This window comes from Pleurodeles waltl, chromosome 2_2 (assembly GCF_031143425.1).
Source record: "Pleurodeles waltl isolate 20211129_DDA chromosome 2_2, aPleWal1.hap1.20221129, whole genome shotgun sequence".
Lineage (NCBI taxonomy): Eukaryota > Metazoa > Chordata > Amphibia > Caudata > Salamandridae > Pleurodeles > Pleurodeles waltl.
In genome coordinates this window covers 887,645,282-887,789,460 of record NC_090439.1, presented here as the reverse complement: position 1 = coordinate 887,789,460, position 144,179 = coordinate 887,645,282, and positions in this window count along the sequence as shown.

Below are 144,179 nucleotides of genomic sequence, written 5' to 3'. Positions count from 1 at the left end.
GTGCCACAATCCAGGAACTGTGTACCCAGCTGGAGCCAGACCTGATGTCAGCTATCTGCCATCCCACAGGAATCCCCCCTCAAGTGCAGGTGCTGTCAGTGCTCCATTTCCTTGCAAGTGGGTCATTTCAAACAACAGTGGCCATAGCATCAGGGATGTCCCAGCCTATGTTTTCCAACGTGTTGTCCAGAGTGTTGTCTGCCCTGCTGAAACACATGCGGAGCTACATCGTTTTCCCTCAGGTTGAGGATTTGCCTACAGTGAAAGGTGATTTCTATGCCCTGGGACATATCCCTAACATCATAGGTGCCATTGATGGGACACATGTGTCTTTGGTCCCCCCCCACAGGAGTGAACAGGTGTACAGAAACCAGAAGAGTTATCATTCGATGAATGTACAGTTGGTATGTTTGGCAGACCAATACATCTCCCATGTGAATGCCATGTTCCCTGGCTCAATGCATGACGCTTACATCCTGCGGAATAGCAGCATCCCTTATGTGATGGGTCAACTCCAGAGGCACAGTGTGTGGCTATTAGGTGAGCACCTGGAAGTTAGTCAGTGGGAATGGTTGTGTGGGTCTGGGGATATCCCTCCAGGTTAGTGTGTGTCTAACAGTTGTCCCTCGCCATTTGCAGGTGACTCTGGTTACCCCAACCTGTCATGGCTACTGACCCCAGTGAGGAATCCCAGGACAAGGGCAGAGGAACGCTACAATGAGGCACATGGGCGAACTAGGAGGGTGATCGAACGCACCTTCGGCCTCCTGAAGGCGAGGTTCAGGTGCCTCCATATGACAGGTGGATCCCTATTCTACTCACCAAAGAAGGTGTGCCAGATCACCGTGGCCTGCTGTATGCTTCACAAATTGGCTTTGCGACGACAGGTGCCCTTTCTGCAGGAGGACGGTCCAGATGACGGTGTTGTTGCAGCTGTGGAGCCTGTGGACAGTGAAGACGAGGAAACAGAGGAAGAAGACATGGACAACAGGGACTCAGTGATCCAGCAATATTTCCAGTGAAACACAGGTAAGAATACAAACCTGCCTACTACATGTACTTATACACTACCACCTCTCTACTGTCTGTCTTTTTCACCCAGTGTATTGTCACTGAGTTGTCACTTTCCCTTACGATTTCACAGATCTGGGTCCCACAGTGTGACATCTGCTTTGATTCTTCATGGACTAGAGCTGTGTGACATAGGTATGTTGACATTACAAATGAAAGAGCTTTTTGCCACAGTTATTGCTAATACAGTATTCCGAAATCACAGACAGACCCCAGATTGTTTTGTGCTTTAAGGGTGTTTAGTTTAGTGCTCAAAATTGGAGGGGGTAGCAAAATGGTGAGGGGTGATGGCGGAGGAATGTCCATGGCAGAGTCCAGTCTATTAGTCTCACAGGTGCATTGCCCAAATGGGCATAGGAAGTGGAGCTGGGGCAGTTTAAGGATGGACAGGGTGACAAAGTGGGACAGTAGGATGACAATCAGGGTGGTCTCATTTCTTGGCGGGGGTCTTGACATCGTTCTCTGTCTTTGCCCTGGATCTTAGGCACCGTTTGTGTGGTGGTTCTCCCTCTGCAGGGGGTGGGGTGCTGGTGTGGTGGTCCTGTGGCAGTGCCTCCTGTCCACTAGCGGATGTGGTGGGCAGTTCATCGTCCAGGCTAGTGTCAGGGGCCCCTTGTAGTGCCACAGTGTCCCTCCTGGTGTTGAGTACTTCCTAAAGCACCCCTACGATGGTGACCAGGGTGGAATTGATGGTTCTGAGTTCCTCCCTGAAGCCCATATACTGTTCCTCCTGCAGGCGCTGGGTCTCCTGAAACTTGGCCAGTACCGTTGCCATCGTCTCCTGGGAGTGGTGGTAGGCTCCCATGATGGAGGAGAGGGCCTCGTGGAGAGTGGGTTCCCTGGGCCTGTCCGCCCCCTGTCGCACAGCAGCCCTCCCAGTTCCCCTGTGTTCCTGGGCCTCCGTCCCCTGGACTGTGTGCCCACTACCACTGCCCCCAGGTCCCTGTTGTTGTTGGGTTAGTGGGTTAGCCTGGGTTCCCTGTAGTGGTGGACACACTGCTGCTTGATGTGTCCTGGAGACAGAGGTATGGGCCCGCTGGGTGGGTGCTGTGCTGGTGTTTCCAGAGGGGGGAAGCTCTGTAGTGGCCTGTGACTGTGTGATGGGAACCCGACTGTCCCGAGGTCCCCGATGGGCCGGGCTGGTCATCTAGATCCAGTTGGACAGAGCTGCTGTCATCACTGTGGGCCTCTTCTGTTGGTGGTGTGGACATGTGTGGACCCTCCTGTCCGGTGACGTTGGGTAGGGGTCCTGCAGGGGTATAAAGGTGTGATTATTACATCTGTGTGTGTCAAGGTGTGCAATGGGTGGGTGACTGTGTACCCCAGTGCTAGCATTCCTGTGTGGGACCTTGTGTGATGATGGTTTAGGGGGGTGCATGGGTATGTGCAGTGGGCATGCTTTAGTCATGGGTGTCCATGCTTTGGTGTTGCATGCAGGGCCTGGTGTTGGGATGTGTGATTTGTGATAGTGGGACATTTGTGAGGAGTAGGAGTGATGGGGGGTGAGGGCGAGGGTGGGGGTAGGTGATAGCATGCAGGTGGGTGGGGGATGAAGTAGTTAAAGGTTTGACTTACCAGAGTCCATTCCTCCACCTACTCCTGCAAGGCACTCAGGATGCATAATCGCCAAGACCTGCTCTTCCCATGTTGTTAGTTGTGGGGGAGGAGGTGGGGGTCCGCCGCCAGTCCGCTGAACCGCCAGGTGGTGTCTGGAGACCACGGAACGCACCTTCCCCTGTAGGTCGTTCCACCTCTTCCTGATGTCCTCCAGATTTCTTGGGTGCTGTCCCACTGCGTTGACCCTGCCCACTATTCTTCGCCATAGCTCCATCTTCCTTGCAATGGAGGTGTGCTGCACCTGTGATCCGAATAGCTGTGGTTCTACCCGGACGATTTCCTCCACCATGACCCTGAGCTCCTCCTCCGAGAACCTGGGGTATCTTTGCCGTGCCTTGGGGTGTTGTAGGTGATGTGTGGGGTGGTGTGTGGGGTGATAAGTGTGCTGATATGTAGTGGGGTGTTGTGTGAGGTGCGTGGAAGTTATGTGGGTGATGGTGTTGTGTGCCTGTGGATGCTAGTGTTGTTGATGGTGGTGTCTCTCTCTGGCTTTCATTCGTGATTTGTTGTCGTAAGGGTTTGTGGGTGATGTGGGTGTGTGTTTTATATTGTATTGGGTGTGTGGGAGTGGTGTGTGCATGTGTATCAGGTGTGTGTATTTGGAATTGTCCAATGTGGCTGTGTTTTGTAAGAGTGTGTGTATTTTGAGCGCGGCGGTGTGTACCGCCAATGGAATACCGCGGTTGAAAGACTGCTGCGTGGATTCGTGTGTCGTGATAATGTGGGTGTATTTCTGTTGGCGTGACGGTGGAGGTTTTGTTTTCGCCAGTTTATCACTGACCTTTGGTGAGGCGGACTTGTGTGGGTGTCTGAATTTTGGCGGATTCTGAACTGTGGGTCATATTAGCTGTGGCGGAATTCCGCGGCCGCGGCGGTGTAGTGGCGGTCTTCTGCACGGCGGTAAGAGGCTTTTACCGCCAATGTCATAATGAGGGCCTTTGTCTCCTTTTCAGAAATGTTTAGCTGTTGGGATCCAGCACTGGTTTCACACCCATTTCTGTCATTAACTGGAAGGAGACTAAAAGCACAAAAAATAGTAGACTGTGGTATGTCCCAGTAAAATGTCAAAATTGTGTTGAAAAATTTGTTTTACTGATTCAAGTCCGCCTGTTCCTGAAAGCTGTGAAGATGGTGATTTTAGCACTGCAAACCCTTTGTTGTTGCCATTTTCAGGGAAAAAAACCACAAGCCTTCTTCTCCAGCCCTTTTCCAATTTAATAAAACAACACATTTTTTGCTGTATTTTGGCTAATTTCTTGGTCTCCTTCAGGGGTACCCACAAACTCTGGGTACCTCTAGGACCCCTAGGATGTTGGAAAAAAGGACACAAATTTGTCGTGGGTAGCTTATATGTCCAAAACGTTATGAGGGCCTAAGCGTGAACTGCTCCAAATAGACAAAAAAAGGACTGGCACCTGAGGGGGAAAATGCCTGACAGTGAAGGGGTTAAACATGGCTCCCTGCTTTAGCTCTGTGCATTGAGAATGTTTAGGAAAGGAGGACCCGGTTCCAGACATGCTTCGCAAATCCATTGGTATGCTTACAGTTTCTCTTTAACATTTTCATGTTTGGGAGAGGTTGCTATCTTTTTATGTACTGAGACTACGCACATGTAAAGATAATACAAGTAAGACTCCATTGTGAATAGCAAACAATCATAAACCTACACAAAAGTGTAAGTTTAGCTTTGTGAATCAGGCCCTCAGTGTGTAATTTCCAATATCCAGTAATATTTATTTATATCTGTAACATGTTGTTGGTATTTGAACACAAGAAAATGTTAGTAGAACAATAGAAGTTATCAAAGGACAAAACCACAAATAAATACAACCTAGTTAGCTACTGAATACTCAATTTCACCGCAGGTTAAGTTCGAGACTCACCAGAACTATAATGTACAGATGTACTTGGCAAAATAGCAGTGAATTATAGAATGTTCAGCAAAGACAGGACTCTTCAGGTGAACTCTGAATAAGTACCACATATTCTAGATTGTGATGGACCAGACAGTGGAAATATGCATCAGAGGACCACACTAATGCATGCTTCATTTCTGATGCGTGAAAGGTGGCAGCTCTTTTGACCAAAAGTAGAGCAGGCAGTGGCTTCACCAGCGGTCAGTCATTGGTTCCACACCTGTCAATGACGAATGAGAACAGCAAGTTTGGTTGGGAGGAGGGCAGAACTGACAATTAAATCATTAGTTTGTCATACTACCAGTCTACTGAGTCCTAAATAGCGTGCTGCAAAATGTTTATGGCCAGAATAGCAACAACAAAATGATTGTGAAGGTTAGCATATATAGGACAGTATAAATTTACTACACTCCACATATATGTACCTTTACAATATATGTACAAGGTACAAAGGTGTGGAGTAAAGATTAGTAAATCATAGTTACCTAATTAAATTTACCTTCACTATATTTTTGTTGTCAATATTCCTGCTATGATATTTTGTTGCACAATATGCTTATGGTAAATAATATGACATACCAACGTTAGCATACACTACTCTGGTGGTTTCCCACCTATTCAAGTACATGTGAACTAACAGTTGGTTATTCCTTATGAGGTAAGGCTATTGGCTTCATGCATATAGCAAACGGGGGCCTGAAAGGACTACTCTGCATGATGCCTCTTTAAATATTTTCTGTTACTTCTGGCATCCTTGGCGTGGTCTCTTGTAATTTTTTGCCTTTACTTCCCAGGTTGTTGCTGTGTGCTGGACTCTGTTGTTGCTGTTTATTTTTCTCTGGGCACTTTACCAATGCTGACCAGTGCTAAACTGCAAGTGCTCCCTATGTGAAATTGTATGTGTAATTGGTATTTCCATAATTGGCATATTTGATTTACTAGTAGGTCCCTACTAAAGTGCATTAGAGGTGCCCAGGGCATGTAAATCATATGCTATTAGTGAACCTGCAGCACTGATTGTGCCACCCACATGAGTAGCCCTGTAACCGTGGCTGAGACCTGCCTCTGCCGTGTCTCTGTGTGCAGTTTTTTAATTGCCAATTCGACTTGACAAGTGCACTCACTTGCCAAGCCTAAACCTTCCCTTTTTATAAGGTAGGCCCTTGGTAGCCCCAGGTGCAGGGTGCAGTGTATGTTAAAGGTAGGACATGTACCTATGTGTTTTACATATCCTAACAGTGAAATACTGCCAAATTCAGTTTTCCCTGTTTCAAGGCCTATCTCTCTCATACGTTAACATGGGGGCTGCCTTTAAATATCCTCAAAGTTCAGTTTCCTTTGAGAGCAGATATAAATTTGGAGTTTGTGGTCTCTGAACTCACAATTTAAAAATGCATCTTTTAGTGAAGGTGGAATTGGATTGTTAGTTTTAAAATGGCACTTTTTGAAAGTGGGCATTTTCTTGCTTAAGCCATTCTGGGACTCTGCCTGTTTGTGGATTCCTTGTCTTGGTCAGACTGACAGTTGGGCTGTTTCTGCATCTCCACTAGACAGTGACACAAAGGGAGCTGGGGTGTAGCCTGCATACCCTGATGGGCCATCTGGAGGAGCGGTCACTTACACCTGTGCCTCCCCTCGTACAATGTAGTCTCCAACTTCCTAATGTGTGCCTGGAGCCAGGCCTGGGCAAGGCAGGATCCTGTAAACAACAGAGACTTTTCTTTGAAGTTATGCAACTTCAAAGGCAGAAAGGGGTATAAGGATTGGACCCAAATCCCCAGACTTTAGAATACTTCAAGGACTGAAGAGGAACCTCTGCCAGGAGAAGAGCTGCCCCTGCCTGTGACTGTGCTTTGTAGGGCTATCCCCCAGTTGCTGCTTCTTCCTGTGAAAGGGGACAAAGACTGGACTTTGTTGTCTATTCCTGCTTGAGAGGTATCTCCAAGGGCTTGGACTGAGCTTGCCTCTTGTTTTTTTTTAAGCCTCAGGGAAAGCAAAGTCTTCACCAACCAGTCTGTGAGACTGAATGTTGTAGACTCCAGCTTGCCAGAGGGTGCCATTCTAGTTCCTGAGTCCCTGGAAGTGAATTTCTGGGTGAAATCCTGTGAAATGACTCCACATGACTCTGTGCAACTTCGCTAAGGATGCTGCTGCACGAAACTCGTGAAGCCGCCTGCACCTCGATCCGTGGACCTCGTCGAGGTGCGACGACCCCACTGTCACATAGGCCCAACCTCGCTGCAGCTGCTGACGTTCCAACAAACTCGTGAGTTGGAGTGTCGTACACCTGACTTTCGTGATACCAGACTCCGTCGCAGCACCTGTGACCTTGTGACTTGATCTCGACCCTGTGAAGTCACCCCACAGCATCTTGACTTTGCTGGACTTTGACTTTGCTGGAGGTGCCCAGGGACCGACTCCTGGCAACCGACGCCGCCTCACCTCCACCGCTCCACAACAAGGACCTGATACCACTTTGTGACACCTCCGCTCCTTCGCCCCGCAGCGCCGGACCAGATGCCGCATCGGATCCAGCGATGTCTAGCTCCCTGACTCCATGCCCCAGCCTGTTTTCCACCCATTTTACTATAGTACTGTACCTGGGGGTCCATGTGTCTCCGTAAACAGCTCCAGTTGTGCCGCATTGTGGGACACGACTCTGTCACGGCGCCGCTTTAGTATCAGATTGCAGCATTTGTGCCTCTAGGCACTACTTTTGTGTTTTTGATTGCAAATGTCATATTTTTCATTGTGTATTGTGGATTTTTATTGTATTTTGGTCTTCTTTTAATTAGATAAATAATTACTATTTTTCTAAACCTGTCTGGTGTCCATTTTGTAGTGCTTTCACTATATTACAGTGTGTGTTGGTACAAATACTTTACACTTTGCCTCTGGTTTAAGCCTTGCTGCTCATGCCAGCCTACCAAGGGGTAGCGCGGGGGCTACCCGGTTGTGTTTCTCCTTTACCCTGACTAGGGGCAACCTGACTGCCAACCAAAGACCCCGTTTCTAACATTGGTGGCAGGGATGGGACTGAACTTGTATTTGTAAGTGACATAACAGTGATTAAGTGTACACTATTACTTTCAGTGCAGACCATTACGTGACCACATACCACTTGTTTTTGTGATTTGTTTTTTTTCTTGGACTTTATCTACTTCCATTTTTCTGACCTTTTGAACTTCTCATTGGGAACTCGTTCTGCCTTGGAACTTTGCACTTTTGACTTGCCATAATGTCTCAATCTGGAGATGCACCAGCTGGAGCTGTTTCTGAGTTGGAGAAGCTGGAGAGCTACACAGTTACCCAACTGAAACAGTTCAGTAAGGATCTTGCCTGTCCTATTAGCAGCACCGCCAGGAAGGAGGAGCTGCAAAAGGCACTGAAGGCCTGGGTGACAGCCAAGGAAGTTGGGGGGCACACAGAGGAAGAGATTGATGGTTAGGAGACCCACAACAGCCATGTGGGTGTAGTAGAAGTACCTGTACTGCCTTGGGGGAGGGTCTCCAGGGCAGGTAACAGTGTGCCCTCTAAGGGTTTGACTCCTGAAGAGTTGCAGGACAGACAGGCAGATAGGGTGCACCAATTTGAGTTGGAGAAGCTCAAAATAGAGATGGAGGAGAGGAGGCTGGCTTTTGAGGAGAAGAAGATACTGCTGGTTCATGAGCATAGTTTAAGGGAACTAGATCAGAGGAGCCAGACTAGTAGAGATGATGGCAGCAGTACCTCAGTGCAGCCTGAGAGGAGGGTGCATATTCCCAAAGACCTAGTTAAGGATTACAGGAGGGAGGATGACATATACTTGTGGTTCAAAGGGTATGAGTCCGCCTCTACACATGATCATGGTTCTTGAAGCACATTGGGGGTATGTGGAAGCCCTTTGAGGTGGAGGGGAGGGATACCTTGATATCCTTAGGGGATCCTCAGGGACTCACCTACACCATAATGAGGGACGCCCGACTGACAAGGTATGGTCTCACCCCAAAACAGTACAAGGACAAGTTTCTGTCCTACTAAAAGAAGGAATCCCAAACCTGGTTAGAATGTGTTGACTCTTTTTGCAGGTCACTGGATGGTTGGGTGAAGGGCAGTATGGTAACAACTTATGAGGGGCTTTACAACGTAATTGCTTGGGAGCACTTGTAAAGTCTTTGTTTTCCTGTGCTGCGCCAACATCTAATTGACAGCAATCTGACTGACCCCAGGAAGCTTGTGCAGGAAGCGGACTGTTGGAAGAGCATCAGGGTCCAAAAGAGGTATGGGGTGACCATGCCAAGGGTGGGCAGACTCCCCATCAGAAGAAGTGAGGGGGTAAGGGTAAACAGGGGGAGTTCTCTAAAGGACCCCAACCTAGTCCCCAGGATAAGTATTCCCAACCCCCCCAGTGAAAATAAACTATGGGTCCCTACAGGGAAACCTGCAGAGAGGGGTCCCGAGAGTGTTATACATGTGACCAGGTGGTTCATGTGAGGGGGATCCCAAACGTCCCAATTGGACACCGGCATCCACTGGTGCTCAGTCACAGGGTTTGGCCAGTGTGGCTCTTGGGAAGGAGTTGGTTCCAGGTGAGTGGAAGCCAGCTGAGATGACCCTTGTCTCACTAGGGGACAGTGAGATGGTCCAGAGCACCCTCGTGCATGAGAACACTAAGAAGTTCACACAGTGGGTGACTATCAATGGACAGAGGGTAGAGGCTCTGAGAGACACAGGAATCTACTGTGAGAAGTCACCTGGTGTCTGAGGAGCAGGTAGTTCCCCATGCACTTCACCAGGTAGTTGTGGTAGACAATTCAGACCACCTGTGCAGAGTGGCGCAGGTTCCCTTTAAAAGGAGGGGGGGTCTCAGATGCCTTGAGAGTAGCTGAGAGTCCAACCAGCCATGTAGATTGTCTGCTTGGCAATGACCTGGAGGATTCCCCTTGGAAGGATGTGGAACACTGGTCTCACCTGGAGGTGTTGGGTCTGCCTGGGTGGGTGTGTGTCCACTGGTCAATGGCAGCCCATCAGGGTAATCAGAAGGCCCTGGAGCCTGAAAGAGAGGCCCAGGTGTCTGCCAGAAGGAGGACGGGCCAGGGGTGCAGGAAACCTACCCCAAAATTTCCCACAGTCTGGGAGGAGGCTGAACCTAAGGGGGACGCCCCGGAGCCTACAGGGGAACAGGTGGCAGAACTGGGGGAGGTACTGGAGCTGACTCAGTGGCAGCAGGAAGGGGGACCCACCAGGGAAGCATTCTGTGAGGCACAGAAAACATGCCCAAATCTGGAGGGTTTGCTGCAGACCAGGTGCCTGTGAAGGAGTCTGAGTCACACTTGAATTTTTGGGGGATGGCCTCCCATATAGCGAGCCTAAGGTTGGTGAGCCTGGGGCAGCCCATGTGCTGGTGTTATCCCAGTGCTTCAGAGCCTTCCTACTGGGTTTGGCTCATTATGTGCCTTTAGCTGGACATTTGAGGCAGGACAAGACCTTTGACAGGCTTGTCACCCACTTTTACTGGCCCTAAATGTGCAGACACTCTGATGCGTACTGTAGGTCTTGCCCAACTTGACAAGCAAGTGGCAAGAGTAGGGGGAAATGTAAGGCTCCCCTCCAACCTTTTCCTGTAGTCAGCACCCCCTTTAACAGAGTTGGTATTAACACTGTGGGGCCTCTAGATCCCAAGACAGCCATGGGCCGCAGGTTTATCCTGGTCTTGGTTGACCATGCCACAAGTTACTCAGAAGCAATACTTCTGAGGTCAAGCACAGCCCATGTGGTGGGATGTGCATGGATGTTTTTTTTTACCAACTTGGGGTTCAAGGACGGACTGATTCCTCAAAACCGACCACACCTCACCTCCACCGCTCCGCAGCAAGGACTTGACACCTCTTTGTGACGCCTCTGCTCCTTCGCCCCACAGCACCGGAACAGGCGCTGCATCGGATCCAGCAACGCCGAGCTCCCTGACTCCATGCACCGGCCTGTTTTCCACCCTTTTTGCTAAGGTAATGTATCTGTGGGTCTGTGTGACTTCGTAAACGGAGCCAGTGGCATTGCATTGTGGGAAATGACTCCGTCACGAGGCCGCTGTAGCATCAGATTGCAGCATTTGTGCCAGTAGGCACTATTTTTGTGTTTTGATAGCAAAAGTCATATTTTTTCATTGTGGATGTTCTTGTTTAAATTAGATAAATAATGACAATTTTTCTAAACCTGTGTGGTGTCCATTTTGTAGTTATTTCACTGTAATACTGTTTGTGTTGGTACAAATACTTTACACATTGCCTCTTGGTTAAGCCTTTCTGCGCATACCAAGCTATCAAGTTGGGGGCAAACTGTCTGCCAACCAAAGACCCCGTTTCTAACATTCTCAGTATTTCACTATAAACTTTACGGACTGCTGTTGGACTTCGGTATTTATAATGCTTGGAATATACCAAAAATGCCATCAAAAAGTCTGTCTTGCTAACAGTAAGCCATTGGTGCTTTCACATAATGATTTAAAAAGCCTCAGAAATGTCCAGTTATATAACTACCAAAAATTGTTTAAAGCGTAGTAGTTCTGGCTGTCAATTCACGTGTTTATGTTATGCTACCTTATTTTATAGTATTCTATGTAAAGTTTAAAAAGAACAAGGTTTGCTTTCTGAAATTGAAAAACTGTCTAAATCCAAAACAGATTTTTATGGACAGCCAAAATACTTGTGAGTCATAAATAAACTTAAGGTGTACGTGCAATGAGTCCACAACATGGTAACTTGCACAGAAATGGCGAGGCCACCTAAATACATTTTTCTGCCTTCTTAAGTCAATGTTTAGGGAGTGAGGTAGGAGAGAGAAAGTTTCATCGTTATTGGGTGTGAAAGCTGGGGGAGCTGGGAAGAGCTTTATATTTGACTGACAAGATGGTCCTCGAGGACAAGTCTTTAGCTCTTTTCTGACAATTAAGTGGTATGCAATGAGCCTGTTTTGTTGCTTTAATATTTACCGGATTGCTATATTTCATCAAGGATCTACATAACCTCTCTGCCCTCTTTCAAAACAACAAGACATGTGCTAGGCGCCCACCTTCAACAACAAAAAAATCATGCACCATTTACAAGCTTTTAGTCTAAATGTCATAGTGCAGGTAGACTCATAAATATTACATGTTTTTCCTTGTCAAACACACATGCACCTCGAGTTAATCCCTATTAGAAAGGAGGAAAGGAGGGACGCCTGAGTGAAACTAAATAACAGGTTAACCTTTGAAGGCGTCTTTGTTTAGTGAACGTTAATCAATACGGAATGATCCTGCCACTGTGAAGCCCCTGCCACCCATCCATCACATGCTGATGTATTGTCACAAAGATGCAGGCCTAGGAAGCTTTCAGCATCCTGTGCAAGGTGAGATAAAATTGATTACTCCACACCTTGGATAAATCCATTCACCTCGTGTAATCGTTTTTAAAGACAAGTGCTGCTGAAAAGCCTGTGTTAAGACTTAGGTGTTCCTCCACAAAACAGAGGGCAGCCAATACTGCAAGAGAGGGACCGGGTGAATTACTTTTTAGGCAGATATTCTTAAACCTGAATCATCCTGAAGTGTCGGGTGGTTTCCGGTGCGTGGCACCTATTTCTGAGGGCTGGCACTTATTTATCTGCTTCAAGCATTTATTGTGTGCAAAAGACACATATAGGAAAGATGGAGGAAGAGAAAAACGAAAAAGCCTCATAAAGCCAGAAAGCAGAAAGCTGCAAGAGTGAGCTGAAGGGGCAAGAAGATGGATGTGAATGGATTGAAGAGGCCCGAGATGGCTTCAGGATTACGCTGCCTAAGTATTCCTTGCTTCCACATTTAATTTCAGCATCTGTGTGTTTCAGAGGAGGGCTTTGGGCAGCGGCAGTTTTTTATTTATAAATGAAGTACTGCTTCATATGTCACACTTCATGGACAAGCTATTTCCTTTTCTTTCCAAGTGGTGTCCTTGCCTGGAGCGGCTGAAGGTCATAAAGGAGAACAGATGGAAACTCACACCTGACTGCTTCACCCAGCAGCCCTTAAGGAGAAACCAAAAAGTTACGTTCTCGTCCGGCTTCCTGGAGACTGTCCTTACACATGGAGATTGTATCTGTCCCACAGAAGGTATTCCCTAGCCACACTAATACTGTTCCTCCTATGTGTGCGCCCTTTCCCACAAATCACTAATAGGGAAGAACTTACTACAGGATGTCCTATTTTTTCTTTCTGAGTTCAGAAGCATGTTTCCCTGGCTCAATATGAAGTAGGGCAGATTTGCTCTTTTACTCAATTTCTCTATTACCTTCTATCTGCTATAGCAATCATTTAGTTTTAGCTCAGCTACTACTGTTGAAGCAGATATACAACTTAGAAAATTATTAATGATGTTTATGTGTTTTGAATAGTGAAAAGTTTATAGAGAAATTAATCGTAGAGAAAATAATGTGCACGTTTGAAAATGTGCCCTCGGGGCATGTCAGCCACTTATACGAGATTGTACTAATACAACTGAAACTGTGTGAAATAATATAAAAATGTACAAGAATAATGTAGTAATATGTCATATTGAAATGTATAACCTATGTTTTACCTTAACTTGTAGTGCTAACTTAGCTGAAATTATGGCCTAGTCTTCCTAGGCCTCACACACAGAGAGCTGAACTATTAACTGCGTTGCAAGAAGCTGGACGTATGACCCGTCCTTGATCCACCCAATGTTAAAGTTGCTTAGCTAGAATTTTCTGCAAAGTACCAGCGGACCGAAGAAGATGAAGACAATTTGATACCTTTATGTGTAGAGTAGGCTAAATGTACTTTCCCAGACTTGAACAATGGAGGCACTAACTGAAGAGGAACATGCAACAATTTCGATACCTGAAGAGCCGGATGTTGAGGACATCATATAGCGGACCAATCCACATCTTGTGAAAGGACTGATATTAAAATTGGTAGATTTGGTAAACAAATACTATAGGTTAAAGTCATATCTGCTGACTGACTGACTGACCAATTGGGAAATAGGGGGATGGACTGGGAGTCCGTAATAAAAAGTCATGACAAGGGGCTAAGATTTCAGATGCAGGAGAATTTAGGCAGATGCGAAGGGAGAATTGATGACGTCAGGAGGTGCTGTTCGAAATTCTGTCATTGGGCTCATACTCTGAGAGCCTGATGTGTAGCTGACCAATTGAGGACCTGAAGATGAAGACTGTCTTTGTTGCTGATCCATTCTTGGATAGGTAGCAATGAAAATGTGACTGACTAATTGTGCCTTTTCTTCTAGGTACCAACTGCGCTGATTATAGAATTTTCACTTAGAAAGATGTTTTTCCAAATTTATATTTTCTCTAAATTGTTTTGCATGAAGTCCCACATGCTAATGCTAATCTTGGTTAGGTAGGCTTTTAGGGTGACGTTGACAGTGACAAATGACTGACGAGCTATCTGCTGAACTCTGCTATTAATGCTGGTATTCCTTTGGTGTATGTAGGCGCATTCTCACATATGTTTTCTTCAAGTTATGTTTTGATGTTCCATTAATGAATTAATAATTGAGCTGATTGAATAAAGTTTGATCTAACATATGATTTAGTATTGTAATCAATAGGGAAATAAAAACTGTTTAACTCTTTACCGAGTTGTGGTTATTTATGAATAGATGATTATAGATGTTGATTAATAAAAGTTAATAGTTGTTTATGTTGATTATTGATTCCGGTAGTCACTACATGACTAGAATATTCCATGCGATTCAAAAGGTTCATCGACCTACACGCGTCCCCTTGTAAGGTTACTTGCTAAGGACTAGGCGCCCTAGCAGTTTTTGGTAGGAGTTTGATGCTTAGTTTCCTTGGAAAGCTAGTTATGTGGTGATTATTGGTTGTGTGGTAGTTTAAGTTAGGGTTAATTGTTCACAATTTTTATGAGGTTTGAATTCTGTTTTTCTGAAATGGCAATTGTAGCAAAGATGATGTCCCCTTAAGCCCCGAAATTACTTTCCCGGATCCTGGATTTCGCTAGTAAAGATGGGTATGTTCTCAGCGTTCTTGTGATAGTGTGAGAGTGGTAGGTTGCGCTTGCAGAGGCTTAAGCAAATTGCAGGTGAATTGTGATGTATGTGAGGTAAAGTAGGGAGTTTGCGTACTCCAATTGAGGTTAGTAGGAGTGTGCGTACTCCGCAGTATGATAGTAGGGAAGTCGTCGAAATTCATATGTGTGTGGCGCTTTGTGCTGAAAACTTGTCCACATGGTTGTTGGTGATGTATGGACCCTGCGTGGTCTAAGACTCCGGAGTATATTGACAAGTGTAGGAGACACTTGGTTATTTGTTGTAATCTGTCTGGTTTAGTGGGTTGATCGGGCATGGTCAACAAGTCGGCGTGTGAGTTAAATGAGTAAGATACATTTTCGACTGAGATTTGGCGAGTCCTCTGTGCACCAGGACAGACCCATTGATCAGTTGAGAGTGAAATTTGCAGGTCAAATTTTGCTTGCGTATGTGGAAGACTGAGAAAGAGGAATAGCTATATGAGCGAAAGGGCCATTAGTGAAAATCCGTAAGGTCTCTGAAGTGATTGTGAACCTTCCTGTAGTAAACCAGCAGGTTTGTTTTATTGTTTTTTGGTTAAAGTGCTTGCAATATTTCGCATTAGTTTTGTGTGAGGTGAAGTCTAGGAGGACAAGCCGCAAGACTTTGTCAGCCGCAGTGTGTGAGTGTGACCTCAGAGTGTGCAGCGCTGGGATAGGTTGGTTAGTAAGAAGAGTCACGGGAGGATTGGCAGCCATCCGTAAGAGGCAATTGGTTGAGTAAGCAGGTGAAAGGAATCTTGGGAGTAAAAGTAATTTCATTATTGAATAGAAATAAATACAATAGACAAAAATGAAGATGAAGTTTTTCAAAGTGTTTAGAAGTGCCACGAAGGGGGATTCTTACATTAAGGCATCAGTGGGGGAGCCAAACCCACCGGAAAATTCTCTGGCGTATAGTATGATGGAGGAGCGAGGTGTCACACCATGCCTTTGGTTGAAACAGTGGTGCAAGATGACAAAGAAGTTAGGAGCTTTAGCGTTTCTAGAGCATGGAACATTTAATTTGAGAATTTTGGATGAATTGCGAATGACATTATATGAGACAAAGCCATTACCGAGACCAGCACAGTTTGAAGCTTTAGCGGTTTGGGAGCTAGTAGCCAGATAGCAACAAGAGATGAAATTCAAGAGGAGAATAAAAAAGGTGGAAAAATCCTTAGCAGAAGCTAGGTGGGATTGGGAACAGAAATGGTGGAGAACTGAGACATTACAGGGAATTAAATTGTTTCCTGCAATCGCAGAGGAAGATGAGTCAGAGAAAGAAGATACTGCTAAGGGAGATGAGAGTACAGGGACAAAGAAAGAGCCCTATGTAGATGATGAAGATTCAGATGTTGAGGATCATATTACACAGTTGTTGAGGGATCGACCTCCGCCATATGTGACCCATCCAGGGGATCCAAGTACTAGTTCTGCTCCGACTGCTCCAGCGCAAGCACTGGGGACAGTGGGACCAGCGCAAACAGATAATGGACAGGTACAAGGGGTAGTACAGAGTACACCCAATGCATGGACTACTTCTATGGTCCAAGCACAGATGCATCCACCATAGATACAGAGAATGTATCCAGATGTACCAGTTCTTGAGACGACCTCAAACTTAGTGGTGCCATCGGAGCAAGTGCTCCAGAGGCCAATGCTAGTTCAGACTGAGCCGACTCCAATGTTGTTGCCTCCGGCACAGCCACAGGATTTGCCGAAGTTTACACCGATAACAAGAACACAGTCAGATGTCACACCAGTAATGAATCAGGCTATGAGGGTAACCTTTCCACAAGGTGCAAGTGTCAGGACAGTCCCAGATGCGATATCACTACCAATTACTGTTGGACCAGCGGTACCTCTATTTGCACAAAAGGAAGCGAGTGCAGGAGATCAGAGTAAGATGTCACAAAGTCTTGTGAGGAGGGGAGTGCATGATCCTGTGCAGATGATGTCATCTATGGGTCAGACCTTTAATGGATCTAGACCGTTACTGGAACATTGGTCCACTTGTAGCACTTCCAGCTTCAGTAAATGGCCCAAGTGCGAGTCAAAGTTTGAAACTTTTGACCTCGCAAACTCCAGGTGCAGCGATGCAACAGGTACCACTGTCAAATGCAAGTAATATCTCATTACTGGTATTGACAGCTCAGCAATTGAGTAAATGGTTGGACAGTCTAAATACACCTCCAAATACATCCAAGGGTGAAGAGCAGATAAATCGTGTAAGGTTAGCTACAGAAGCAACCGAGCTAGTTGAGGGAACGATGGGAGTGAACAGGTTAGAATCCTACACAGAAGAAGAGCTGAGGTACTTGTGTCCAAGAATTACAAAGGAAGTGAGTAAGATACATCAGAAATTGTCAGATCTGGCAGAGAAACATGATATAGAAATTGACAAAACAAAACATTTGAAACAAAGCTTTAGGTTAGATTTTGAGGCTTAGGTCTTGAGCACATGAGGTCAGCTGGAATGAAGGCTCATTTAAAAGAATTGTTGCAGAGTGCTCAGATTTGGGGACTATTGGAAAAGTGGGAAGGTAGATGGGCAAAGAAGAAGGATAAACGGAAACGAGATTCACAAGATGGGTCCGAAGGTATTCAGAAAGAAAAGGATCCAGTAAAAATGCTTCCGATGAGAGAAATTCCAGGAGGGAAGTTTGTTCATGTCCCATGCCACAGAAGTGATATATTGTCATTCACAAATGATTACCCGAAACTGAGAGAGAAACCGGTTGAGTGGTATCAGCAGACAAATAGGTTTGTGAAACTCTCTAAATATATGTGGGAAGACTTAAATACATTGTTGGAAATAGTGGTTCCGGCTGATTTGTGGGTCGAATGTAAGAGAGCAGTGAATTGGTGGTAAAGTGAACTGGAAAGGGATAGAATTACAGGTGCACCCTCACTTGAGGTGTTGAAACATTATTATAAGGTGATTGAGTTCCTGAAGACGAGAATTTTGCCTAAAAATATTGATTGGCAGAGAACTGACAGATCAGTGCAAGAGAGTTTGGAGTCTATTCATACCTATTATGAGAGATTGCTGAAAGCATTTAAGGAGTACAGTGGTAAGGAAGAAATCGAGCCGAAGGACATGTTGCATTTTGTGTTCAGGTTCGTCGAAGGGTTGAGACCAGAAGTAGGACAGATGATTAAGAGTCATTTGATTTGCTGGCAGGCAAAGCCGATTGATGAAGTGTTGCAGTATGCAAAATACTGAAGGGATGAGATTGAATTGAAGCAGAAAAAGCTGAAGGAAAAAGCAATGGTAATGCAAATAAAGGCAGCTCAGACAGGAGTGCAAGGAGCTTCAGTTCAACCGATGCCGCAGCAGCAGAGAACTATTATGTTCCAGCCTCAAATGAAAGGTAGAGGTCGTGGAATGGACATGACATGTGGTCCGGATTTGGGTACTGTGGTAGTTCAGAATGACATGCAGGGAATGAAAAAGATGCTATTGTGTAATTTGTGAGGAAATGTGGGACACTGGAAGCTGGAGTGTCTGTGGATGGTGCAGGATGGTGTTGTTCAGCAAGGTGGTGATGTCAGTACATTTCAAACTGTGAAAGTCCCAAAAACGAGAGGATTTATTCCAAATGTTCAGAACCGAGTGCAGAGTTTTCAACCCATGCATCAGGTGCAGGTGCAGCGTGCACAACTAACACAGTTGAAACCAATATAGCAGCAGGTTCCTATGGTACCTAGACAGCAAATGCAGACACCTCATGCCCCGATGGAGCAGCAACAGATGATGCTTACTGAGAAGGTCACAGGCCAGAGACAAGACAGAAGTAATGACACAGTACACCAATTCCCATTTCATAGTGAGGATGAAATAAACGAAGAATGGATGAGTGACAGTTCGGAAGAAGGACCGTGTATGCTTGCAGCGTCCCTAGAAGTAGATCAGAGAGGACCTTTTGTGAAAGCAAAGGTGATGGGTTACAAGGTCTCATTTTTAGTGGACACAGGAGCTTCACGCTCTACAGTAAGAAGTGTAGAAGGTCCAAATTTACCTCTTTCGGGCAGAACAGTTCAGGTTGTGGGAGTGGAGAACAGACAGATGACCAATCCAATCACAGATCCAGTGCAGGTTGAGATTGGTAACTACCAGGGACTGCATAGGTTTGTAGTCTGTGACTCAAGTCCAGTATCCCTACTGGGAAGGGACTTACTGTGCAAGACAAAATGCTCCATTAGTTGTTCGAACAATGGAATAGAAGTTCAAACTAACAGTGATGATGAAGAAGAACAGATGTCTCAGACGATGGTCAGCAATACAAATGAAGAATACCCATTGATCAAGTTTTTCCCAATGTTTACTGTGAAAGAATTACATGCAGATTTACAGGGAACAGTAAAAGAAAATGTCTGGGACCTGACAGTAAAGAAGTAGGTTTGATTAAGGGAATGGAACCGATTAAGATCATTTTGAAGCCAAACCTAGTATTCCCGCAACTTCCACAGTATAACATGGCACAGGATGCCCTAATGAAGGTGGCGCAAATAATTGGAGGATTTCTAAAACAGCAGGTTTTGAAAGAAGTGTTGAGCAGTCTATGTAACTCACCGATAATGGATTTAAAGAAGCCGTGTGGGAAAGTGCGCATTATGAGGACTTTCGAAAAGTGAACGATCTGGTGGTCAAGTGTTGTCCAGTAGTGCCAAATCCATCAGTGATACTGTTTCAGATTCTTTGCGATGCAGAGTGGTTCACAGTGGTTGACTTGTCACAAGCTTTCTTTTTCTGTGCCTCTTCATGAGGATAGTCAGTTTCTATTTAGTTTCAAATTCCTAGACAGAGCTTACAGCTGGTGCAGGCTTCCACAAGGGTATACAGAGTCACCATCACTGTTTAATCAGATCCTGAAAAAGAATCTGGAGTCGTTGGAATTACCATACCAATCGACTCTAGTGCAATACATTGATGATTTGTTGATCGCATCCAGGACAAGGGACGAGTGTAAGTATGACTCGATTGCCCTGTTGAATCATTTGGGAAAATTTGGACATAAGGTGTTACCTATAAAGCTGCAGTATTGTCAAAAATTAGTGAAATACCTGGGACACCAGATTGAGAAGGGGTCAAGGAAAATCTCCAGGGAAAGAATTACCATGATTCTGCAGAGAAGTCCTCCGACTTCACAAAGAGATGTCAGAATGTTTCTGGGAATGGTAGGATATTGTCGACAGTGGATTCCAAATTTTACTGAAATTGCCAAACCCTTGCAGCAGTTAACTCATAAGGAAATTACAGATCCCATTACCATAGATGAGACTCAGATGAAAGCGTTTACTGAACTGAGAGAGAGTTTGTGCAGAGCTCCAGCGTTGGGAATGCCTGATTACACAAAACCATTCATATTGTTTTGCCATGAACGTGATGCTTGTTCTTTGTCTGTTTTGACACAGGTCCATGGAGGTGCTTATCACCCAGTAGCCTTTTTTATGAGCTACCTTGGACCCAGTCGCAGCAGCTTTATTAGGTTGTCTGCATGCAGTACCAGCAGTTGGTCAAAGTCTTTTGCAATGTGAGGGGAGAGTCACGGGATTCCCTTTGACTGTAATGGTACCACACTCTGTTGAAATCTTTTTGACAAGGACAAAAACGCAATATTTGACTGGTGCAAGACTGACAAGGTATGAGACGAGCACATTGGGTGCTCCAAATGTAACATTGAAAAGATGTACAGTGTTGAATCCAGCGACATTGCTTCCAAGCGATACTGTTGAAATTGAAAAAGAGGAAGACATCGAGCATGATTGTCTTGAGGTAACTGAGCTGTGTACAAAACCAAGGCCTGATATTAGAGACACACGATTGGAGGAAAATGACCTAATTGTCTTTGTTGACAGTTCATGTCTCAGAGATGGAACAGGGACATTGAGAGCAGGATATGCAGTATGCACAATCACAGGCACATTAGAAGCTTCCTGGCTTTGAGGTGTATATTCTACACAAGTGGCAGAATCGGTAGCTCTTACTAGAGCATGCCATGTTTCTGCGAGACTAAGGCCCATATTTATACTTTTTGATGCAAAACTGCGCTAACGCAGTTTTGCTTCAAAAAAATTAGCGCCGGCTAACGCCATTCTGAAGCGCCATGCGGGCGCCGTATTTAAACAATGACGTTAGCCGGCGTTAGCCGCCGGCGCTGCCTGGTGTGCGTTGAAAAAAACGACGTACACCAGGCAGCGCCGGCGTAGGGGGATATGGAGCTTGGGCGCCAAAAAATGGGGCAAGTCAGGCTGAGGCAAATTTTTCGCCTCAACCCGATTTGCGCCATTTTTTCTGACTCCCAACCCCCATAGAAATGACTCCTGTCTTAGCAAAGACAGGAGTCATGCCCCCTTGCCCAATGGTCATGCCCAGGGGACTTCTGTCCCCTGGGCATGGTCATTGGGCATAGTGGCATGTAGGGGGGCACAAATCAGGCCCCCCTATGCCACAAAAAAATGTAAAAAAAACACTTACCTGAACTTACCTTAATGTCCCTGGGATGGGTCCCTCCAGCCTTGGGTGTCCTCCTGGGGTGGGCAAGGGTGACAGGGAGTGTCCCTGGGGGCATGGGAGGGCACCTCTGGGCTCCTTCCGAGCCCACAGGTCCCTTAACGCCTGCCTTTTACAGGCGCAAAAAAACGGCGCAAAAGCGGGCGTACGTCATTTTTTTTGACCCGCCCACTCCCGGGCGTGAATTTTGCCCGGGAGTGTAAATACGGCGCACATGCCGCGGAGTCAATTTTTTAAACGGGAACGCCTACCTTGCATATAATTAACGCAAAGTAGGTGTCCACGCTAAAAAATGACGCTAACTCCATGGACTTTGGCGCTAGACGCGTCTAACGCCAAAGTATAAATATGGAGTTAGTTTTGCGTCGGAATTGCGTAAAAAAAAACGATGCAATTCCGGCACAAACGGAGTATAAATATGCCCCTAAGAGTCACAATCTATACAGACAGTCAATATGGATTTGGAATTGTTCATGAATTTGGTCAATTGTGGTCACAAAGAGGGTTCCTGACCTCTACAGGAACACCAGTGAGAAATGGCGACAAGATAAAAGAGCTGTTGTACGCAATACAGTTACCTGAAGAGATTGCAGTGGTAAAATGCAGTGCACATCAAAAGACACAGGATTACATTTCATTGGGAAATGGATATGCGGTTCAAGTTGCAAGGTTTTGCGCATTGAACTGTATATCGTTTAAAGACAAGTGGTAATTGATGCGTGAGGAAAAAAGTACGTGCACAAGTTTAGCATTAAAAGTGATTGATACATTGGAAGAATTGAAAACATTGCAGGAAAATGCAGACAAGGAAGAGAAACAACTTTAGGTTAAATCAAAATGTGTCCAAAGACCAGATGAAATTTGGATTTCTGAGGAGGGTCAGATGGTTTTGCCCAATAGTTTATTGTCCCAGATGGCCCGTTATTATCATTGATTGGTTCAATCCTAAATTCAGGCAAGCAGCAGAGGCAGTATGTCATCGATGCATAGTTTGTCAGCAGCTGAACGTGGGAAAAGGGACAGTGGTGAATTTAAGCCACATTGGAAGAGCAGGAGGTCCATTCAGCAGGATGCAGTTGGATTTCATTGAAATGCCTGCATGTGGCAGTTTGAAGTACGTGTTGGTGATTGTGTGTGTCTTTAGTCATTGGATTGAAGCATACCCCACATAAAGAAATGACAGTCTCACAGTAGCAAAGCTGTTGCTTAGAGAGTTAATACCACGTTTTGGATTTCCGATCTCTTCAGGATCAGATAGGGGAACTCACTTCAATAACGAGGTGATTAGACTCCTATGTACATCACTAAACATTGAGCAGAAGTTGCATTGTAGCTATCGCCCTGAAGCATCAGGACTAGTGTAACAGATGAATGGTACGCCAAAATCAAGAATTGCCAAGATGTGTGCCGCTACAAACCTGAAATGGCCAGACTTATTACATTTGGTGTTGATGTCAATGCGAAACACACCTGACAGGAAGACAGGGCTGTCGCCCCATGAAATCCTCATTGGCAGAGCAATGAGATTGCCAGCAGTTCCAGCCAATGCACTTGTCAATATTACAGATGATATGGTGTTGCAAAGGTCTGGCTGATGTGGGTCGCTCTTTCTCTCAGCAGGTGCAGGCCACCGCCTTGCCACCCATCCATGACCCAGGTCACAATCTGAGAGCCGGAGACTGGGTCGTCATCAAAAAGCATGTTTGCAAGACCTATTTGGAACCACGTTAGAAGGGTCCCTACCAGGTGGTGCTAACGACTACGACAGCTGTTAAGTTTGCAGGGCTTCCGAACTGGATACACACAAGTCATACAAAGAGAGCGGTGTGTCCACAAGAGCATGAAGAAGTGTTGTTGAGAGCACCAACAACAGCAAAACAGGTAGCTACACATGAAGCAGAACAAGAGCCAACACAACCTGAGGTTGAACCTGAGCTTGTGGAAAATGGGTCTATCACCCCTGCAAGAGACAAGAGTGAAGAATTACAGGAGGGTGTACAAGAGCCTATCTCAACGGATACAGCAGGAGAGCCTAGCACAGCTGAGGTTCTCCCAGAAGCAGACAGTGCTGAAAAACAGACAGAGCAAGTGCCAGATCAAGAGGGTGCAAGTCCATCAAGAGAAAACACCATAGAGAAAGAAAAGGAAACGAGTCCAATCTTGAGAAGAATATTGACAAAAGGAATGAGAAAAGGAGATAATTGGCCTGAATCACAGGTTGGGAAGAAGAAGGAGTTGGTCATAAATTAAACAATAGAAGAAGAAGTGAATACTACGAGAAAGGAAGAACTGAGTGAAGGAGAATTTGGTGGTGAACGAAGGTTGAAAAGAAATAGAATAGCAAGTCGAAGATATGCAGGTCCTGAGTGGGCATATGCAGCTACAAATGAATGGCAACACAGGTTTATGTCCTTTTGTTTTGATAAAGAAGTTCTGATTCAGTATTTCGATATAACCTGAAGGCGATCGAATGACTGAATTGTTGAGCTGATCTAGGAAACCTAAGAAAAAGACTGTCAAAATAAAACCGGAAGAGACATTGATAACCTGATATGGCAATTGGAAATTGGATGTGACAAGCTGCTAATCGATTTTGACAAAGGAAAAGGGGTTCCTGGATGTGAAACTGAACTGTGAGAAGAACATTTTTTCTTCATTTTTTATTTTTTCCGTTGCACTTTATCTAAGAGTTACTTCTGCTTTCTGATTCTTTACAGATCATGGCTGAACTAAATAACCAAGTTAGAAAAGTTAGGTATTGTAGATATTTGAGTGTCGGAGTGGCAGTTATGTGTGGAATAATGTTTATAATAATGATTGTGTGAATGTCTATTCATGATATGAAAAAGGCTACTACTATTGTTTCTGTTCCTGAAACTACTACACTAATGGCTTTAGAAGGGTTTCAAGTTAGATGAGAAATACTTGCATGATTATACTAATGCTCAAGGAGAGCTTTCTTCTAATGTGTTCTACCGCTTGTTGAGTGAGTATGTTGAGACGATAGATGTGAGGAATTGTCTTGTGTGTACGCAAATTCCTTCCTCAGTGGAAGAAGGAGGTACGTACTATAGTTTGCCGTTAACATATGGCATAACCTGTAGTTTGCTACTAACAAGATTCTATAACCAAGAGTATATACAATACTTTTACTCTAATTATGATGTAGTGTTTTCATTTGTTCCTTTTATTAGATATCTAAGTAAAGTAGCTAAGGCGCATGATATAGTATTAGTTAGAGGCTTCTTTGAACCGTCATTAACGTTTAGGACCGCATATGTGCACAAGAATAACCTAACATGTTTGCTTACATCACTAGAAAAGAGCTTTATAGGGCATATTGACGACAGGAGAAAGGCATTGAAGGAAAAGTTAGAGAAGGGATTAGAAAAGAGAACTTATAAGAATTATTATGCTTACAATGCTATTAAAACGCAAGGGAAGTTTGCTTTAGATGCATTACATGTAGGGAAGCTTTGTATATATATGCCAAAATCACGTATTGACACTTTATTTGTGGGAACAAGTGAATGTAGGCATGTGTTTCTGTTTCAAAGTAAATGGACTTTTACGCTGTATGGTCAGGACCCTGCGATTCCTGGGATCTATTTTATTTGTGGACTTAATGCTTATTACCGTCTTCCTAGAGGATGGTATGGGACATGTTATTTGGGGATAGTTTTCCCTAAAATTTATCAGATAGATGATCTAAAGAAGTTTTCAAAAGTGACTGAATTACATCATAAGCGACCGAGGAGGGAAAGCTCTTCTGCAATTGTGGGAGATATTTTTGGTGCAGTAATTCCTTCAGTAGGAGTTATTTTGAATTCAATCAAGATACGGAAGTTGTCTACTATTGTGGATACCATGCTGACAAATTTTACAGGGGAAATACTCCTGTTAGGTACTGAACTAGCTGCGGATAGAGCTATGACGCTTGAAAATAGGCTTGCTTTAGACATACTTTTAGCGAAAGACGCAGAGTCTGTAGGATGATTAATGCTAGGCATTGTTGCTCATACATACCTAATAATGATAAGGAAATAAGAGACTTACTCACTAACTTAACTAATTCAAGTAAGAATTTGAAAGAGTTGAAGGAACCAGGGGTTTGGGAGAAAGTGGGAAAAGGATTTGCTTCAGTGGCAGTTGATTTAGTCAAATTTGGAATGGGGTATTAATAAAAATTGAACAGGGAATATTAATTGTGATTGCTTGTGTATTAGGATTATGGCGTATATGCAAATTATGGCAAAGGATAAAATGAAGGCAATCTAAAAACAATCAGAGGAGGGAAGAACAACCTAGGGGAAGAATCTATAGGGAAAATTTGAGAAGAAGGCAAAATATAGCTGAGACGGAACTGTAAAATGTTAGTAAAGAAAGGTGTGATGACATTTTAGTCATCAGAGGAGGGACTGTTGAAGCAGATATGCTAATTAGAAAATTATTGATGTTTATGTTTTTTGAATAATGAAAAGTTTATAGAGAAACTAATTGTAGGGAAAATAATGTGCAAGTTTGAAAATGTGCCCTCGGGGCATGTCAGCCACTTATACAAGATTGCAGTAATATAACTGAAACTGTGTGAAATTATGAAAAATGTACAAGAATAATGTAGTAATATGTCATATTGAAATGTATAACCTATGTTTTACCTTAACTTGAAGTGCTAACTTAGCTGAAATTATGGCCAGGTATTCCTAGGCCTCACACACAGAGAGCTGTAATATTAACCGCGTTGCAAGAAGCTGGATATATGACCCGTCCTTGATCCACCCCATGTTAAAGTTGCTTAGCTAGAATTTTCTGCAATGTACCAGCGGACCGGAGATGATGAAGACAATTTGATACAATTATGTGTAGAGTAGGCTAAATGTACTTTCCCAGGACTTGAACAATGAAGGCACTGACTGAAGAGGAACATGCAACAATTTCGAAACCTGAAGAGCCGGATGATGAGGACATCGTATAGCAGACCAATCCACATCTTGTGAAAGGACTGATATTAAAATTGGTAGATTTGGTAAACAAATACTGTAGGTTAAAGTCATATCTGCTGACTGACTGGCCAATTGGGAATTAGGGGGATGGGCTGGGAGACCCTAATAAAAAGTCATGACAAGGGGCTAAGATTTCAGATGCAGGAGAATTGAGGCAGATGCAAGGGGAGAATTGATGACGTCAGGAGACGCTGTTCGAAATTCTGTCATTGGGCTCATACTCTGAGAGCCTGATGTGTGGCTGACTAATCGATGACCTGAAGACGAAGACTGTCTTTGTTGCTGATCCATTCTTGGATAGGTAGCTATGAAAATGTGACTGACTAATTGTGCCTTTTCTTCTAGGTACCAAATGCGCTGATTATAGAATTTTCTTTTAGAAAGATGTTTTTCCAAATTTATGTTTTGTCTAAATTGTTTTGCATGAAGTCCCACATGCTAATGCTAATCTTGGTTAGGTAGGCTTTTAGGGTGATAAATGACTGACAAGCTATCTGCTGAATTTTGCTATTAATGCTGGTATTCTTTTGGCGTATGTAGAAGCATTCTTGCAGATGTTTTCTTCAAGTTATGTTTTGATGTTCCATTAATGAATTCATAATTGGGCTGATTGAATAAAGTTTGATCTAACAGATGATTTAGTATTGTAATCAATAGGGAAATAAAAACTGTTTATCTCTTTACTGAGTTGTGATTATTTATGAATAGATGATTATAGATGTTGATTAATAAACGTTAATAGTTTTTTATGTTGATTATTGTTTCCGGTAGTCACTACATGACTAGAATATTCCATGCGATTCAAAAGGTTCATCGACCTATACGTGTCCCCTTGTAAGGTTACTTACCAAGGACTAGGCACGCTAGCACTACCGCTTCGCTATAGTAGGTGGGACTGTACCTTATTACGATGTGTCAGGCCCTGAGTGACTCGCTGAGCGGTCATTACTTCAGATGCCTATTTCTAGTACTAAATCTCACTGCCTTATAATCCCGGCCCCCTGATGTACCACCGTAAAAAAAATGTCCAGAGAGTTTCATTTTTTTACTTGGAGTTTTTGGATCATTAGAGAAGTAACTTAGCTTGGGTAGACAGTGCTGATCCGGGCCGAATTGTTTTGGATGACATTTTTGGAAATGGCAGTTGTGTTGCAGTGATGATGTAATATTTCAGGAACCATGAGACCTATATACTTCATTTTGGTGTAAAAACATATATTTTGAGGGACAGAAAATAACTCCTCAGAGCAATTCTTCTGCAATTTTCCAAAATGGCTGCTATAATAGAGGAAGAACAGACATATACAGAAATGAAACAAATAATAATGTTTTTTAAATCTTTTATGTATACACCAAACAATGCTTCTGACCTGAAAATGAAAAAAAAATGTTTATCACTCCTGTTTTAGACACATTTTCATTGTTCACTTTATTTATTTGTTTCGGCATTCACTTGTGGTACATTTGCAGAATTTTGAACACTTGAGAAGAGCATATTGACGGGGATATCTTTTTGCAACACAGGGTTTGGAAGTACATGTACGTGTAAGCTTTGTGGGCAGAGGCTTTAGAAATTTTGTAGGTTTTAGCACCCCATAACTATCTTCCCAACCAAATTCACATGGATCTTTCCCTTCATATGCATGATTCAAAACATTCACACATGTTCTGATCAAGTAGAACGCTCTTTTAATGTGTCTATCCACAAAATATGATGTCGGTGGAAGGTCACTTAGCGGAACTGGTTTCTTGAACTCACTGTACTGAAGATCATCAAATGTGTGAGTCACATGTTTCCACACATGCACAAGGTATTTTTCTTTGTCTTTAAAATCACATTCTTCTTTTGTCTCAGCAAATCCTTTTATAAACTTCACAGGTTCAGCAGGTAAAGCTCCGAGCTTTGTTCCAATTTTGCTCATCATTCGTAAGCATATGGGCCATGATAAGAACACCTCTGGGTCAAGTTTCTTGTACACAATATGAAGTGGGATTAAGGCCCTCATTACAACCCTGGCAGTCGGTGATAAAGTGGCGGTAATACCGCCAACAGGTCAGCGGTAACTACTGCCAAATTATGACAATGGCAGAAAGAGCTCAGATAGACTGCCACTTTACCACACCGACTGCCAGGGCGGAAACAACAGGCACCACGGCAGTAGCTGCCTACAGCCAAGCGGAAGTCAATGTTCCACACACTGCATTAAGACCTGCAATCCACCACCTTTTTTGGGGCGGTACCAATGATATCAAAAGCCTGGCGGAAACACTGCACAGAAGGGAAATGACTCATCTATGGAAACACAGGGAACAGCCACACCGCCATGGAGCCCGAGCTACAGATCTTCCAAATGATCTTCTACGTCCTGCTCCACCTCGAACACTAATGATGGCGAAGACAACCAGGGCGAGTACAGCTGCCTAGCACACAGGGGAGGAAAAAGAGAGTGACACACACACACACACAACACACACACCCCCACCCCCAAAACCATACGCACAATCAGATGCACAAGAAAACATATTTACCCCGTACCCCTCAGGAATAATGCAAGGACAACACGAATACATGAAAGTGAGTGTAATAATATAAATGCAGTAAAAATACATACATCAAATCTAAAATTATATTTTCATATGTACAAATCAAGGGGCACATCCCAGTCCTCAACATGTGTGGGCCACAGGGACACATCACAAAGTCCAAGGCCTCACGTGTCTCCTGCAACAACATGGAGAGAACACTCCAGGGGCATCAGTTCGTAAATAGGCAGGCACCTCAGGGGGACGGGGAACAGGGGGGCACCTCAGCCAGCAGATGGAACAACACCACTGGTCCTGGAGGGGGCAACATGCCCATTGCTCTTTGTCCTGGGGAGTGCAAGGCCACAGTCTCTCAAGTGGGTGACTTGCCCACATTCTCTGGAGGGGCAAAATGCCCTGTGCTTGGTCCTGGGGAGTGCAAGGCCACAGTCTCTCAAGTGGGTGACTTGCCCACATTCTCTGGAGGGGGCAACATGCCCTGTACTTGGTCCTGGCGAGTGCAAGGCCACAGTCTCTCAAGTGAGTGACTTGCCCACATTCTCTGGAAGTGGCAACATGCCCCGTGCTTGGTCCTGGGTAGTGCAAAGCCATAGTCTCTCGAGTAGGTGACTTGCCCACTGGTTCTGGAGGTGGCATCGTGCCCTGTGATCTTCATCCTGGGGAGGATGGGATGAGTGGGAGCCACACCCACTGGTTCTGGAGGGGGCATCGTGCCCTGTGATCTTCATCCTGGGGAGGATGGGGTGAGTGGGTGCCATACCCACTGGTTCTGGAGGAGGCATCATGCCCTGTGCTTTTGATCCTGGGGAGTGCAAGTTCACAGTCTCAGCTGGGTGTCATACCCACAGGATTTACAAGGGGCAGGCTGCACAACAGCCCCTGAATGCAGGACAAATGAATGTCTGCGGTCGGTGACGGCTGATCAGTGGTGGCAGTGGTGCTGCTGGTGCTGCTGTGGGGGGAGGCTGGTGGTGGTTGTGGGGGGAGGCTCCAGCCCATCTCCTGCAGCCTCGGACGTCTGCCCACTGCTGGTGATTGTGGGGGAAGCTCCAGCCCATCCCCTGCAGCTTCGGACGGCTGCCCACTGCTGGTGGCGGTGCTGCTGCTGCTGGTGGTTGTGGGGAGAGGCTCCAGCACATACCCTGCAGCCTCGAATGGCTACACAATCATGGTTGGTGGTGGGGGCTTCGACTGAGTCCCTGCACCGGGCCCCTTCTCCTTCCTGCCTGCTGGTACAGTCCACTTGCCCTTCCTGGCAGCAGCTGCGGATGGCTCCTTGCCCTTCCTGGCAGCAGCTGGGGATGGATCCTTGCTCTTCAGGGCAGCAGCAGGTGCAGGCACCTTGCCCTTCCTGGCAGCAGCTGGGGATGGCTCCTTGCCCTTCCTGGCAGTACTTGGGGCAGGCACCCTTTCCATCAGGCTGGCTGGTGGCCTGAATCTTTTCCCAACACGAGTTGCTGTGGACACTACTGGGTCCATGGACTGGGTGGCTGAGGTGCTTGCCTGGGTTTTACCCACCCTGGCCAGATGTGAAGGACGGTTGGGGGGTAGAGAAGAGGTCAATGGTGGAGAGAAAAAACTTCTTAGGGACATTGGGGGGAAGAGGGAGAAAGTTTGGGAGTGGAGGAAGAGGGAGTGGTTGTGGGAGGTGTCTGCTGTGTTTGGATGCAGGTGCATGGGCTGGATGCTGTTGTGAGGTGGATGGCTGTTAGGTGTCTGAGTGCTTGCGTTTGTGTACCTGGGGGGGGGGGGCACAGACACAGTGGGAGAGGACACGGGGGACGTGTGCATGGCTGTTGGGGTGGTGTCTGCCAGTGAGGTGTGTGTTATGCTAGGTGTGATGGTGATGGCGGTAATGGCTGAGGATGTAGTGCATGCAGGTGTGAGTATCGACGGAACTGGGAGGGAGGTGGAGGAGAAGAAGGGGGACACAGTGGAGGCAGTGGATGTTGTTATGTCTGCATCTGGAGGGTGTTTGTGTGAGTGCCTGTGGGATGAAGGCCCATATTTATACTTTTTGACGCAAACCAACGTGGGCACTGATTTGCGTAATTGTTTTTACCGCTGGCTAACGCCATTCCTACACGCCATGCGGGTGCCTTATTTAAGGAATGACGTTAGCCGGCACTGCGGTCTGTTCAGATTTTGAAAAAATGACTCAAACCAGGCAGCGCCGGCGTAGGGGAAAATGGGGGTTGTGCATCAAAAAATGGTGCAAGTCAGGTTTGAGGCAAAAATCATGCCTCAAACCGGACTTGCACCATTTTTTGACGCACAACCCCCATTGAAATGACTCCTGTCTTAGCAAAGACAGGAGTCATGCCCCCTTGCCCAATGGCCATGCGCAGGGGGCTTCTGTCCCCTGGGCATGGTCATTGGGCACAGTGACATGTAGGGGGTCCCAAATTAGGCCCCCGTGCCACTTAAAAAAATTAAAATACTTACCTCAACTTACCTGGGATGGGCCCCCCATCCATGGGTGTCCTCCGGGGCTGGGCAAGGGTGGCAGGGGGTGTCCCTGGGGGCAGGGAAGGGCCCCTCTGGACTCCTTCCATGGTCAGAGACCATGGAAGTGAGCCCACAGGTCCCTTAACGCCTGCCCTCACCCAGGCGTTAGAAAACAGCGCACATCAGGCTGTGTGCCGTTTTTTAAGACCTGCTCCCTCCTGTGCGTCAAAATGACGCAGGAGTATAAATAAGGGGCACAGGCCATAAAGACATTTTTTGGGTGGGAACGCCTACCTTGCATGTCATTAACGCAAGGCGGTTTCCCGCATCCAAAAAATCCGCGGGCTCGGGCGTCAAAGTTTAAATATTGTGCACTGTTTGCGCCGAATGTGTGTCAAAATGTTTGATGCACATTCGGCGCAAACAGAGTATAAATATGCCCCGAAGTGTGGTGCTTGTTTTGGCCTGAACCACTCTTGAGTGTTGTCTTGTGTGAATGCTGGTCTGCCTGTTTGCTTGGGATAGGTTGGGTTGAGGGGAATGGGATTGGGTAGAGGAAGTTGGAGGGGGAAAGGTGAAACAGGGACAATGGCTGCCATCAGAGAGGAGGCCAGAGCCTGGATTGATCTCTGTTGTGCCACCAAGCCAGTGTGAATGCCCTCCAGAAATGCATTGGTTTGTTGCATTTGGGCTGCCAGCCCCTGGATGGCATTCACAATGTTTGACTGCCCAACAGAAATGGATCTCAGGAGGTCAATAGCCTCTTCACTCAGGGTAGCAGGGCTCACTGGGGCAGGGCCTGAGGTGCCTGGGCAAAGGAGATGCCCACCCTCCTGGGTGAGCGAGCATGGGAAACTCGCTGAGGGGCTGCTGGGAGTGCAGTGCTGGTACGGGGGTGGCGGCTGCACCTGGGGTGGGCACAGATGTGTCCGCCACCACCAGGGAGCTTCCATCGGAGGAGGTATCAGTGTCCGAACTGTCCCCTCCAGTCTCGGCCATGGTGCTCCCATCGCCCTCCGTCCCACTGGTGCCCTCACCGTCGGTGGACTCTGCCTCCTGGGTCCTGTGGGATGCAGCACCTTCCGTCACCGGTGCCTCTGCTCCTCTGCCAGATGATGCTAATGCACATAAGGACAGGGTGAGAAAACAAAAAAGAGGGGAAGAGACAAAGGAAACACTTGGTCAATGGCTGCACCAACACCACAGTTGGTGTACACAGCAACCTCACACACAGTGAACGGCCCTACACACTATGCAGTGCACTACCAGTAACAATGCTACTCACCAGGGCATGGGGAGGGACACATACTGCCAACTGCAGCATACCTGGGACCCACACAGCCCGGCCCAGTAGTGGGTGCCTACAAGCTAGGTAGGGGGAATATCACATCTGAACCCTGCCCAACATGGGACCTACTCTGCGATGTCAGGCCTGGCCTAGGGGCACCCACAGACACACATCCCCCACCCGGATAACACCCTACCATGCATAAGTTGTAATGATGGGCACTGTGCTCACCCCATTGTGGCAGCAGTGATGCCCAGCTCAGGATAGACCTCCACCAGTATGCGGGCCATCAGGGGGGTCCGGGTTCAACGGGCACCCCTTATTCATTGGGAGGCCATCCCCAGCTGGGCCTCCGCCGTCTTCCGTGCCCAGCGTCTCAGGTCCTCCCACCGTTTTCGACAGTGGGTGCTCTGCCTGCCGCAGACCCTGAGGGTCTGCACGCCTTTGGCGATGGCACGCCATATACCCTCATTTTGATGGGCGCTGACCTGCAGACAAAATGGTTAGACCTGACAGCATAAGGGTGGTCACCCCTAACTTTTTGCCTACCTCCCTCCACTTTTTAGATACTGTTTTTGCTGGTTTTAAGAGTCTGCACACTTTACCACTGCTAACCAGTGCTAAAGTGCGTATGCTCTCTCCCTTTAAACATGGTAGCATTGGATCATACCCAATTGGATTATGTAATTTACTCATAAGTCCCTAGTAAAGTGCACTATGTGTGCCCAGGGCCTGTAAGTTAAATGCTACTAGTGGGCCTGGAGCACTGATTGTGCCAAACACTTAAGTAGCTCCTTAACCTTGTCTCAGGCCTGCCATTGCAAGACCTGTGTGTGTGCAGTTTCACTGCCAATTCGACTTGGCATTTAAAAGTTCTCACCAAACCTAAAACTCCCCTTTTTTTTACATATAAGTCACCCCTAAGCTATGCCCTAGGTAACCCATAGGACACGGTGCTGCGTAGGCAAAAGGTAGGACATGTACCTGCGTAGTTACATGTCCTGGTAGTGTAAAACTCCGAAGTTCGTTTTGACACTGCTGTGAGGCCTGCTCCCTTCATAGGCTAACATTGGGGCTGCCCTCATACATTGTTTGAGTGGTAGCTGCTGATCTGAAAGGAGTAGGAAAGTCATATTTAGCATGGCCAGATCAGTGATACAAAATCCTGCTGACTGGTGAAGTTGGATTTAATATTACTATTTTAGAAATGCAATTCTTAGAAAGTGAGCATTTCTCTGTACTTAATTCGTTCTGTGCCTTACAGTCCACGTCCGGCTGGGTTTAGTTGACAGCTCCCTTGTGCATTCACTCAGACACACCCCAAACACAGGATACTCAGCCTCACTTGCATACATCTGCATTTTGAATGGGTCTTCCTGGGCTGGGAGGATGGAAGGCCTGATACTTACATGTCAAAGGACTGTAGCCTGGCCTCACACAAAGGACTGCCACACTCCCTATTGGGACCCTGGCAGACAGGATTGAACTGAAAGGGGACCTTGTGCACTTCTAAGCCACTCCTTGAAGTCTCCCCCACTTCAAAGGCACATTTGGGTATTTAAACAGGGCCTCTGCCCCTACCAACTCAGACACTTCCCGGAGAAGAGACTTGAACCAGAACCTGCATCTAGCCAAGAAGAACTGCCTGGCTACCCAAAGGACTCACCTGTCTGCTTTCTGTGAAGGACTGCTGCCTTGCTGTTGCCCTGCTGCCTTGCTGCTCTCTGGCTGAGGTGAAGAAGTGCTCTCCAAGGGCTTTGATAGAGCTTGCCTCCAGTTCCCCAAAGTCTCAGGATCAAAAAGACTTCATCTCTACAAGAAGGACTCCTTGTGCGGCGAAATTCGATGCACAGCCTGCCAGAAATGACGCACAGCCTGCACCGCAGTAAAAAATTCACTGCACGCCGAACTGTAACAAGAAGATCGACGCAGCGCTAGCGTAGTGACCGGAAATTTGACGCACAGCCAAGCTGGAACGACGCAGCCTGAGTTCCAGAGAGGAAGAGATACAGCGCCTGCCGTGCGGTAGAAAATTCCATGCAACACCCACCAGATCAATGCAGCTCCTATGACTTCATCCTGCTAGTGAAGGAAATCCACGCATCGTCCCCGGGGCGTCCGAAATCCCCGCAACCCGACACACAGCCTTCCCTGCATGAAAACTAAACGACGCATCATCATGTGAGGCCTGAGAAATCGACTTACACCCCTTTGTTTCCACGCATCTCCTCCTCTGCGGTTCTTTGTGGAGAATTTGCATGCGAACAAGGTAATTTGTGCTTGAAAGAGACTTTAAATGCTTCTAAAAGACTTAAGACACCTTATATCAATTTTACAGTGATATATAAACATTTACTTATTGCATTTTAATCGTTTCGACCTGCATTTATCCAGATAAATATTGTATATTTTTCTAAACATTGTGTGCTGTATTTCTGTGGTGCTATATGGTGTTATTGTATGATTTATTGCACATATGCTTTACACATTGCCTTCTAAGTTAAGCCTTACTGCTCAGTGCCAAGCTACCAGAGGGTGAGCACAGGATAATTTGGATTGTGTGTGACTTACCCTGACTAGAGTGAGGGTCCTTGGTTGGACAGTGGGTAACCTGACTGCCAACCAAAGACCCGATTTCTAACAGAAAGGTATTACTCAGACCGTCCTGCCTGTTACACTCATGGTCCACCAAACCCCTTCCCATCCCCATTTGCACAGACATGGCCTAGCACATAAGTTGCATGTCGCCCTGGGGAGATCCACCAACCCCCACCTACACGAAGTCTTCACACACACAACTCCATGCATTGATGCCCCATACATCGTGCTCACAGTGTACTCACCTGTTGGTCTGGAGGCCCACACAGCAGTCAGTACTGGGGTAGGACCCCATCCACCAGTCGCTCCAACTCCGCCGAGGTGAAGGCAGGGGCCCTTTCCCCAGTCACACGAGCCATGGTAGGCTCCAGACACAGGTCACAGCAGCACATGCAGTGTAGGTCCTCTCCTGTTGAAGGTCAGGCAGCAAGTGAGTGAACAGATATAAAATGGCGGTGACGTCCACGGCGGTGCATACCATCACCGCCGGCATACATCACCATTGCCCACTGTACCCCATAGGGGCCAATATTATCCAATGAGGCGTTGCACATCAGTTCACGACCGCCTCCCGCAATGGCACACAACATCAGCGGAATTACCTCACTTCCACCTAGCCATCCACACAGGACAGGCAGATGCTATTTCACGGGGGGCAGGCCTTGGATTACAACTGTATCACAGTTCACAATTGTACAATCTGGACAAATGCAACATATACATTTCAAAATAACATCATGCATTGTACTGTTGTGGCTACAATGTACAGTTTATGACCAGCTCCTCACTCTTTTGTCCCCTGGATTGCAACCGCTTTGGATGAATAGGAGATGGAGACATACCCCTGTGTAGGGACCCCTGGTAAACTTGGCAACAATGGAGGACAGGGACATTATCCTCACCTACAGACTTGACAGGGCCACAATCACGGAGCTGTGTACCCAACTGGAGCCTGACCTAATATCTGCTATCTGTCACCCCATTAGAATCCCCCCTCTTGTGCAAGTTCTATCAGTGCCCCATTTCCTGGCAACTGGTTCCTTTCAAGTGACAGTGGGCTTGGCAGCAGGAATGTCACAGACAATGTTATCAATAGTGCTGACCAGAGTGTTGTCTGCCATGATTAGACACATGTGTAGCTATATTTTGTTTTCCCCCAAGTGAATGACTTGGCCACAGTGAAGGCTGACTTCTATGCAATGGGACAAATCCCCAACATAATTGGGGTGATTGATGGAACACATATTGCATTTGTCCCCCTCAACCCGGCAAAATGAACAGGTCTACAGAAATCAAAAAAAAAATCATTCAATGAATGTGCAGATGGTGTGCCTGGCGGACCAGTACATCTCCCACGTCAATGCGAAGTATCCTGGGTCTGTGCATGATGCCTTTATCCTGAGTAATAGCAGAATCCCAAATGTGATGGCCCAACTACAGAGGCACAGAGTGTGGCTTATAGGTGAGCCCTGGTTCCCACCCATTGGATGTTGGTGTATGGGTATGGTGTGGGCCCTAAGGGATAGTGTGTGGCTAAATGTTGTCCCTCGATATTTGCAGGTGACTCTAGTTACCCCAACCTATCGTGGCTCCTGACCCCTTTGAGGTAACCCAGGACAAGGCAGAGGAACATTAGAATGAGGCACATGGGTGAACCAGAAGGATCATTGAACGTACCTTTGGCCTCCTGAAGGCCAGGTTTTGGTGCCTCCATCTAACAGGTGGATTCCTGTGCTACTCACCCAAGAAGGTCTGCCAGATAATCGTCACATGCTGCATGTTGCATAACCTTGCCATGAGACGCCGTGTGCCTTTTCTGCAGGAGGAGGAGGCTGGAGATGCCCATATGGCAGCAGTGGACCCTGTGGACAGTGAAGATGAGGAGGCAGAGGATGAGGATTAGCACAACAGAACTGCAGTGATTCACCAATATTTCCAATGACACACAGGTAAGACAGTGGTACTTCACATTTCATAGTCATTTTATTGTTGGAGATTGTCACTGGCAGGCTGTGATTTCCCACTTCTATGCCCACTCACTGTACCATTTGGTGACTCTTCTTGCAGATGTTGGTGCCCAGCTATCGCTCCTGGTGTGTTCACTGCAGCCAACTACAGGTTTATCCTATGTACACACTACTGTAGAGTTGAATTGCAATGTTTGAACCTTGTTAAACAAATACATAGTTAAATCATTTGAAATACTCCGTACTAGTATTTTTTCAAATGGTGTTTATTGCAGTGCTGAGAAGAAAAGGAAAGTCCAGGGTATAGTTCCAGTCTATTTGTATCACAGGTGCAGTGTCCAAGTGGGCACAGGATGGGGAGATCTGGCAGTTCAAGGTGGACAGGGTGACAGAGTGGGACACAAGGGTGACAATCAGGAGAGTCTTATTTCCTGGTGGGGGTCTTGGCAATGGTCTCTAGCTTCTGAACATTTGTGGGGTGGTTCTCCTTCTGCAGGGTGAGGGGTGCTGGTGGCCTGTTGGTCCTGTGGCAGGGCCTCCTGGCCACTAGTGGCAGCAGAGGAGGAAGATTGTTCAATTGCCTGGCTAGAGGCAGGGGCCCGCTGTTGTGAGGCTGCCTCCCTCATAATATTGGCCATGTCTGCCAGCACCCCTGCAATGGAGACCAGGGTGGTGTTAAGGGCCTGCAAGTCCTCCCTGATCCCCTGGCACTGTCATTCCTGCAGCTGCATGTTCTCCTGCACGTTGGCCGAGATCCAGACCAGTGTATCCTGGGAATGTTGGTATGCTCCCAGGATCTCAGTGAGTGCCTCCTGGAGAGTCGGTTCCCTGGGCCTCTCCTCCCCCTGGCACACAGCAGTGCTCCCAGCTTCCCTGTTGTCCTGTGACTCTGTCCTCTGAACCGTGTGCCCACTGCCACTGACCCCAGGTCCCTGATTGTCTTGGGTATGGGTGGTGGCCTGGGGTACCTCTAGTGGTGGACACACTGCTGATTGACGTGTCCTGGGGACAGAGGTGTGGGTACGCTGGGTGGGTGCTGTGGTGGTGTTTCCAGATGGGGGAGGCTCTGTGGTGGTGTGTGACTGTGCCTGGGTAACCGACTGTCCAGAGGTCCTTGATGGGCCAGGCTGGTCATCCAGATCCAGGCGAGCCAAGTCGCTGTCATCACGGTGGGCCTCTTCTGTGGGGGGACTGGCTAGTGCTGACACCTCTTCTCCGGTGACATTGGCTGGGATACCTGTGGGTATTTAAATGCAGTGTTATTGTTTATGTGTGTGACATTTTGTGTATGGGTGGGTTGCCCTCCTAGGATATATTTGCCCTGGCAGCTTTAACTTGTGTGAGGTGGTATGTGGTGGGCTAGCTGATTCTCTCCAGTGTGCATGCTTTGGTGATAGGTGGCCATGCAGGTCTGTGAGTGGTGTCCATGCATTGGTGGTGAATGCAGGGCTTGACATTTGGATTGTGAGATGTGATGGTGGGGTGGGTGGGTAGTGGTGGAATGATGGAAGTGAGGGTAAGGGTATGTGATGGCATGCAGGTAGGCGGGATGATAGAATGAGAGAGTTGACTTACAAGAGTCCAGTCCTCCTGCTACTCCTGCCATGCCCTCAGGATGCATGATTGCGAAGACTTGCTCCTCCCATGTTGTTAGCTGTGGGGGAGGAGGTGGGGGTCCACCGCCAGTCCCCGGTACAGCTAGTTGGTGTCTTGCTGCAATGGAACGCACATTCCCCCGTAGGTCGTTCCACCTCTTACTGATGTCGTCCCTTGTTCTGGGGTGCAGTCCCATGGCGTTGACCCTGTCCACGATCCTCCGCCATAGCTCCATCTTCCTAGCAATGGATATCTGCTGCACCTGTTCTCTAATAAGCTGTGGCTATATCCAGATGATTTCCTCCTCCATGACCCTTAGCTCCTCCTCAGAGCATCTGGGGTGTTGTTGTGGTGCCATAGGTGTTGTGAGAGTAGTGTGGGTGAGGGTGTGTAGGGTGATGTGTTGGGGTGTGTGTTGTGAGGTGCGTGGGTGGTGTATAGGTGATGGTGGTATGTGGCTCTGGTTGTGTGAGTGGTCTTGCTGTCTCTCTCTGGTGGCAATTTTTTGTATTCGTAAAGAGTTGTGGGTAGTATGGGTGTGTGTTTTATAGTGGTGTGGGTTTGCGGGTGTGGTGTGTGTATGGGTGTCAGGTGTGTGTTGTTTGAATTGTCCAATGTGGTGCTGTTTTGTTTGTGTTTGTGTATTTGGAGCGCAGCGGTATGTACCACCAATGGTTTACCGCCATTGAATGTCCGCCGTGGTGATGCGTGGGTCATAATGTGGTGGGTGAAGTTCTGTTGGCATAACAGTGTGGGTTTGGACACCGCCAGTTTATCACTGACCTTTGGTGTGGCGGACTTGTGTCTGTGGCTGAATAGTGATGGATTGGTGTGTGTCATAATATGGTGAACGGATATCCGCCGCAGCGGCGGTATGCTGGCAGCAGTCAGCATGGCGGTAAGTGGGATTTACTGCCAATGTCATCATGAGGGCCGAAGTGTCTTTTCTCATTTGTTCTATAATGTATCCATAACTCTGACAATCCTTGACTTGTGAACATTGCAACAAATCTTAGTAGCACAATAAAAATATCTGTGTCATTTGACGGCCCACACAAAATGTGGCACAACACGAAGGTCAGCTTCCTCCAATTTTACTGTTAAATTCTTGAACAATATGGCCCGTACCTTTTGAATATATCTCTGCAGGCACTAACTCCTCATTGACAATTATTCCACTTCCAATAATTGGACATTCAGGTGGTCATTCCAACCCTGGCGGACGGTGGTAAGACCGCCAACAGGCCGGCGGTAAAAAATTTGCAATTACGACCGTTCAGGAAACCGTCAACAAAGACAAACAGCGCGGCGGTCACCGCCAACAGACAGGCGGAGGACAATGTACCGCCCACAGTATCACAACCTACCAATCCGCCACCTTTTCCGGGGCGGATTCACCGCAGATAAAAACACGGCGGAAACAGGCAATGCGAACGAAAAACGCTCACCTCTACACACTCCACGAGGAAGGAGGACAGCACGGAGCCGTAACTTCATATTCTCCCAGCGCTAGTCTTCCTGCTCCTCTACGAGGAGCACCAACGCCGGCGGCGAAGACCACGGTGAGTACTGCACCTACGACATAGGGGAGGGGGGAGGCAAAAAGCAGGGACACACACACTCAACACCCCGACCCCCACCCCCACCCTCACCCACTACAACACACACACCAATGCATATCTATACATTACAGTAACACCCCCAATCCCCACGGAAGAATACAAAGACAAAAGGAAATGAGTGTAACTATTGTAATATATCAAAAATCAGTAAGCTAAAATATATATATATATTTACACTATAAACAAAATATACACCACGATTAGTAGTCCAGGTTTTGCACCATTCATAGTCCGTCGACCACTGGGCCCAAAATGCATGGGCGAGGCCCACACAAGATACCCGAACATGATGGAGAGAACACTGCAGGGGCATCAGATAGAAATACAACATGCACCTCAGGGGGAAGGGATGGGGGGGCACCTCAGCCGGATGAGTGCACAACGCCAGATCCACGAGGGGGCACCATGCCCATTGATGTATCCTGGAGAGTGCAAAGCCACAGTCTCTCAAGTCTCTACAGTGGGTGGGATGCCCACTGATCAATCCTGGGGAGTGCAAAGCCACAGTCTCTCAAGTCTCTACAGCGGGTGGGTTGCCCACTGATCAATCCTGGGGAGTGCAAAGCCACAGTCTCTCAAGTCTCTACAGTGGGTGGGCTGCCCACTGATCAATCCTGGGGAGTGCAAAGCCACAGTCTGTCAAGTCTCTACAGTGGGTGGGTTGCCCACTGTTACATCCTGGGGAGTGCAAAGCCACAGTCTCTCAAGTGGATGCATGTCTCCACAGGTTCTGGAGGGGGACTGGTGCCCAGAGTGCTTCATCCTGTGCAGGACAGACGGAGTGGATGGTGTTCTCCACTGGTTCTGGAGGTGGACTGGTGCCCAGAGTGCTTCATCCTGTGCAGGACAGACTGAGTGGATGCATGTCTCAACTGGTTCTGGAGGGGGACTGGTGCCCAGAGTGCTTCATCCTGTGCAGGACAGATGGAGTGGATGCATGTCTCCACTGGTTCTGGAGGGGGACTGGTGCCCAGAGTGCTTCATGCTGTGCAGGACAGACGGAGTGGATGCATGTCTCCACTGGTTCTGTAGGGGGACTGGTGCCCAGAGTGCTTCATCCTATGCAGGACAGACGGAGTGGATGCATGTCTCCACTGGTTCTGGAGGGGGACTGGTGCCCAGAGTGCTTCATCCTGTGCAGGACAGACGGAGTGGATGGTGTTCTCCACTGGTTCTGGAGGGGGACTGGTGCTCAGAGTGCAGCACTCACACCGTGACGGTCCCAGTTGCGTCACTGCCCCTGCCGCTCATGGGCTAGTGGTGCTCGCCTTGGCGGTCTTTGCCCTGTTCGGTGGTCCTTGCCCTGTTCAGTGGTGCTTGAGTTGGCGGTCTTTGCCCTGTTCAGCGGTCCTTGCCCTGTTCAGTGGTGCTTGCCATGGCGGTGTTTGCCCTGTTCAGCGGTCCTTGCCCTGTTCAGCAGTGCTCGACTTGGCGGTCTTTGCCCTGTTCAGCGGTCCTTGCCCTGTTCAGCGGTGCTTGCCATGGTGGTCTTTGCCCTGTTCAGCGGTCCTTGCCCTGTTCAGCAGTGCTTGCCCTGTTCAGAGGTGCTTGCCCTGTTCAGCTGTGCTTGCCCTGGCGGTCCGTCATTGCCCAGCTGGGCTGTGGCTGGCGATCCTTCATGGGTCAGATGGGCTGTGGCTGGAGGGGCCCTCCTGGGCAGCTGGGCTGTGGTTTGCGGGGCCCTCCTGGCCAGCTGGGCTGTGGCTGGCAGTGGCCTCCTGGCCAGCTGGGCTGTGGCTGGCGGTGGCCTCCTGGCCACCTGGGCTGTGGCTGGCGGTGGCCTCCTGGACAGCTGGGCTGTGGCTGGCGGTGGCCTCCTGGGCAGTGACGATGGGGCTGGCGGTGGCCTCCTGGGCAGCGACGATGGGGCTGGCGGTGGCCTCCTGGGCAGCGACTATGGGGCTGGCGGGCCCTCCTGGCCAGCTGGGCTGTGGCTGGCGGTGGCCTCCTGGCCACCTGGGCTGTGGCTGGCGGTGGCCTCCTGGACAGCTGGGCTGTGGCTGGCGGTGGCCTCCTGGGCAGCGACGATGGGGCTGGCGGTGGCCTCCTGGGCAGCGACTATGGGGCTGGCGGTGGCCTCCTGGGCAGCGACGATGGGGCTGGCGGTGGCCTCCTGGGCAGCGACGATGGGGCTGGCGGTAGCCTTCTGTGGCCTCCTGGGCAGCGACTATGGGGCTGGCGGTGGCCTCCTGGGCAGCGACTATGGGGCTGGCGGGGCCCTCCTGGCCAGCGGGGATGATGGCGGTCTTCTCCACCGTGCTGCTCCCCCCAGACTTTGCAGGTTTGTTCTGCCCCTTCCCCACCTTGGGAGGAGTCACAGCTAAGTCCACACTCCCCCCGGGACCCCTGTGAGCGGCTTGGCTGGCTGGAGTCTTCCTCCTCTCCCGCTGGGCACTGGCCAACTTCTGGTGCTTCACAGGGGGGGGACTGGCTGTGCTGTGGCTCTGTGACAGACTGGCTGGCCTGGTGGCCGGTGCACTCCACATACTACCTGTGACAACAGGCACCACTGGTCCCGGAGATTTTTTGGCTGAGGTGCTAGTACGGGACCTATGAGTTGGACGGGGGGGTGGTGCAAAATAGGTTAAGGGGGGACAGGAAAAGTCATTTGGAGACACTGGGACGGGTAGCTGGAGGGGGTTTGGGAGTGGAGGAAGAGGTGGTGGTTGTAGGAGGTGTACATTTTGTGGCTTTGGGTGCAGGTGCATGCGCTGGAGGCTGTTGTGAGGTGGATGTATGTTGGGTGGGTGTGTGCCTGCGTTTGTGTATCTTCGGAGGGGGCGTCACAGACACACTGGGAGAGGACACAGGGGACGTGTAAATGGTAGTGGGGGTGGTGAGTGCACGTGAGCGGGGTGTGGTGGTGGGTGTGCTGGTGCGGGACGTAGTGGCTGTAGTGGTAGTGCATGCAGGTGTGAGTGTAGACGAGACTGGGAGGGAGGAGGGAGACGACGAGGAGGGGGACACAGTGGAGGCAGTGGATGTTGGTGTGTCTGTATGTGTGTGATGCTTGTGTGAGTGCCTGTGGGATGTGTGGTGCTTGTGTTTGCCTGAGCTTCCCTTGTGTGGTGAGGTGTGTGCAGGCTGGTCTGATGGTGTGCTTGGGATAGGCAGAGGTACAGGGGATTGGGTCTGGGTGGAGGAAGTTGGAGGGGGTAGGCTAGACACAGGGACAATGGCTGCCATCAGTGCAGAGGCCAGAGTTTGAACAGTTTGATGAAGGGCAGCCTGACCAGAATGAATGCCCTGCAGGAAAGCATTTTGTGTGTTGCAACTCCCTTTCTACACCCTGGATGGCATTCAAAATAGTAGACTGCCCAACAGTGAGGGTCCTGAGGAGGTCAATGGCCTCCTCACTGAGGGCAGCAGAGGAGGCAGGGGCTGAGGTGCCTGGGGCAAAGGTGATGCCCACCCTCCTGGGTGAGCGGGCACGGTGCGAAGGCTGAGGGGCTGCTGGGAGGGCGGTGCTGGTAGGGGGGGTGGCGGCTGTACCTGTTGAAGTGGGGGGCACAGATGTTGCCGCCACCACAAGGGAGCTCCCATCAGAGGACGAGTCCGTGTTGCCGGTTGCAGATCCTGTGACCGCCGTGGTGCTCCCCTCGCCCTCCGTCCACTGGTGTATTCAGAGTCCGTAGTGTGGGCCTCCATGCCCATGTGGGATGCAGCTCCCTCGTGCTCCGGTGCCACTGCACCTCCACCTGATGATGCTAATGCACACAAGAACAGGTAGACCGCAAAAAAGAGGGGGGGGGACAGAAGAAAGACAGGTTGGGTGCATGGCTTACTGCTACCGTTGGTGGACAAGACAGACACAGCAGCCCCCTGCACTATGTCGCGCTGTTGGGCTCTACAGTGCAATTCCTGGGAAATGGCCTACAAGGCTATGGATGACATCTGCACACATAGATGACACAGGGGAATGAATAGCTGTACTTGGCACTCTACAGAGGTGGGGTGGGGGCCACATGGCCATGCCTTACGAAGGGCCTAGCCTACGGAACTCGCCCTGGCCTAGGGAAACCCACAGCCCTCCTCCCCCACCCAGACACCTCCACTGCGCGCAAAGTCAGCAGAATGAGAGTGTACTCACCCCCTTGTGTCTGCTGTGATGCCCTCAAGCGCCCATCCAACTCAGGGTAGGCCACCGCCAGGATCCAGAACATCAGGGGGGTCATGGTTCGACGGGCACCCCTCCCACGTTGGGAGGCCATCCCCAGCTGAGCCTCCGCCGTCTTCTTGCTCCAGCGGCGAATGCCCTCCCATCTCTTCCGGCAGTGGGTGCTCCGTCTGTGGTGGACCCCCAGGGTCTGGACGTCCTTGGTGATGGCACGCCAAATATCCTTCTTCTGGTGGGCGCTAACCTACATGAAATGTACAGGGGAAGAAGAGAAGTGATTACCAACTGCACCGTCAAAGTGAGTGGCCCCCATCCCTACCCTTGCCATGTGGCACATGCCCCCACCGTCTTTCATGCATGCAGAACTCTGCCCCCTTCCTTCTTACAACCAGCCCTCTCCACACAGGCATAGCCCATACAACATGCTCCCTGTGTACTTACCTGTTGGTCTGGAGGACCGTAGAGTAGTGTGTACTGGGGGAGGACCCCGTCGACCAGCTTCTCCAACTCCTCTGCAGTGAAGGCCGGGGCCCTTTCCCCAGACGCACGAGCCATTGTCTCTTCCAGACCGAGGTCACAGCAGCACTTGCAGTGTAGGTCCTCTCCTGTCGAAGATCAGGTATCGAGTGATTCAACAGTTAGAAAATGGCGGTCACGTCCGCGGCGGTGCATACCATAACCGCCGGCATACATCGTCATTGGCTCCTGGGACCCATGGGTCCAATGTTAACCAATGCAGCATTGCGCCGCGGTCTTCGACCGCCTACCGCGACAGTGTACAACGCCATGTACCATAGGTGCCATTGATGGGACCCATGTGGCTTTGGTGTCCCCCCCACAGGAGTGAACAGGTGTACAGGAACCGGAAGAGTTATCATTCGATGAATGTACAGATGGTATGTTTGGCAGACCAGTACATCTCCCATGTGAATGCCATGTTCCTTGGCTCAGTGCATGACGTCTACATCATGCGGAATAGCAGCATCCCTTATGTGATGGGTCAACTACAGAGGCACTGGGTGTGGCTATTAGGTGACTCTGGTTACCCCAACCTGTCATGGCTACTGACCCCAGTGAGGAATCCCAGGACCAGGGCAGAGGAACGCTACAATGAGGCCCATGGGTGGACTAGGAGGGTGATCGAACGCACCTTCGGCCTCCTGAAGGCCAGGTTTAGGTGCCTCCATATGACAGGTGGATCCCTATTCTACTCACAAGAGAAGGTGTGTCAGATCATCGTGGCCTGCTGTATGCTTCATAACTTTGCTTTGCGAGGACATGTGCCTTTTCTGCAGGAGGATGGTCCAGATGGCGGTGTTGTGGCAGCTATGGAGCCTGTGGACAGTGATGAGGAGGAAGCAGAGGAAGAAGACATTGACAACAGGGACTCAGTCATCCAGCAATATTTCCAGTGAAACACAGGTGAGAATACATTCCTACCTACTACATGTACTTTTACACTTCTACCTCTATCCTGTCTGTCGATTTCACCCAGTGTATGGTCACTGAGTTGTCACTTTCCCTTACGGTTCCAACGTGTGTCATCTGCTTAGATTCCTCATGGACTAGAGCTGTGTGACATAGGTATGTTGACATTACTATTTCCTGGAAATTTTGTCACTGTAATTGAAAATACAGTATTTCAAAATCACAGACAGACTCCAGATCTTTTGGTGCTTTAGGTGTGTTTATTTACATACAAAATATTGGAGGGGGAAGTTAAATGGTGAGGGGTGATGGTGTCCATGGCATATTCCAGTCTATTTGTCTCATAGGTGCATTGCCCATATGGGCATAGGAAGTTGAGCTGGGGCAGTTCCAATATGGACAGGGTGACAAAGTGGGACAGTGGGTTGCTTCAGTGTAACAGCTTTTTCTTTTTCAATACAAATCTCACCTGCTTCAGGTCTGTGTATAGTTTCAATCCAAGTTCCAGGACATGTAATAGACTTATATGTCTTTTTATCGGAATCCACATATTGTTTGGTCACAAATTTGTGTTGTTGCACAGGCTCAGTCATTTAAAAGGGGTTTCCATGCTGCTGCATGAAATGGAGAAGGCTGTCAACAGTTCATGATGGTCCATTAATTTTGAATTTGTCATATCTCTGAAAACATTGCAAATAGAAAGCACTTCATGATAAACTAGTTGCATTGAGCAACATATTCACTTTTATGTGTCTGACCAATAATTCCTTGGAGCTTTTTGTGTGATCTATGGATCGTCGTTTCCAGTTTCATATCTGGAGTAACAGCATTTACCCACCCTCTCTGCCTTTCACCATGAAATGCCTTTGGCAGAATTTTCTGTAGTGGTATAGTTTTTCCAGCTGTAGCTTCTTCATTCTTTTAAAATACCAGGACCTATACCTCAGGTAGTTTATGCAATTGAATTCGTGAAACACAGTAATCAGTGACTTCACAGTCTTCACATGCAGCTCCCAATCACCTTCTTGATCAGCATGTACTAAGTTTTTCCCTAGAGCTATCATGTGTAAAACAATTCCTGAGTACTTATAAAAGTTGTGATTTTTCTTCACATTCTTTGACAAACTCTACGAACTTAGGGCCTGATTTATACTTTTTTAGCGCCGCATTTGAATCAAAGTTTTACGCAAAAGCGGTGCAAACTTACAAAATTCAATTATTCTTTGTAAGTTTGCGCAGCTTTTGCGTAAAAAAATTATGCCAATGCGGCGCTAAAAAAGTATAAATCAGGCCCTTAGTTTTCAAGTTTTCTGATTTTGAACTGTGTACTGAACATTGCCTAGCTTTGGATTATGTCTTTTGAATGAAGTGCACCCTGTTTCTTGTTCACTTCCGAAATAAGATATGCAAAATCTAATTTGTCATTCTTGTTCCAGAAAACATTCCAACACAATGTTTCTATAGCCTCAGGTATGATGAGCACACCTTATAACTAACAAACATATTGAGTTCCACCCAATACTGACTGGACAGTTTTGCTCCCAAAGATTTCCGCCTCGATAGGTGCCTTGTCTATGTTGCATCCATTGAAATAACTTCCTGCACACTGCAACACAACCTTTGTCATGTGGAAAATGTCCAGCATTGGACAAAGATCATTAAAGTCTACTGGATTGCTCAGAAAAATTTCAGCTACAATACGGAAAACACCTTAATTGCAGAAAATTGACAGGATAGGCTGGTCTTCAATCTAAGCATGCACATTTTGGGATTTGTTTATAGCTGTGTATACTGTTGCATAGTTTTTGACTGGAGATGGTATTACTGGTAAAAACCCAACCTTCTTCAGTGGGACGGTATTCTGGGAGATCGGGCAGGAATTCCACCCCACAAAGGAACTGGCTTTTCTTCATCCTTCAATCTGCATCAAATAAGAGATATGATAAATTCAGTTAAATCAGCTTTGCGGACTGCAGCTTCAGGTAGAAGAAGATCCACGTCCTCAGCCACTGTGAAACGTTCTGGAAGATTGGGACATGTTGATGACCTGAAATGATTTTGCACACGTTGGCAAGGCAGCTGGGTTATAGGTTTTCAGCTTAGTTTTTTTATGCCTACTGCTGACACAACTTGTTTTCCAGCAGCTACTTCATTGGTACAGTCTTGAAAAAGCCCCATGGCAGTATCATGTGTGCTGGATGTTCCAGACAAAGAAGAGCTGTCTTCAAAATCAAAATTATCAAGAGTAGCAATTGTAAATCATTTCTGGGCTAAAGTGACTTGGAAGAGGTGTGCTGTCAGATTCACAAGATTTTACAGAATGAGCTGATTAACAAGCTCCTGCTCCGTACTACGTCATGATACCTTGTTGATACACTGATCCTATTCATTGAAGTGATTGGCTCCATACTTTTGCAATTGTCATAGATTGTGTGGGCAGTCATCATGTGTAGCAGAGTTTTCTTTTTGCAGTGATGTAATTCCTAAAAATGATTTGGAAAATACAGTACATTTGTACAGCATAAGCTTGTTGGTTCATGGGATTGTCTTCCACTTGTTCGCTTATAACTTCAAAGCCATCATCAATGTTGTCGGCTTCTGTTCAGAACTCAATAACTTTAGTTTGTAACAGGTCAGCTTTGCTGCTATTAAAAAATGATGTAAAGAGAGCATTGGGCATTCCTATTGATGCCCATGATTTGCAGAGCTCTTGGGCATCACATTTGTCATTAAATCCAAAATCTAAATCTTTCAGGACATTTCTTAAAATGGTTCCTGCTGATGTTACTGCATCCTGTGATCTTATTTTAGCAACAAGAACTTAGGAGATAAATCAGCTGAGAACACCATAAATGGTTCATTCTTTTTGTTAGACTGACAAAAACTAATTCTGTCATTGTACATTCTTACCAGAAAAATTCCAATTTCATTATTATGGATCAATACAGTTGCATCAATGTTTACGATTATTTCTCTGATCTCACTGAGTGTGAACCCGTAGCCAGCACTCAAAAGTACTTTAAAACTTCATTTGCTTTTTCAGAGTGCAAACTTAACTGAAGGCTGGTGGTTACGCTGCTGCTGGGAGCTCATTGTACATTCATATTTTGGAATGTATGCATGCATGCATTTTGGCTGGGCATACAAATCCGCTGCAAACACATTTACGTAACTATTTAAATCAGATACTCGGCTGAAAACTTCATCTTGGAGGAAACTAGCTGCAGATAAAAATGTTTGCCCTTTGAGACTTGCATACTCTGTACTTTTTTCTTTTGTCAATCCCTTTGACCCTTGTTCTGGCTAAAGAGGTGTACGAGGGGTAGCAATCGATCTTCTAAGTGGATGTGCATTGGGTACGGCGATCGCCGCTTTCTTCGAAGACTGGGATTCTAGTTGTGATTCACTAGATTCAGCTATTTTTTGATGACTTGTTCCAGGCTTTTTCCATTGTCTACGACTTGTAGCACTTGTTGATACAATGATATAATATTTGATCTTCTTCACCCATCAGTTTCAATCTTTTATGAACTTCATCATGCCATATTTCTGCAGCATCTTCAAATCTCTTCTGTCCAGCTTCAGTTGATGTTAGCTTTTCTTTCATATTAGTTTAGCATTTGACACATTTTTCTTGTTGAAGGAGTCCTCAGCTGTTGTAGTTAGCAGCACTCTGTCAAAGGGGAAAGATACTCTGCTACCACCTGCTCTGCTCATGTTTACAAATGTAAATCAACAGAAAACCTGAAACAAAAACAACATTAAAATAAATTACCAATATGATGGCTAAAACACATCAGTTTGGAGGTGCTGTTTTGGAAATGGCAGAAGGGCTGCTCTGAGGAGTTATTTTCTATCTCTATATTATTACCTGAACCCCAAAATCTATGTTTTGACACCAACATGAAGTATATAGGTCTCATGGTTCCTGAAATATTACCTCATCACTGCAACACATCTGCCATTTTTGAAAATGTTGTACAGAAAAAATCCGCTTGGATTAGCAATGTCTTACCAAGCTAAATTACTTCTTTAATGAGTATTGTCAGACACACATACCATAGCTTTCACGAAGCACATGATTGATGTGGCTGTAGAGACTCATTCAAAGCAAGAGAGGGTCTGCCCCTAAAATCCCTCGAGTACAGGATATGAATGATGCAACTAATGATCATGATGAGGAGGAAGGAAGAGGTTGCTCTATCCCAGGTCAAGAAATAATAGAGATCCTGCACCACTTGCGTGACAATTTGAGTCTGCCATCAGCTCTTCCGTTGCCAAAGATGATTGTTTCACACAATATCGGTGCCTGGAACTGGAATTCATAATTTTTACATAGCAGTATTTGGCGCTTGCTCTCTGACGAGTGGAAGGAGGTGGGTAAATCCACTTGTCTTAGATTTGTGCCTAGCTTCTATCCTGTGGATGAATTTTTGAATGAGTTTCCATCAGTGGTTAAGGTTTGCAAATTTATGGTTGATCTTTCTTCTCAAGACACTTTAATTTCTGAAGATGCCTTACCTTCAGACCTATGGAGGAAGGGGTTGACAGTGTGATAAGAAGATCAAACTTTTCTTTCGAGGGATCTGCTTCTCCAAAAAGGCTCTGTTACTAAGGCTCCAAGCTGTATTACAGAAAGAGGACAAAATCCCAGTTCCTGTGGACAAACAGTTCTTGGGATTTTATTTAACCCTGTTCCTTGTCCAGAAGACTTCTAGAGACTTCTGTCTGGCCCTAGACCTCAAGGATGAAGGGTCTGAATTAGTTTATTTGCCATTGTACCATCAAGAAGGTAACGCTTCAGAACATTTTTTCATTACTGAACAGCGGAGATTATCTGGCATTCCTGGGCATGTTTGATGAGTATCCCCATATCCAAATTCACCCATACCATCAAAGATACCTGTGTTTGCAGTGGAAGATCATCACTACCAGGCTGAGTACTTCCCTTTGGCCTGGCTTCAGTGCCAAGGGTTTTTATGATGCTCTTGGCCCCATTGGTGGGTATTCCTCCTACTATAGGATTTCAGGTATATCCCTATGTTGATGACTGGCAATTGTGTTGTCTTCTTTCCTTAAGGTAAAGCAGAACATTGAGCAGGTATGCAGACTCCTACAGGAGCATGGGTTTCCTCAATACGTTGCATCTCCTTCTGGGCCAATCGCTTGAGCTCATTGGAACCCATTTCCATATGGACATAAGAAAGGTTTTCCTGAACTTAGAAAAGAAAAACAAACTGATAGCTTACCTATCACACCTCATGAGTAGGCCTCAGCAAGACTTTGGCAGCGGAGTCACGGAAAGATGGCTTTGACTCTATCCATTTTTCTGTGGAGCCGTCTCCATCTCTGTGACATTGTTCATCATATATTATAGCACTGGAAACTGACATCTCAGGATTATGAAGCACTGGTTCCAGTTACCTCTTGCATCCGACTGTGCCTTCAGTGGTAGCTGAATGCAGTCAAACAGAACAGGGGCACCAACAAATATCACCTCCTTGGCTCACCATTTCTACAGATGCTAGCTTAATGGGGGCTCAAGTGCAGAGTAAATGGAGCTCCACAGAATTCCATAACTCCTCCACTGGAAGGAATTAACAGCAGTTTAAGAAGCATTGTTCCACTTTCTTTCCTTATTTAGAGGCCAAGAGGTCTGTGTACAGGCAGGCAACCAGGAACCAAGAGCTTAATTGAACTGCCAAGGAGGGCTGAAGTGACCACTTCTTCTCCTTTCTTGGGAGATATGTTTGTGGGCCGAGCAGAATCTCCTCCCCCTGGAAGTAGTATACCTTCTAGGGAAAGAAAATGGGTCTGTCAACCAGGTCAGTCAGAGGTTTCTATCTTCAGTTTCTTCCACCTCTCTCCCCATATATGTCAGATCATTCACAGTTTTGGCCACCATTGGAAGGATTACTTTGGCACAGAATCCAACATCCTTTTACCAGAGTTCTGCTCCCAGATGCAATCCACAGCACCATTGGGAAGAGATGTACTTTCAGTCCTGTGGTCCTGGGGACATCCGGATTGCTTTCCCCCTTTCCAGTTGACTGCCTGGGTGCTGTAGACATTCAGAGAGAATGAGTCCAGGGCACTTCTGGTATTACTAGGGTGGTCAGGAAGGCCTTGGTATGCTCTCCTTTTGCAGCTGGTGGTTCATCCTCCTTGGCAGTTCCCATTGTGATTCCTTCAGACATCTAAATCTGGGGCTTGGTTGCTGAGAAGTTAACCCTGATTGCGCAGAACTGCTCGCCGGCGGTAGCAGAATGTATTTGGCATTATAGGAAACCTTTTACTCATTGTCTTACAGCTGCCATTGGCAAAATTTTGAGTCCTAGTTTGAGAAAAAGAATGTTAATCCTACTTCTTGTGAACCAGTTAAACAGCAAGATTTTTTACAGAATGGCTTCTTGTTGGGGTTAGCTGTGTTTGCCATCAGAACCGAACGGGCAGCTATACAGGCTTTCAGGGTGGATAGTGTCTCCTTGGTAGCTCCTTTAGCATCATGCCTGTCAAACAGTTTCGTTCTTGAGAGGCCAGCAGTTCACTCTCCTGCCCCCACATGAGATTTGCCACTAGTGCTGCATGCCTTAACAGGTACTCCCTTCGAGCCTCTTCAAACCACTAGCCTGAAATTTCAGACTTCTAAAGTAGTTTTCTTGGCAGCAGTTTGTTTAGGCAAACGAGTTGGAAACATAATGGTCTTACTTTCTATAGCTGCATTTATCATTTGTTCTCCGCCTGAGACCCCTTTTTCTGCTAAAATACCACCTTCCGTCCATTCTGCAGAAGACATTATTCTTCCAGTCTCCTGATAACTCTGTCCCTCTGCCGAGCAAGTTAGTCTACACTCTCTTTTCCTACAGTGAGCCTTATCACCTTACATTCCTCAACCTCTATATTTAGGAAATTGGACTCCCTTTTTGTTACATTTGGCATTTCCAATAGCGGTACTTGACATTCCTCGTCCACCATTTCTAGATGGATCATATCAGCTATCATCAAGTATTATGAGATATTAGGATTAGATACCCCAATCAAGTAAAGCATATGTCCACAAGGAGAATGGCAGCTTTGTGGGCAACATTCAAAGGTGCATCTTTAAGGGATATCTGTTGTGCAGCACCATGGAAAACCCCTCAAACCTTTCTTTCTGATTTTTGTTTACATTTGGGTGGTATATTCATTTCAAACTTTGGAGATCATGTATTATCTTCTGTATCTGATGTCTAACGTATTACAAGAACTACCAATCATTTAAAAAGGAAAGAAAAGAATATATAATAGGAAGAAGTACTCTCATGAAAGTCACAGATGCTTCGGTATTCCTGGATTTATTGCCAGGTAAGACCGATAAAATAATTGATTATTAATGCTTAGGCATTGTCTAGATGTGTAAAGACTGCCATGATGAAGATGGACAAGGAGGTAATGGCCCATTTACTTACCGGTTATCTTCATTACTCAGAGTCCAGGCCTTCCCCACTAAAGACCTAAAATCCTCCATTCCCAAGGCCTAGGGATTGATTATTTTTCTTCCCTCTTATATATTTTGTTGCTTGAGATACAACAGGATATCCTGTTGTAAGTTCCTCCTTTTTGGTGGCTTTTGGGTAAGAACAGCCATAGTGGAGGAACTATTTAAGTGTAGCTAGGGAGTAGCATTTGTGGGACAGGCACAATCTCAATGTAAAAGGAATGTATAGAGGAAGACCTGGACTTGGAGTAATGAAGATAACCAGTAAGTAACTGAGCCATTTGTGAAAAAACCCTCAGATTTTAATGTTTTAGACTTTCTCAGACTCTGGGCTATGTAGGATATACTGATATACTGCTCCATATATATCCTACAGAAATTCTTGGTATGTCTGTCTAAGTGTGGCAATACACTTTAAACGTTTTTTTATATACCCTTTGACACCCATTTCAAACAACGTTACCTTAAAGAAAGTTTGCAAAATGTCAAAGGTATGTAATGCATTTTTCACAGAACTCTAAGTAGCAAGCGCATAACCTAAACAAGATGTTTAAGCAATATTGTAACTTACGACTAGGAGGTAAAACAAGGATCTCTGCACCAAAAACATTTATCCACAGAGCTATCCTACATAAACTACATGACCTACCCATAAATGCTATGTGCTGCAACAGGATTCAAATCTGTCACCAGAGTGGAAACACATCCCTGCACCCGTAGTAAACTACTGGCTACACACAGATGTTTGGGGGCCGATCCTTACCCACTCAAGCTATCCTAAAATACAGTCTGTTTGTGACCATATCTGTAAGCCTGAATAGCTTTACTCCTCTGTTTTTCTTTCTATTTTCTTTAGAAGCAGAGTGTGTAATAAAAACATAGGTGGTCATTACAACCCAAAAAAAATGGAATTACGACCTTGGCGGAAACCGCCAACATAGACAGCCACTTTAACACTCTGACCGCCAAGGCGGTACAAACAAACACCGCGGCGGTAACCGCCAATAGACAGGCGGAGGAGAATGTACCGCATACAGAATTACAACAGGCCAATCCGCCACCTTTTCCAGGGCGGATTTACCGTGAACAAAAACACGGCGGAAACAGGACTTAGAAGGGGGAACGCTCACCTCTACACATCCCACGAGGAACCAGGACGCCATGGAACCGGAACTTCAGATTCTACCAGCCTTAACCTTCCTGCTCCTCTACCAGGAGCACGAACGCCAGAGGCGAAGACCATGGTGAGTACTGCACCTACGACACAGGGGAGGGAAAAAACAGTGACACACACACGCAACACTCCCACCCCCACCCTCACCCATGACAACACACACAGTAATACATCATGATACGTTACAGTTACACCCCCCAACCCCTCCTGGAAGAATGCAAGGACAAAAGGAAATGAGTCGAATGATTGTAATATATCCAAAGACAATAATCAAAAATATATACATGTATAAAGATATTCACACTATAAACAAATATATACACCAAGATTACAAGTCCAAGGTATTCCACTATCATAGTCCGTGGACCACTGGGCCCAAAAGGCATGGGCGAGGCCCACACTCAATACCCGAACAAGACGGAAAGAACACTGCTGGGGCATCAGATAGAAATAAAACAGGCACCTCAGTGGGAAGGGAAGGGGGGGGCAACTCAGCCGGATGAGTGCACGACACCAGATCCACGAGGGGGCTCCATGCCCACTGTTCAATCCTGGGGAGTCCAAAGCCACAGTCTCTCAAGTCTCTACAGTGGGTGGTTTGCCCACTGTTCAATCCTGGGGAGTGCAAAGCCATAGTCTCTTGAGTCTCTACAATGGGTGGTTTGCCCACTGTTCAATCCTGGGGAGTGCAAAGCCACAGTCTCTCAAGTCTATACAGTGGGTGGGTTGCCCACTGTTCAATCCTGGGGAGTGCAAAGCCACAGTCTCTCAAGTCTCTACAGTGGGTGGTTTGCAAACTGTTCAATCCTGGGGAGTGCAAAGCCACAGTCTCTCAAGCCTCGACAGTGGGTGATTTGCCCAGTGTTCAGTCCTGGGGAGTGCAAAGCCACAGTCTCTCAAGTCTCTACAGTGGGTGGTTTGCCCACTGTTCAATCCTGGGGAGTGCAAAGCCACAGTCTCTCAAGTGCATAACATTCTCCACTGGTTTCTGGAGGGGGCTTTGTGCCCAGAGTGCTTCATCCTGCCAAGGACTGTGTGAGTGGATGTGATACTCCACTGGTTCTGGAGGGGGCATTGTGCCCAGAGTGCGTCATCCTGCCAAGGACTGTGTGAGTGGATGTGATACTCCACTGGTTCAGGAGGGGGCTTTGTGCCCAGAGTGCTTCATCCTGCCAAGGATGAGGTAGTGGATGTCTTTCTACACTGGTTCTGGAGGGGGCTTTGTGTCCAGAGTGCTTCATCCTGCCAAGGACTGTGTGAGTGGATGTGATAGTCCACTGGTTCTGGAGGGGGCATTGTGCCCAGAGTGCTTCAAACTGCCAAGGACTGTGTGAGTGGATGTGATACTCCACTGGTTCTGGAGGGGCATTGTGCCCAGAGTGCTTCATCCTGCCAAGGACTGTGTGAGTGGATGTGATACTCCACTGGTTCTGGAGGGGGCATTGTGCCCAGAGTGCTTCATCCTGCCAAGGACTGAGGTAGTGGTTGTCTTTCTCCATTGAATCTGGAAGGGGCTTTGTGCCCAGAGTGCTTCATCCAGCTCGTGGCGGCCTCAGTAGCGTCGGAATCTTTGGCGCTCACTGGCCTGCGGTGCTGGTGGTGGCGGTGTCCTGGGCAGCGGTGCTGGTGGTGGTGGTGTCCTGGGCAGCAGTGCTGGTGGCGGCGGTGTCCTGGGCAGCGGTGCTGGTGGCGGTGGTGTCCTGGGCAGCTGTGCTGGTGGCGGTCTTGTCCACCGTGCAGATTTTCCCAGACTTGCCGGTTTTACTGTGCCCCTTCCCCACCTTGGATGGTTGTGCAGCTGTCTCCACACTCCCAACTGTACCCCTGGGAGCGGCTTTGGTGGCTGATTTCTTTCCTCTCTCCCGCCGGGCACTGGCCAACTTTTTGTGCTTTACAGGTGGGGGACTGTCCGTGCTCTGGCTCCTTGCCACACTGGCTGCCCTGCTGCCTGGCGCACTCCAGAAGCCAGTTACTACTGGCACCACTGGTTCCGCAGATGTTGTGGCTGAGGTGCTGGGTTGGGATCTGGAGAGGTGGGCCTTAGGAGACTGAAGGGGTGGGGGAGGTGAGGGGAAGAGGTCAAGGTTGGACAGGAAAAGTTTTTGGGGAACACTGGGACGGGTAGATCGGGGGGGTTTGGGAGTGGAGGAAGTGGTTGTAGGAGTTGTACGTTTGCTGACTTTGGGTGAAGGTGCATGAGCTGGAGGCTGTTGTGCGGTGGATGGCTGTTGGGTGGGTGTGTGGCTGCGTTTGTGTAGTTTGGGAGGAGGGCTCACAGACACACTGGTAGAGGACACAGGGGATGTGTGAATGGTAGTGGGGGTGGTGACTGCACGTGAGCGGGGTGTGGTGGTGGGTGTGCTGGTGATGGACGTAGTGGCTGAGGATGTAGTGCATGCAGGTGTGAGTGGAGACGAGACAGGGAGGTAGGAGGGAGACGTGGAAGATGGGGACACAGTGGAGGCAGTGGATGTTGGTGTGTCTGCATGTGTATGATGCTTGCGTGAGTGCCTGTGGGATGTGTGGTGCTTATGTTTGCCAGAGCTTCCCTTGTGTGTTGAGGTGTGTGCATGCTGGTCTGATGGTGTGCTTGGGATAGGCTGAGGTACAGGGGTTTGGGTCTGGGTGGAGGAAGTTGGAGGGGGGAGGCTAGAGACAGGGACAATGGCTGCCATCAGTGCTGAGGCCAGAGTCTGAAAAGCTCGCTGATGGGCTGCCTGACCAGAATGAATGCCCTCCAGGTATGCATTGGTTTGTTGCACCTGCCTCTCTACACCCTTGATGGCATTCAAAATGGTAGACTGCCCAACAGTGAGGGACCTGAGGAGGTCAATGGCCTCCTCACTGAGGCCAGCAGGGGTGACAGGGGCAGGGGCTGAGGTGCCTGGGGCAAAGGAGATGCCCACCCTCCTGGGTGAGCGGGCACGGGACACACACTGAGGGGCTGCTGGGAGGGTGGTGCTGGTAGGGGGGGTGGTGGCTGTACCTGTAGATGCGGGGGGCACAGATGGGCCCGCCACGGTATCGCTGGTCTCAGCTCCTGTCCGTGCCGTGGAGCTCCCCTCGCCCTCCGTCCCACTGGTGAATTCAAACTCCGTTGTGTCGCCCTCCAGGGCCATGTGGGATGCAGCTCCCTCCTGCTCCGGTGCCACTGCTCCTCCGCCTGATGATGCTAATGCACACAAGAACAGGGAGACCACAAAAAGTGGAGGGAAGACAGAAGAAAGACATGTTGAGTGCATGCAATACCGCTACCGTTGGCGGACACTACAGACACAGAAGCCCCCTGCACTACGCCGTGCACTTGGAGCTCCCTAATCAATCCCAGGGACATGGGTTACAAGGGTATGCCCGATTGCTGCACACATGGATGTCACAGGAGCCTGACTAGGTGTAGTTGGCACTGTACACAGGTGGGGTGGTGTGCCACAGGGCCTGCCTTAAGAAGGGACCTTGCCTACTAAACTCGCCCTGGCCTAGGGGAACCCACAGCCCACCTCCCCCACCCAGACACCTCCAATGCAAGCTGAATCAGCAGAATGAGAGTGTACTCACCCCCTTGTGGCTGCTGTGATGCCCTCAAGCGCCCACCCAACTCCGGGTACGCCACCGCCAGGATCCTAAACATCTGGGGGGTCATGGTGCGACAGGCACCCCTCCCACGTTGGGAGGCCATCCCCAGCTGGGCCTCCGCCGTCTTCTTGCTCCAGCGGCGAATGTCCTCCCATCTTTTCCGGCAGTGGGTGCTCCGTCTGTGGTAGACCCCCAGGGTCCTAACTTCCTTGGCGATTGCCCGCCAAATGTCCTTCTTCTGGTGGGCGCTGACCTACAGGAATGGTACCGGGGAAAAGGAGAAGATATTACCGTCCGCACCATCACAGTCATTGGCCCGCATCCCTACCCTTGCCATGACGCACATGCACTCACTGTCGTTTCATGCACGCCTCATTCTCACCCCCCCTATCTTTCATCCACACCACTCCACACAGGCATTGCCCATACAGCATGCTCACAGTGTACTTACCTGTATGTCTGGAGGACCCCATCCACTAGTTTCTCCAACTCCTCTGTGCTGAAGGCATGGGCCCTTTCCCCAGACACACGAGCCATTGTCTCTTCCAGACTGAGGTCACAGCTGCACTTGCAGTGTAGGTTCTCTCCTGTCGAAGATCAGGTATCAAGTGATTGAACAGAGAGAAAATGTCAGTCACGTCCGCGGTGGTGCGTATACATCACCATTGGCTCCTGGGACCCATAGGGTCCAATGTTAACCAATGCAGGATTGCGCCGCGGTCTTCAACCGCCTACCGCAACGGTGTACAAGGCCAGCGCAGTTACCTCATATCCCCTTGTCCCACTTTACAAGCCAGGCAGCTGCCATTTCAGGGGGCTACATGGCATTATTTTGGACTGCGTCGCACATATCTAGGCCTTGCTTAAACACTAATACAGCCATATGTCGATTTGCTAATATTTTCCAATTAAGGTGTGTTTACGTACCTCAGAGTTAGTTGACTCTCTGCTCGCTGTTCACCTCCATAGGCACCGTCCACTGCAGCATGTGAGGAGATGGCGGCATCCTCCGGTGTACAGACCGCTGGTGGACCTGTCGACAATGGAGGAGCGACATGTGATCATCACCTCTAGACTTGATCGTACCACAATCCTGGAACTGTGTGCCCAGTTGGAGCCAGACCTGATGTCAGCTATACGCCATCCCACAGGAATCCCCCTTCAAGTGCAGGTGCTGTCAGTACTCCATTTCCTAGCAAGTGGGCCTTTTCAAACTACAGTGGGCACAGCATCAGGGATGTCCCAGCCTATGTTTTCCCATGTGTTGTCCAGAGTGTTGTCTGCCCTGCTGAAACACATGCGGAGCTACATCGTTTTCCCTCAGGTGGAGGATTTGCCTACAGTGAAAGGTGATTTCTATGCCCTGGGACATATTCCCAACATCATAGGTGCCACTGATGGGACACATGTGGCCTTGGTCCCCCCACGCAGGAGTGAACAGGTGTACAGAAACCAGAAGAGTTACCATTCGATGAATGTGCAGATGGTGTGTTTGGCAGACCAGTACGTCTCCCATGTGAATGCCAAATTTCCTGGCTCAGTGCATGACGCTTATATTCTAGGAATAGCAGCATCCCTTATGTGATGGGGCAACTCCAGAGGCACCGTGTGTGGCTATTAGGTGAGGACATGGACCTAATACAGTGGGACTAGGTGTCTGGGTCTGGGGATGTCCCTATGAGTTAGTGTGTGTCTAATAGTTGTCCCTCGACATTTGCAGGTGACTCTGGTTACCCCAACCTGTCATGGCTACTGACCCCAGTGAGGAATCCCAGGACAAGGGCAGAGGAATGCTACAATGAGGCCCATGTGTGAACTAGGAGGATTATAGAGCGGACCTTCGGCCTCCTGAAGGCCAGGTTCAGGTGCCTCCATATGACAGGTGGTTCCCTATTCTGCTCACCAAAGAAGATGTGCCAGATCATCGTGGCCTGCTGTATGCTTCACAACTTGGCTTTGCGACGACAGGTGCATTTTCTGCAGGAGGATGGTCCAGATGGAGGTGTTGTGGCAGCTGTGGAGCCTGTGGACAGTGAAGACGAGGAAGCAGAAGAAGAGGACATAGACAACAGGAACACAGTGATCCTGCAATACTTCCAGTGAGACACAGGTAAGAAAACAACACTGGCTGCTACATCTGATTTAATTCTACTACCTCTCATCTGTCTGTCATTTTCACCCAGTGTATGGTCACTGAGTTGTCACTTTCCCTTTCGATTTCACAGATGTGGGTCCCACTTTGTGGCATCTGCTTTGTTTCCCCATGGACTAGAGCTGTGTGACATAGGTATGTTGACAATAGAATGGACATTGCTATTTCCCTCAGTTATTGCAAATACACAATTGTGAAAGCACAGACTGACTCCAGATTGTTTTGTGATTTAGGGGTGTTTCTTTAAGTGCTAAATAGTGGAGGGGGTTGTAAAATTATCAGGGGTGATGGTGGAGGAATGTCCATGGCGAGTCCAGTCTATTAGTCTCACAGGTGCATTGTCCAAAGGGGCATAAGACGTGGAGCTGGGGCAGTTTAAGTATGGACAGGGGGACAAAGTGGGACAAAATCCAAAAAGGGAGCACCCTGTCTTACATTCCAGCTCGAATAGCCCCAAAGCATCATGATAAATGCAGTCATTAGAATGAATTCAAATAATATTTCAAAAAGTCTTTCACCATAAATGGGTGCAGCAAGTGCTGTAACGTTGTAGAACGTTTTACACCATAAGTTGGTGCGGCCAATGCCGAATCTCCGGACACGTGTTTCTGGCTTTCGGCCGTCATCAGCGGAGAGCAAAGTGTGGCAGACGGGGTTGCTTGAAATGCCGCCTAAACGTATTCTCAGGTTTTTGTACCCCTCAGTAGGCGCACAGGTGCTTCACCAGAGCTCGTCAGCTCAAAGGATCATGGGAGCCGTTAAATACACACTCCAAAAAGGGAGCACCCTGTCTTACATTTCAGCTCGAATAGCCCCAAAGCATCATGATAAATGCAGTCATTAGAATGAATTCAAATAATATTTCAAAAAGTATTTCACCATAAATGGGTGCAGCAAATGCTGTAACGTTGTAGAACGTTTTTCACCATAAGTTGGTGCGGCGAATGTAATTAAGGCTTCCGTGAGCCTCTGAGCTGACGAGCTCGGTGAAGCACCTGTGCGCCTTCTTGAGTGGTACTTAAACCTGTGAATACTTTCAAGGCGGCATTTCAAGCAACCCCGCCAGCTACACGTTGCTCTTCGCTGATGACGGCCAAATAGCCAGAAACACATATCCGAAGATACGGCACTTGCTGCACCAGCTTATGGTGAAAAACTTTCAAAGCTCTATTCAAATTCATGCTAATGACGGCATTTACCATGATGCCTTGGGGTCACAAATGCTGGAATAGAAGACAGGGTGCTCCCCGTTTTGACTGTTGTAATTAAGGCTCCCGTGAGCATCTGAGCTGACGAGCTCGGGTGAAGCACCTGTGCGCCTTCTTGAGTGGTACTTAAACCTGTGAATACTTTCAAGGCGGCATTTCAAGCAACCCCGCCAGCTACATGTTGCTCTTCGCTGATGACGGCCAAATAGCCAGAAACGCGTGCCCGAAGATACGGCACTTGCCGCACCAACTTATGGTGAAAAACTTTCAAAACTCTATTCAAATTCGTGCTAATGACTGCATTTACCATGATGCCTTGGGCTCACAAATGCTGGAATGGAAGACAGGGTGCTCCGCATTTTGACTGTTGTAATTAAGGCTCCCGTGAGCCTCTGAGCTGACGAGCTCGGGTGAAGCACCTGTGCGCCTTCTTGAGTGGTACTTAAACCTGTGAATACTTTCAAGGCGGCATTTCAAGCAACCCCGCCAGCTACACGTTGCTCTTCGCTGATGACGGCCAAATAGCCAGAAACACGTGCCTGAAGATACGGCACTTGCCGCACCAACTTATGGTGAAAAACTTTCAAAACTCTTTTCAAATTCATGCTAATGACTGCATTTACCATGATGCCTTGGGGTCACAAATGCTGGAATGGAAGACAGGGTGCTCCCCGTTTCAACTGTTGTAATTAAGGCTCCCGTGAGCCTCTGAGCTGATGAGCTCGGGTGAAGCTCCTGTGCGCCTTCTTGAGAGGTACTTAAACCAGTGAATACTTTCAAGGCGGCATTTCAAGCAACCCCGCCAGCTACACGTTGCTCTTCGCTGATGACGGCCAAATAGCCAGAAACACGTGTCCGAAGATACGGCACTTGCCGCACCAACTTATGGTGAAAAACTTTCAAAACTCTATTCAAATTCGTGCTAATGACTGCATTTACCATGATTCCTTGGCGTCACAAATGCTGGAATGGAAGACAGGGTGCTCCCGTTTTGACTGTTGTAATTAAGGCTCCCGTGAGCCTCTGAGCTGATAAGCTCGGGTAAAGCACCTGTGCGCCTTCTTGAGTGGTACTTAAACCTGTGAATACTTTCAAGGCGGCATTTCAAGCAACCCCGCCAGCTACACATTGCTCTTCGTTGATGACGGCCAAATAGGCAGAAACGCGTGCCCGAAGATACGGCACTTGCCGCACCAACTTATGGTGAAAAACTTTCAAAACTCTATTCAAATTTGTGCTAATGACTGCATTTACCATGATGCCTTGGGGTCACAAATGCTGGAATGGAAGACAGGGTACTCCGCGTTTTGACTGTTATAATTAAGGCTCCCGTGAGCCTTTGAGCTGACGAGCTCGGGTGAAGCACCTGTGCGCCTTCTTGAGTGGTACTTAAACCTGTGAATACTTTCAAGGCGGCATTTCAAGCAACCCCGCCAGCTACACGTTGCTCTTCGCTGATGACGGCCAAATAGCCAGAAACACGTGCCTGAAGATACGGCACTTGCCGCACCAACTTATGGTGAAAAACTTTCAAAACTCTATTCAAATTCGTGCTAATGACTGCATTTACCATGATGCCTTGGGGTCACAAATGCTGGAATGGAAGACACGGTGCTCCCCGTTTTGACTGTTGTAATTAAGGCTCCCGTGAGCCTCTGAGCTGACGAGCTCGGGTGAAGCACCTGTGCGCCTTCTTGAGTGGTACTTAAACCAGTGAATACTTTCAAGGCGGCATTTCAAGCAACCCCGCCAGCTACACGTTGCTCTTTGCTGATGACGGCCAAATAGCCAGAAACACGTGTCCGAAGATACGGCACTTGCCGCACCAACTTATGGTGAAAAACTTTCAAAACTCTTTTCAAATTCGTGCTAATGACTGCATTTACCTTGATGCCTTGGGGTCACAAATGCTGGAATGGAAGACAGGGTGGTCCCCGTTTTGACTGTTGTAATTAAGGCTCCCGTGAGCCTCTGAGCTGACGAGCTCGGGTGAAGCACCTCTGCGCCTTCTTGAGTGGTACTTAAACCTGTGAATACTTTCAAGGTGGCATTTCAAGCAACCCCGCCAGCTACACATTGCCCTTCGCTGATGACGGCCAAATAGCCAGAAACACATCTCCGAAGATACGGCACTTGCAGCACCAACTTATGGTGAAAAACTTTCAAAACTCTATTCAAATTCGTGCTAATGACTGCATTTACCATGATGCCTTAGGGTCACAAATGCTGGAATGGAAGACAGGATGCTCCCCGTTTCGACTGTTGTAATTAAGGCTCCCGTGAGCTTCTGAGCTGACGAGCTCGGGTGAAGCACCTGTGCGCCTTCTTGAGTGGTACTTAAACCAGTGAATACTTTCAAGGCGGCATTTCAAGCAACCCCGCCAGCTATACGTTGCTCTTTGCTGATGACGGCCAAATAGCCAGAAACACGTGTCCGAAGATACGGCACTTGCCGCACCAACTTATGGTGAAAAACTTTCAAAACTCTATTCAAATTCGTGCTAATGACTGCATTTACCATGATTCCTTGGCGTCACAAATGCTGGAATGGAAGACAGGGTGCTCCCGTTTTGACTGTTGTAATTAAGGCTCCCGTGAGCCTCTGAGCTGACAAGCTCGGGTAAAGCACCTGTGCGTCTTCTTGAGTGGTACTTAAACCTGTGAATACTTTCAAGGTGGCATTTCAAGCAACCCCGCCAGGTACACGTTGCTCTTCGCTGATGACGGCCAAATAGCCAGAAACACGTGTCCGAAGATACAGCACTTGCCGCACCAACTTATGGTGAAAAACGTTCAAAACTCTATTCAAATTCGTGCTAATGACTGCATTTACCATGATGCCTTGTGGTCACAAATGCTGGAATGGAAGACAGGGTGCTCCCCGTTTTGACTGTTGTAATTAAGGCTCCCGTGAGCCTCTGAGCTGACGAGCTCGGGTGAAGCACCTGTGCGCCTTCTTGAGTGGTACTTAAACCTGTGAATACTTTCAAGGGAGCATTTCAAGCAACCCCGCCAGCTACACGTTGCTCTTCGCTGATGACGGCCAAATAGCAAGAAACAAGTGTCCGAAGATACGGCACTTGCCGCACCAACTTATGGTGAAAAACTTTCAAAACTCTAATCAAATTTGTGCTAATGACTGCATTTACCATGATGCCTTGGGGTCACAAATGCTGGAATGGAAGACAGGGTGCTCCCTGTTTTGACTGTTGTAATTAAGGCTCCCGAGAACCTCTGAGCTGACGAGCTCGGGTGAAGCACCTGTGCGCCTTCTTGAGTGGTACTTAAACCTGTGAATACTTTCAAGGCAGCATTTCAAGCAACCCCGCCAGCTACACGTTTCTCTTCACTGATGACGGCCACATAGCCAGAAACACGTGTCCGAAGATACGGCACTTGCCGCACCAACTTATGGTGAAAAACTTTCAAAACTCTATTCAAATTCGTGCTAATGACGGCATTTACCATGATGCCTTGGGGTCACAAAAGCTGGAATATAAAACAGGGTGCTCCCCGTTTTGACTGTTGTAATTAAGGCTCCCGTGAGCCTCTGAGCTGACGAACTCGGGTGAAGCACCTGTGCGCCTTCTTGAGTGGTACTTAAACCAGTGAATACTTTCAAGGCGGCATTTCAAGCAACCCCGCCAGCTACACGTTGCTCTTCGCTGATGAAGGCTAAATAGCCAGAAACACGTGTCCGAAGATACGGCACTTGCAGCACCAACTTATGGTGAAAAACTTTCAAAACTCTATTCAAATTCGTGCTAATGACTGCATTTACCATGATGCCTTGGCGTCACAAATGCTGGAATGGAAGACAGGGTGCTCCCGTTTTGACTGTTGTAATTAAGGCTCCCGTGAGCCTCTGAGCTGACAAGCTCGGGTAAAGCACCTGTGCGCCTTCTTGCGTGGTACTTAAACCTGTGAATACTTTCAAGGTGGCATTTCAAGCAACCCCGCCAGCTACACGTTGCTCTTCGCTGATGACGGCCAAATAGCCAGAAACACGTGTCCGAAGATACTGCACTTGCCGCACCAACTTAAGGTGAAAAACTTTCAAAACTCTATTCAAATTTGTGCTAATGACTGCATTTACCATGATGCCTTGGCGTCACAAATGCTGGAATGGAAGACAGGGTGCTCCCCGTTTTGACTGTTGTAATTAAGGCTCCCGTGAGCCTCTGAGCTGACGAGCTCGGGTGAAGCACCTGTGCGCGTTCTTGAGTGGTACTTAAACCTGTGAGTACTTTCAAGGCGGCATTTCAAGCAACTCCGCCAGCTACACGTTGCTCCTCGCTGATGATGGCCAAATAGCCAGAAACACGTGCCTGAAGATACGGCACTTGCCGCACCAACTTATGGTGAAAAACTTTCAAAACTCTATTCAAATTCGTGCTAATGACTGCATTTACCATGATGCCTTGGGGTCACAAATGCTGGAATGGAAGACAGGGTGCTCCCCGTTTTGACTGTTGTAATTAAGGCTCCCGTGAGCCTCTGAGCTGACGAGCTCGGGTGAAGCACCTCTGCGCCTTCTTGAGTGGTACTTAAACCTGTGAATACTTTTAAGGCGGCATTTCAAGCAACCCCGCCAGCTACCCATTGCTCTTCGCTGATGACGGCCAAATAGCCAGAAACACATCTCCGAAGAAACGGCACTTGCAGCACCAACTTATGGTGAAAAACTTTCAAAACTCTATTCAAATTCGTGCTAATGACTGCATTTACCATGATGCCTTAGGGTCTCAAATGCTGGAATGGAAGACAGGGTGCTCCCCGTTTCGACTGTTGTAATTAAGGCTCCCGTGAGCCTTTGAGCTGACGAGCTCGGGTGAAGCAGCTGTACGCCTTCTTGAGTGGTACTTAAACCAGTGAATACTCTCAAGGCGGCATTTCAAGCAACCCCGCCAGCTACACGTTGCTCTTCGCTGATGACGGCCAAATGGCCAGAAACACGTGTCCGAAGATACGGCACTTGCCGCACCAACTTATGGTGAAAAACTTTCAAAACTCTATTCAAATTCGTGCTAATGACTGCATTTACCATGATTCCTTGGCGTCACAAATGCTGGAATGGAAGACAGGGTGCTCCCGTTTTGACTGTTGTAATTAAGGCTCCCGTGAGCCTCTGAGCTGACAAGCTCGGGTAAAGCACCTGTGCGTCTTCTTGAGTGGTACTTAAACCTGTGAATACTTTCAAGGTGGCATTTCAAGCAACCCCGCCAGCTACACGTTGCTCTTCGCTGATGACGGCCAAATAGCCAGAAACACGTGTCCGAAGATACGGCACTTGCCGCACCAACTTCTGGTGAAAAACGTTCAAAACTCTATACAAATTCGTGCTAATGACTGCATTTACCATGATGCCTTGTGGTCACAAATGCTGGAATGGAAGACAGGGTGCTCCCCATTTTGACTGTTGTAATTAAGGCTCCCGTGAGCCTCTGAGCTGACGAGCTCGGGTGAAGCACCTGTGCGCCTTCTTGAGTGGTACTTAAGCCTGTGAATACTTTCAAGGCGGCATTTCAAGCAACTCCGCCAGCTACACGTTGCTCTTTGCTGATGACGGTCAAATAGCCAGAAACACGTGTCCGAAGATACGGCACTTGCCGCACCAACTTATGGTGAAAAACTTTCAAAACTCTTTTCAAATTCGTGCTAATGACTGCATTTACCATGATGCCTTGGGGTCACAAATGCTGGAATGGAAGACAGGGTGGTCCCCGTTTTGACTGTTGTAATTAAGGCTCCCGTGAGCCTCTGAGCTGACGAGCTCGGGTGAAGCACCTCTGCGCCTTCTTGAGTGGTACTTAAACCTGTGAATACTTTCAAGGCGGCATTTCAAGCAACCCCGCCAGCTACACATTGCCGTTCGCTGATGACGGCCAAATAGCCAGAAACACATCTCCGAAGATACGGCACTTGCAGCACCAACTTATGGTGAAAAACTTTCAAAACTCTATTCAAATTCGTGCTAATGACTGCATTTACCATGATGCCTTAGGGTCACAAATGCTGGAATGGAAGACAGGATGCTCCCCGTTTCGACTGTTGTAATTAAGGCTCCCGTGAGCCTCTGAGCTGACGAGCTCTGGTGAAGCACCTGTGCGCCTTCTTGAGTGGTACTTAAACCAGTGAATACTTTCAAGGCGGCATTTCAAGCAACCCCGCCAGCTATACGTTGCTCTTTGCTGATGACGGCCAAATAGCCAGAAACACGTGTCCGAAGATACGGCACTTGCCGCACCAACTTATGGTGAAAAACTTTCAAAACTCTATTCAAATTCGTGCTAATGACTGCATTTACCATGATTCCTTGGCGTCACAAATGCTGGAATGGAAGACAGGGTGCTCCCGTTTTGACTGTTGTAATTAAGGCTCCCGTGAGCCTCTGAGCTGACAAGCTCGGGTAAAGCACCTGTGCGTCTTCTTGAGTGGTACTTAAACCTGTGAATACTTTCAAGGTGGCATTTCAAGCAACCCCGCCAGGTACACGTTGCTCTTCGCTGATGACGGCCAAATAGCCAGAAACACGTGTCCGAAGATACAGCACTTGCCGCACCAACTTATGGTGAAAAACGTTCAAAACTCTATTCAAATTCGTGCTAATGACTGCATTTACCATGATGCCTTGTGGTCACAAATGCTGGAATGGAAGACAGGGTGCTCCCCGTTTTGACTGTTGTAATTAAGGCTTCCGTGAGCCTCTGAGCTGACGAGCTCGGGTGAAGCACCTGTGCGCCTTCTTGAGTGGTACTTAAACCTGTGAATACTTTCAAGGGAGCATTTCAAGCAACCCCGCCAGCTACACGTTGCTCTTCGCTGATGACGGCCAAATAGCAAGAAACAAGTGTCCGAAGATACGGCACTTGCCGCACCAACTTATGGTGAAAAACTTTCAAAACTCTAATCAAATTTGTGCTAATGACTGCATTTACCATGATGCCTTGGGGTCACAAATGCTGGAATGGAAGACAGGGTGCTCCCTGTTTTGACTGTTGTAATTAAGGCTCCCGAGAACCTCTGAGCTGACGAGCTCGGGTGAAGCACCTGTGCGCCTTCTTGAGTGGTACTTAAACCTGTGAATACTTTCAAGGCAGCATTTCAAGCAACCCCGCCAGCTACACGTTTCTCTTCACTGATGACGGCCACATAGCCAGAAACACGTGTCCGAAGATACGGCACTTGCCGCACCAACTTATGGTGAAAAACTTTCAAAACTCTATTCAAATTCGTGCTAATGACGGCATTTACCATGATGCCTTGGGGTCACAAAAGCTGGAATATAAAACAGGGTGCTCCCCGTTTTGACTGTTGTAATTAAGGCTCCCGTGAGCCTCTGAGCTGACGAACTCGGGTGAAGCACCTGTGCGCCTTCTTGAGTGGTACTTAAACCAGTGAATACTTTCAAGGCGGCATTTCAAGCAACCCCGCCAGCTACACGTTGCTCTTCGCTGATGACGGCTAAATAGCCAGAAACACGTGTCCGAAGATACGGCACTTGCAGCACCAACTTATGGTGAAAAACTTTCAAAACTCTATTCAAATTCGTGCTAATGACTGCATTTACCATGATGCCTTGGCGTCACAAATGCTGGAATGGAAGACAGGGTGCTCCCGTTTTGACTGTTGTAATTAAGGCTCCCGTGAGCCTCTGAGCTGACAAGCTCGGGTAAAGCACCTGTGCGCCTTCTTGAGTGGTACTTAAACCTGTGAATACTTTCAAGGTGGCATTTCAAGCAACCCCGCCAGCTACACGTTGCTCTTCGCTGATGACGGCCAAATAGCCAGAAACACGTGTCCGAAGATACTGCACTTGCCGCACCAACTTAAGGTGAAAAACTTTCAAAACTCTATTCAAATTCGTGCTAATGACTGCATTTACCATGATGCCTTGGGGTCACAAATGCTGGAATGGAAGACAGGGTGCTCCCCGTTTTGACTGTTGCAATTAAGGCTCCCGTGAGCCTCTGAGCTGACGAGCTCGGGTGAAGCACCTGTGCGCGTTCTTGAGTGGTACTTAAACCTGTGAGTACTTTCAAGGCGGCATTTCAAGCAACCCCGCCAGCTACACGTTGCTCCTCGCTGATGATGGCCAAATAGCCAGAAACACGTGCCTGAAGATACGGCACTTGCCGCACCAACTTATGGTGAAAAACTTTCAAAACTCTATTCAAATTCGTGCTAATGACTGCATTTACCATGATGCCTTGGGGTCACAAATGCTGGAATGGAAGACAGGGTGCTCCCCGTTTTGACTGTTGTAATTAAGGCTCCCGTGAGCCTCTGAGCTGGCGAGCTCGGGTGAAGCACCTGTGCGCCTTCTTGAGTGGTACTTAAACCTGTGAATACTTTCAAGGTGGCATTTCAAGCAACCCCGCCAGCTACACGTTGCTCTTCGCTGATGACGGCCAAATAGCCAGAAACACGTGTCCGAAGATACGGCACTTGCCGCACCAACTTCTGGTGAAAAACGTTCAAAACTCTATACAAATTCGTGCTAATGACTGCATTTACCATGATGCCTTGTGGTCACAAATGCTGGAATGGAAGACAGGGTGCTCCCCGTTTTGACTGTTGTAATTAAGGCTCCCGTGAGCCTCTGAGCTGACGAGCTCGGGTGAAGCACCTGTGCGCCTTCTTGAGTGGTACTTAAGCCTGTGAATACTTTCAAGGCGGCATTTCAAGCAACTCCGCCAGCTACACGTTGCTCTTTGCTGATGACGGTCAAATAGCCAGAAACACGTGTCCGAAGATACGGCACTTGCCGCACCAACTTATGGTGAAAAACTTTCAAAACTCTTTTCAAATTCGTGCTAATGACTGCATTTACCATGATGCCTTGGGGTCACAAATGCTGGAATGGAAGACAGGGTGGTCCCCGTTTTGACTGTTGTAATTAAGGCTCCCGTGAGCCTCTGAGCTGACGAGCTCGGGTGAAGCACCTCTGCGCCTTCTTGAGTGGTACTTAAACCTGTGAATACTTTCAAGGCGGCATTTCAAGCAACCCCGCCAGCTACACATTGCCCTTCGCTGATGACGGCCAAATAGCCAGAAACACATCTCCGAAGATACGGCACTTGCAGCACCAACTTATGGTGAAAAACTTTCAAAACTCTATTCAAATTCGTGCTAATGACTGCATTTACCATGATGCCTTAGGGTCACAAATGCTGGAATGGAAGACAGGATGCTCCCCGTTTCGACTGTTGTAATTAAGGCTCCCGTGAGCCTCTGAGCTGACGAGCTCTGGTGAAGCACCTGTGCGCCTTCTTGAGTGGTACTTAAACCAGTGAATACTTTCAAGGCGGCATTTCAAGCAACCCCGCCAGCTATACGTTGCTCTTTGCTGATGACGGCCAAATAGCCAGAAACACGTGTCCGAAGATACGGCACTTGCCGCACCAACTTATGGTGAAAAACTTTCAAAACTCTATTCAAATTCGTGCTAATGACTGCATTTACCATGATTCCTTGGCGTCACAAATGCTGGAATGGAAGACAGGGTACTCCCGTTTTGACTGTTGTAATTAAGGCTCCCGTGAGCCTCTGAGCTGACAAGCTCGGGTAAAGCACCTGTGCGTCTTCTTGAGTGGTACTTAAACCTGTGAATACTTTCAAGGTGGCATTTCAAGCAACCCCGCCAGGTACACGTTGCTCTTCGCTGATGACGGCCAAATAGCCAGAAACACGTGTCCGAAGATACAGCACTTGCCGCACCAACTTATGGTGAAAAACGTTCAAAACTCTATTCAAATTCGTGCTAATGACTGCATTTACCATGATGCCTTGTGGTCACAAATGCTGGAATGGAAGACAGGGTGCTCCCCGTTTTGACTGTTGTAATTAAGGCTTCCGTGAGCCTCTGAGCTGACGAGCTCGGGTGAAGCACCTGTGCGCCTTCTTGAGTGGTACTTAAACCTGTGAATACTTTCAAGGGAGCATTTCAAGCAACCCCGCCAGCTACACGTTGCTCTTCGCTGATGACGGCCAAATAGCAAGAAACAAGTGTCCGAAGATACGGCACTTGCCGCACCAACTTATGGTGAAAAACTTTCAAAACTCTAATCAAATTTGTGCTAATGACTGCATTTACCATGATGCCTTGGGGTCACAAATGCTGGAATGGAAGACAGGGTGCTCCCTGTTTTGACTGTTGTAATTAAGGCTCCCGAGAACCTCTGAGCTGACGAGCTCGGGTGAAGCACCTGTGCGCCTTCTTGAGTGGTACTTAAACCTGTGAATACTTTCAAGGCAGCATTTCAAGCAACCCCGCCAGCTACACGTTTCTCTTCACTGATGACGGCCACATAGCCAGAAACACGTGTCCGAAGATACGGCACTTGCCGCACCAACTTATGGTGAAAAACTTTCAAATCTCTATTCAAATTCGTGCTAATGACGGCATTTACCATGATGCCTTGGGGTCACAAAAGCTGGAATATAAAACAGGGTGCTCCCCGTTTTGACTGTTGTAATTAAGGCTCCCGTGAGCCTCTGAGCTGACGAACTCAGGTGAAGCACCTGTGCGCCTTCTTGAGTGGTACTTAAACCAGTGAATACTTTCAAGGCGGCATTTCAAGCAACCCCGCCAGCTACACGTTGCTCTTCGCTGATGACGGCTAAATAGCCAGAAACACGTGTCCGAAGATACGGCACTTGCAGCACCAACTTATGGTGAAAAACTTTCAAAACTCTATTCAAATTCGTGCTAATGACTGCATTTACCATGATGCCTTGGCGTCACAAATGCTGGAATGGAAGACAGGGTGCTCCCGTTTTGACTGTTGTAATTAAGGCTCCCGTGAGCCTCTGAGCTGACGAGCTCGGGTGAAGCACCTGTGCGCGTTCTTGAGTGGTACTTAAACCTGTGAGTACTTTCAAGGCGGCATTTCAAGCAACCCCGCCAGCTACACGTTGCTCCTCGCTGATGATGGCCAAATAGCCAGAAACACGTGCCTGAAGATACGGCACTTGCCGCACCAACTTATGGTGAAAAACTTTCAAAACTCTATTCAAATTCGTGCTAATGACTGCATTTACCATGATGCCTTGGGGTCACAAATGCTGGAATGGAAGACAGGGTGCTCCCCGTTTTGACTGTTGTAATTAAGGCTCCCGTGAGCCTCTGAGCTGGCGAGCTCGGGTGAAGCACCTGTGCGCCTTCTTGAGTGGTACTTAAACCTGTGAATACTTTCAAGGCGGCATTTCAAGCAACCCCGCCAGCTACACGTTGCTCTTTGCTGATGACGGCCAAATAGCCAGAAACACGTGTCCGAAGATACGGCACTTGCCGCACCAACTTATGGTGAAAAACTTTCAAAACTCTTTTCAAATTCGTGCTAATGACTGCATTTACCATGATGCCTTGGGGTCACAAATGCTGGAATGGAAGACAGGGTGCTCCCCGTTTTGACTGTTGTAATTAAGGCTCCCGTGAGCCTCTGAGCTGACGAGCTCGGGTGAAGCACCTCTGCGCCTTCTTGAGTGGTACTTAAACCTTTGAATACTTTTAAGGCGGCATTTCAGGCAACCCCGCCAGCTACCCATTGCTTTTCGCTGATGACGGCCAAATAGCCAGAAACACATCTCCGAAGATACGGCACTTGCAGCACCAACTTATGGTGAAAAACTTTCAAAACTCTATTCAAATTCGTGCTAATGACTGCATTTACCATGATGCCTTAGGGTCTCAAATGCTGGAATGGAAGACAGGGTGCTCCCCGTTTCGACTGTTGTAATTAAGGCTCCCGTGAGCCTTTGAGCTGACGAGCTCGGGTGAAGCAGCTGTACGCCTTCTTGAGTGGTACTTAAACCAGTGAATACTTTCAAGGCGGCATTTCAAGCAACCCCGCCAGCTACACGTTGCTCTTCGCTGATGACGGCCAAATAGCCAGAAACACGTGTCCGAAGATACGGCACTTGCCGCACCAACTTATGGTGAAAAACTTTCAAAACTCTATTCAAATTCGTGCTAATGACTGCATTTACCATGATTCCTTGGCGTCACAAATGCTGGAATGGAAGACAGGGTGCTCCCGTTTTGACTGTTGTAATTAAGGCTCCCGTGAGCCTCTGAGCTGACAAGCTCGGGTAAAGCACCTGTGCGTCTTCTTGAGTGGTACTTAAACCTGTGAATACTTTCAAGGTGGCATTTCAAGCAACCCCGCCAGCTACACGTTGCTCTTCGCTGATGACGGCCAAATAGCCAGAAACACGTGTCCGAAGATACGGCACTTGCCGCACCAACTTCTGGTGAAAAACGTTCAAAACTCTATTCAAATTCGTGCTAATGACTGCATTTACTATGATGCCTTGTGGTCACAAATGCTGGAATGGAAGACAGGGTGCTCCCCGTTTTGACTGTTGTAATTAAGGCTCCCGTGAGCCTCTGAGCTGACGAGCTCGGGTGAAGCACCTGTGCGCCTTCTTGAGTGGTACTTAAACCTGTGAATACTTTCAAGGCAGCATTTCAAGCAACCCCGCCAGCTACACGTTGCTCTTCGCTGATGACGGCCAAATAGCCAGAAACAAGTGTCCGAAGATACGGCACTTGCCGCACCAACTTATGGTGAAAAACTTTCAAAACTCTAATCAAATTCGTGCTAATGACTGTATTTAACATGATGCCTTGGGGTCACAAATGCTGGAATGGAAGACAGGGTGCTCCCCGTTTTGACTGTTGTAATTAAGGCTCCCGAGAACCTCTGAGCTGACGAGCTCGGGTGAAGCACCTGTGCGCCTTCTTGAGTGGTACTTAAACCTGTGAATACTTTCAAGGCAGCATTTCAAGCAACCCCGCCAGCTACACGTTTTTCTTCACTGATGACGGCCAAATAGCCAGAAACACGTGTCCGAAGATACGGCACTTGCCGCACCAACTTATGGTGACAAACTTTCAAAACTATTCAAATTCGTGCTAATGACGGCATTTACCATGATGCCTTGGGGTCACAAATGCTGGAATATAAAACAGGGTGCTCCCCGTTTTGACTGTTGTAATTAAGGCTCCCGTGAGCCTCTGAGCTGACGAACTCGGGTGAAGCACCTGTGCGCCTTCTTGAGTGGTACTTAAACCAGTGAATACTTTCAAGGCGGCATTTCAAGCAACCCCGCCAGCTACACGTTGCTCTTCGCTGATGACGGCTAAATAGCCAGAAACACGTGTCCGAAGATACGCCACTTGCAGCACCACCTTATGGTGAAAAACTTTCAAAACTCTATTCAAATTCGTGCTAATGACTGCATTTACCATGATGCCTTGGCGTCACAAATGCTGGAATGGAAGACAGGGTGCTCCCGTTTTGACTGTTGTAATTAAGGCTCCCGTGAGCCTCTGAGCTGACAAGCTCGGGTAAAGCACCTGTGCGCCTTCTTGAGTGGTACTTAAACCTGTGAATACTTTCAAGGCGGCATTTCAAGCAACCCCGCCAGCTACACGTTGCTCTTTGCTGATGACGGCCAAATAGCCAGAAACACGTGTCCGAAGATACGGCACTTGCCGCACCAACTTATGGTGAAAAACTTTCAAAACTCTTTTCAAATTCGTGCTAATGACTGCATTTACCATGATGCCTTGGGGTCACAAATGCTGGAATGGAAGACAGGGTGCTCCCCGTTTTGACTGTTGTAATTAAGGCTCCCGTGAGCCTCTGAGCTGACGAGCTCGGGTGAAGCACCTCTGCGCCTTCTTGAGTGGTACTTAAACCTTTGAATACTTTTAAGGCGGCATTTCAGGCAACCCCGCCAGCTACCCATTGCTCTTCGCTGATGACGGCCAAATAGCCAGAAACACATCTCCGAAGATACGGCACTTGCAGCACCAACTTATGGTGAAAAACTTTCAAAACCCTATTCAAATTCGTGCTAATGACTGCATTTACCATGATGCCTTAGGGTCTCAAATGCTGGAATGGAAGACAGGGTGCTCCCCGTTTCGACTGTTGTAATTAAGGCTCCCGTGAGCCTTTGAGCTGACGAGCTCGGGTGAAGCAGCTGTACGCCTTCTTGAGTGGTACTTAAACCAGTGAATACTTTCAAGGCGGTATTTCAAGCAACCCCGCCAGCTACACGTTGCTCTTCGCTGATGACGGCCAAATAGCCAGAAACACGTGTCCGAAGATACGGCACTTGCCGCACCAACTTATGGTGAAAAACTTTCAAAACTCTATTCAAATTCGTGCTAATGACTGCATTTACCATGATTCCTTGGCGTCACAAATGCTGGAATGGAAGACAGGGTGCTCCCGTTTTGACTGTTGTAATTAAGGCTCCCGTGAGCCTCTGAGCTGACAAGCTCGGGTAAAGCACCTGTGCGTCTTCTTGAGTGGTACTTAAACCTGTGAATACTTTCAAGGTGGCATTTCAAGCAACCCCGCCAGCTACACGTTGCTCTTCGCTGATGACGGCCAAATAGCCAGAAACACGTGTCCGAAGATACGGCACTTGCCGCACCAACTTCTGGTGAAAAACGTTCAAAACTCTATTCAAATTCGTGCTAATGACTGCATTTACTATGATGCCTTGTGGTCACAAATGCTGGAATGGAAGACAGGGTGCTCCCCGTTTTGACTGTTGTAATTAAGGCTCCCGTGAGCCTCTGAGCTGACGAGCTCGGGTGAAGCACCTGTGCGCCTTCTTGAGTGGTACTTAAACCTGTGAATACTTTCAAGGCAGCATTTCAAGCAACCCCGCCAGCTACACGTTGCTCTTCGCTGATGACGGCCAAATAGCCAGAAACAAGTGTCCGAAGATACGGCACTTGCCGCACCAACTTATGGTGAAAAACTTTCAAAACTCTAATCAAATTCGTGCTAATGACTGTATTTAACATGATGCCTTGGGGTCACAAATGCTGAAATGGAAGACAGGGTGCTCCCCGTTTTGACTGTTGTAATTAAGGCTCCCGAGAACCTCTGAGCTGACGAGCTCGGGTGAAGCACCTGTGCGCCTTCTTGAGTGGTACTTAAACCTGTGAATACTTTCAAGGCAGCATTTCAAGCAACCCCGCCAGCTACACGTTTTTCTTCACTGATGACGGCCAAATAGCCAGAAACACGTGTCCGAAGATACGGCACTTGCCGCACCAACTTATGGTGACAAACTTTCAAAACTATTCAAATTCGTGCTAATGACGGCATTTACCATGATGCCTTGGGGTCACAAATGCTGGAATATAAAACAGGGTGCTCCCCGTTTTGACTGTTGTAATTAAGGCTCCCGTGAGCCTCTGAGCTGACGAACTCGGGTGAAGCACCTGTGCGCCTTCTTGAGTGGTACTTAAACCAGTGAATACTTTCAAGGCGGCATTTCAAGCAACCCCGCCAGCTACACGTTGCTCTTCGCTGATGACGGCTAAATAGCCAGAAACACGTGTCCGAAGATACGCCACTTGCAGCACCACCTTATGGTGAAAAACTTTCAAAACTCTATTCAAATTCGTGCTAATGACTGCATTTACCATGATGCCTTGGCGTCACAAATGCTGGAATGGAAGACAGGGTGCTCCCGTTTTGACTGTTGTAATTAAGGCTCCCGTGAGCCTCTGAGCTGACAAGCTCGGGTAAAGCACCTGTGCGCCTTCTTGAGTGGTACTTAAACCTGTGAATACTTTCAAGGTGGCATTTCAAGCAACCCCGCCAGCTACACGTTGCTCTTCGCTGATGACGGCCAAATAACCAGAAACACGTGTCCGAAGATACTGCAATTGCTGCACCAACTTAAGGTGAAAAACTTTCAAAACTCTATTCAAAGTCGTGCTAATGACTGCATTTACCATGATGCCATGGCGTCACAAATGCTGGAAGGGAAGACAGGGTTCTCCCCGTTTTGACTGTTGTAATTAAGGCTCCCGTGAGCCTCTGAGCTGACGAGCTCGGGTGAAGCACCTGTGCGCCTTCTTGAGTGGTACTTAAACCTGTGAGTACTTTCAAGGCGGCATTTCAAGCAACCCCGCCAGCTACACGTTGCTCTTCGCTGATGACGGCCAAATAGCCAGAAACACATGTCCGAAGATACAGCACTTGCGGTACCAACTTATGGTGAAAAACTTTCAAAACTCTATTCAAATTTGTGCTAATGACTGCATTTACCATGATGCCTTGGGGTCACAAATGCTGGAATGGAAGACAGGGTGCTCCCCATTTCGACTGTTGTAATTAAGGCTCCCGTGAGCCTCTGAGCTGACGAGCTCTGGTGAAGCACCTGTGCGCCTTCTTGAGTGGTACTTAAACCAGTGAATACTTTCAAGGCGGCATTTCAAGCAACCCCGCCAGCTACACGTTGCTCTTCGCTGATGACGGCCAAATAGCCAGAAACACGTGTCCGAAGATAAGGCACTTGCCGCACCAACTTATGGTGAAAAACTTTCAAAACTCTATTCAAATTCATACTAATGACTGCATTTACCATGATGCCTTGGGGTCACAAATGCTGGAATGGAAGACAGGGTGCTCCCCGTTTTGACTGTTGTAATTAAGGCTCCCGTGAGCCTCTGAGCTGACGAGCTCGGGTGAAGCACCTGTGCGCCTTCTTGAGTGGTGCTTAAACCTGTGAGTACTTTCAAGGCGGCATTTCAAGCAACCCCGCCAGCTACACGTTGCTCTTCGCTGATGACGGACAAATAGCCAGAAACAAGTGTACGAAGATACGGCACTTGCCGCACCAACTTATGGTGAAAAACTTTCAAAACTCTAATCAAATTCGTGCTAATGACTGCATTTACCATGATGCCTTGGGGTCACAAATGCTGGAATGGAAGACAGGGTACTCCCCGTTTTGACTGTTGTAATTAAGGCTCCCGTGAGCCTCTGAGCTGACGAGCTCGGGTGAAGCACCTGTGCGCCTTCTTGAGTGGTACTTAAACCTGTGAATACTTTCAAGGCGGCATTTCAAGCAACCCCGCCAGCTACACGTTGCTCTTCGCTGATGACGGCCAAATAGCCAGAAACACGTGTCCGAAGATACAGCACTTGCCGCACCAACTTATGGTGAAAAACTTTCAAAACTCTATTCAAATTCGTGCTAATGACGGCATTTACCATGATGCCTTGGGGTCACAAATGCTGGAATGGAAGACAGGGTGCTCCCCGTTTTGACTGTTGTAATTAAGGCTCCCATCAGCCTCTGAGCTGACGAGCTCGGGTGAAGCACCTGTGCGCCTTCTTGAGTGGTACTTAAACCTGTGAATACTTTCAAGGCAGCATTTCAAGCAACCCCGCCAGCTACACGTTTTTCTTCACTGATGACGGCCAAATAGCCAGAAACACGTGTCCGAAGATACGGCACTTGCCGCACCAACTTATGGTGACAAACTTTCAAAACTATTCAAATTCGTGCTAATGACGGCATTTACCATGATGCCTTGGGGTCACAAATGCTGGAATATAAAACAGGGTGCTCCCCGTTTTGACTGTTGTAATTAAGGCTCCCGTGAGCCTCTGAGCTGACGAACTCGGGTGAAGCACCTGTGCGCCTTCTTGAGTGGTACTTAAACCAGTGAATACTTTCAAGGCGGCATTTCAAGCAACCCCGCCAGCTACACGTTGCTCTTCGCTGATGACGGCTAAATAGCCAGAAACACGTGTCCGAAGATACGCCACTTGCAGCACCACCTTATGGTGAAAAACTTTCAAAACTCTATTCAAATTCGTGCTAATGACTGCATTTACCATGATGCCTTGGCGTCACAAATGCTGGAATGGAAGACAGGGTGCTCCCGTTTTGACTGTTGTAATTAAGGCTCCCGTGAGCCTCTGAGCTGACAAGCTCGGGTAAAGCACCTGTGCGCCTTCTTGAGTGGTACTTAAACCTGTGAATACTTTCAAGGTGGCATTTCAAGCAACCCCGCCAGCTACACGTTGCTCTTCGCTGATGACGGCCAAATAGCCAGAAACACGTGTCCGAAGATACTGCAATTGCTGCACCAACTTAAGGTGAAAAACTTTCAAAACTCTATTCAAAGTCGTGCTAATGACTGCATTTACCATGATGCCATGGCGTCACAAATGCTGGAAGGGAAGACAGGGTTCTCCCCGTTTTGACTGTTGTAATTAAGGCTCCCGTGAGCCTCTGAGCTGACGAGCTCGGGTGAAGCACCTGTGCGCCTTCTTGAGTGGTACTTAAACCTGTGAGTACTTTCAAGGCGGCATTTCAAGCAACCCCGCCAGCTACACGTTGCTCTTCGCTGATGACGGCCAAATAGCCAGAAACACATGTCCGAAGATACAGCACTTGCGGTACCAACTTATGGTGAAAAACTTTCAAAACTCTATTCAAATTTGTGCTAATGACTGCATTTACCATGATGCCTTGGGGTCACAAATGCTGGAATGGAAGACAGGGTGCTCCCCATTTCGACTGTTGTAATTAAGGCTCCCGTGAGCCTCTGAGCTGACGAGCTCTGGTGAAGCACCTGTGCGCCTTCTTGAGTGGTACTTAAACCAGTGAATACTTTCAAGGCGGCATTTCAAGCAACCCCGCCAGCTACACGTTGCTCTTCGCTGATGACGGCCAAATAGCCAGAAACACGTGTCCGAAGATAAGGCACTTGCCGCACCAACTTATGGTGAAAAACTTTCAAAACTCTATTCAAATTCATACTAATGACTGCATTTACCATGATGCCTTGGGGTCACAAATGCTGGAATGGAAGACAGGGTGCTCCCCGTTTTGACTGTTGTAATTAAGGCTCCCGTGAGCCTCTGAGCTGACGAGCTCGGGTGAAGCACCTGTGCGCCTTCTTGAGTGGTGCTTAAACCTGTGAGTACTTTCAAGGCGGCATTTCAAGCAACCCCGCCAGCTACACGTTGCTCTTCGCTGATGACGGACAAATAGCCAGAAACAAGTGTACGAAGATACGGCACTTGCCGCACCAACTTATGGTGAAAAACTTTCAAAACTCTAATCAAATTCGTGCTAATGACTGCATTTACCATGATGCCTTGGGGTCACAAATGCTGGAATGGAAGACAGGGTACTCCCCGTTTTGACTGTTGTAATTAAGGCTCCCGTGAGCCTCTGAGCTGACGAGCTCGGGTGAAGCACCTGTGCGCCTTCTTGAGTGGTACTTAAACCTGTGAATACTTTCAAGGCGGCATTTCAAGCAACCCCGCCAGCTACACGTTGCTCTTCGCTGATGACGGCCAAATAGCCAGAAACACGTGTCCGAAGATACAGCACTTGCCGCACCAACTTATGGTGAAAAACTTTCAAAACTCTATTCAAATTCGTGCTAATGACGGCATTTACCATGATGCCTTGGGGTCACAAATGCTGGAATGGAAGACAGGGTGCTCCCCGTTTTGACTGTTGTAATTAAGGCTCCCATCAGCCTCTGAGCTGACGAGCTCGGGTGAAGCACCTGTGCGCCTTCTTGAGTGGTACTTAAACCTGTGAATACTTTCAAGGCGGCATTTCAAGCAACCCCGCCAGCTACACGTTGCTCTTCGCTGATGACGGCCAAATAGCCAGAAACACGTGTCCGAAGATACAGCACTTGCCGCACCAACTTATGGTGAAAAACTTTCAAAACTCTAATCAAATTTGTGCTAATGACTGCATTTACCATGATGCCTTGGGGTCACAAATGCTGGAATGGAAGACAGGGTGCTCCCCGTTTTGACTGTTGTAATTAAGGCTCTCGTGAGCCTCTGAGCTCACGAGCTCGGGTGAAGCACCTGTGCGCCTTCTTGAGTGGTACTTAAACCTGTGAATACTTTCGAGGTGGTATTTCAAGCAACCCCGCCAGCTACATGTTGCTCTTCGCTGATGATGGCCAAATAGCCAGAAACACGTGTCCGAAGATACGGCACTTGCCGCACCAACTTATGGTGAAAAACTTTCAAAACTCTTTTCAAATTGGTGCTAATGACTGCATTTACCATGATGCCTTGGGGTCACAAATGCTGGAATGGAAGACAGGGTGCTCCCCGTTTTGACTGTTGTAATTAAGGCTCCCGTGAGCCTCTGAGCTGACGAGCTCAGGTGAAGCACCTGTGCGCCTTCTTGAGTGGTACTTAAACCTGTGAATACTTTCAAGGCGGCATTTCAAGCAACCGCGCCAGCTACACGTTGCTCTTCGCTGATGACGGCCAAATAGCCAGAAACACGTGCCCGAAGATACGGCACTTGCCGCACCAACTTATGGTGAAAAACTTTCAAAACTCTATTCAAATTCGTGCTAATGACTGCCTTTACCATGATGCCTTGGGGTCACAAATGCTGGAATGGAAGACAAGGTGCTCCCCATTTTGACTGTTGTAATTAAGGCTCCCGTGAGGCTCTGAGCTGACGAGCTCGGGTGAAGCACCTGTGCGCCTTCTTGAGTGGTACTTAAACCTGTGAATACTTTCAAGGCGACATTTCAAGCAACCCCGCCAGCTACACGTTGCTCTTCGCTGATGACGGCCAAATAGCCAGAAACACGTGTCCGAAGATACAGCACTTGCCGCACCAACTTATGGTGAAAAACTTCCAAAACTCTATTCAAATTCGTGCTAATGATTGCATTTACCATGATGCCTTGGGGTCACAAATGCTGGAATGGAAGACAGGGTGCTCCCGTTTTGACTGTTGTAATTAAGGCTCCCGTGAGCCTCTGAGCTGACAAGCTCGGGTAAAGCACCTGTGCGTCTTCTTGAGTGGTACTTAAACCTGTGAATACTTTCAAGGTGGCATTTCAAACAACCCCGCCAGCTACCCATTGCTCTTCGCTGATGACGGCCAAATAGCCAGAAACACATCTCCGAAGATACGGCACTTGCAGCACCAACTTATGGTGAAAAACTTTCAAAACTCTATTCAAATTCGTGCTAATGACTGCATTTACCATGATGCCTTAGGGTCTCAAATGCTGGAATGGAAGACAGGGTGCTCCCCGTTTCGACTGTTGTAATTAAGGCTCCCGTGAGCCTCTGAGCTGACGAGCTCGGGTGAAGCAGCTGTACGCCTTCTTGAGTGGTACTTAAACCAGTGAATACTTTCAAGGCGGCATTTCAAGCAACCCCGCCAGCTACACGTTGCTCTTCGCTGATGACGGCCAAATAGCCAGAAACACGTGTCCGAAGATACGGCACTTGCCGCACCAACTTATGGTGAAAAACTTTCAAAACTCTATTCAAATTCGTGCTAATGACTGCATTTACCATGATTCCTTGGCGTCACAAATGCTGGAATGGAAGACAGGGTGCTCCCGTTTTGACTGTTGTAATTAAGGCTCCCGTGAGCCTCTGAGCTGACAAGCTCGGGTAAAGCACCTGTGCGTCTTCTTGAGCGGTACTTAAACCTGTGAATACTTTCAAGGTGGCATTTCAAGCAACCCCGCCAGATACACGTTGCTCTGCGCTGATGACGGCCAAATAGCCAGAAACACGTGTCCGAAGATACGGCACTTGCCGCACCAACTTCTGGTGAAAAACTTTCAAAACTCTATTCAAATTCATGCTAATGACTGCATTTACCATGATGCCTTGTGGTCACAAATGCTGGAATGGAAGACAGGGTGCTCCCCGTTTTGACTGTTGTAATTAAGGCTCCCGTGAGTCTCTGAGCTGACGAGCTCGGGTGAAGCACCTGTGCGCCTTCTTGAGTGGTACTTAAACCTGTGAATACTTTCAAGGCAGCATTTTAAGCAACCCCGCCAGCTACACGTTGCTCTTCGCTGATGACGGCCAAATAGCCAGAAACAAGTGTCCGAAGATACGGCACTTGCCGCACCAACTTATGGTGAAAAACTTTCAAAACTCTAATCAAATTCGTGCTAATGACTGCATTTAACATGATGCCTTGGGGTCACAAATGCTGGAATGGAAGACAGGGTGCTCCCCGTTTTGACTGTTGTAATTAAGGCTCCCGAGAACCTCTGAGCTGACGAGCTCGGGTGAAGCACCTGTGCGCCTTCTTGAGTGGTACTTAAACCTGTGAATACTTTCAAGGCAGCATTTCAAGCAACCCCGCCAGCTACACGTTTTTCTTCACTGATGACGGCCAAATAGCCAGAAACACGTGTCCGAAGATACGGCACTTGCCGCACCAACTTATGGTGACAAACTTTCAAAACTATTCAAATTCGTGCTAATGACGGCATTTACCATGATGCCTTGGGGTCACAAATGCTGGAATATAAAACAGGGTGCTCCCCGTTTTGACTGTTGTAATTAAGGCTCCCGTGAGCCTCTGAGCTGACGAACTCGGGTGAAGCACCTGTGCGCCTTCTTGAGTGGTACTTAAACCAGTGAATACTTTCAAGGCGGCATTTCAAGCAACCCCGCCAGCTACACGTTGCTCTTCGCTATTGACGGCTAAATAGCCAGAAACACGTGTCCGAAGATACGGCACTTGCAGCACCAACTTATGGTGAAAAACTTTCAAAACTCTATTCAAATTCGTGCTAATGACTGCATTTACCATGATGCCTTGGCGTCACAAATGCTGGAATGGAAGACAGGGTGCTCCCGTTTTGACTGTTGTAATTAAGGCTCCCGTGAGCCTCTGAGCTGACAAGCTTGGGTAAAGCACCTGTGCGCCTTCTTGAGTGGTACTTAAACCTGTGAATACTTTCAAGGTGGCATTTCAAGCAACCCCGCCAGCTACACGTTGCTCTTCGCTGATGACGGCCAAATAGCCAGAAACACGTGTCCGAAGATACTGCAATTGCTGCACCAACTTAAGGTGAAAAACTTTCAAAACTCTATTCAAATTCTTGCTAATGACTGCATTTACCATGATGCCTTGGCGTCACAAATGCTGGAATGGAAGACAGGGTTCTCCCCGCTTTGACTGTTGTAATTAAGGCTCCCGTGAGCCTCTGAGCTGACGAGCTCGGGTGAAGCACCTGTGCGCCTTCTTGAGTGGTACTTAAACCTGTGAGTACTTTCAAGGCAGCATTTCAAGCAACCCGGCCAGCTACACGTTGCTCTTCGCTGATGACGGCCAAATAGCCAGAAACACATGTCCGAAGATACAGCACTTGCTGTACCAACTTATGGTGAAAAACTTTCAAAACTCTATTCAAATTCGTGCTAATGACTGCATTTACCATGATGCCTTGGGGTCACAAATGCTGGAATGGAAGACAGGGTGCTCCCCATTTCGACTGTTGTAATTAAGGCTCCCGTGAGCCTCTGAGCTGACGAGCTCTGGTGAAGCACCTGTGCGCCTTCTTGAGTGGTACTTAAACCAGTGAATACTTTCAAGGCGGCATTTCAAGCAACCCCGCCAGCTACACGTTGCTCTTCGCTGATGACGGCCAAATAGCCAGAAACACGTGTCCGAAGATAAGGCACTTGCCGCACCAACTTATGGTGAAAAACTTTCAAAACTCTATTCAAATTCGTACTAATGACTGCATTTACCATGATGCCTTGGGGTCACAAATGCTGGAATGGAAGACAGGGTGCTCCCCATTTCGACTGTTGTAATTAAGGCTCCCGTGAGCCTCTGAGCTGACGAGCTCTGGTGAAGCACCTGTGCGCCTTCTTGAGTGGTACTTAAACCAGTGAATACTTTCAAGGCGGCATTTCAAGCAACCCCGCCAGCTACACGTTGCTCTTCGCTGATGACGGCCAAATAGCCAGAAACACATGTCCGAAGATACAGCACTTGCTGTACCAACTTATGGTGAAAAACTTTCAAAACTCTATTCAAATTCGTGCTAATGACTGCATTTACCATGATGCCTTGGGGTCACAAATGCTGGAATGGAAGACAGGGTGCTCCCCGTTTTGACTGTTGTAATTAAGGCTCCCGTGAGCCTCTGAGCTGACGAGCTCGGGTGAAGCACCTGTGCGCCTTCTTGAGTGGTACTTAAACCTGTGAGTACTTTCAAGGCAGCATTTCAAGCAACCCCGCCAGCTACACGTTGCTCTTCGCTGATGACGGCCAAATAGCCAGAAACACATGTCCGAAGATACAGCACTTGCTGTACCAACTTATGGTGAAAAACTTTCAAAACTCTATTCAAATTCGTGCTAATGACTGCATTTACCATGATGCCTTGGGGTCACAAATGCTGGAATGGAAGACAGGGTGCTCCCCATTTCGACTGTTGTAATTAAGGCTCCCGTGAGCCTCTGAGCTGACGAGCTCTGGTGAAGCACCTGTGCGCCTTCTTGAGTGGTACTTAAACCAGTGAATACTTTCAAGGCGGCATTTCAAGCAACCCCGCCAGCTACACGTTGCTCTTCGCTGATGACGGCTAAATAGCCAGAAACACGTGTCCGAAGATACGCCACTTGCAGCACCAACTTATGGTGAAAAACTTTCAAAACTCTATTCAAATTCGTGCTAATGACTGCATTTACCATGATGCCTTGGCGTCACAAATGCTGGAATGGAAGACAGGGTGCTCCCGTTTTGACTGTTGTAATTAAGGCTCCCGTGAGCCTCTGAGCTGACAAGCTCGGGTAAAGCACCTGTGCGCCTTCTTGAGTGGTACTTAAACCTGTGAATACATTCAAGGTGGCATTTCAAGCAACCCCGCCAGCTACACGTTGCTCTTCGCTGATGACGGCCAAATAGCCAGAAACACGTGTCCGAAGATACTGCAATTGCTGCACCAACTTAAGGTGAAAAACTTTCAAAACTCTATTCAAAGTCGTGCTAATGACTGCATTTACCATGATGCCATGGCGTCACAAATGCTGGATGGGAAGACAGGGTTCTCCCCGTTTTGACTGTTGTAATTAAGGCTCCCGTGAGCCTCTGAGCTGACGAGCTCGGGTGAAGCACCTGTGCGCCTTCTTGAGTGGTACTTAAACCTGTGAGTACTTTCAAGGCGGCATTTCAAGCAACCCCGCCAGCTACACGTTGCTCTTCGCTGATGACGGCCAAATAGCCAGAAACACATGTCCGAAGATACAGCACTTGCGGTACCAACTTATGGTGAAAAACTTTCAAAACTCTATTCAAATTTGTGCTAATGACTGCATTTACCATGATGCCTTGGGGTCACAAATGCTGGAATGGAAGACAGGGTGCTCCCCATTTCGACTGTTGTAATTAAGGCTCCCGTGATCATCTGAGCTGACGAGCTCTGGTGAAGCACCTGTGCGCCTTCTTGAGTGGTACTTAAACCAGTGAATACTTTCAAGGCGGCATTTCAAGCAACCCCGCCAGCTACACGTTGCTCTTCGCTGATGACGGCCAAATAGCCAGAAACACGTGTCCGAAGATAAGGCACTTGCCGCACCAACTTATGGTGAAAAACTTTCAAAACTCTATTCAAATTCATACTAATGACTGCATTTACCATGATGCCTTGGGGTCACAAATGCTGGAATGGAAGACAGGGTGCTCCCCGTTTTGACTGTTGTAATTAAGGCTCCCGTGAGCCTCTGAGCTGACGAGCTCGGGTGAAGCACCTGTGCGCCTTCTTGAGTGGTGCTTAAACCTGTGAGTACTTTCAAGACGGCATTTCAAGCAACCCCGCCAGCTACACGTTGCTCTTCGCTGATGACGGACAAATAGCCAGAAACAAGTGTACGAAGATACGGCACTTGCCGCACCAACTTATGGTGAAAAACTTTCAAAACTCTAATCAAATTCGTGCTAATGACTGCATTTACCATGATGCCTTGGGGTCACAAATGCTGGAATGGAAGACAGGGTACTCACCGTTTTGACTGTTGTAATTAAGGCTCCCGTGAGCCTCTGAGCTGACGAGCTCGGGTGAAGCACCTGTGCGCCTTCTTGAGTGGTACTGAAACCTGTGAATACTTTCAAGGCGGCATTTCAAGCAACCCCGCCAGCTACACGTTGCTCTTCGCTGATGACGGCCAAATAGCCAGAAACACGTGTCCGAAGATACAGCACTTGCCGCACCAACTTATGGTGAAAAACTTTCAAAACTCTATTCAAATTCGTGCTAATGACGGCATTTACCATGATGCCTTGGGGTCACAAATGCTGGAATGGAAGACAGGGTGCTCCCCGTTTTGACTGTTGTAATTAAGGCTCCCATCAGCCTCTGAGCTGACGAGCTCGGGTGAAGCACCTGTGCGCCTTCTTGAGTGGTACTTAAACCTGTGAATACTTTCAAGGCGGCATTTCAAGCAACCCCGCCAGCTACACGTTGCTCTTCGCTGATGACGGCCAAATAGCCAGAAACACGTGTCCGAAGATACAGCACTTGCCGCACCAACTTATGGTGAAAAACTTTCAAAACTCTAATCAAATTTGTGCTAATGACTGCATTTACCATGATGCCTTGGGGTCACAAATGCTGGAATGGAAGACAGGGTGCTCCCCGTTTTGACTGTTGTAATTAAGGCTCTCGTGAGCCTCTGAGCTCACGAGCTCGGGTGAAGCACCTGTGCGCCTTCTTGAGTGGTACTTAAACCTGTGAATACTTTCGAGGTGGTATTTCAAGCAACCCCGCCAGCTACATGTTGCTCTTCGCTGATGATGGCCAAATAGCCAGAAACACGTGTCCGAAGATACGGCACTTGCCGCACCAACTTATGGTGAAAAACTTTCAAAACTCTTTTCAAATTGGTGCTAATGACTGCATTTACCATGATGCCTTGGGGTCACAAATGCTGGAATGGAAGACAGGGTGCTCCCCGTTTTGACTGTTGTAATTAAGGCTCCCGTGAGCCTCTGAGCTGACGAGCTCAGGTGAAGCACCTGTGCGCCTTCTTGAGTGGTACTTAAACCTGTGAATACTTTCAAGGCGGCATTTCAAGCAACCGCGCCAGCTACACGTTGCTCTTCGCTGATGACGGCCAAATAGCCAGAAACACGTGCCCGAAGATACGGCACTTGCCGCACCAACTTATGGTGAAAAACTTTCAAAACTCTATTCAAATTCGTGCTAATGACTGCCTTTACCATGATGCCTTGGGGTCACAAATGCTGGAATGGAAGACAAGGTGCTCCCCATTTTGACTGTTGTAATTAAGGCTCCCGTGAGGCTCTGAGCTGACGAGCTCGGGTGAAGCACCTGTGCGCCTTCTTGAGTGGTACTTAAACCTGTGAATACTTTCAAGGCGACATTTCAAGCAACCCCGCCAGCTACACGTTGCTCTTCGCTGATGACGGCCAAATAGCCAGAAACACGTGTCCGAAGATACAGCACTTGCCGCACCAACTTATGGTGAAAAACTTCCAAAACTCTATTCAAATTCGTGCTAATGATTGCATTTACCATGATGCCTTGGGGTCACAAATGCTGGAATGGAAGACAGGGTGCTCCCGTTTTGACTGTTGTAATTAAGGCTCCCGTGAGCCTCTGAGCTGACAAGCTCGGGTAAAGCACCTGTGCGTCTTCTTGAGTGGTACTTAAACCTGTGAATACTTTCAAGGTGGCATTTCAAACAACCCCGCCAGCTACCCATTGCTCTTCGCTGATGACGGCCAAATAGCCAGAAACACATCTCCGAAGATACGGCACTTGCAGCACCAACTTATGGTGAAAAACTTTCAAAACTCTATTCAAATTCGTGCTAATGACTGCATTTACCATGATGCCTTAGGGTCTCAAATGCTGGAATGGAAGACAGGGTGCTCCCCGTTTCGACTGTTGTAATTAAGGCTCCCGTGAGCCTCTGAGCTGACGAGCTCGGGTGAAGCAGCTGTACGCCTTCTTGAGTGGTACTTAAACCAGTGAATACTTTCAAGGCGGCATTTCAAGCAACCCCGCCAGCTACACGTTGCTCTTCGCTGATGACGGCCAAATAGCCAGAAACACGTGTCCGAAGATACGGCACTTGCCGCACCAACTTATGGTGAAAAACTTTCAAAACTCTATTCAAATTCGTGCTAATGACTGCATTTACCATGATTCCTTGGCGTCACAAATGCTGGAATGGAAGACAGGGTGCTCCCGTTTTGACTGTTGTAATTAAGGCTCCCGTGAGCCTCTGAGCTGACAAGCTCGGGTAAAGCACCTGTGCGTCTTCTTGAGCGGTACTTAAACCTGTGAATACTTTCAAGGTGGCATTTCAAGCAACCCCGCCAGATACACGTTGCTCTGCGCTGATGACGGCCAAATAGCCAGAAACACGTGTCCGAAGATACGGCACTTGCCGCACCAACTTCTGGTGAAAAACTTTCAAAACTCTATTCAAATTCGTGCTAATGACTGCATTTACCATGATGCCTTGTGGTCACAAATGCTGGAATGGAAGACAGGGTGCTCCCCGTTTTGACTGTTGTAATTAAGGCTCCCGTGAGTCTCTGAGCTGACGAGCTCGGGTGAAGCACCTGTGCGCCTTCTTGAGTGGTACTTAAACCTGTGAATACTTTCAAGGCAGCATTTTAAGCAACCCCGCCAGCTACACGTTGCTCTTCGCTGATGACGGCCAAATAGCCAGAAACAAGTGTCCGAAGATACGGCACTTGCCGCACCAACTTATGGTGAAAAACTTTCAAAACTCTAATCAAATTCGTGCTAATGACTGCATTTAACATGATGCCTTGGGGTCACAAATGCTGGAATGGAAGACAGGGTGCTCCCCGTTTTGACTGTTGTAATTAAGGCTCCCGAGAACCTCTGAGCTGACGAGCTCGGGTGAAGCACCTGTGCGCCTTCTTGAGTGGTACTTAAACCTGTGAATACTTTCAAGGCAGCATTTCAAGCAACCCCGCCAGCTACACGTTTTTCTTCACTGATGACGGCCAAATAGCCAGAAACACGTGTCCGAAGATACGGCACTTGCCGCACCAACTTATGGTGACAAACTTTCAAAACTATTCAAATTCGTGCTAATGACGGCATTTACCATGATGCCTTGGGGTCACAAATGCTGGAATATAAAACAGGGTGCTCCCCGTTTTGACTGTTGTAATTAAGGCTCCCGTGAGCCTCTGAGCTGACGAACTCGGGTGACGCACCTGTGCGCCTTCTTGAGTGGTACTTAAACCAGTGAATACTTTCAAGGCGGCATTTCAAGCAACCCCGCCAGCTACACGTTGCTCTTCGCTATTGACGGCTAAATAGCCAGAAACACGTGTCCGAAGATACGGCACTTGCAGCACCAACTTATGGTGAAAAACTTTCAAAACTCTATTCAAATTCGTGCTAATGACTGCATTTACCATGATGCCTTGGCGTCACAAATGCTGGAATGGAAGACAGGGTGCTCCCGTTTTGACTGTTGTAATTAAGGCTCCCGTGAGCCTCTGAGCTGACAAGCTTGGGTAAAGCACCTGTGCGCCTTCTTGAGTGGTACTTAAACCTGTGAATACTTTCAAGGTGGCATTTCAAGCAACCCCGCCAGCTACACGTTGCTCTTCGCTGATGACGGCCAAATAGCCAGAAACACGTGTCCGAAGATACTGCAATTGCTGCACCAACTTAAGGTGAAAAACTTTCAAAACTCTATTCAAATTCGTGCTAATGACTGCATTTACCATGATGCCTTGGCGTCACAAATGCTGGAATGGAAGACAGGGTTCTCCCCGTTTTGACTGTTGTAATTAAGGCTCCCGTGAGCCTCTGAGCTGACGAGCTCGGGTGAAGCACCTGTGCGCCTTCTTGAGTGGTACTTAAACCTGTGAGTACTTTCAAGGCAGCATTTCAAGCAACCCGGCCAGCTACACGTTGCTCTTCGCTGATGACGGCCAAATAGCCAGAAACACATGTCCGAAGATACAGCACTTGCTGTACCAACTTATGGTGAAAAACTTTCAAAACTCTATTCAAATTCGTGCTAATGACTGCATTTACCATGATGCCTTGGGGTCACAAATGCTGGAATGGAAGACAGGGTGCTCCCCATTTCGACTGTTGTAATTAAGGCTCCCGTGAGCCTCTGAGCTGACGAGCTCTGGTGAAGCACCTGTGCGCCTTCTTGAGTGGTACTTAAACCAGTGAATACTTTCAAGGCGGCATTTCAAGCAACCCCGCCAGCTACACGTTGCTCTTCGCTGATGACGGCCAAATAGCCAGAAACACGTGTCCGAAGATAAGGCACTTGCCGCACCAACTTATGGTGAAAAACTTTCAAAACTCTATTCAAATTCGTACTAATGACTGCATTTACCATGATGCCTTGGGGTCACAAATGCTGGAATGGAAGACAGGGTGCTCCCCATTTCGACTGTTGTAATTAAGGCTCCCGTGAGCCTCTGAGCTGACGAGCTCTGGTGAAGCACCTGTGCGCCTTCTTGAGTGGTACTTAAACCAGTGAATACTTTCAAGGCGGCATTTCAAGCAACCCCGCCAGCTACACGTTGCTCTTCGCTGATGACGGCCAAATAGCCAGAAACACATGTCCGAAGATACAGCACTTGCTGTACCAACTTATGGTGAAAAACTTTCAAAACTCTATTCAAATTCGTGCTAATGACTGCATTTACCATGATGCCTTGGGGTCACAAATGCTGGAATGGAAGACAGGGTGCTCCCCGTTTTGACTGTTGTAATTAAGGCTCCCGTGAGCCTCTGAGCTGACGAGCTCGGGTGAAGCACCTGTGCGCCTTCTTGAGTGGTACTTAAACCTGTGAGTACTTTCAAGGCAGCATTTCAAGCAACCCCGCCAGCTACACGTTGCTCTTCGCTGATGACGGCCAAATAGCCAGAAACACATGTCCGAAGATACAGCACTTGCTGTACCAACTTATGGTGAAAAACTTTCAAAACTCTATTCAAATTCGTGCTAATGACTGCATTTACCATGATGCCTTGGGGTCACAAATGCTGGAATGGAAGACAGGGTGCTCCCCATTTCGACTGTTGTAATTAAGGCTCCCGTGAGCCTCTGAGCTGACGAGCTCTGGTGAAGCACCTGTGCGCCTTCTTGAGTGGTACTTAAACCAGTGAATACTTTCAAGGCGGCATTTCAAGCAACCCCGCCAGCTACACGTTGCTCTTCGCTGATGACGGCCAAATAGCCAGAAACACGTGTCCGAAGATAAGGCACTTGCCGCACCAACTTATGGTGAAAAACTTTCAAAACTCTATTCAAATTCGTACTAATGACTGCATTTACCATGATGCCTTGGGGTCACAAATGCTGGAATGGAAGACAGGGTGCTCCCCGTTTTGACTGTTGTAATTAAGGCTCCCGTGAGCCTCTGAGCTGACGAGCTCGGGTGAAGCACCTGTGCGCCTCCTTGAGTGGTGCTTAAACCTGTGAGTACTTTCAAGGCGGCATTTCAAGCAACCCCGTCAGCTACACGTTGCTCTTCGCTGATGACGGCCAAATAGCCAGAAACACGTGTCCGAAGATACAGCACTTGCCGCACCAACTTATGGTGAAAAACTTTCAAAACTCTATTCAAATTTGTGCTAATGACGGCATTTACCATGATGCCTTGGGGTCACAAATGCTGGAATGGAAGACAGGGTGCTCCCCGTTTTGACTGTTGTAATTAAGGCTCCCGTGAGCCTCTGAGCTGACGAGCTCAGGTGAAGCACCTGTGCGCCTTCTTGAGTGGTACTTAAACCTGTGAATACTTTCAAGGCGGCATTTCAAGCAACCGCGCCTGCTACACGTTGCTCTTCGCTGATGACGGCCAAATAGCCAGAAACACGTGCCCGAAGATACGGCACTTGCCGCACCAACTTATGGTGAAAAACTTTCAAAACTCTATTCAAATTCGTGCTAATGACTGCCTTTACCATGATGCCTTGGGGTCACAAATGCTGGAATGGAAGACAAGGTGCTCCCCGTTTTGACTGTTGTAATTAAGGCTCCCGTGAGCCTCTGAGCTGACGAGCTCGGGTGAAGCACCTGTGCGCCTTCTTGAGTGGTACTTAAACCTGTGAATACTTTCAAGGCGACATTTCAAGCAACCCCGCCAGCTACACGTTGCTCTTCGCTGATGACGGCCAAATAGCCAGAAACACGTGTCCGAAGATACAGCACTTGCCGCACCAACTTATGGTGAAAAACTTTCAAAACTCTATTCAAATTCGTGCTAATGATTGCATTTACCATGATGCCTTGGGGTCACAAATGCTGGAATGGAAGACAGGGTGCTCCCCGTTTTGACTGTTGTAATTAAGGCTCCTGTGAGCCTCTGAGCTGACGAGCTCGGGTGAAGCACTTGTGCGCCTTCTTGAGTGGTACTTAAACCTGTGAATACTTTCAAGGCGGCATTTCAAGCAACCCCGCCAGCTACACGTTGCTCTTCGCTGATGACGGCCAAATAGCCAGAAACACGTGTACGAAGATACGGCACTTGCCGCACCAACTTATGGTGAAAAACTTTCAAAACTCTAATCAAATTTGTGCTAATGACTGCATTTACCATGATGCCTTGGGGTCACAAATGCTGGAATGGAAGACAGGGTGCTCCCCGTTTTGACTGTTGTAATTAAGGCTCCCGTGAGCCTCTGAGCTGACGAGCTCGGGTGAAGCACCTGTGCGCCTTCTTGACTGGTACTTAAACCTGTGAATACTTTCAAGGTGGCATTTCAAGCAACCCTGCCAGCTACATGTTGCTCTTCGCTGATGATGGCCAAATAGCCAGAAACACGTGTCTGAAGATACGGCACTTGCTGCACCAACTTATGGTGAAAAACTTTCAAAACTCTATTCAAATTCGTGCTAATGACTGCATTTACCATGATGCCTTGGGGTCACAAATGCTGGAATGGAAGACAGGGTGCTCCCCGTTTTGACTGTTGCAATTAAGGCTCCTGTGAGCCTCTGAGCTGACGAGCTCGGGTGAAGCACCTGTGCGCATTCTTGAGTGATACTTAAACCTGTGAATACTTTCAAGGCGCCATTTCAAGCAACCCCGCCAGCTACATGTTGCTCTTTGCTGATGACGGCCAAATAGCCAGAAACACGTGTCCGAAGATACGGCACTTGCTGCACCAACTTATGGTGAAAAACTTTCAAAACTCTTTTCAAATTCGTGCTAATGACTGCATTTACCATGATGCCTTGGGGTCACAAATGCTGGAATGGAAGACAGGGTGCTCCCCGTTTTGACTGTTGTAATTAAAGCTCCCGTGAGCCTCTGAGCTGACGCGCTCGGGTGAAGCACCTCTGCGCCTTCTTGAGTGGTACTTAAACCTGTGAATACTTTCAAGGCGGTATTTCAAGCAACCCCGCCAGCTACCCATTGCTCTTCGCTGATGACGGCCAAATAGCCAGAAACACATGTCCGAAGATACGGCACTTGCGGCACCAACTTATGGTGAAAAACGTTCAAAACTCTATTCAAATTCGTGCTAATGACTGCATTTACCATGATGCCTTGGGGTCACAAATGCTGGAATGGAAGACAGGGTGCTCCCTGTTTCAACTGTTGTAATTAAGGCTCCCGTGAGCCTCTGAGCTGACGAGCTCGGGTGAAGCACCTGTGCGCCTTCTTGAGTGGTACTTAAACCAGTGAAAACTTTCAAGGCGGCATTTCAAGCAACCCCGCCAGCTACACGTTGCTCTTCGCTGATGACGGCCAAATAGCCAGAAACACGTGTCCGAAGATACGCCACTTGCCGCACCAACTTATGGTGAAAAACTTTCAAAACTCTATTCAAATTTGTGCTAATGACTGCATTTACCATGATTCCTTGGCGTCACAAATGCTGGAATGGAAGACAGGGTGCTCCCGTTTTGACTGTTGTAATTTAGGCTCCCGTGAGACTCTGAGCTGACGAGCTCGGGTGAAGCACCTGTGCGCCTTCTTGAGTGGTACTTAAACCTGTGAATACTTTCAAGGTGGCATTTCAAGCAACCCCGCCAGCTACACGTTGCTCTTCGCTGATGACGGCCAAATAGCCAGAAACACGTGTCCGAAGATACAGCACTTGCCGCACCAACTTATGGTGAAAAACTTTCAAAACTCTATTCAAATTCGTGCTAATGACGGCATTTACCATGATGCCTTGGGGTCACAAATGCTGGAATGGAAGACAGGGTGCTCCCCGTTTTGACTGTTGTAATTAAGGCTCCCATCAGCCTCTGAGCTGACGAGCTCGGGTGAAGCACCTGTGCGCCTTCTTGAGTGGTACTTAAACCTGTGAATACTTTCAAGGCGGCTTTTCAAGCAACCCCGCCAGCTACACGTTGCTCTTCGCTGATGACGGCCAAATAGCCAGAAACACGTGTCCGAAGGTACGGCACTTGCCGCACCAACTTATGGTGAAAAACTTTCAAAACTCTAATCAAATTCGTGCTAATGACTGCATTTACCATGATGCCTTGGGGTCACAAATGCTGGAATGGAAGACAGGGTGCTCCCTGTTTCAACTGTTGTAATTAAGGCTCCCGTGAGCCTCTGAGCTGACGAGCTCAGGTGAAGCACCTCTGCGCCTTTTTGAGTGGTACTTAAACCTGTGAATACTTTCAAGGCGGCATTTCAAGCAACCCCGCCAGCTACCCATTGCTCTTCGCTGATGAAGGCCAAATAGCCAGAAACACATGTCCGAAGATACGGCACTTGCCGCACCAACTTATGGTGAAAAACTTTCAAAACTCTATTCAAATTCGTGCTAATGACTGCATTTACCATGATGCCTTGGGGTCACAAATGCTGGAATGGAAGACAGGGTGCTCCCCGTTTCGACTGTTGTAATTAAGGCTCCCGTGAGCCTCTGAGCTGACGAGCTCGGGTGAAGCACCTGTGCGCCTTCTTGAGTGGTCCTTAAACCAGTGAATACTTTCAAGGCGGCAATTCAAGCAACCCCGCCAGCTACACGTTGCTCTTCGCTGATGACGGCCAAATAGCCAGAAACATGTGTCCGAAGATACGGCACTTGCCGCACCAACTTATGGTGAAAAACTTTCAAAACTGTATTCAAATTCGTGCTAATGACTGCATTTACCATGATTCCTTGACGTCACAAATGCTGGAATGGAAGACAGGGTGCTCCCCGTTTTGACTGTTGTAATTAAGGCTCCCGTGAGCCTCTGAGCTGACAAGCTCGGGTAAAGCACCTGTGCGTCTTCTTCAGTGGTACTTAAACCTGTGAATACTTTCAAGGTGGCATTTCAAGCAACCCCGCCAGCTACACGTTGCTCTTCGCTGATGACGGCCAAATAGCCAGAAACACGTGTCCGAAGATACGGCACTTGCCCCTCCAACTTATGGTGAAAAACGTTCAAAACTCTATTCAAATTCGTGCTAATGACTGCATTTACCATGATGCCTTGGGGTCACAAATGCTGGAATGGAAGACAGGGTGCTCCCCGTTTTGACTGTTGTAATTAAGGCTCCCGTGAGCCTCTGAGCTGACGAGCTCGGGTGAAGCACCTGTGCGCCTTCTTGAGTGGTACTTAAACCTGTGAATACTTTCAAGGCAGCATTTCAAGCAACCCCGCCAGCTACACGTTGCTCTTCGCTGATGACGGCCCAATAGCCAGAAACAAGTGTCCGAAGATACGGCTCTTGCCGCACCAACTTATGGTGAAAAACTTTCAAAACTCTAATCAAATTTGTGCTAATGACTGCATTTACCATGATGCCTTGGGGTCACAAATGCTGGAATGGAGGACAGGGTGCTCCCCGTTTTGACTGTTGTAATTAAGGCTCCCGAGAACCTCTGAGTTGACGAGCTCGGGTGAAGCACCTGTGCGCCTTCTTGAGTGGTACTTAAACTTAAACCTGTGAGTACTTTCAAGGCGGCATTTCAAGCAACCCCGCCAGCTACACGTTGCTCTTCGCTGATGACGGACAAATAGCCAGAAACAAGTGTACGAAGATACGGCACTTGCCGCACCAACTTATGGTGAAAAACTTTCAAAACTCTAATCAAATTCGTGCTAATATCTGCATTTACCATGATGCCTTGGGGTCACAAATGCTGGAATGGAAGACAGGGTGCTCCCCGTTTTGACTGTTGTAATTAAGGCTCCCGTGAGCCTCTGAGCTGACGAGCTCGGGTGAAGCACCTGTGCGCCTTCTTGAGTGGTACTTAAACCTGTGAATACTTTCAAGGCGGCATTTCAAGCAACCCCGCCAGCTACACGTTGCTCTTCGCTGATGACGGCCAAATAGCCAGAAACACGTGTCCGAAGATACAGCACTTGCCGCACCAACTTATGGTGAAAAACTTTCAAAATTCTATTCAAATTCGTGCTAATGACGGCATTTACCATGATGCCTTGGGGTCACAAATGCTGGAATGGAAGACAGCGTGCTCCCCGTTTTGACTGTTGTAATTAAGGCTCCCATCAGCCTCTGAGCTGACGAGCTCGGGTGAAGCACATGTGCGCCTTCTTGAGTGGTACTTAAACCTGTGAATACTTTCAAGGCGGCATTTCAAGCAACCCCGCCAGCTGCACGTTGCTCTTCGCTGATGACGGCCAAATAGCCAGAAACACGTGTCCGAAGATACGGCACTTGCCGCACCAACTTATGGTGAAAAACTTTCAAAACTCTAATCAAATTCGTGCTAACGACGGCATTTACCATGATGCCTCGGGGTCACAAATGCTGGAATGGAAGACAGGGTGCTCCCCGTTTTGACTGTTGTAATTAAGGCTCCCATCAGCCTCTGAGCTGACGAGCTCGGGTGAAGCACCTGAGCGCCTTCTTGAGTGGTACTTAAACCTGTGAATACTTTCAAGGCGGCATTTCAAGCAACCCCGCCAGCTACACGTTGCTCTTCGCTGATGACGGCCAAATAGCCAGAAACACGTGTCCGTAGATACGGCACTTGCCGCACCAACTTATGGTGAAAAACTTTCAAAACTCTAATCAAATTCGTGCTAATGACTGCATTTACCATGATGCCTTGGGGTCACAAATGCTGGAATGGAAGACAGGGTGCTCCCCGTTTTGACTGTTGTAATTAAGGCTCCCATCAGCCTCTGAGCTGACGAGCTCGGGTGAAGCACCTGTGCGCCTTCTTGAGTGGTACTTAAACCTGTGAATACTTTCAAGGCGGCTTTTCAAGCAACCCCGCCAGCTACACGTTGCTCTTCGCTGATGACGGCCAAATAGCCAGAAACACGTGTCCGAAGGTACGGCACTTGCCGCACCAACTTATGGTGAAAAACTTTCAAAACTCTAATCAAATTCGTGCTAATGACTGCATTTACCATGATGCCTTGGGGTCACAAATGCTGGAATGGAAGACAGGGTGCTCCCTGTTTCAACTGTTGTAATTAAGGCTCCCGTGAGCCTCTGAGCTGACGAGCTCAGGTGAAGCACCTCTGCGCCTTTTTGAGTGGTACTTAAACCTGTGAATACTTTCAAGGCGGCATTTCAAGCAACCCCGCCAGCTACCCATTGCTCTTCGCTGATGAAGGCCAAATAGCCAGAAACACATGTCCGAAGATACGGCACTTGCCGCACCAACTTATGGTGAAAAACTTTCAAAACTCTATTCAAATTCGTGCTAATGACTGCATTTACCATGATGCCTTGGGGTCACAAATGCTGGAATGGAAGACAGGGTGCTCCCCGTTTCGACTGTTGTAATTAAGGCTCCCGTGAGCCTCTGAGCTGACGAGCTCGGGTGAAGCACCTGTGCGCCTTCTTGAGTGGTCCTTAAACCAGTGAATACTTTCAAGGCGGCAATTCAAGCAACCCCGCCAGCTACACGTTGCTCTTCGCTGATGACGGCCAAATAGCCAGAAACATGTGTCCGAAGATACGGCACTTGCCGCACCAACTTATGGTGAAAAACTTTCAAAACTGTATTCAAATTCGTGCTAATGACTGCATTTACCATGATTCCTTGACGTCACAAATGCTGGAATGGAAGACAGGGTGCTCCCCGTTTTGACTGTTGTAATTAAGGCTCCCGTGAGCCTCTGAGCTGACAAGCTCGGGTAAAGCACCTGTGCGTCTTCTTCAGTGGTACTTAAACCTGTGAATACTTTCAAGGTGGCATTTCAAGCAACCCCGCCAGCTACACGTTGCTCTTCGCTGATGACGGCCAAATAGCCAGAAACACGTGTCCGAAGATACGGCACTTGCCGCACCAACTTATGGTGAAAAACGTTCAAAACTCTATTCAAATTCGTGCTAATGACTGCATTTACCATGATGCCTTGGGGTCACAAATGCTGGAATGGAAGACAGGGTGCTCCCCGTTTTGACTGTTGTAATTAAGGCTCCCGTGAGCCTCTGAGCTGACGAGCTCGGGTGAAGCACCTGTGCGCCTTCTTGAGTGGTACTTAAACCTGTGAATACTTTCAAGGCAGCATTTCAAGCAACCCCGCCAGCTACACGTTGCTCTTCGCTGATGACGGCCCAATAGCCAGAAACAAGTGTCCGAAGATACGGCTCTTGCCGCACCAACTTATGGTGAAAAACTTTCAAAACTCTAATCAAATTCGTGCTAATGACTGCATTTACCATGATGCCTTGGGGTCACAAATGCTGGAATGGAGGACAGGGTGCTCCCCGTTTTGACTGTTGTAATTAAGGCTCCCGAGAACCTCTGAGTTGACGAGCTCGGGTGAAGCACCTGTGCGCCTTCTTGAGTGGTACTTAAACCTGTGAGTACTTTCAAGGCGGCATTTCAAGCAACCCCGCCAGCTACACGTTGCTCTTCGCTGATGACGGACAAATAGCCAGAAACAAGTGTACGAAGATACGGCACTTGCCGCACCAACTTATGGTGAAAAACTTTCAAAACTCTAATCAAATTCGTGCTAATATCTGCATTTACCATGATGCCTTGGGGTCACAAATGCTGGAATGGAAGACAGGGTGCTCCCCGTTTTGACTGTTGTAATTAAGGCTCCCGTGAGCCTCTGAGCTGACGAGCTCAGGTGAAGCACCTGTGCGCCTTCTTGAGTGGTACTTAAACCTGTGAATACTTTCAAGGCGGCATTTCAAGCAACCCCGCCAGCTACACGTTGCTCTTCGCTGATGACGGCCAAATAGCCAGAAACACGTGTCCGAAGATACAGCACTTGCCGCACCAACTTATGGTGAAAAACTTTCAAAATTCTATTCAAATTCGTGCTAATGACGGCATTTACCATGATGCCTTGGGGTCACAAATGCTGGAATGGAAGACAGCGTGCTCCCCGTTTTGACTGTTGTAATTAAGGCTCCCATCAGCCTCTGAGCTGACGAGCTCGGGTGAAGCACATGTGCGCCTTCTTGAGTGGTACTTAAACCTGTGAATACTTTCAAGGCGGCATTTCAAGCAACCCCGCCAGCTGCACGTTGCTCTTCGCTGATGACGGCCAAATAGCCAGAAACACGTGTCCGAAGATACGGCACTTGCCGCACCAACTTATGGTGAAAAACTTTCAAAACTCTAATCAAATTCGTGCTAACGACGGCATTTACCATGATGCCTCGGGGTCACAAATGCTGGAATGGAAGACAGGGTGCTCCCCGTTTTGACTGTTGTAATTAAGGCTCCCATCAGCCTCTGAGCTGACGAGCTTGGGTGAAGCACCTGAGCGCCTTCTTGAGTGGTACTTAAACCTGTGAATACTTTCAAGGCGGCATTTCAAGCAACCCCGCCAGCTACACGTTGCTCTTCGCTGATGACGGCCAAATAGCCAGAAACACGTGTCCGTAGATACGGCACTTGCCGCACCAACTTATGGTGAAAAACTTTCAAAACTCTAATCAAATTCGTGCTAATGACTGCATTTACCATGATGCCTTGGGGTCACAAATGCTGGAATGGAAGACAGGGTGCTCCCCGTTTTGACTGTTGTAATTAAGGCTCCCGTGAGCCTCTGAGCTGACGAGCTCGGGTGAAGCACCTCTGCGCCTTCTTGAGTGGTACTTAAACCTGTGAATACTTTCAAGGCGGCATTTCAAGCAACCCCGCCAGCTACCCATTGCTCTTCGCTGATGACGGCCAAATAGCCAGAAACACATGTCCGAAGATACGGCACTTGCGGCACCAACTTATGGTGAAAAACTTTCAAAACTCTATTCATATTCGTGCTCATGACTGCATTTACCATGATGCCTTGGGGTCACAAATGCTGGAATGGAAGACAGGGTGCTCCCCGTTTCGACTGTTGTAATTAAGGCTCCCGTGAGCCTCTGAGCTGACGAGCTCGGGTGAAGCACCTGTGCGCCTTCTTGAGTGGTACTTAAACCAGTAAATACTTTCAAGGCGGCATTTCAAGCAACCCCGCCAGCTACACGTTGCTCTTCGCTGATGACGGCCAAATAGCCAGAAACACGTGTCCGAAGATACGGCACTTGCCGCACCAACTTATGGTGAAAAACGTTCAAAACTCTATTCAAATTTGTGCTAATGACTGCATTTACCATGATGCCTTGGGGTCACAAATGCTGGAATGGAAGACAGGGTGCTCCCCGTTTTGACTGTTGTAATTAAGGCTCCCGTGAGCCTCTGAGCTGACGAGCTCGGGTGAAGCACCTGTGCGCCTTCTTGAGTGGTACTTAAACCTGTGAATACTTTCAAGGCGGCATTTAGAGCAACCCCGCCAGCTACACGTTGCTCTTCGCTGATGACGGCCAAATAGCCAGAAACACGTGCCCGAAGATACGGCACTTGCCGCACCAACTTATGGTGAAAAACTTTCAAAACTCTATTCAAATTCGTGCTAATGACTGCCTTTACCATGATGCCTTGGGGTCACAAATGCTGGAATGGAAGACAAGGTGCTCCCCGTTTTGACTGTTGTAATTAAGGCTCCTGTGAGCCTCTGAGCTGACGAGCTCGGGTGAAGCACCTGTGCGCCTTCTTGAGTGGTACTTAAACCTGTGAATACTTTCAAGGCAGCATTTCAAGCAACCCCGCCAGCTACACGTTGCTCTTCGCTGATGACGGCCAAATAGCCAGAAACAAGTGTCCGAAGATACGGCACTTGCCGCACCAACTTATGGTGAAAAACTTTCAAAACTCTAATCAAATTCGTGCTAATGACTGCATTTACCATGATGCCTTGGGGTCACAAATGCTGGAATGGAAGACAGGGTGCTCCCCGTTTTGACTGTTGTAATTAAGGCTCCCGAGAACCTCTGAGCTGAGAAGCTCGGGTGAAGCACCTGTGCGCCTTCTTGAGTGGTACTTAAACCTGTGAATACTTTCAAGGCAGCATTTCAAGCAACCCCGCCAGCTACACGTTTCTCTTCGCTGATGACGGCCAAATAGCCAGAAACATGTGTCCGAAGATACGGCACTTGCCGCACCAACTTATGGTGAAAAACTTTCAAAACTCTTTTCAAATTCGTGCTAATGACTGCATTTACCATGATTCCTTGGCGTCACAAATGCTGGAATGGAAGACAGGGTGCTCCCGTTTTGACTGTTGTAATTAAGGCTCCTGTGAGCCTCTGAGCTGACAAGCTCGGGTGAAGCACCTGTGCGTCTTCTTGAGTGGTACTTAAACCTGTGAATACTTTCAAGGTGGCATTTCAAACAACCCCGCCAGCTACACGTTGCTCTTCGCTGATGACGGCCAAATAGCCAGAAACACGTGTCCGAAGATACAGCACTTGCCGCACCAACTTATGGTGAAAAACTTTCAAAACTCTATTCAAATTTGTGCTAATGACGGCATTTACCATGATGCCTTGGGGTCACAAATGCTGGAATGGAAGACAGGGTGCTCCCCGTTTTGACTGTTGTAATTAAGGCTCCCGTGAGCCTCTGAGCTGACGAGCTCAGGTGAAGCACCTGTGCGCCTTCTTGAGTGGTACTTAAACCTGTGAATACTTTCAAGGCGGCATTTCAAGCAACCGCGCCTGCTACACGTTGCTCTTCGCTGATGACGGCCAAATAGCCAGAAACACGTGCCCGAAGATACGGCACTTGCCGCACCAACTTATGGTGAAAAACTTTCAAAACTCTATTCAAATTCGTGCTAATGACTGCCTTTACCATGATGCCTTGGGGTCACAAATGCTGGAATGGAAGACAAGGTGCTCCCCGTTTTGACTGTTGTAATTAAGGCTCCCGTGAGCCTCTGAGCTGACGAGCTCGGGTGAAGCACCTGTGCGCCTTCTTGAGTGGTACTTAAACCTGTGAATACTTTCAAGGCGACATTTCAAGCAACCCCGCCAGCTACACGTTGCTCTTCGCTGATGACGGCCAAATAGCCAGAAACACGTGTCCGAAGATACAGCACTTGCCGCACCAACTTATGGTGAAAAACTTTCAAAACTCTATTCAAATTCGTGCTAATGATTGCATTTACCATGATGCCTTGGGGTCACAAATGCTGGAATGGAAGACAGGGTGCTCCCCGTTTTGACTGTTGTAATTAAGGCTCCTGTGAGCCTCTGAGCTGACGAGCTCGGGTGAAGCACTTGTGCGCCTTCTTGAGTGGTACTTAAACCTGTGAATACTTTCAAGGCGGCATTTCAAGCAACCCCGCCAGCTACACGTTGCTCTTCGCTGATGACGGCCAAATAGCCAGAAACACGTGTACGAAGATACGGCACTTGCCGCACCAACTTATGGTGAAAAACTTTCAAAACTCTAATCAAATTTGTGCTAATGACTGCATTTACCATGATGCCTTGGGGTCACAAATGCTGGAATGGAAGACAGGGTGCTCCCCGTTTTGACTGTTGTAATTAAGGCTCCCGTGAGCCTCTGAGCTGACGAGCTCGGGTGAAGCACCTGTGCGCCTTCTTGACTGGTACTTAAACCTGTGAATACTTTCAAGGTGGCATTTCAAGCAACCCTGCCAGCTACATGTTGCTCTTCGCTGATGATGGCCAAATAGCCAGAAACACGTGTCTGAAGATACGGCACTTGCTGCACCAACTTATGGTGAAAAACTTTCAAAACTCTATTCAAATTCGTGCTAATGACTGCATTTACCATGATGCCTTGGGGTCACAAATGCTGGAATGGAAGACAGGGTGCTCCCCGTTTTGACTGTTGCAATTAAGGCTCCTGTGAGCCTCTGAGCTGACGAGCTCGGGTGAAGCACCTGTGCGCATTCTTGAGTGATACTTAAACCTGTGAATACTTTCAAGGCGCCATTTCAAGCAACCCCGCCAGCTACATGTTGCTCTTTGCTGATGACGGCCAAATAGCCAGAAACACGTGTCCGAAGATACGGCACTTGCTGCACCAACTTATGGTGAAAAACTTTCAAAACTCTTTTCAAATTCGTGCTAATGACTGCATTTACCATGATGCCTTGGGGTCACAAATGCTGGAATGGAAGACAGGGTGCTCCCCGTTTTGACTGTTGTAATTAAAGCTCCCGTGAGCCTCTGAGCTGACGCGCTCGGGTGAAGCACCTCTGCGCCTTCTTGAGTGGTACTTAAACCTGTGAATACTTTCAAGGCGGTATTTCAAGCAACCCCGCCAGCTACCCATTGCTCTTCGCTGATGACGGCCAAATAGCCAGAAACACATGTCCGAAGATACGGCACTTGCGGCACCAACTTATGGTGAAAAACGTTCAAAACTCTATTCAAATTCGTGCTAATGACTGCATTTACCATGATGCCTTGGGGTCACAAATGCTGGAATGGAAGACAGGGTGCTCCCTGTTTCAACTGTTGTAATTAAGGCTCCCGTGAGCCTCTGAGCTGACGAGCTCGGGTGAAGCACCTGTGCGCCTTCTTGAGTGGTACTTAAACCAGTGAAAACTTTCAAGGCGGCATTTCAAGCAACCCCGCCAGCTACACGTTGCTCTTCGCTGATGACGGCCAAATAGCCAGAAACACGTGTCCGAAGATACGCCACTTGCCGCACCAACTTATGGTGAAAAACTTTCAAAACTCTATTCAAATTTGTGCTAATGACTGCATTTACCATGATTCCTTGGCGTCACAAATGCTGGAATGGAAGACAGGGTGCTCCCGTTTTGACTGTTGTAATTTAGGCTCCCGTGAGACTCTGAGCTGACGAGCTCGGGTGAAGCACCTGTGCGCCTTCTTGAGTGGTACTTAAACCTGTGAATACTTTCAAGGTGGCATTTCAAGCAACCCCGCCAGCTACACGTTGCTCTTCGCTGATGACGGCCAAATAGCCAGAAACACGTGTCCGAAGATACAGCACTTGCCGCACCAACTTATGGTGAAAAACTTTCAAAACTCTATTCAAATTCGTGCTAATGACGGCATTTACCATGATGCCTTGGGGTCACAAATGCTGGAATGGAAGACAGGGTGCTCCCCGTTTTGACTGTTGTAATTAAGGCTCCCATCAGCCTCTGAGCTGACGAGCTCGGGTGAAGCACCTGTGCGCCTTCTTGAGTGGTACTTAAACCTGTGAATACTTTCAAGGCGGCTTTTCAAGCAACCCCGCCAGCTACACGTTGCTCTTCGCTGATGACGGCCAAATAGCCAGAAACACGTGTCCGAAGGTACGGCACTTGCCGCACCAACTTATGGTGAAAAACTTTCAAAACTCTAATCAAATTCGTGCTAATGACTGCATTTACCATGATGCCTTGGGGTCACAAATGCTGGAATGGAAGACAGGGTGCTCCCTGTTTCAACTGTTGTAATTAAGGCTCCCGTGAGCCTCTGAGCTGACGAGCTCAGGTGAAGCACCTCTGCGCCTTTTTGAGTGGTACTTAAACCTGTGAATACTTTCAAGGCGGCATTTCAAGCAACCCCGCCAGCTACCCATTGCTCTTCGCTGATGAAGGCCAAATAGCCAGAAACACATGTCCGAAGATACGGCACTTGCCGCACCAACTTATGGTGAAAAACTTTCAAAACTCTATTCAAATTCGTGCTAATGACTGCATTTACCATGATGCCTTGGGGTCACAAATGCTGGAATGGAAGACAGGGTGCTCCCCGTTTCGACTGTTGTAATTAAGGCTCCCGTGAGCCTCTGAGCTGACGAGCTCGGGTGAAGCACCTGTGCGCCTTCTTGAGTGGTCCTTAAACCAGTGAATACTTTCAAGGCGGCAATTCAAGCAACCCCGCCAGCTACACGTTGCTCTTCGCTGATGACGGCCAAATAGCCAGAAACATGTGTCCGAAGATACGGCACTTGCCGCACCAACTTATGGTGAAAAACTTTCAAAACTGTATTCAAATTCGTGCTAATGACTGCATTTACCATGATTCCTTGACGTCACAAATGCTGGAATGGAAGACAGGGTGCTCCCCGTTTTGACTGTTGTAATTAAGGCTCCCGTGAGCCTCTGAGCTGACAAGCTCGGGTAAAGCACCTGTGCGTCTTCTTCAGTGGTACTTAAACCTGTGAATACTTTCAAGGTGGCATTTCAAGCAACCCCGCCAGCTACACGTTGCTCTTCGCTGATGACGGCCAAATAGCCAGAAACACGTGTCCGAAGATACGGCACTTGCCCCTCCAACTTATGGTGAAAAACGTTCAAAACTCTATTCAAATTCGTGCTAATGACTGCATTTACCATGATGCCTTGGGGTCACAAATGCTGGAATGGAAGACAGGGTGCTCCCCGTTTTGACTGTTGTAATTAAGGCTCCCGTGAGCCTCTGAGCTGACGAGCTCGGGTGAAGCACCTGTGCGCCTTCTTGAGTGGTACTTAAACCTGTGAATACTTTCAAGGCAGCATTTCAAGCAACCCCGCCAGCTACACGTTGCTCTTCGCTGATGACGGCCCAATAGCCAGAAACAAGTGTCCGAAGATACGGCTCTTGCCGCACCAACTTATGGTGAAAAACTTTCAAAACTCTAATCAAATTTGTGCTAATGACTGCATTTACCATGATGCCTTGGGGTCACAAATGCTGGAATGGAGGACAGGGTGCTCCCCGTTTTGACTGTTGTAATTAAGGCTCCCGAGAACCTCTGAGTTGACGAGCTCGGGTGAAGCACCTGTGCGCCTTCTTGAGTGGTACTTAAACTTAAACCTGTGAGTACTTTCAAGGCGGCATTTCAAGCAACCCCGCCAGCTACACGTTGCTCTTCGCTGATGACGGACAAATAGCCAGAAACAAGTGTACGAAGATACGGCACTTGCCGCACCAACTTATGGTGAAAAACTTTCAAAACTCTAATCAAATTCGTGCTAATATCTGCATTTACCATGATGCCTTGGGGTCACAAATGCTGGAATGGAAGACAGGGTGCTCCCCGTTTTGACTGTTGTAATTAAGGCTCCCGTGAGCCTCTGAGCTGACGAGCTCGGGTGAAGCACCTGTGCGCCTTCTTGAGTGGTACTTAAACCTGTGAATACTTTCAAGGCGGCATTTCAAGCAACCCCGCCAGCTACACGTTGCTCTTCGCTGATGACGGCCAAATAGCCAGAAACACGTGTCCGAAGATACAGCACTTGCCGCACCAACTTATGGTGAAAAACTTTCAAAATTCTATTCAAATTCGTGCTAATGACGGCATTTACCATGATGCCTTGGGGTCACAAATGCTGGAATGGAAGACAGCGTGCTCCCCGTTTTGACTGTTGTAATTAAGGCTCCCATCAGCCTCTGAGCTGACGAGCTCGGGTGAAGCACATGTGCGCCTTCTTGAGTGGTACTTAAACCTGTGAATACTTTCAAGGCGGCATTTCAAGCAACCCCGCCAGCTGCACGTTGCTCTTCGCTGATGACGGCCAAATAGCCAGAAACACGTGTCCGAAGATACGGCACTTGCCGCACCAACTTATGGTGAAAAACTTTCAAAACTCTAATCAAATTCGTGCTAACGACGGCATTTACCATGATGCCTCGGGGTCACAAATGCTGGAATGGAAGACAGGGTGCTCCCCGTTTTGACTGTTGTAATTAAGGCTCCCATCAGCCTCTGAGCTGACGAGCTCGGGTGAAGCACCTGAGCGCCTTCTTGAGTGGTACTTAAACCTGTGAATACTTTCAAGGCGGCATTTCAAGCAACCCCGCCAGCTACACGTTGCTCTTCGCTGATGACGGCCAAATAGCCAGAAACACGTGTCCGTAGATACGGCACTTGCCGCACCAACTTATGGTGAAAAACTTTCAAAACTCTAATCAAATTCGTGCTAATGACTGCATTTACCATGATGCCTTGGGGTCACAAATGCTGGAATGGAAGACAGGGTGCTCCCCGTTTTGACTGTTGTAATTAAGGCTCCCATCAGCCTCTGAGCTGACGAGCTCGGGTGAAGCACCTGTGCGCCTTCTTGAGTGGTACTTAAACCTGTGAATACTTTCAAGGCGGCTTTTCAAGCAACCCCGCCAGCTACACGTTGCTCTTCGCTGATGACGGCCAAATAGCCAGAAACACGTGTCCGAAGGTACGGCACTTGCCGCACCAACTTATGGTGAAAAACTTTCAAAACTCTAATCAAATTCGTGCTAATGACTGCATTTACCATGATGCCTTGGGGTCACAAATGCTGGAATGGAAGACAGGGTGCTCCCTGTTTCAACTGTTGTAATTAAGGCTCCCGTGAGCCTCTGAGCTGACGAGCTCAGGTGAAGCACCTCTGCGCCTTTTTGAGTGGTACTTAAACCTGTGAATACTTTCAAGGCGGCATTTCAAGCAACCCCGCCAGCTACCCATTGCTCTTCGCTGATGAAGGCCAAATAGCCAGAAACACATGTCCGAAGATACGGCACTTGCCGCACCAACTTATGGTGAAAAACTTTCAAAACTCTATTCAAATTCGTGCTAATGACTGCATTTACCATGATGCCTTGGGGTCACAAATGCTGGAATGGAAGACAGGGTGCTCCCCGTTTCGACTGTTGTAATTAAGGCTCCCGTGAGCCTCTGAGCTGACGAGCTCGGGTGAAGCACCTGTGCGCCTTCTTGAGTGGTCCTTAAACCAGTGAATACTTTCAAGGCGGCAATTCAAGCAACCCCGCCAGCTACACGTTGCTCTTCGCTGATGACGGCCAAATAGCCAGAAACATGTGTCCGAAGATACGGCACTTGCCGCACCAACTTATGGTGAAAAACTTTCAAAACTGTATTCAAATTCGTGCTAATGACTGCATTTACCATGATTCCTTGACGTCACAAATGCTGGAATGGAAGACAGGGTGCTCCCCGTTTTGACTGTTGTAATTAAGGCTCCCGTGAGCCTCTGAGCTGACAAGCTCGGGTAAAGCACCTGTGCGTCTTCTTCAGTGGTACTTAAACCTGTGAATACTTTCAAGGTGGCATTTCAAGCAACCCCGCCAGCTACACGTTGCTCTTCGCTGATGACGGCCAAATAGCCAGAAACACGTGTCCGAAGATACGGCACTTGCCGCACCAACTTATGGTGAAAAACGTTCAAAACTCTATTCAAATTCGTGCTAATGACTGCATTTACCATGATGCCTTGGGGTCACAAATGCTGGAATGGAAGACAGGGTGCTCCCCGTTTTGACTGTTGTAATTAAGGCTCCCGTGAGCCTCTGAGCTGACGAGCTCGGGTGAAGCACCTGTGCGCCTTCTTGAGTGGTACTTAAACCTGTGAATACTTTCAAGGCAGCATTTCAAGCAACCCCGCCAGCTACACGTTGCTCTTCGCTGATGACGGCCCAATAGCCAGAAACAAGTGTCCGAAGATACGGCTCTTGCCGCACCAACTTATGGTGAAAAACTTTCAAAACTCTAATCAAATTCGTGCTAATGACTGCATTTACCATGATGCCTTGGGGTCACAAATGCTGGAATGGAGGACAGGGTGCTCCCCGTTTTGACTGTTGTAATTAAGGCTCCCGAGAACCTCTGAGTTGACGAGCTCGGGTGAAGCACCTGTGCTCCTTCTTGAGTGGTACTTAAACCTGTGAGTACTTTCAAGGCGGCATTTCAAGCAACCCCGCCAGCTACACGTTGCTCTTCGCTGATGACGGACAAATAGCCAGAAACAAGTGTACGAAGATACGGCACTTGCCGCACCAACTTATGGTGAAAAACTTTCAAAACTCTAATCAAATTCGTGCTAATATCTGCATTTACCATGATGCCTTGGGGTCACAAATGCTGGAATGGAAGACAGGGTGCTCCCCGTTTTGACTGTTGTAATTAAGGCTCCCGTGAGCCTCTGAGCTGACGAGCTCAGGTGAAGCACCTGTGCGCCTTCTTGAGTGGTACTTAAACCTGTGAATACTTTCAAGGCGGCATTTCAAGCAACCCCGCCAGCTACACGTTGCTCTTCGCTGATGACGGCCAAATAGCCAGAAACACGTGTCCGAAGATACAGCACTTGCCGCACCAACTTATGGTGAAAAACTTTCAAAATTCTATTCAAATTCGTGCTAATGACGGCATTTACCATGATGCCTTGGGGTCACAAATGCTGGAATGGAAGACAGCGTGCTCCCCGTTTTGACTGTTGTAATTAAGGCTCCCATCAGCCTCTGAGCTGACGAGCTCGGGTGAAGCACATGTGCGCCTTCTTGAGTGGTACTTAAACCTGTGAATACTTTCAAGGCGGCATTTCAAGCAACCCCGCCAGCTGCACGTTGCTCTTCGCTGATGACGGCCAAATAGCCAGAAACACGTGTCCGAAGATACGGCACTTGCCGCACCAACTTATGGTGAAAAACTTTCAAAACTCTAATCAAATTCGTGCTAACGACGGCATTTACCATGATGCCTCGGGGTCACAAATGCTGGAATGGAAGACAGGGTGCTCCCCGTTTTGACTGTTGTAATTAAGGCTCCCATCAGCCTCTGAGCTGACGAGCTTGGGTGAAGCACCTGAGCGCCTTCTTGAGTGGTACTTAAACCTGTGAATACTTTCAAGGCGGCATTTCAAGCAACCCCGCCAGCTACACGTTGCTCTTCGCTGATGACGGCCAAATAGCCAGAAACACGTGTCCGTAGATACGGCACTTGCCGCACCAACTTATGGTGAAAAACTTTCAAAACTCTAATCAAATTCGTGCTAATGACTGCATTTACCATGATGCCTTGGGGTCACAAATGCTGGAATGGAAGACAGGGTGCTCCCCGTTTTGACTGTTGTAATTAAGGCTCCCGTGAGCCTCTGAGCTGACGAGCTCGGGTGAAGCACCTCTGCGCCTTCTTGAGTGGTACTTAAACCTGTGAATACTTTCAAGGCGGCATTTCAAGCAACCCCGCCAGCTACCCATTGCTCTTCGCTGATGACGGCCAAATAGCCAGAAACACATGTCCGAAGATACGGCACTTGCGGCACCAACTTATGGTGAAAAACTTTCAAAACTCTATTCATATTCGTGCTCATGACTGCATTTACCATGATGCCTTGGGGTCACAAATGCTGGAATGGAAGACAGGGTGCTCCCCGTTTCGACTGTTGTAATTAAGGCTCCCGTGAGCCTCTGAGCTGACGAGCTCGGGTGAAGCACCTGTGCGCCTTCTTGAGTGGTACTTAAACCAGTAAATACTTTCAAGGCGGCATTTCAAGCAACCCCGCCAGCTACACGTTGCTCTTCGCTGATGACGGCCAAATAGCCAGAAACACGTGTCCGAAGATACGGCACTTGCCGCACCAACTTATGGTGAAAAACGTTCAAAACTCTATTCAAATTTGTGCTAATGACTGCATTTACCATGATGCCTTGGGGTCACAAATGCTGGAATGGAAGACAGGGTGCTCCCCGTTTTGACTGTTGTAATTAAGGCTCCCGTGAGCCTCTGAGCTGACGAGCTCGGGTGAAGCACCTGTGCGCCTTCTTGAGTGGTACTTAAACCTGTGAATACTTTCAAGGCGGCATTTAGAGCAACCCCGCCAGCTACACGTTGCTCTTCGCTGATGACGGCCAAATAGCCAGAAACACGTGCCCGAAGATACGGCACTTGCCGCACCAACTTATGGTGAAAAACTTTCAAAACTCTATTCAAATTCGTGCTAATGACTGCCTTTACCATGATGCCTTGGGGTCACAAATGCTGGAATGGAAGACAAGGTGCTCCCCGTTTTGACTGTTGTAATTAAGGCTCCTGTGAGCCTCTGAGCTGACGAGCTCGGGTGAAGCACCTGTGCGCCTTCTTGAGTGGTACTTAAACCTGTGAATACTTTCAAGGCAGCATTTCAAGCAACCCCGCCAGCTACACGTTGCTCTTCGCTGATGACGGCCAAATAGCCAGAAACAAGTGTCCGAAGATACGGCACTTGCCGCACCAACTTATGGTGAAAAACTTTCAAAACTCTAATCAAATTCGTGCTAATGACTGCATTTACCATGATGCCTTGGGGTCACAAATGCTGGAATGGAAGACAGGGTGCTCCCCGTTTTGACTGTTGTAATTAAGGCTCCCGAGAACCTCTGAGCTGAGAAGCTCGGGTGAAGCACCTGTGCGCCTTCTTGAGTGGTACTTAAACCTGTGAATACTTTCAAGGCAGCATTTCAAGCAACCCCGCCAGCTACACGTTTCTCTTCGCTGATGACGGCCAAATAGCCAGAAACATGTGTCCGAAGATACGGCACTTGCCGCACCAACTTATGGTGAAAAACTTTCAAAACTCTTTTCAAATTCGTGCTAATGACTGCATTTACCATGATTCCTTGGCGTCACAAATGCTGGAATGGAAGACAGGGTGCTCCCGTTTTGACTGTTGTAATTAAGGCTCCTGTGAGCCTCTGAGCTGACAAGCTCGGGTGAAGCACCTGTGCGTCTTCTTGAGTGGTACTTAAACCTGTGAATACTTTCAAGGTGGCATTTCAAACAACCCCGCCAGCTACACGTTGCTCTTCGCTGATGACGGCCAAATAGCCAGAAACATGTGTCCGAAGATACGGCACTTGCCGCACCAACTTATGGTGAAAAACGTTCAAAACTCTATTCAAATTCGTGCTAATGACTGCATTTACCATGATGCCTTGGGGTCACAAATGCTGGAATGGAAGACAGGGTGCTCCCCGTTTTGACTGTTGTAATTAAGGCTCCTGTGAGCCTCTGAGCTGACGAGCTCGGGTGAAGCACCTGTGCGCCTTCTTGAGTGGTACTTAAACCTGTGAATACTTTCAAGGCAGCATTTCAAGCAACCCCGCCAGCTACACGTTGCTCTTCGCTGATGACGGCCAAATAGCCAGAAACAAGTGTCCGAAGATACGGCACTTGCCGCACCAACTTATGGTGAAAAACTTTCAAAACTCTAATCAAATTCGTGCTAATGACTGCATTTACCATGATGCCTTGGGGTCACAAATGCTGGAATGGAAGACAGGGTGCTCCCCGTTTTGACTGTTGTAATTAAGGCTCCTGTGAGCCTCTGAGCTGACGAACTCGGGTGAAGCACCTGTGCGCCTTCTTGAGTGGTACTTAAACCTGTGAATACTTTCAAGGCGGCATTTCAAGCAACCCCGCCAGCTACACATTGCTCTTCGCTGATGACGGCCAAATAGCCAGAAACACATGTCCGAAGATACGGCACTTGCCGCACCAACTTATGGTGAAAAACTTTCAAAACTCTATTCAAATTCGTGCTAATGACTGCATTTACCATGATGCCTTGGGGTCACAAATGCTGGAATGGAAGACAGGGTGCTCCCCGTTTCGACTGTTGTAATTAAGGCTCCCGTGAGCCTCTGAGCTGACGAGCTCGGGTGAAGCACCTGTGCGCCTTCTTGAGTGGTACTTAAACCAGTGAATACTTTCTAGGCGGCATTTCAAGCAACCCCGCCAGCTACACGTTGCTCTTCGCTGATGATGGCCAAATAGCCAGAAACACGTGTCCGAAGATACGGCACTTGCAGCACCAACTTATGGTGAAAAACTTTCAAAACTCTATTCGAATTCGTGCTAATGACTGCATTTACCATGATGCCTTGGCGTCACAAATGCTGGAATGGAAGAGAGGGTGCTCCCGTTTTGACTGTTGTAATTAAGGCTCCCGTGAGCCTCTCAGCTGACAAGCTCGGGTAAAGCACCTGTGCGCCTTCTTGAGTGGTACTTAAACCTGTGAATACTTTCAAGGTCGCATTTCAAGCAACCCCGCCAGCTACACGTTGCTCTTCGCTGATGACGGCCAAATAGCCAGAAACACGTGTCCAAAGATACGGCACTTGCCGCACCAACTTATGGTGAAAAACTTTCAAAACTCTATTCAAATTCGTGCTAATGACTGCATTTACCATGATGCCTTGGGGTCACAAATGCTGGAATGGAAGACAGGGTGCTCCCCGTTTTGACTGTTGTAATTAAGGCTCCCGTGAGCCTCTGAGCTGACGAGCTCGGGTGAAGCACCTGTGCGCCTTCTTGAGTGGTACTTAAACCTGTGAGTACTTTCAAGGCGGCATTTCAAGCAACCCCGCCAGCTACACGTTGCTCTTCGCTGATGACGGACAAATAGCCAGAAACACGTGTCTGAAGATACGGCACTTGCCGCACCAACTTATGGTGAAAAACTTTCCAAACTCTATTCAAATTGGTGCTAATGACTGCATTTACCATGATGCCTTGGGGTCACAAATGCTGGAATGGAAGACAAGGTGCTCCCCGTTTTGACTGTTGTAATTAAGGCTCCCGTGAGCCTCTGAGCTGACGAGCTCGGGTGAAGCACCTGTGCGCCTTCTTGAGTGGTACTTAAACCTGTGAATACTTTCAAGGCGACATTTCAAGCAACCCCGCCAGCTACACGTTGCTCTTCGCTGATGACGGCCAAATAGCCAGAAACACGTGTCCGAAGATACGGCACTTGCCGCACCAACTTATGGTGAAAAACGTTCAAAACTCTATTCAAATTTGTGCTAATGACTGCATTTACCATGATGCCTTGGGGTCACAAATGCTGGAATAGAAGACAGGGTGCTCCCCGTTTTGACTGTTGTAATTAAGGCTCCCGTGAGCCTCTGAGCTGACGAGCTCGGGTGAAGCACCTGTGCGCCTTCTTGAGTGGTACTTAAACCTGTGAATACTTTCAAGGTGGCATTTAGAGCAACCCCGCCAGCTACACGTTGCTCTTCGCTGATGACGGCCAAATAGCCAGAAACACGTGTCCGAAGATACAGCACTTGCCGCACCAACTTATGGTGAAAAACTTTCAAAACTCTATTCAAATTCGTGCTAATGACTGCATTTACCATGATGCCTTGGGGTCACAAATGCTGGAATGGAAGACAGGGTGCTCCCCGTTTTGACTGTTGTAATTAAGGCTCCCGTGAGCCTCTGAGCTGACGAGCTCGGGTGAAGCACCTGTGCACCTTCTTGAGTGGTACTTAAACCTGTGAATACTTTCAAGGCGGCATTTCAAGCAACCCCGCCAGCTACACGTTGCTCTTTGCTGATGACGGCCAAATAGCCAGAAACACATGTCCGAAGATACGGCACTTGCCGCACCAACTTATGGTGAAAAACTTTCAAAACTCTTTTCAAATTCGTGCTAATGACTGCATTTACCATGATTCCTTGGCGTCACAAATGCTGGAATGGAAGACAGGGTGCTCCCGTTTTGACTGTTGTAATTAAGGCTCCCGTGAGCCTCTGAGCTGACAAGCTCGGGTAAAGCACCTGTGCGTCTTCTTGAGTGGTACTTAAACCTGTGAATACTTTCAAGGTGGCATTTCAAACAACCCCGCCAGCTACACGTTGCTCTTTGCTGATGACGGCCAAATAGCCAGAAACACGTGTCCGAAGATACGGCACTTGCCGCACCAACTTATGGTGAAAAACGTTCAAAACTCTATTCAAATTCGTGCTAATGACTGCATTTACCATGATGCCTTGGGGTCACAAATGCTGGAATGGAAGACAGGGTGCTCCCCGTTTTGACTGTTGTAATTAAGGCTCCTGTGAGCCTCTGAGCTGGCGAGCTCGGGTGAAGCACCTGTGCGCCTTCTTGAGTGGTACTTAAACCTGTGAATACTTTCAAGGCAGCATTTCAAGCAACCCCGCCAGCTACACGTTGCTCTTCGCTGATGACGGCCAAATAGCCAGAAACAAGTGTCCGAAGATACGGCACTTGCCGCACCAACTTATGGTGAAAAACTTTCAAAACTCTAATCAAATTCGTGCTAATGACTGCATTTACCATGATGCCTTGGGGTCACAAATGCTGGAATGGAAGACAGGGTGCTCCCCGTTTTGACTGTTGTAATTAAGGCTCCCGAGAACCTCTGAGCTGACAAGCTCGGGTGAAGCACCTGTGCGCCTTCTTGAGTGGTACTTAAACCTGTGAATACTTTCAAGGCAGCATTTCAAGCAACCCCGCCAGCTACACGTTTCTCTTCGCTGATGACGGCCAAATAGCCAGAAACACGTGTCCGAAGATACGGCACTTGCCGCACCAACTTATGGTGAAAAACTTTCAAAACTCTATTCAAATTCGTGCTAATGACGGCATTTACCATGATGCCTTGGGGTCACAAATGCTGGAATATAAGACAGGGTGCTCCCCGTTTTGACTGTTGTAATTAAGGCTCCTGAGAGCCTCTGAGCTGACGAACTCGGGTGAAGCACCTGTGCGCCTTCTTGAGTGGTACGTAAACCTGTGAATACTTTCAAGGCGGCATTTCAAGCAACCCCGCCAGCTACACATTGCTCTTCGCTGATGACTGCCAAATAGCCAGAAACACATGTCCGAAGATACGGCACTTGCCGCACCAACTTATGGTGAAAAACTTTCAAAACTCTATTCAAATTCGTGCTAATGACTGCATTTACCATGATGCCTTGGGGTCACAAATGCTGGAATGGAAGACAGGGTGCTCCCCGTTTCGACTGTTGTAATTAAGGCTCCCGTGAGCCTCTGAGCTGACGAGCTCGGGTGAAGCACCTGTGCGCCTTCTTGAGTGGTACTTAAACCAGTGAATACTTTCAAGGCGGCATTTCAAGCAACCCCGCCAGCTACACGTTGCTCTTCGCTGATGACGGCCAAATAGCCAGAAACACGTGTCCGAAGATACGGCACTTGCAGCACCAACTTATGGTGAAAAACTTTCAAAACTCTATTCGAATTCGTGCTAATGACTGCATTTACCATGATGCCTTGGCGTCACAAATGCTGGAATGGAAGACAGGGTGCTCCCGTTTTGACTGTTGTAATAAAGGCTCCCGTGAGCCTCTCAGCTGACAAGCTCGGGTAAAGCACCTGTGCGCCTTCTTGAGTGGTACTTAAACCTGTGAATACTTTCAAGGTGGCATTTCAAGCAACCCCGCCAGCTACACGTTGCTCTTCGCTGATGACGGCCAAATAGCCAGAAACACGTGTCCAAAGATACGGCACTTGCCGCACCAACTTATGGTGAAAAACTTTCAAAACTCTATTCAAATTCGTGCTAATGACTGCATTTACCATGATGCCTTGGGGTCACAAATGCTGGAATGGAAGACAGGGTGCTCCCCGTTTTGACTGTTGTAATTAAGGCTCCCGTGAGCCTCTGAGCTGACGAGCTCGGGTGAAGCACCTGTGCGCCTTCTTGAGTGGTACTTAAACCTGTGAATACTTTCAAGGCGGCATTTCAAGCAACCCCGCCAGCTCCACGTTGCTCTTTGCTGATGACGGCCAAATAGCCAGAAACATGTGTCCGACGATACGGCACTTGCCGCACCAACTTATGGTGAAAAACTTTCAAAACTCTTTTCAAATTCGTGCTAATGACTGCATTTACCATGATGCCTCGGGGTCACAAATGCTGGAATGGAAGACAGCGTGCTCCCCGTTTTGACTGTTGTAATTAAGGCTCCTGTGAGCCTCTGAGCTGACGAGCTCGGGTGAAGCACCTCTGCGCCTTCTTGAGTGGTACTTAAACCTGTGAATACTTTCAAGGCGGCATTTCAAGCAACCCCGCCAGCTACCCATTGCTCTTCGCTGATGACAGCCAAATAGCCAGAAACACATGTCCGAAGATAAGGCACTTGCGGCACCAACTTATGGTGAAAAACTTTCAAAACTCTATTCAAATTCGTGCTAATGACTGCATTTACCATGATGCCTTGGGGTCACAAATGCTGGAATGGAAGACAGGGTGCTCCCCGTTTCGACTGTTGTAATTAAGGCTCCCGTGAGCCTCTGAGCTGACGAGCTCGGGTGAAGCACCTGTGCGCCTTCTTGAGTGGTCCTTAAACCAGTGAATACTTTCAAGGCGGCAATTCAAGCAACCCCGCCAGCTACACGTTGCTCTTCGCTGATGACGGCCAAATAGCCAGAAACATGTGTCCGAAGATACGGCACTTGCCGCACCAACTTATGGTGAAAAACTTTCAAAACTGTATTCAAATTTGTGCTAATGACTGCATTTACCATGATTCCTTGACGTCACAAATGCTGGAATGGAAGACAGGGTGCTCCCCGTTTTGACTGTTGTAATTAAGGCTCCCGTGAGCCTCTGAGCTGACAAGCTCGGGTAAAGCACCTGTGCGTCTTCTTCAGTGGTACTTAAATCTGTGAATACTTTCAAGGTGGCATTTCAAGCAACCCCGCCAGCTACACGTTGCTCTTCGCTGATGACGGCCAAATAGCCAGAAACACGTGTCCGAAGATACGGCACTTGCCGCACCAACTTATGGTGAAAAACGTTCAAAACTCTATTCAAATTCGTGCTAATGACTGCATTTACCATGATGCCTTGGGGTCACAAATGCTGGAATGGAAGACAGGGTGCTCCCCGTTTTGACTGTTGTAATTAAGGCTCCCGTGAGCCTCTGAGCTGACGAGCTCGGGTGAAGCACCTGTGCGCCTTCTTGAGTGGTACTTAAACCTGTGAATACTTTCAAGGCAGCATTTCAAGCAACCCCGCCAGCTACACGTTGCTCTTCGCTGATGACGGCCCAATAGCCAGAAACAAGTGTCCGAAGATACGGCTCTTGCCGCACCAACTTATGGTGAAAAACTTTCAAAACTCTAATCAAATTCGTGCTAATGACTGCATTTACCATGATGCCTTGGGGTCACAAATGCTGGAATGGAGGACAGGGTGCTCCCCGTTTTGACTGTTGTAATTAAGGCTCCCGAGAACCTCTGAGTTGACGAGCTCGGGTGAAGCACCTGTGCGCCTTCTTGAGTGGTACTTAAACCTGTGAGTACTTTCAAGGCGGCATTTCAAGCAACCCCGCCAGCTACACGTTGCTCTTCGCTGATGACGGACAAATAGCCAGAAACAAGTGTACGAAGATACGGCACTTGCCGCACCAACTTATGGTGAAAAACTTTCAAAACTCTAATCAAATTCGTGCTAATATCTGCATTTACCATGATGCCTTGGGGTCACAAATGCTGGAATGGAAGACAGGGTGCTCCCCGTTTTGACTGTTGTAATTAAGGCTCCCGTGAGCCTCTGAGCTGACGAGCTCGGGTGAAGCACCTGTGCGCCTTCTTGAGTGGTACTTAAACCTGTGAATACTTTCAAGGCGGCATTTCAAGCAACCCCGCCAGCTACACGTTGCTCTTCGCTGATGACGGCCAAATAGCCAGAAACACGTGTCCGAAGATACAGCACTTGCCGCACCAACTTATGGTGAAAAACTTTCAAAATTCTATTCAAATTCGTGCTAATGACGGCATTTACCATGATGCCTTGGGGTCACAAATGCTGGAATGGAAGACAGCGTGCTCCCCGTTTTGACTGTTGTAATTAAGGCTCCCATCAGCCTCTGAGCTGACGAGCTCGGGTGAAGCACATGTGCGCCTTCTTGAGTGGTACTTAAACCTGTGAATACTTTCAAGGCGGCATTTCAAGCAACCCCGCCAGCTGCACGTTGCTCTTCGCTGATGACGGCCAAATAGCCAGAAACACGTGTCCGAAGATACGGCACTTGCCGCACCAACTTATGGTGAAAAACTTTCAAAACTCTAATCAAATTCGTGCTAACGACGGCATTTACCATGATGCCTCGGGGTCACAAATGCTGGAATGGAAGACAGGGTGCTCCCCGTTTTGACTGTTGTAATTAAGGCTCCCATCAGCCTCTGAGCTGACGAGCTCGGGTGAAGCACCTGAGCGCCTTCTTGAGTGGTACTTAAACCTGTGAATACTTTCAAGGCGGCATTTCAAGCAACCCCGCCAGCTACACGTTGCTCTTCGCTGATGACGGCCAAATAGCCAGAAACACGTGTCCGTAGATACGGCACTTGCCGCACCAACTTATGGTGAAAAACTTTCAAAACTCTAATCAAATTCGTGCTAATGACTGCATTTACCATGATGCCTTGGGGTCACAAATGCTGGAATGGAAGACAGGGTGCTCCCCGTTTTGACTGTTGTAATTAAGGCTCCCGTGAGCCTCTGAGCTGACGAGCTCGGGTGAAGCACCTCTGCGCCTTCTTGAGTGGTACTTAAACCTGTGAATACTTTCAAGGCGGCATTTCAAGCAACCCCGCCAGCTACCCATTGCTCTTCGCTGATGACGGCCAAATAGCCAGAAACACATGTCCGAAGATACGGCACTTGCGGCACCAACTTATGGTGAAAAACTTTCAAAACTCTATTCAAATTCGTGCTCATGACTGCATTTACCATGATGCCTTGGGGTCACAAATGCTGGAATGGAAGACAGGGTGCTCCCCGTTTCGACTGTTGTAATTAAGGCTCCCGTGAGCCTCTGAGCTGACGAGCTCGGGTGAAGCACCTGTGCGCCTTCTTGAGTGGTACTTAAACCTGTGAATACTTTCAAGGCAGCATTTCAAGCAACCCCGCCAGCTACACGTTGCTCTTCGCTGATGACGGCCCAATAGCCAGAAACAAGTGTCCGAAGATACGGCACTTGCGGCACCAACTTATGGTGAAAAACTTTCAAAACTCTATTCAAATTCGTGCTCATGACTGCATTTACCATGATGCCTTGGGGTCACAAATGCTGGAATGGAAGACAGGGTGCTCCCCGTTTCGACTGTTGTAATTAAGGCTCCCGTGAGCCTCTGAGCTGACGAGCTCGGGTGAAGCACCTGTGCGCCTTCTTGAGTGGTACTTAAACCTGTGAATACTTTCAAGGCAGCATTTCAAGCAACCCCGCCAGCTACACGTTGCTCTTCGCTGATGACGGCCCAATAGCCAGAAACAAGTGTCCGAAGATACGGCTCTTGGCGCACCAACTTATGGTGAAAAACTTTCAAAACTCTAATCAAATTCGTGCTAATGACTGCATTTACCATGATGCCTTGGGGTCACAAATGCTGGAATGGAGGACAGGGTGCTCCCCGTTTTGACTGTTGTAATTAAGGCTCCCGAGAACCTCTGAGTTGACGAGCTCGGGTGAAGCACCTGTGCGCCTTCTTGAGTGGTACTTAAACCTGTGAGTACTTTCAAGGCGGCATTTCAAGCAACCCCGCCAGCTACACGTTGCTCTTCGCTGATGACGGACAAATAGCCAGAAACAAGTGTACGAAGATACGGCACTTGCCGCACCAACTTATGGTGAAAAACTTTCAAAACTCTAATCAAATTCGTGCTAATATCTGCATTTACCATGATGCCTTGGGGTCACAAATGCTGGAATGGAAGACAGGGTGCTCCCCGTTTTGACTGTTGTAATTAAGGCTCCCGTGAGCCTCTGAGCTGACGAGCTCGGGTGAAGCACCTGTGCGCCTTCTTGAGTGGTACTTAAACCTGTGAATACTTTCAAGGCGGCATTTCAAGCAACCCCGCCAGCTACACGTTGCTCTTCGCTGATGACGGCCAAATAGCCAGAAACACGTGTCCGAAGATACAGCACTTGCCGCACCAACTTATGGTGAAAAACTTTCAAAATTCTATTCAAATTCGTGCTAATGACGGCATTTACCATGATGCCTTGTGGTCACAAATGCTGGAATGGAAGACAGCGTGCTCCCCGTTTTGACTGTTGTAATTAAGGCTCCCATCAGCCTCTGAGCTGACGAGCTCGGGTGAAGCACATGTGCGCCTTCTTAAGTGGTACTTAAACCTGTGAATACTTTCAAGGCGGCATTTCAAGCAACCCCGCCAGCTGCACGTTGCTCTTCGCTGATGACGGCCAAATAGCCAGAAACACGTGTCCGAAGATACGGCACTTGCCGCACCAACTTATGGTGAAAAACTTTCAAAACTCTAATCAAATTCGTGCTAACGACGGCATTTACCATGATGCCTCGGGGTCACAAATGCTGGAATGGAAGACAGGGTGCTCCCCGTTTTGACTGTTGTAATTAAGGCTCCCATCAGCCTCTGAGCTGACGAGCTCGGGTGAAGCACCTGAGCGCCTTCTTGAGTGGTACTTAAACCTGTGAATACTTTCAAGGCGGCATTTCAAGCAACCCCGCCAGCTACACGTTGCTCTTCGCTGATGACGGCCAAATAGCCAGAAACACGTGTCCGTAGATACGGCACTTGCCGCACCAACTTATGGTGAAAAACTTTCAAAACTCTAATCAAATTCGTGCTAATGACTGCATTTACCATGATGCCTTGGGGTCACAAATGCTGGAATGGAAGACAGGGTGCTCCCCGTTTTGACTGTTGTAATTAAGGCTCCCGTGAGCCTCTGAGCTGACGAGCTCGGGTGAAGCACCTCTGCGCCTTCTTGAGTGGTACTTAAACCTGTGAATACTTTCAAGGCGGCATTTCAAGCAACCCCGCCAGCTACCCATTGCTCATCGCTGATGACGGCCAAATAGCCAGAAACACATGTCCGAAGATACGGCACTTGCGGCACCAACTTATGGTGAAAAACTTTCAAAACTCTATTCAAATTCGTGCTCATGACTGCATTTACCATGATGCCTTGGGGTCACAAATGCTGGAATGGAAGACAGGGTGCTCCCCGTTTCGACTGTTGTAATTAAGGCTCCCGTGAGCCTCTGAGCTGACGAGCTCGGGTGAAGCACCTGTGCGCCTTCTTGAGTGGTACTTAAACCAGTAAATACTTTCAAGGCGGCATTTCAAGCAACCCCGCCAGCTACACGTTGCTCTTCGCTGATGACGGCCAAATAGCCAGATACACGTGTCCGAAGATACGGCACTTGCCGCACCAACTTATGGTGAAAAACGTTCAAAACTCTATTCAAATTTGTGCTAATGACTGCATTTACCATGATGCCTTGGGGTCACAAATGCTGGAATGGAAGACAGGGTGCTCCCCGTTTTGACTGTTGTAATTAAGGCTCCCGTGAGCCTCTGAGCTGACGAGCTCGGATGAAGCACCTGTGCGCCTTCTTGAGTGGTACTTAAACCTGTGAATACTTTCAAGGTGGCATTTAGAGCAACCCCGCCAGCTACACGTTGCTCTTCGCTGATGACGGCCAAATAGCCAGAAACACGTGCCCGAAGATACGGCACTTGCCGCACCAACTTATGGTGAAAAACTTTCAAAACTCTATTCAAATTCGTGCTAATGACTGCCTTTACCATGATGCCTTGGGGTCACAAATGCTGGAATGGAAGACAAGGTGCTCCCCGTTTTGACTGTTGTAATTAAGGCTCCTGTGAGCCTCTGAGCTGACGAGCTCGGGTGAAGCACCTGTGCGCCTTCTTGAGTGGTACTTAAACCTGTGAATACTTTCAAGGCAGCATTTCAAGCAACCCCGCCAGCTACACGTTGCTCTTCGCTGATGACGGCCAAATAGCCAGAAACAAGTGTCCGAAGATACGGCACTTGCCGCACCAACTTATGGTGAAAAACTTTCAAAACTCTAATCAAATTCGTGCTAATGACTGCATTTACCATGATGCCTTGGGGTCACAAATGCTGGAATGGAAGACAGGGTGCTCCCCGTTTTGACTGTTGTAATTAAGGCTCCCGAGAACCTCTGAGCTGACAAGCTCGGGTGAAGCACCTGTGCGCCTTCTTGAGTGGTACTTAAACCTGTGAATACTTTCAAGGCAGCATTTCAAGCAACCCCGCCAGCTACACGTTTCTCTTCGCTGATGACGGCCAAATAGCCAGAAACACGTGTCCGAAGATACGGCACTTGCCGCACCAACTTATGGTGAAAAACTTTCAAAACTCTTTTCAAATTCGTGCTAATGACTGCATTTACCATGATTCCTTTGCGTCACAAATGCTGGAATGGAAGACAGGGTGCTCCCGTTTTGACTGTTGTAATTAAGGCTCCCGTGAGCCTCTGAGCTGACAAGCTCGGGTGAAGCACCTGTGCGTCTTCTTGAGTGGTACTTAAACCTGTGAATACTTTCAAGGTGGCATTTCAAACAACCCCGCCAGCTACACGTTGCTCTTCGCTGATGACGGCCAAATAGTCAGAAACATGTGTCCGAAGATACGGCACTTGCCGCACCAACTTATGGTGAAAAACGTTCAAAACTCTATTCAAATTCGTGCTAATGACTGCATTTACCATGATGCCTTGGGGTCACAAATGCTGGAATGGAAGACAGGGTGCTCCCCGTTTTGACTGTTGTAATTAAGGCTCCTGTGAGCCTCTGAGCTGACGAGCTCGGGTGAAGCACCTGTGCGCCTTCTTGAGTGGTACTTAAACCTGTGAATAATTTCAAGGCAGCATTTCAAGCAACCCCGCCAGCTACACGTTGCTCTTCGCTGATGACGGCCAAATAGCCAGAAACAAGTGTCCGAAGATACGGCACTTGCCGCACCAACTTATGGTGAAAAACTTTCAAAACTCTAATCAAATTCGTGCTAATGACTGCATTTACCATGATGCCTTGGGGTCACAAATGCTGGAATGGAAGACAGGGTGCTCCCCGTTTTGACTGTTGTAATTAAGGCTCCTGTGAGCCTCTGAGCTGACGAACTCGGGTGAAGCACCTGTGCGCCTTCTTGAGTGGTACTTAAACCTGTGAATACTTTCAAGGCGGAATTTCAAGCAACCCCGCCAGCTACACATTGCTCTTCGCTGATGACGGCCAAATAGCCAGAAACACATGTCCGAAGATACGGCACTTGCCGCACCAACTTATGGTGAAAAACTTTCAAAACTCTATTCAAATTCGTGCTAATGACTGCATTTACCATGATGCCTTGGGGTCACAAATGCTGGAATGGAAGACAGGGTGCTCCCCGTTTCGACTGTTGTAATTAAGGCTCCCGTGAGCCTCTGAGCTGACGAGCTCGGGTGAAGCACCTGTGCGCCTTCTTGAGTGGTACTTAAACCAGTGAATACTTTCTAGGCGGCATTTCAAGCAACCCCGCCAGCTACACGTTGCTCTTCGCTGATGATGGCCAAATAGCCAGAAACACGTGTCCGAAGATACGGCACTTGCAGCACCAACTTATGGTGAAAAACTTTCAAAACTCTATTCGAATTCGTGCTAATGACTGCATTTACCATGATGCCTTGGCGTCACAAATGCTGGAATGGAAGACAGGGTGCTCCCGTTTTGAATGTTGTAATTAAGGCTCCCGTGAGCCTCTCAGCTGACAAGCTCGGGTAAAGCACCTGTGCGCCTTCTTGAGTGGTACTTAAACCTGTGAATACTTTCAAGGTCGCATTTCAAGCAACCCCGCCAGCTACACGTTGCTCTTCGCTGATGACGGCCAAATAGCCAGAAACACGTGTCCAAGGATACGGCACTTGCCGCACCAACTTATGGTGAAAAACTTTCAAAACTCTATTCAAATTCGTGCTAATGACTGCATTTACCATGATGCCTTGGGGTCACAAATGCTGGAATGGAAGACAGGGTGCTCCCCGTTTTGACTGTTGTAATTAAGGCTCCCGTGAGCCTCTGAGCTGACGAGCTCGGGTGAAGCACCTGTGCGCCTTCTTGAGTGGTACTTAAACCTGTGAGTACTTTCAAGGCGGCATTTCAAGCAACCCCGCCAGCTACACGTTGCTCTTCGCTGATGACGGACAAATAGCCAGAAACACGTGTCTGAAGATACGGCACTTGCCGCACCAACTTATGGTGAAAAACTTTCCAAACTCTATTCAAATTGGTGCTAATGACTGCATTTACCATGATGCCTTGGGGTCACAAATGCTGGAATGGAAGACAAGGTGCTCCCCGTTTTGACTGTTGTAATTAAGGCTCCCGTGAGCCTCTGAGCTGACGAGCTCGGGTGAAGCACCTGTGCGCCTTCTTGAGTGGTACTTAAACCTGTGAATACTTTCAAGGCGACATTTCAAGCAACCCCGCCAGCTACACGTTGCTCTTCGCTGATGACGGCCAAATAGCCAGAAACACGTGTCCGAAGATACGGCACTTGCCGCACCAACTTATGGTGAAAAACGTTCAAAACTCTATTCAAATTTGTGCTAATGACTGCATTTACCATGATGCCTTGGGGTCACAAATGCTGGAATAGAAGACAGGGTGCTCCCCGTTTTGACTGTTGTAATTAAGGCTCCCGTGAGCCTCTGAGCTGACGAGCTCGGGTGAAGCACCTGTGCGCCTTCTTGAGTGGTACTTAAACCTGTGAATACTTTCAAGGTGGCATTTAGAGCAACCCCGCCAGCTACACGTTGCTCTTCGCTGATGACGGCCAAATAGCCAGTAACACGTGTCCGAAGATACAGCACTTGCCGCACCAACTTATGGTGAAAAACTTTCAAAACTCTATTCAAATTCGTGCTAATGACTGCATTTACCATGATGCCTTGGGGTCACAAATGCTGGAATGGAAGACAGGGTGCTCCCCGTTTTGACTGTTGTAATTAAGGCTCCCGTGAGCCTCTGAGCTGACGAGCTCGGGTGAAGCACCTGTGCACCTTCTTGAGTGGTACTTAAACCTGTGAATACTTTCGAGGCGGCATTTCAAGCAACCCCGCCAGCTACACGTTGCTCTTTGCTGATGACGGCCAAATAGCCAGAAACACATGTCCGAAGATACGGCACTTGCCGCACCAACTTATGGTGAAAAACTTTCAAAACTCTTTTCAAATTCGTGCTAATGACTGCATTTACCATGATTCCTTGGCGTCACAAATGCTGGAATGGAAGACAGGGTGCTCCCGTTTTGACTGTTGTAATTAAGGCTCCCGTGAGCCTCTGAGCTGACAAGCTCGGGTAAAGCACCTGTGCGTCTTCTTGAGTGGTACTTAAACCTGTGAATACTTTCAAGGTGGCATTTCAAACAACCCCGCCAGCTACACGTTGCTCTTTGCTGATGACGGCCAAATAGCCAGAAACACGTGTCCGAAGATACGGCACTTGCCGCACCAACTTATGGTGAAAAACGTTCAAAACTCTATTCAAATTCGCGCTAATGACTGCATTTACCATGATGCCTTGGGGTCACAAATGCTGGAATGGAAGACAGGGTGCTCCCCGTTTTGACTGTTGTAATTAAGGCTCCTGTGAGCCTCTGAGCTGGCGAGCTCGGGTGAAGCACCTGTGCGCCTTCTTGAGTGGTACTTAAACCTGTGAATACTTTCAAGGCAGCATTTCAAGCAACCCCGCCAGCTACACGTTGCTCTTCGCTGATGACGGCCAAATAGCCAGAAACAAGTGTCCGAAGATACGGCACTTGCCGCACCAACTTATGGTGAAAAACTTTCAAAACTCTAATCAAATTCGTGCTAATGACTGCATTTACCATGATGCCTTGGGGTCACAAATGCTGGAATGGAAGACAGGGTGCTCCCCGTTTTGACTGTTGTAATTAAGGCTCCCGAGAACCTCTGAGCTGACAAGCTCGGGTGAAGCACCTGTGCGCCTTCTTGAGTGGTACTTAAACCTGTGAATACTTTCAAGGCAGCATTTCAAGCAACCCCGCCAGCTACACGTTTCTCTTCGCTGATGACGGCCAAATAGCCAGAAACACGTGTCTGAAGATACGGCACTTGCCGCACCAACTTATGGTGAAAAACTTTCAAAACTCTATTCAAATTCGTGCTAATGACGGCATTTACCATGATGCCTTGGGGTCACAAATGCTGGAATATAAGACAGGGTGCTCCCCGTTTTGACTGTTGTAATTAAGGCTCCTGAGAGCCTCTGAGCTGACGAACTCGGGTGAAGCACCTGTGCGCCTTCTTGAGTGGTACTTAAACCTGTGAATACTTTCAAGGCGGCATTTCAAGCAACCCCGCCAGCTACACATTGCTCTTCGCTGATGACTGCCAAATAGCCAGAAACACATGTCCGAAGATACGGCACTTGCCGCACCAACTTATGGTGAAAAACTTTCAAAACTCTATTCAAATTCGTGCTAATGACTGCATTTACCATGATGCCTTGGGGTCACAAATGCTGGAATGGAAGACAGGGTGCTCCCCGTTTCGACTGTTGTAATTAAGGCTCCCGTGAGCCTCTGAGCTGACGAGCTCGGGTGAAGCACCTGTGCGCCTTCTTGAGTGGTACTTAAACCAGTGAATACTTTCAAGGCGGCATTTCAAGCAACCCCGCCAGCTACACGTTGCTCTTCGCTGATGACGGCCAAATAGCCAGAAACACGTGTCCGAAGATACGGCACTTGCAGCACCAACTTATGGTGAAAAACTTTCAAAACTCTATTCGAATTCGTGCTAATGACTGCATTTACCATGATGCCTTGGCGTCACAAATGCTGGAATGGAAGACAGGGTGCTCCCGTTTTGACTGTTGTAATAAAGGCTCCCGTGAGCCTCTCAGCTGACAAGCTCGGGTAAAGCACCTGTGCGCCTTCTTGAGTGGTACATAAACCTGTGAATACTTTCAAGGTGGCATTTCAAGCAACCCCGCCAGCTACACGTTGCTCTTCGCTGATGACGGCCAAATAGCCAGAAACACGTGTCCAAAGATACGGCACTTGCCGCACCAACTTATGGTGAAAAACTTTCAAAACTCTATTCAAATTCGTGCTAATGACTGCATTTACCATGATGCCTTGGGGTCACAAATGCTGGAATGGAAGACAGTGTGCTCCCCGTTTTGACTGTTGTAATTAAGGCTCCCGTGAGCCTCTGAGCTGACGAGCTCGGGTGAAGCACCTGTGCGCCTTCTTGAGTGGTACTTAAACCTGTGAATACTTTCAAGGCGGCATTTCAAGCAACCCCGCCAGCTCCACGTTGCTCTTTGCTGATGACGGCCAAATAGCCAGAAACATGTGTCCGACGATACGGCACTTGCCGCACCAACTTATGGTGAAAAACTTTCAAAACTCTTTTCAAATTCGTGCTAATGACTGCATTTACCATGATGCCTCGGGGTCACAAATGCTGGAATGGAAGACAGGGTGCTCCCCGTTTTGACTGTTGTAATTAAGGCTCCTGTGAGCCTCTGAGCTGACGAGCTCGGGTGAAGCACCTCTGCGCCTTCTTGAGTGGTACTTAAACCTGTGAATACTTTCAAGGCGGCATTTCAAGCAACCCCGCCAGCTACCCATTGCTCTTCGCTGATGACAGCCAAATAGCCAGAAACACATGTCCGAAGATAAGGCACTTGCGGCACCAACTTATGGTGAAAAACTTTCAAAACTCTATTCAAATTCGTGCTAATGACTGCATTTACCATGATGCCTTGGGGTCACAAATGCTGGAATGGAAGACAGGGTGCTCCCCGTTTCGACTGTTGTAATTAAGGCTCCCGTGAGCCTCTGAGCTGACGAGCTCAGGTGAAGCACCTGTGCGCCTTCTTGAGTGGTACTTAAACCAGTGAATACTTTCAAGGCGGCATTTCAAGCAACCCCGCCATCTACACGTTGCTCTTCGCTGATGACGGCCAAATAGCCAGAAACACGTGTCCGAAGATATGGCACTTGCCGCACCAACTTATGGTGAAAAACTTTCAAAACTCTATTCAAATTCGTGCTAATGACTGCATTTACCATGATTCCTTGGCGTCACAAATGCTGGAATGGAAGACAGGGTGCTCCCCGTTTTGACTGTTGTAATTAAGGCTCCCATAAGCCTCTGAGCTGACGAGCTTGGGTGAAGCACCTGTGCGCCTTCTTGAGTGGTACTTAAACCTGTGAATACTTTCAAGGCGGCATTTCAAGCAACCCCGCCAGCTACACGTTGCTCTTCGCTGATGACGGCCAAATAGCCAGAAACACGTGTCCGAAGATACGGCACTTGCCGCACCAACTTATGGTGAAAAACTTTCAAAACTATTATCAAATTCGGGCTAATGACTGCATTTACCATGATGCCTTGGGGTCACAAATGCTGGAATGGAAGACAGGGTGCTCCCCGTTTTGACTGTTGTAATTAAGGCTCCCGTGATCCTCTGAGCTGACGAGCTCGGGTGAAGCACCTGTGCGCCTTCTTGAGTGGTACTTAAACCTGTGAATACTTTCAAGATGGCATTTCAAGCAACCCCGCCAGTTACATGTTGCTCTTCGCTGATGACGGCCAAATAGCCAGAAACACGTGTCCGAAGATACGGCACTTGCCGCACCAACTTATGGTGAAAAACTTTCAAAACTCTATTCAAATTGGTGCTAATGACTGCATTTACCAGGATGCCTTGGGGTCACAAATGCTGGAATGGAAGACAGGGTGCTCCCCGTTTTGACTGTTGTAATTAAGGCTCCCGTGAGCCTCTGAGCTGACGAGCTCGGGTGAAGCACCTGTGCGCCTTCTTGAGTGGTACTTAAACCTGTGAATACTTTCAAGGCGGCATTTCAAGCAACCCCGCCAGCTACACGTTGCTCTTCGCTGATGACGCCCAAATAGCCAGAAACACGTGCCCGAAGATACGGCACTTGCCGCACCAACTTATGGTGAAAAACTTTCAAAACTCTATTCAAATTCGTGCTAATGACTGCCTTTACCATGATTTCTTGGGGTCACAAATGCTGGAATGGAAGACAAGGTGCTCCCCGTTTTGACTGTTGTAATTAAGGCTCCCATGAGCCTCTGAGCTGACGAGCTTGGGTGAAGCACCTGTGCGCCTTCTTGAGTGGTACTTAAACCTGTGAATACTTTCAAGGCGACATTTCAAGCAACCCCGCCAGCTACACGTTGCTCTTCGCTGATGACGGCCAAATAGCCAGAAAAACGTGTCCGAAGATACAACACTTGCCGCACCAACTTATGGTGAAACACTTTCAAAACTCTATTCAAATTCGTGCTAATGACTGCATTTACCATGATGCCTTGGGGTCACAAATGCTGGAATGGAAGACAGGGTGCTCCCCGTTTTGTCTGTTGTAATTAAGGCTCTCGTGAGCCTCTGAGCTGAGGAGCTCGGGTGAAGCACCTGTGCGCCTTCTTGAGTGGTACTTAAACCTGTGAATACTTTCAAGGCGGCATTTCAAGCAACCCCGCCAGCTACACGTTGCTCTTCGCTGATGATGGCCAAATAGCCAGAAACACGTGTCCGAAGATACAGCACTTGCTGCACCAACTTATGGTGAAAAACTTTCAAAACTCTATTCAAATTCGTGCTAATGACTGCATTTACCATGATGCCTTGGGGTCACAAATACTGGAATGGAAGACAGGGTGCTCCCCGTTTCGACTGTTGTAATTAAGGCTCCCGTGAGCCTCTGAGCTGACGAGCTCAGGTGAAGCACCTGTGCACCTTCTTGAGTGGTACTTAAACCAGTGAATACTTTCAAGGCGGCATTTCAAGCAACCCCGCCATCTACACGTTGCTCTTCGCTGATGACGGCCAAATAGCCAGAAACACGTGTCCGAAGATACGGCACTTGCCGCACCAACTTATGGTGAAAAACTTTCAAAACTCTATTCAAATTCGTGCTAATGACTGCATTTACCATGATTCCTTGGCGTCACAAATGCTGGAATGGAAGACAGGGTGCTCCCCGTTTTGACTGTTGTAATTAAGGCTCCCATAAGCCTCTGAGCTGACGAGCTTGGGTGAAGCACCTGTGCGCCTTCTTGAGTGGTACTTAAACCGGTGAATACTTTCAAGGCGGCATTTCAAGCAACCACGCCAGCTACACGTTGCTCTTCGCTGATGACGGCCAAATAGCCAGAAACACGTGTCCGAAGATACGGCACTTGCCGCACCAACTTATGGTGAAAAACTTTCAAAACTCTAATCAAATTCGGGCTAATGACTGCATTTACCATGATGCCTTGGGGTCACAAATGCTGGAATGGAAGACAGGGTGCTCCCCGTTTTGACTGTTGTAATTAAGGCTCCCGTGAGCCTCTGAGCTGACGAGCTCGGGTGAAGCACCTGTGCGCCTTCTTGAGTGGTACTTAAACCTGTGAATACTTTCAAGATGGCATTTCAAGCAACCCCGCCAGCTACATGTTGCTCTTCGCTGATGACGGCCAAATAGCCAGAAACACGTGTCCGAAGATACGGCACTTGCCGCACCAACTTATGGTGAAAAACTTTCAAAACTCTATTCAAATTGGTGCTAATGACTGCATTTACCATGATGCCTTGGGGTCACAAATGCTGGAATGGAAGACAGGGTGCTCCCCGTTTTGACTGTTGTAATTAAGGCTCCCGTGAGCCTCTGAGCTGACGAGCTCGGGTGAAGCACCTGTGCGCCTTCTTGAGTGGTACTTAAACCTGTGAATACTTTCAAGGCGGCATTTCAAGCAACCCCGCCAGCTACACGTTGCTCTTCGCTGATGACGGCCAAATAGCCAGAAACACGTGCCCGAAGATACGGCACTTGCCGCACCAACTTATGGTGAAAAACTTTCAAAACTCTATTCAAATTCGTGATAATGACTGCCTTTACCATGATTTCTTGGGGTCACAAATGCTGGAATGGAAGACAAGGTGCTCCCCGTTTTGACTGTTGTAATTAAGGCTCCCATGAGCCTCTGAGCTGACGAGCTCGGGTGAAGCACCTGTGCGCCTTCATGAGTGGTACTTAAACCTGTGAATACTTTCAAGGCGACATTTCAAGCAACCCCGCCAGCTACACGTTGCTCTTCGCTGATGACGGCCAAATAGCCAGAAAAACGTGTCCGAAGATACAACACTTGCCGCACCAACTTATGGTGAAACACTTTCAAAACTCTATTCAAATTCGTGCTAATGACTGCATTTACCATGATGCCTTGGGGTCACAAATGCTGGAATGGAAGACAGGGTGCTCCCCGTTTTGTCTGTTGTAATTAAGGCTCTCGTGAGCCTCTGAGCTGAGGAGCTCGGGTGAAGCACCTGTGCGCCTTCTTGAGTGGTACTTAAACCTGTGAATACTTTCAAGGCGGCATTTCAAGCAACCCCGCCAGCTACACGTTGCTCTTCGCTGATGATGGCCAAATAGCCAGAAACACGTGTCCGAAGATACAGCACTTGCTGCACCAACTTATGGTGAAAAACTTTCAAAACTCTATTCAAATTCATGCTAATGACTGCATTTACCATGATGCCTTGGGGTCACAAATACTGGAATGGAAGACAGGGTGCTCCCCGTTTTGACTGTTGTAATTAAGGCTCCCGTGAACCTCTGAGCTGACGAGCTCGGGTGAAGCACCTGTGCGCCTTCTTGAGTGGTACTTAAACCTGTGAATTCTTTCAAGGCGGCATTTCAAGTAACCCCGCCAGCTACACGTTGCTCTTCGCTGATGACAGCCAAATAGCCAGAAACACGTGTCAGAAGATACGGCACTTGCAGCACCAACTTATGGTGATAAACTTTCAAAACTCTATTCAAATTTGTGCTAATGACTGCATTTACTATGATGCCTTGGGGTCACAAATGCAGGAATGGAAGACAGGGTGCTCCCCGTTTTGACTGTTGTAATTAAGGCTCCCGTGAGCCTCTGAGCTGACGAGCTCGGGTGAAGCACCTCTGCACCTTCTTGAGTGGTACTTAAACCTGTGAATACTTTCAAGGCGGCATTTCAAGCAACCCCGCCAGCTACACGTTACTCTTCGCTGATGACGGCCAAATAGCCAGAAACACGTGCCCGAAGATACGGCACTTGCCGCACCAACTTATGGTGAAAAACTTTCAAAACTCTATTCAAATTCGTGCTAATGACTGCCTTTACCATGATGCCTTGGGGTCACAAATGCTGGAATGGAAGACAGGGTGCTCCCTGTTTTGACTGTTGTAATTAAGGCTCCCGTGAGCCTCTGAGATGACGAGCTCGGGTGAAGCACCTGTGCGCCTTCTTGAGTGGTACTTAAACCTGTGAATACTTTCAAGGCGGCATTTCAAGCAACCCCGCCAGCTACACGTTGCTCTTCGCTGATGACGGCCAAATAGCCAGAAACACGTGCCCGAAGATACGGCACTTGCCGCACCAACTTATGGTGAAAAACTTTCAAAACTCTATTCAAATTCGTGCTAATGACTGCCTTTACCATTATGCCTTGGGGTCACAAATGCTGGAATGGAAGACAAGGTGCTCCCCGTTTTGACTGTTGTAATTAAGGCTCCCGTGAGCCTCTGAGCTGACGAGCTCGGGTGAAGCACCTGTGCGCCTTATTGAGTGGTACTTAAACCTGTGAATACTTTCAAGGTGACATTTCAAGCAACCCCGCCAGCTACACGTTGCTCTTCGCTGATGACGGCCAAATAGCCAGAAACACGTGTCCGAAGATACAACACTTGCCGCACCAACTTATGGTGAAACACTTTCAAAACTCTATTCAAATTCGTGCTAATGACTGCATTTACCATGATGCCTTGGGGTCACAAATGCTGGAATGGAAGACAGGGTGCTCCCCGTTTTGTCTGTTGTAATTAAGGCTCTCGTGAGCCTCTGAGCTGACGAGCTCGGGTGAAGCACCTGTGCGCCTTCTTGAGTGGTACTTAAACCTGTGAATTCTTTCAAGGCGGAATTTCAAGCAACCCCGCCAGCTACACGTTGCTCTTCGCTGATGACGGCCAAATAGCCAGAAACACGTGTCCGAAGAAACGGCACTTGCCGCACCAACTTATGGTGATAAACTTTCAAAACTCTATTCAAATTTGTGCTAATGACTGCATTTACCATGATGCCTTGGGGTCACAAATGCTGGAATGGAAGACAGGGTGCTCCCCATTTTGACTGTTGTAATTAAGGCTCCCGTGAGCCTCTGAGCTGACGAGCTCGGGTGAAGCACCTCTGCGCCTTCTTGAGTGGTACTTAAACCTGTGAATACTTTCAAGGCGGCATTTCAAGCAACCCCGCCAGCTACACGTTACTCTTCGCTGATGACGGCCAAATAGCCAGAAACACGTGCCCGAAGATCCGGCACTTGCCGCACCAACTTATGGTGAAAAACTTTCAAAACTCTATTCAAATTCGTGCTAATGACTGCCTTTACCATGATGCCTTGGGGTCACAAATGCTGGAATGGAAGACAGGGTTCTCCCTGTTTTGACTGTTGTAATTAAGGCTCCCGTGAGCCTCTGAGCTGACGAGCTCGGGTGAAGCACCTGTGCGCCTTCTTGAGTGGTACTTAAACCTGTGAATTCTTTCAAGGCGGCATTTCAAGCAACCCCGCCAGCTACACGTTGCTCTTCGCTGATGACGGCCAAATAGCCAGAAACACGTGTCCGAAGATACGGCACTTGCCGCACCAACTTATGGTGATAAACTTTCAAAACTCTATTCAAATTTGTGCTAATGACTGCATTTACCATGATGCCTTGGGGTCACAAATGCTGGAATGGAAGACAGGGTGCTCCCCGTTTTGACTGTTGTAATTAAGGCTCCCGTGAGCCTCTGAGCTGACGAGCTCGGGTGAAGCACCTCTGCGCCTTCTTGAGTGGTACTTAAACCTGTGAATACTTTCAAGGCGGCATTTCAAGCAACCCCGCCAGCTACACGTTACTCTTCGCTGATGACGGCCAAATAGCCAGAAACACGTGCCCGAAGATACGGCACTTGCCGCACCAACTTATGGTGAAAAACTTTCAAAACTCTATTCAAATTCGTGCTAATGACTGCCTTTACCATGATGCCTTGGGGTCACAAATGCTGGAATGGAAGACAGGGTGCTCCCTGTTTTGACTGTTGTAATTAAGGCTCCCGTGAGCCTCTGAGCTGACGAGCTCGGGTGAAGCACCTGTGCGCCTTCTTGAGTGGTACTTAAACCTGTGAATACTTGAAGGCGGCATTTCAAGCAACCCCGCCAGCTACACGTTGCTCTTCGCTGATGACGGCCAAATAGCCAGAAACACGTGTCCGAAGATACAGCACTTGCTGCACCAACTTATGTGAAAAACTTTCAAAACTCTAATCAAATTCGTGCTAATGACTGCATTTACCATGATGCCTTGGGGTCACAAATGCTGGAATGGAAGACAGGGTGCTCCCCGTTTTGACTGTTGTACTTAAGGCTCCCGTGAGCCTCTGTGCTGACGAGCTCCAGTGAAGCACCTGTGCGCCTTCTTGAGTGGTACTTAAACCTGTGAATACTTTCAAGGCGGCATTTCAAGCAACCCCGCCAGCTACACGTTGCTCTTCGCTGATGACGGCCAAATAGCCAGAAACACGTGTCCGAAGATACGGCACTTGCAGCACCAACTTATGGTGAAAAACTTTCAAAACTCTATTCAAAATTGTGCTAATGACGGCATTTACCATGATGCCTTGGGGTCACAAATGCTGGAATGGAAGACAGGGTGCTCCCCGTTTTGACTGTTGTAATTAAGGCTCCCATGAGCCTCTGAGCTGACGAGCTCGGGTGAAGCATCTGTGCGCCTTCTTGAGTGGTAATTAAACCTGTGAATACTTTCAAGGCGGCATTTCAAGCAACCCCACCAGCTACAGGGTGCTCTTCGCTGATGACGGCCAAATAGCCAGAAACACGTGTCCGAAGATACGGCACTTGCCACACTAACTTATGGTGATAAACTTTCAAAACTCTATTCAAATTCGTGCTAATGACTGCATTTACCATGATGCCTTGGGGTCACAAATGCTGGAATGGAAGACAGGGTGCTCCTCGTTTTGACTGTTGTAATTAAGGCTCCCGTGAGCCTCTGAGCTGACGAGCTTGGGTGAAGCACCTGTGCGCCTTCTTGAGTGGTACTTAAACCTGTGAATACTTTCAAGGCGGCATTTCAAGCAACCCCGCCAGCTACACGTTGCTCTTTGCTGATGACGGCCAAATAGCCAGAAACACGTGTCCGAAGATACGGCACTTGCCGCACCAACTTATGGTGAAAAACTTTCAAAACTCTATTCAAATTTGTGCTAATGACTGCATTTACCATGATGCCTTGGGGTCACAAATGCTGGAATGGAAGACAGGGTGCTCTCCGTTTTGACTGTTATAATTAAGGCTCCCGTGAGCCTCTGAGCTGACGAGCTCGGGTGAAGCACCTGTGCGCCTTCTTGAGTGGTACTTAAACCTGTGAATACTTTCAAGGCGGCATTTCAAGCAACCCCGCCAGCTACACGATGCTCTTCGCTGATGACGGCCAAATAGCCAGAAACACGTGCCCGAAGATACGGCACTTGCCGCACCAACTTATGGTGAAAAACTTTCAAAACTCTATTCAAATTCGTGCTAATGACTGCCTTTACCATGATGCCTTGGGGTCACAAATGCTGGAATGGAAGACAAGGTGCTCCCCGTTTTGACTGTTGTAATTAAGGCTCCCATGAGCCTCTGAGCTGACGAGCTCGGGTGAAGCACCTGTGCGCCCTCTTGAGTGGTACTTAAACCTGTGAATACTTTCAAGGCGACATTTCAAGCAACCCTGCCAGCTACACGTTGCTCTTCTCTGATGACGGCCAAATAGCCAGAAACACGTGTCCGATGATACGGCACTTGCCGTACCAACTTATGGTGAAAAACTTTCAAAACTCTATTCAAATTCGGTCTAATGACTGCATTCACCATGATGCCTTGGGGTTACAAATGCTGGAATGTAAGACAGGGTGCTCCCCGTTTTGACTGTTGTAATTAAGGCTCTCGTGAGCCTCTGAGCTGACGAGCTCGGGTGAAGCACCTGTGCCCCTTCTTGAGTGGTTCTTAAACCTGTGAACACTTTCAAGGCGGCATTTCAAGCAACCCCGCCAGCTACACGTTGCTCTTCGCTGATGACGGCCAAATAGCCAGAAACACATGTCCGAAGATACAGCACTTGCTGCACCAACTTATGGTGAAAAACTTTCAAAACTCTATTCAAATTCGTGCTAATGACTGCATTTACCATGATGCCTTGGGGTCACAAATACTGGAATGGAAGACAGGGTGCTCCCCGTTTTGACTGTTGTAATTAAGGCTCCCGTGAGCCTCTGAGCTGACGAGCTCGGGTGAAGCACCTGTGCGCCTTCTTGAGTGGTACTTAAACCTGTGAATACTTTCAAGGCGGCATTTAGAGCAACCCCGCCAGCTACACGTTGCTCTTCGCTGATGACGGCCAAATAGCCAGAAACACGTGTCCGAAGATACGGCACTTGCCGCACCAACTTATGGTGAAAAACTTTCAAAACTCTAATCAAATTCGTGGTAATGACGGCATTTACCATGATGCCTTGGGGTCACAAATGCTGGAATGGAAGACAGGGTGCTCCCCGTTTTGACTGTTGTAATTAAGGCTCCCATCAGCCTCTGAGCTGACGAGCTCGGGTGAAGCACCTGTGCGCCTTCTTGAGTGGTACTTAAACCTGTGAATACTTTCAAGGCGGCATTTCAAGCAACCCCGCCAGCTACACGTTGCTCTTTGCTGATGACGGCCAAATAGCCAGAAACACGTGTCCGAAGATACGGCACTTGCCGCACCAACTTATGGTGAAAAACTTTCAAAACTCTAATCAAATTCATGCTAATGACTGCATTTACCATGATGCCTTGGGGTCACAAATGCTGGAATGGAAGACAGGGTGCTCCCCGTTTTGACTGTTGTAATTAAGGCTCCCATGAGCCTCTGAGCTGACGAGCTCGGGTGAAGCACCTCTGCGCCTTCTTGAGTGGTACTTAAACCTGTGAATACTTTCAAGGTGGCATTTCAAGCAACCCCGCCAGCTACCCATTGCTGTTCGCTGATGACGGCCAAATAGCCAGAAACACATGTCCGAAGATACGGCACTTGCGGCACCAACTTATGGTGAAAAACTTTCAAAACTCTATTCAAATTCGTGCTAATGACAGCATTTACCATGATGCCTTGGGGTCACAAATGCAGGAATGGAAGGCAGGGTGCTCCCCGTTTCGACTGTTGTAATTAAGGCTCCCGTGAGCCTCTGAGCTGACGAGCTCGGGTGAAGCACCTGTGCGCCTTCTTGAGTGGTACTTAAACCAGTAAATACTTTCAAGGCGGCATTTCAAGCAACCCCGCCAGCTACACGTTGCTCTTCGCTGATGACGGCCAAATAGCCAGAAACACGTGTCCGAAGATACGGCACTTGCCGCACCAACTTATGGTGAAAAACGTTCAAAACTCTATTCAAATTCGTGCTAATGACTGCATTTACCATGATGCCTTTGGGTCACAAATGCTGGAATGGAAGACAGGGTGCTCCCCGTTTTGACTGTTGTAATTAAGGCTCCCGTGAGCCTCTGAGCTGACGAGCTCGGGTGAAGCACCTGTGAGCCTTCTTGAGTGTTACTTAAACCTGTGAATACTTTCAAGGCGGCATTTAGAGCAACCCCGCCAGCTACACGTTGCTCTTCGCTGATGATGGCCAAATAGCCAGAAACACGTGCCCGAAGATACGGCACTTGCCGCACCAACTTATGTTGAAAAACTTTCAAAACTCTATTCAAATTTGTGCTAATGACTGCCTTTACCATGATGCCTTGGGGTCACAAATGCTGGAATGGAAGACAAGGTGCTCCCCGTTTTGACTGTTGTAATTAAGGCTCCCGTGAGCCTCTGAGCTGACGAGCTCGGGTGAAGCACCTGTGCGCCTTCTTGAGTGGTACTTAAACCTGTGAATACTTTCAAGGCGACATTTCAAGCAACCCCGCCAGGTACACGTTGCTCTTCGCTGATGACGGCCAAATAGCCAGAAACACGTGTCCGAAGATACAGCACTTGCCGCACCAACTTATGGTGAAAAACTTTCAAAACTCTATTCAAATTCGTGCTAATGACTGCATTTACCATGATGCCTTGGGGTCACAAATGCTGGAATGGAAGACAGGGTGCTCCCCGTTTTGACTGTTGTAATTAAGGCTCCCGTGAGCCTCTGAGCTGACGAGCTCGGGTGAAGCACCTGTGCGCCTTCTTGAGTGGTACTTAAACCTGTGAATACTTTCAAGGCGGCATTTCAAGCAACCCCGCCAGCTACACGTTGCTCTTCGCTGATGACGGCCAAATAGCCAGAAACACGTGCCCGAAGATACGGCACTTGCCGCACCAACTTATGGTGAAAAACTTTCAAAACTCTATTCAAATTCGTGCTAATGACTGCCTTTACCATGATGCCTTGGGGTCACAAATGCTGGAATGGAAGACAAGGTGCTCCCCGTTTTGACTGTTGTAATTAAGGCTCCCGTGAGCCTCTGAGCTGACGAGCTCGGGTGAAGCACCTGTGCGCCTTCTTGAGTGGTACTTAAACCTGTGAATACTTTCAAGGCGACATTTCAAGCAACCCCGCCAGCTACACGTTGCTCTTCGCTGATGACGGACAAATAGCCAGAAACACGTGTCCGAAGATACAGCACTTGCCGCACCAACTTATGGTGAAACACTTTCAAAACTCTATTCAAATTCGTGCTAATGACTGCATTTACCATGATGCCTTGGGGTCACAAATGCTGGAATGGAAGACAGGGTGCTCCCCGTTTTGACTGTTGTAATTAAGGCTCTCGTGAGCCTCTGAGCTGACGAGCTCGGGTGAAGCACCTGTGCGCCTTCTTGAGTGGTACTTAAACCTGTGAATACTTTCAAGGCGGCATTTCAAGCAACCCCGCCAGCTACACGTTGCTCTTCGCTGATGACGGTCAAATAGCCAGAAACACGTGTCCAAAGATACAGCACTTGCTGCACCAACTTATGGTGAAAAACTTTCAAAACTCTATTCAAATTCGTGCTAATGACTGCATTTACCATGATGCCTTGGGGTCACAAATACTGGAATGGAAGACAGGGTGCTCCCCGTTTTGACTGTTGTAATTAAGGCTCCCGTGAGCCTCTGAGCTGACGAGCTCGGGTGAAGCACCTGTGCGCCTTCTTGAGTGGTACTTAAACCTGTGAATTCTTTCAAGGCGGCATTTCAAGCAACCCCGCCAGCTACACGTTGCTCTTCGCTGATGACGGCCAAATAGCCAGAAACACGTGTCCGAAGATGCGGCACTTGCCGCACCAACTTATGGTGATAAACTTTCAAAACTCTATTCAAATTTGTGCTAATGACTGCATTTACCATGATGCCTTGGGGTCACAAATGCTGGAATGGAAGACAGGGTGCTCCCCGTTTTGACTGTTGTAATTAAGGCTCCCGTGAGCCTCTCAGCTGACGAGCTCGGGTGAAGCACCTCTGCGCCTTCTTGAGTGGTACTTAAACCTGTGAATACTTTCAAGTCGGCATTTCAAGCAACCCCGCCAGCTACATGTTACTCTTCGCTGATGACGGCCAAATAGCCAGAAACACGTGCCCGAAGATACGGCACTTGCCGCACCAACTTATGGTGAAAAACGTTCAAAACTCTATTCAAATTTGTGCTAATGACTGCCTTTACCATGATGCCATGGGGTCACAAATGCTGGAATGGAAGACAGGGTGCTCCCTGTTTTGACTGTTGTAATTAAGGCTCCCGTGAGCCTCTGAGCTGACGAGCTCGGGTGAAGCACCTGTGCGCCTTCTTGAGTGGTACTTAAACCTGTGAATACTTTCAAGGCGGCATTTCAAGCAACCCCGCCAGCTACACGTTGCGCTTCGCTGATGACGGCCAAATAGCCAGAAACACGTGTCCGAAGATACAGCACTTGCTGCACCAACTTATGGTGAAAAACTTTCAAAACTCTAATCAAATTCGTGCTAATGACTGCATTTACCATGATGCCTTGGGGTCACAAATGCTGGAATGGAAGACAGGGTGCTCCCTGTTTTGACTGTTGTAATTAAGGCTCCCGTGAGCCTCTGAGCTGACGAGCTCGGGTGAAGCACCTGTGCGCCTTCTTGAGTGGTACTTAAACCTGTGAATTCTTTCAAGGCGGCATTTCAAGCAACCCCGCCAGCTACACGTTGCTCTTCGCTGATGACGGCCAAATAGCCAGAAACACGTGTCCGAAGATACGGCACTTGCCGCACCAACTTATGGTGATAAACTTTCAAAACTCTATTCAAATTTGTGCTAATGACTGCATTTACCATGATGCCTTGGGGTCACAAATGCTGGAATGGAAGACAGGGTGCTCCCCGTTTTGACTGTTGTAATTAAGGCTCCCGTGAGCCTCTGAGCTGACGAGCTCGGGTGAAGCACCTCTGCGCCTTCTTGAGTGGTACTTAAACCTGTGAATACTTTCAAGGCGGCATTTCAAGCAACCCCGCCAGCTACACGTTACTCTTCGCTGATGACGGCCAAATAGCCAGAAACACGTGCCCGAAGATACGGCACTTGCCGCACCAACTTATGGTGAAAAACTTTCAAAACTCTATTCAAATTCGTGCTAATGGCTGCCTTTACCATGATGCCTTGGGGTCACAAATGCTGGAATGGAAGACAGGGTGCTCCCTGTTTTGACTGTTGTAATTAAGGCTCCCGTGAGCCTCTGAGCTGACGAGCTCGGGTGAAACACCTGTGCGCCTTCTTGAGTGGTACTTAAACCTGTGAATACTTTCAAGGCGGCATTTCAAGCAACCCCGCCAGCTACACGTTGCTCTTCGCTGATGACGGCCAAATAGCCAGAAACACGTGTCCGAAGATACAGCACTTGCTGCACCAACTTATGGTGAAAAACTTTCAAAACTCTAATCAAATTCGTGCTAATGACTGCATTTACCATGATGCCTTGGGGTCACAAATGCTGGAATGGAAGACAGGGTGCTCCCCGTTTTGACTGTTGTAATTAAGGCTCCCATGAGCCTCTGAGCTGACGAGCTCGGGTGAAGCATCTGTGCGCCTTCTTGAGTGGTAATTAAACCTGTGAATACTTTCAAGGCGGCATTTCAAGCAACCCCACCAGCTACACGGTGCTCTTTGCTGATGACGGCCAAATAGCCAGGAACACGTGTCCGAAGATACGGCACTTGCCGCACCAACTTATGGTGATAAACTTTCAAAACTCTATCCAAATTCGTGCTAATGACTGCATTTACCATGATGCCCTGGGGTCACAAATGCTGGAATGGAAGACAGGGTGCTCCCCGTTTTGACTGTTGTAATTAAGGCTCCCGTGAGCCTCTGAGCTGACGAGCTCGGGTGAAGCACCTGTGCGCCTTCTTGAGTGGTACTTAAACCTGTGAATACTTTCAAGGCGGCATTTCAAGCAACCCCGCCAGCTACACGATGCTCTTCGCTGATGACGGCCAAATAGCCAGAAACACGTGCCCGAAAATACGGCACTTGCCGCACCAACTTATGGTGAAAAACTTTCAAAACTCTATTCAAATTCGTGCTAATGACTGCCTTTACCATGATGCCTTGGGGTCACAAATGCTGGAATGGAAGACAAGGTGCTCCCCGTTTTGACTGTTGTAATTAAGGCTCCCATGAGCCTCTGAGCTGACGAGCTCGGGTGAAGCACCTGTGCGCCCTCTTGAGTGGTACTTAAACCTGTGAATACTTTCAAGGCGACATTTCAAGCAACCCCACCAGCTACACGTTGCTCTTCGCTGATGACGGCCAAATAGCCAGAAACACGTGTCCGAAGATACGGCACTTGCCGCACCAACTTATGGTGAAAAACTTTCAAAACTCTATTCAAATTCGTGCTAATGACTGCATTCACCATGATGCCTTGGGGTTACAAATGCTGGAATGGAAGACAGGGTGCTCCCCGTTTTGACTGTTGTAATTAAGGCTCTCGTGAGCCTCTGAGCTGACGAGCTCGGGTGAAGCACCTGTGCCCCTTCTTGAGTGGTTCTTAAACCTGTGAATACTTTCAAGGCGGCATTTCAAGCAACCCCGCCAGCTACACGTTGCTCTTCGCTGATGACGGCCAAATAGCCAGAAACACATGTCCGAAGATACAGCAATTGCTGCACCAACTTATGGTGAAAAACTTTCAAAACTCTATTCAAATTCGTGCTAATGACTGCATTTACCATGATGCCTTGGGGTCACAAATACTGGAATGGAAGACAGGGTGCTCCCCGTTTTCACTGTTGTAATTAAGGCTCCCGTGAGCCTCTGAGCTGACGAGCTCGGGTGAAGCACCTGTGCGCCTTCTTGAGTGGTATTTAAACCTGTGAATACTTTCAAGGCGGCATTTAGAGCAACCCCGCCAGCTACACGTTGCTCTTCGCTGATGACGGCCAAATAGCCAGAAACACGTGTCCGAAGATACGGCACTTGCCGCACCAACTTATGGAGAAAAACTTTCAAAACTCTAATCAAATTCGTGGTAATGACGGCATTTACCATGATGCCTTGGGGTCACAAATGCTGGAATGGAAGACAGGGTGCTCCCCGTTTTGACTGTTG